This window comes from Wyeomyia smithii, chromosome 3 (assembly GCF_029784165.1).
Source record: "Wyeomyia smithii strain HCP4-BCI-WySm-NY-G18 chromosome 3, ASM2978416v1, whole genome shotgun sequence".
Taxonomy (NCBI): Eukaryota; Metazoa; Arthropoda; class Insecta; order Diptera; family Culicidae; genus Wyeomyia; species Wyeomyia smithii.
The window spans coordinates 34,101,890-34,246,068 of record NC_073696.1 but is presented as its reverse complement, the minus strand read 5'-3'; the positions used below and the strand labels follow the sequence as shown (position 1 = coordinate 34,246,068).

At 39.4% G+C, this 144,179-nt stretch overlaps 9 protein-coding genes across 17 annotated transcripts in view; 2 read left to right on the top strand and 7 right to left on the bottom strand.

Moving 5' to 3' along the window:
* Positions 1-10,490, bottom strand: part of LOC129731964 (tripartite motif-containing protein 45) — an 18,274-nt gene extending 7,784 nt beyond the window's left edge. Inside the window, exons 1-3 of the mRNA XM_055692395.1 lie at positions 9,841-10,490; positions 9,518-9,744; positions 8,377-8,597 (exon numbers count right to left, since the gene is read on the bottom strand). Of these exons, the coding sequence (XP_055548370.1) occupies positions 8,377-8,597; positions 9,518-9,744; positions 9,841-10,475 (1,083 nt within the window). The 5' untranslated portion in view covers positions 10,476-10,490. The remainder of the gene's footprint in view (positions 1-8,376; positions 8,598-9,517; positions 9,745-9,840) is intronic.
* Positions 10,491-23,069: 12,579 nt separating this feature from the next.
* On the bottom strand, positions 23,070-24,177 carry LOC129728220 (uncharacterized). The gene is made up of 4 exons (XM_055686639.1): positions 23,764-24,177; positions 23,392-23,481; positions 23,167-23,334; positions 23,070-23,123 (listed from the first exon to the last, which is right to left on the bottom strand). The coding sequence occupies exons 1-4, from the start codon at positions 24,175-24,177 to the stop codon at positions 23,070-23,072; spliced, it is 726 nt and encodes a 241-aa protein (XP_055542614.1).
* A 2,487-nt stretch (positions 24,178-26,664) lies between these two features.
* Positions 26,665-28,065, bottom strand: LOC129728219 (uncharacterized). The gene is made up of 5 exons (XM_055686638.1): positions 27,308-28,065; positions 27,141-27,240; positions 26,994-27,083; positions 26,779-26,934; positions 26,665-26,718 (listed from the first exon to the last, which is right to left on the bottom strand). The coding sequence occupies exons 1-5, from the start codon at positions 28,063-28,065 to the stop codon at positions 26,665-26,667; spliced, it is 1,158 nt and encodes a 385-aa protein (XP_055542613.1).
* A 20,009-nt stretch (positions 28,066-48,074) lies between these two features.
* Positions 48,075-90,806, bottom strand: LOC129731370 (plasmanylethanolamine desaturase). 9 transcript variants are annotated; one of them, XM_055691292.1, is made up of 7 exons: positions 89,643-90,806; positions 64,745-65,117; positions 58,213-58,420; positions 55,399-55,610; positions 55,030-55,248; positions 54,792-54,961; positions 48,075-50,140 (listed from the first exon to the last, which is right to left on the bottom strand). In XM_055691292.1, the coding sequence occupies exons 2-7, from the start codon at positions 64,892-64,894 to the stop codon at positions 50,050-50,052; spliced, it is 1,050 nt and encodes a 349-aa protein (XP_055547267.1). In that variant the 5' UTR covers positions 64,895-65,117; positions 89,643-90,806; the 3' UTR covers positions 48,075-50,049. The 9 variants fall into 9 exon arrangements, with proteins under 9 accessions (XP_055547267.1, XP_055547263.1, XP_055547264.1 ...); XM_055691288.1 differs by lacking the exon at positions 89,643-90,806 and adding an exon at positions 73,670-74,113; XM_055691289.1 differs by lacking the exon at positions 89,643-90,806 and adding an exon at positions 73,686-74,113.
* A 986-nt stretch (positions 90,807-91,792) lies between these two features.
* On the bottom strand, positions 91,793-93,396 carry LOC129727905 (mitochondrial ribosome-associated GTPase 2). The gene is made up of 2 exons (XM_055686180.1): positions 93,068-93,396; positions 91,793-93,012 (listed from the first exon to the last, which is right to left on the bottom strand). The coding sequence occupies exons 1-2, from the start codon at positions 93,209-93,211 to the stop codon at positions 91,969-91,971; spliced, it is 1,188 nt and encodes a 395-aa protein (XP_055542155.1). The 5' UTR covers positions 93,212-93,396; the 3' UTR covers positions 91,793-91,968.
* Positions 93,397-104,620: 11,224 nt separating this feature from the next.
* LOC129727551 (WD repeat-containing protein 82) lies at positions 104,621-105,949 on the top strand. The gene is made up of 2 exons (XM_055685480.1): positions 104,621-105,510; positions 105,570-105,949. The coding sequence occupies exons 1-2, from the start codon at positions 104,811-104,813 to the stop codon at positions 105,812-105,814; spliced, it is 945 nt and encodes a 314-aa protein (XP_055541455.1). The 5' UTR covers positions 104,621-104,810; the 3' UTR covers positions 105,815-105,949.
* Positions 105,950-105,984: 35 nt separating this feature from the next.
* Positions 105,985-109,793, bottom strand: LOC129727550 (alanine--tRNA ligase, cytoplasmic). Its single transcript, XM_055685479.1, has 4 exons — positions 109,665-109,793; positions 109,327-109,578; positions 107,489-109,174; positions 105,985-107,428 (listed from the first exon to the last, which is right to left on the bottom strand). Exons 3-4 carry the CDS (start codon positions 109,145-109,147, stop codon positions 106,184-106,186), a joined length of 2,904 nt encoding a protein of 967 aa, XP_055541454.1. The 5' UTR covers positions 109,148-109,174; positions 109,327-109,578; positions 109,665-109,793; the 3' UTR covers positions 105,985-106,183.
* Positions 109,794-114,580: 4,787 nt separating this feature from the next.
* On the top strand, positions 114,581-118,161 carry LOC129730431 (aspartate--tRNA ligase, mitochondrial). The gene is made up of 6 exons (XM_055689753.1): positions 114,581-114,853; positions 114,918-115,394; positions 115,450-116,544; positions 116,603-117,151; positions 117,205-117,327; positions 117,394-118,161. The coding sequence occupies exons 1-6, from the start codon at positions 114,710-114,712 to the stop codon at positions 117,973-117,975; spliced, it is 2,970 nt and encodes a 989-aa protein (XP_055545728.1). The 5' UTR covers positions 114,581-114,709; the 3' UTR covers positions 117,976-118,161.
* Positions 118,162-118,367: 206 nt separating this feature from the next.
* Positions 118,368-131,246, bottom strand: LOC129730432 (diacylglycerol O-acyltransferase 1). Its single transcript, XM_055689754.1, has 9 exons — positions 130,577-131,246; positions 128,848-129,025; positions 120,220-120,348; positions 120,062-120,153; positions 119,844-120,005; positions 119,635-119,781; positions 119,213-119,559; positions 118,987-119,153; positions 118,368-118,930 (listed from the first exon to the last, which is right to left on the bottom strand). The coding sequence occupies exons 2-9, from the start codon at positions 128,961-128,963 to the stop codon at positions 118,609-118,611; spliced, it is 1,482 nt and encodes a 493-aa protein (XP_055545729.1). The 5' UTR covers positions 128,964-129,025; positions 130,577-131,246; the 3' UTR covers positions 118,368-118,608.
* Between the last annotated feature and the right edge of the window lie 12,933 nt (positions 131,247-144,179).

The following is a 144,179-nucleotide window of genomic DNA, read 5'->3' as shown; positions in this document are numbered from 1 at the left end:
TAAAAATTAATTATTTAAAATGCTCATTTTTTAAAAATCTATTTTTTTCTATTTTTTTAAAACCACAAAAGATTACCTGAACAATGCAATCCGTCCGATCATGGAGAAATCAAGGAAAAAAGTAACAATTTTTTGAAACAAATATTTTTTTTTATTCTCGCTTATTTTCCGTCGGTCTAGTTCCGCCACTGTTGTGGCCAATCACCGACGCCCAGGGAGGCGACTCCACACCCAGAACCCTAACTCACGACCCGTTTATCCACGGACCGGCGCCAATGGCTTTACTTCCTCATGCGATGGAAGGCGTGATCCCAGAGATTTTTTGCCTCAGAAAATCTCCCGGTGTCGGCTAGGATTGAATCTAGACCAGTTGGGTTGGTTGTGAGTGGATCACGCCACCTCACAACCATCGACACCTATGTCGGCGGTGGGATTCGAACCCAGGCGTCGAGCGTGGTTGACGAAGACGTTACCAACCACACTAGGCCTCCGCTAGAAATAAATATTTTAGTAGTTTTTATAAAAAAAATATATTTCTAAAAAATGTGCTTTTTTGGATAATTATTTCAAATAATTATCCAAAAAAGCACATTTTTTTAAAATCTATTTTTATTAACTTTTCAAAACTAGATTCTAGTCAGTACTCAAATTATCAGTATTGACTGCTGGTTGCACTGTTTCAACGAGAGCAACCTTCTGAAAAACATTAGATTTTCCAATTTTTATTTAATTTGAGTAAGTTTTCAAGTTGTTATTGTCATTTAAAATTTAGGTCAAAATTGTTTTCAAATAGAAATAGTTAAATAGTTTTTAAAGCCATAAAAATATTGCATCGAATTTGATGAAATTTTCACAGCAGATGCATCCTAAGTTGTAATTTGCGAAAATTTTATTTTGAAGAAAAAAATATTTTTTCAATAGTAACTATTTAAACAATATGTTGAACATCTATGTTCTGGGGCACTGAAAAATCTGAAAAAAATCACAAGTATTTTTGACGAAATTTCGAAACTTCCCTGAAAATTTCGGGGTGGTGTTATTTGATATGGGCTTTCAAAATTGGTGCCGCAACGCATTTTTAAGCAAAAAGCTAGTGAGCAGTACTACTATTACAATCATAGTTTCAGTTATATGCAAAAATTCTGTAAGGTTTGTAAAACTAGTTTCATAGAAATGATTTTTAGTCGCAAAATAGTCAAAATATGCTTAGTCTGTTACCCAACTTAATGATGAAGACAGTATTCCTTATGCCCCTAACAACTCGCAAGCCTACCTGCACATTTTACTGAAAAAATAATGCAAAATTTAGTTAGGCGACAGCCGTACAGAACGCATCAGCGGGGTAAGATCGCCCGTGCTATTACTTTTAGTCATTATGGTGCACTTTTTGGTATGGGAACTGAAGAAAACTGTGTTTAGGAGCATTTCTCGCTTGAAAATGCGTTGCGGCACCAGCTTTGAAGGCCCATATCTTTTGATCAAAAAAAAACACCACCGCGAAATTTTCAGGGAAGTTTCGAAATTTCGCCAAAAATACTTGTGATTTTTTTCAGATTTTTTAGTGCCCCAGAACATAGATTTTCAACATATTGTTTTAAATAGTTTATATTGAAAAAAAAAATTTTTCTTCAAAATAAAATTTTCGTAAACTACAACTTAGGATGCATCTGCTGTGAAAATTTCATCAAATTCGATGCAATATTTTTAAAGCTATGTCTATTTAAAAACAATTTGGACCTGAAATGACAATAACAACTTGAAAACTTACTCAAATTTAATAAAAAATGGAAAATCAATACTTATTTGAAAAAAATAGATATCGCGATTTTTAGTTATCCGTTTCACGAATTCTGACCCATTATCAATACCAGTACAAAACATCATGACGATACTAACACCAGTTGAAAAACTATTTAAGTGTAGTAGTTTGGAGCTGGAAAAATGCTAAAGCATGATTTGTGTTATGCCCAACACGCAATCATTGTACTGGTTCCAAAATACATCAACAAACGCGCTAAAAACGCACAATTTTGTAGGAGTTTAACCCTTCAGTCACCACAGTGTCAGACTGCATGGCGGTTCAGAAAAATCTTGACATTCCATATAAGGTGACCGAAACAAATCGCCACATGTGGAGTAGGGTTCTGCACATCCATCAGGCATCATCTGTTTCTATACAGATGGGTCAAAAATACGATCCAACACTGGCTTGGTGTTAAGGAAACTATTCCAATGGGTGTATGGCCCACCAGTCTGCGTCTGCGTCTACTCGTCTGCGCCAAGATATGTATTAAACGTAATAACAGGCACGCGAAAATCGGCATCTTCTCGGACAACCTATAGCTGCACTATTGGCACTAAGGGCCGCCAAATGCGCGTCCAAATTAGTTTGGGAGTGCAGCGCAGCACTGCGAGAGCTATCCCGGCAGAAAGTTCTTCTGTACATTGTGGTATCGAGAGCAATGAAAAGGCTGACTACCTCGCGAAACAAGGATCAACGCAGCAATTCCGTCAAGCGCGAACTAAAATCATGGGAAACGCTAGAAACAGCTAACCGTTGGAACAAAACACAGGGTTGCAGACAATGATTTTGCGGATATTCTATGTTTTTTGAATGGATGTCAAATTAGCTAACTAGCCCCTCAGCTGGGATAAGTGGTCAGGGTGTGGGGTAAATTGACCATTTATATTTCGGAAGGACAATTCAGTTTTCCTTCCTTACTGCATTTGCGGCAGCCTGTAGCGTCTCAGCGGAGGTAAAACCGCATCCGGTTTTTTGTTTATTCATTTGCTTTCCAAAATCCCAAACCATGAGAAAAGTAACTCATAATTGCATAAAAAAAGTAGGAGGTTGTATCCAAGACAAGACCGCATAACTGACGTAGAACTACGCACACTATTAACAAATGCATTGTTGTTAGTGTTTCATTATCAAGTCATGAAGTCTACTATTGCTTGCTTTGTGCTTGAAGCGGGGAGAATTAGGTAAATAAACAAAGTAAATTCTTTGACTGCGACAGAATTTGATCGCTATGATCCAGCACTGAATGATTGTGTTATTGCCAAAAATTCTTAACCTTCAATTACTTGATTTGCCTTGAGAAAGGCAATTTGCTGTTCAAAATCTGTAAAAGCTGTTTTCGCATTCAGTAAATAAGACGGCCGCGACAGATTGTGTTCTCTTGGATTCAGCACAGAATGTGCTGTTGACAATGAAAAGCAAAACTTTATTGCGGGAAGAAGGCCGAAGCCCTTAACTGGTAAATCGAGACATTTGGTGCTACCTCGCTGCTGCTTAGATATGTGATGTGATTTATTTACTGGCGAAACCCGCTGCTGCTACTTCCGCAATTCACTACGCTGCGGCTAACTAGTTATACTATTCTGTCGACCTTTTTATGGAAAGGCAGCAAGCGACCAATCAGAGGACGAAATTTTCGTTTCAACAAGGTTTGACAATTTTCAATAGTACAATAGTTCGCATAATCAATCAACACTTTTCTACATTTGGGTGGATGTGTGTATAATTTTCCAATCAATTGCTGCAAGAATGAAGGAAATCGGTTGAAAACAAACCGATTTATAAACATTTAAAAAGGGACAATTTTCGTCCCCTTTTCGTTAATAGTTTTCCTATTTACATCCCTATGTGGTAGGCTAAAGAAAAACGTAGTTCTGCGTCAAAAATCGTGTTACTATTTCATACCTGACGAGAAGTATACGTTGAAATCTTTCTAATAGTTTGGTTGGGAACTAAATCAAAGACACTTTCCTTTCTAAAATCAAAGACAATACGGATTAAATTGAGAACCGGAGCCAAATTCTAGATTCGCATCTGCACAAGCACAAAACTATAGCTACATTAGTTTTTTTGTTGAAAACTTGCTTTCGCCGAAATTTTCATCAGGTAGAAGGCATTTGTCGATGCATTAGTGTACGTCATAGTTATTTCAGATCAATGACTCAGCATTTGTAGAGTGCAATAAAATATTCATCAAAATGACAATGCAATGGAAATAACTTTTACCAAATAGTTTAATCGTTTTAAAATAAATGGTTTTGCTAAACAATAAAAAATGCTGTTTTCGCTTGGATTAAGTTTGCACCACGAAAGTACTGTTCCTGAAATTGCATTTGCTTGGTTACTTGAATTCATTTATGATGTGCATATGACCAACCAGCCCCGCTAGTATGTGACCCACTAGCCTCTCATGTATTAAATATGAAAATTATTTAAAATATATGAAAATAAAATTTTGGCGAAAGTTTTCTTTACACAACTAACTAACTAAACTAACTAAAATGACTCTCATAATACGTTGAGCCATGTCCATTTCCATTTGGCTAGCTTTGTTTAGACAAAAAGTTTCAACTTGAAAACCGAGTAGAATTGATGGCCAATTTGGCACCAACCTGTATTTATTATACGTCCTAATTAAAACTGTACTTCATTTTGTCATTTAGTTTCTCTGGTTATCTAGTACGTATCACCCATGTAACATGATTTTTTGATACGTAGATTCGAAGATATTCAAATTAACCAACTAGCCCCGCTCTACCCTAATTTAAGATAAAATTATATATATTATAAAATTATATATGTTATATAATAATTATATATGGGTCATTCCATACGAAGTGTACATGCCACTTGGACACGACCATCACGGATTTGGCTCAAAGCTGGGGGAATTATTCATCTAGGTTCACTATGAAAAAATCCCAATTTTGGTGTCGATTGGAATACCCCCCGCTCTGTGGGACCACTCGCTTTGTGACAAAGTCAGGCAATTTTTGTTCAAAATTCCGTTTTTCTTTTTCTAACAATTCATAGATGTAAGACGTCCGCAAAATACTGATGGATGATTTTTGAAGAAAATAAACCAAGGAATCCAAAACAAATATAATTTTTGACTGGAAGTGTCGCCAGATAGATTATTTTTGTTTTTGAAAACTAAATTTACATTTTTCGGCAAATGCAGCTATTTTTATTTTAAATTTGATAATTTCATCGTATTCCTTGGAAAATTTCACGTAAGAAACAACTATCATCCCGAGGTAATATGGGCCAATCTCGAGCTATAGCATTTTTACGAAAATAGTTGTAAATTTCGTAATTAATTTATTTTATAGTTTATAACCGTAAGACACCCGAATAATAAGGATGAGTGAATTTTGAAGAAAATAAACCAAGGAATCCAGAAAAAATATTATTTTTGACCGGAAGTGTTGCCAGATAGATTATTTTTCTATTTTAAAAGTAAATTTGCATTTTTCGGCAAATGTAGCTGAGTTTATTTTAAATTTGAAGATTTTATCGTGTTTCTCGGAAAATATCACATAAGAAACACTTATCACCCCGTGGTAATATGAGCCAATCTCGAGATATAGCATTTTTACGAAAAACTAATTACGAAATTTAAAACCATTTTTGTAAAAATGCTATATCTCGAGATTGGCTCATATTACCACGGGGTGATAAGTGTTTCTTATGTGATATTTTCCGAGAAACACGATAAAATCTTCAAATTTAAAATAAACTCAGCTACATTTGCCGAAAAATGCAAATTTACTTTTAAAATAGAAAAATAATCTATCTGGCAACATTCCCGGTCAAAAATAATACTTTTTCTGGATTCCTTGGTCAACTTTCTCCAAAATTCATCTATCACTATTTTCCAGGTGTCTTACGTCTATAAATTGTAAAAAAAAATAATTACGAAGTTTACAACTTTTTTCGTAAAAATGTTATATCTCGAGATTGGCTCATATTACCTCGGAATGATAGTTGTTTCTTATGTGAAAATTTCCAAGGAACACGATGAAATTATCAAATTTAAAATAAAAATGGCTGCATTTGCCGAAAAATGTAAATTTAGTTTTCAAATACAAAAACAATTTATCTGGCAACACTTCCAGTCAAAACTTATATTTTTTCTGAATTCCTTGGTTTATTTTCTTCAAAAATCATCTATCAGTATTTTGCGGACGTCCTACATCTATGAATTGTAAGAAAAAGAAAAACGGAATTTTGAACAAAAATTGTCTTTTCACAAAGAGGGGGGTCCCACAGAGTATTCCAATCGACACCAAAATTGGGATTTTTTATAGTGAACCAAGATGAATTATTCCCCCAGCTTTGAGCCAAATCCGTGATGGTCGTGTCCAAGTTTATTCTTTTCCGTGGTCACTTCGTATGGAATGACCCATATATTATATTATTATAGTGATAACATCAAAGGTTTCCTTCAAATTAGCTTTGAGATGTCACTGGTTCTTATCGCTATTGATTGCAATGAACTTTGAAGTTTTGTTTCATGGAACCTAAACCGGGTACCTGCAAAACGTTGCGGACAATATTCGGTGAAGAACAAACCGAAAGCGGAGAGGGGCGCAGGCGTATGAATCACGAGCTGCAGGCACTGCTTGGAGAGATTCCATTTGTGCACCTGCCGAAGGTCGGTAGGCTGCGATGGGCCGGACATGTCGTGAGGATGCCGGACGACACCAGAAAAAGAGGGGCTCAACGTGCTAGGTGGCTTGACCAGGCTTAAGCGGATCAGAGGGTGTCGGGAAATTGATGACGAGTAGCCCAGGACCGCGAAAAGTGGAATAAAATTCCTGATACCGCACGACCTGCCAAGGCACTAGGTTGCTGAAGTAAGTAAATAAGTAGAAGGTTTGATATTAACTAAAAACAATTGAAAATTTTTAAAATTTTTAAAGAATTTTTAACGGTATTAAATATTTTTATGCACTTAAATTTTTATAGATTGACAATTTCTGTGAGTTCACCAAAACATTAATACATTAATACTTGAACCATCATATTCCATACTCACAATAACTTGTGAATAACTGCCCTTTAAAAAACATTTTCATTCATTGTTTGCATCTATTGTTCAAAATATTGAATTATTACCGAAATGCAATAAAATTTTGAATTTTTCTGAGACAAGCAATTACGACTAACCTCAACATCTTTTTAGTTTGCTTACAAATATATGATTTTCCTAATGATGAATTATTCAAATTCGAGAAGCAACTTCTGAAAAGTTATTAGTTTCAAAAAGTTTCTCTTGAGAGAATAAAATCATAATGGGTCAATTCTGCATGAAAACCAATAAATATCGCTTTTTCGCGGGGGATACATGCCGCGTAATGAGAAACCGCGTGTAAAAACGCGCAAATTCCGGAATCCAAGTAACAGAAAATTGCAGAATCCGGCTAAAAAAAATACCGCGTAAATTCCGGAATCCAAGTAACAGAAAATCAATGCCGCAATCAACGCCAAAATCAATAGCCGCGTAAAAAACAACCCGCGTAAAAAGCGACCCTAGTGTATTTTAGTAAAAATTCATTCAGAGATGAAAATGTTTTTCAACTCATTCAAAACTTTTGTTTCGATTTTATTCTCCCTGTCAGCGACACAATGTTTTGTCCAATTACACTCACTACTGAGAAGATCAGCGCAATCCGCCAGTTTTTCCTGGATATCTTGTATTTCGTGCATTTTATTGTAAGACTCTAATTTTTATATTTCGCTGATACAGGCTGATACAAATTTCGAATTCTTTTAATGTCCAAGGTTATCAACGTTAGCAGAGGGGATGGCAAAAAATAAATAATACCGAAACGAAAAAAAAATATCTTTGATCAAAGTTTGTGTGCAAGTTATGACGGTTGTAACTTGCACTCAAATAAATGTTGAAAAATAACACTTTATTATTATTTTTATTAATTTCGCTTGCCTTTCGACGACACTCTCGCTGTCACCTGACTTGTTTGTTGCTAAATTAAGCATTTATGCTGTCGGCAAACCAATGAAATGAAAAAAACGGTTTGAGCTTTTTTTTCTTCCCCTTCCAATACTCAAGATTTTCGAAGGGGGGGGGGGGTTGACATAAAATGAAAATAAAATTTGTAGCGGCCTTAGTTTAAGGTCGTTTTAAACAAGAATTTAGATTTGAAGCGGTTGCTGTAAATTTTAGTTATAGCCATTTTCGCATTTTTTTTCTCTAACACAGTAAAAAAATCGTGTCACGTAAAATGTCTTCTCATTCAAATTTCAGTTGCTTCTGACATAAACTACGATTTTGGTTGAAAATTATGTGCAATATCATTTAAATTTGCATGGAATTTAATGGAATTTTCTATCATAAGCAATTCTTTATATGCGATTCGACGTAAAGACTCAATGAAAAAATCAATAAACGAAAATCAAAAGAGTATCGAAGATGTATCTATTTCAATTAATGCACAGAAGCAACTTCAATTCTACCAAATCAAACTTTTCGTAAAGCGCAACACATTTAAGTTGATGCAACGAAAGTAATATACAGTTACACGAAATAACTTTAAGGCATAGTTACTCACCTTTTCTTTCGACGGTGATTTTAAACAGTTCTTCTCCTTGAAACTTTGAAAGGAAGCTCTAATCTGATCGAAACGTGACTCTGCGCTGAACGCTTCACGATTAGCTGCTGCTGATGCTGCTGCTGTTGCTGGTGTTGCACTGCTGGCAGAGTGCGGAGGCTCATGATGTGCTTTAGATGCCGGTTGTGGAAACTTTTCACTTTGTCCTTTCTCATCGCTTGCTAAACAGTACAGTGTAAGTCAGGTAAAGTAAGCCACGAATTCTACCAATGGAACTCTCAAATGGAGCTCTAAGAAACCATACCAAACTTTACAAGTACGAGATGTTGCGGCATTTATCAAACTTTATTCACTAGCAAAAAGAACACAAACATAGGAGCAAAAAAAAGAAAATAAATCAACAGTATTAGTGCACTGATATTGCTAAACCGTAGTGAGTCACAATTGTGGTAAGTGAATTGCAATTCAGTGCCCGTACCCATTTGCAGGTGGTAACCCCACTGCAATGGTACAGTTTCCACGGGAAGCCAATGAAAATCAACGCTAGTCGCTGGAAAGCACGTGTCTTACATGCCGAGTCATAAATCTGCGCATATCGAATAAGCGCCTATACCGCCACCATTCGTTGGGAACATGTGCGATGTAACGATTGAGTTACGTAATGTACAGTTTAGACTATTGTGGAATGGCACAACTTTTCCACTCCGATGGAACGGCTCGTAGGAAAACGCCGGGTAGACTTGATTGGTTCCAGCTGCAGCACACGCTAAGTGATTCCGTTCAACATATAAATTGATGGTCGCGATATGGTTGGTAACGGATGCTTCTCGTTTTCTGTTTGTATTGCTTTCGATGGAGGGATGAAATTGTGCTCCAAAAACTAGCTGAAGCGTGGAATGCCAGCAGCGAAACAAAACCTAGGTGGTGAATTTCGATTTCAGAACATGACCTTTTACCTAATCGACAACGGCTGCGTAACCACAGGGCAATTGTAGGGGTAACACTAAACCCTACTTGAACATTCGATAAATAACTAATATTCCTAAATTTCTCCAACGTATTGCAAGCAATGAACAATCAACAAACAATACCTGCGAGACTAGCGATAAACGGAAACACGATTCATCAATATATGCCGTACATGAGAACGCCGTTGCCTCCGAGTCCAATTCTAAGTGGCAACTCTCGGTTATGCGGCGCCAGAATAGATTGCTTCCGGATTGGCTGCTGGTCTCCAGCTCAATCAGACATCGCTTGCAGAAGGAATGCAAACAGTCGAGCACCCGTGGCTCGTTGCAAAGCTTCTTGCAAATACCGCACAAATACTTGACCGGCAGAAAATCTGTCGGGAATACGTCGTAAACGGTACTGTAACAGTGGAAGAAAAAAAACAGTAATCCAACGTTATTGGTCTCTGGAAAGGTGTGGAAAAAAATAAACCCAAAATAGAAAAAAAAAACCTACAGAATTTCATCAAATTTGAGTTGTTTGTCCTGAACAGTACTGGCATCAACGGAATTTTGTTCTGCACTGAGCATTGGCATGAGAATTTTCTTCGGCACCTCAAATAGCCCTGTTGCCCGTGGAATTGGCTTCGGCGGTTCCATCACATATTGCTTCTCCAGCTCGATTTGATTGCCACGGAGCGAATTTCTGCGTAAGCTAGATTTCCTCACAATGCTCTTGTCTTCTGAGAAGACACCACCGGACGGATTGATTTTTTGCGCATCGCTTCCTCCGCCACAACCTGTCACATTCCCGAGCTGCTCCGGCGTCAAATTAAAAGTCAATTTTCCATTATTCTTGGCAAGGCTTTCCTCGACGTCGGATTTGTCGAAGCTCTCCTGCACTTTTTCATTCTTGAGAATCACCACCGCTTCCACGTGTTCCTCCCGCAGCCTCACGTAACGGTCCATCTCACGGCACTCGGTAGGATTTTCCAAATCACTATCCTCCGCCGAATCACTCTGTCTGGGCACGTCCGGCGCTGTTTTCACTTTTTGTCGAACGTCGCTGCCCACGTTTGATATTGGATCTATTTTGCTTGGAAATTCCTCCATCGTCCATGCTGGAGTCGCGCCCGTAACAATACTGGACATCCTTTGCGCTGTTCGCTTTCCTTTCATATTGCGCTGCAGTACCTACAAGGCATAATTGAATTAACAACGCTCCGAGGTGGACCGTGGGCAGTGGGACCAAATTACAATTACTACTCTCTTTGTTTTCACTCAAGTTGGACAACGCTCAATGCAAGTAAAAGTGTGACAGAGCGGAACTTTAATGGGCAGTTATATGCTGGAAAATGCACTACACTTGGAGCCAAGCAATAACGGTAACGATCAAATACGAGACAAATTTGCATTTTTACGTACTTAGTATTCTATATGTTTTCCATTCAAATATTCTGTCAGTTTTGTCGTTTTGAAGTTTTGCTATCAAAGATGAAATAATTTTGTTTTGCAATTTCTAAATGTCTGGGAATCAGACAAATTCTTTTCATTTATTTATATAGCAATGTTTAATTGTTTTTTTTTTACAATTTTATTCTAAAACTTTTTTACCTAAATGTTGATGACAAGTGCAATTTTAGGTGTCGTCATCAATAGTATTTATATGAATCACTCCATATATTGCAAAAGCAATACAAAAAATTGATACAACGACCGTAATACCTAGAAAAGCAGCACACAGTAAAACAAATATCATCCTCAGATAAATGCAAAATGCTATACAGTTGTGTAGGTCTCGAAATTCAAAGGCGCAAAACCGTTAATAGTCAAAATCAGTGGCCTTTGTTGACAAGCCAGAAGAAATATAAAATCTTTTTGCTGAAACACACTCTTGTTGAGTGCCACGGTAAAGAGGTTACAGCGTTATATACTTCGTCGATCTGAAATCGAGAAAAGCACAATTAGCATCAATCCCTTAAAGTCAATTTTAAGACAATACTTCTAACTCAATTACATGGCCATAAAGCAAACGGTCTCTGTTGCCACCAACAAGAGAAAAAAATAAGCCGCATACCAATCTGTCTGTGAATTTAAAACTAAAACTCAATTTTTATAATAACTAAAGATACTTAATGATTATACTGACCAAAACCAATATTAACATCGCGTTTACTATAGTGAACACACAGCAGAACACTCGTACTAAGCAAATAAATCCATATGCGTCTTCGATTACATTAAAGAATCTGTAATTTACCAAGTCCAGATCAACAAAGAATTTCTTTGGGAAATAGAACTAAAGCAAAACTAACTCTGTTGTAGATTGATGATATTTCACACATTTTCTCCATTATTCCCCAATTACAACCAGATTTGTTTCGTAATTTGCGGACTTTAACATGTTTTTTAACTGGCTCAGATTTGAAATTAACAAATCAGGGCTTAGTAGAGCGTGAAGTACAACGAAAATGAACAGGTACTCCGTGAAAATCGATCCAAATATTCCCATTGTGTAAATGATAATATGTATGAGCATATCTCATAGGTTCATCTCTTCAAATACTTCGTAGGAAAACAGAGGAACTCGTTCATTTTCACTATAGTACATGTATAATGGCCATAGAGCAAAAATAAACAATGACGAGGAAAACGATAATGACATTCCTCAAAAAATAATTTCCAAATAACGGATTGTTTTTTCAATAGCCGCTCTTTTTTCGGCAGTTCCATCACCGAAAACACAGTGTATTTTTTTTTCATCATATCAAAAATTGCTCTGAACGATTCCTTCTCGAAAATAGTTAACAAGAGTTGGTAAGCTAACTGGAAAGCGATTCCAACGAAAACAATAATCTGCATCAGTTTCGTCATATCTTCAATATACTTAATAATGGTATAACCAGAGAAAAAATTGAAAAGCATTACGATAACCAAGACAAAATATGATATCGAAGAAAATTTTCTTTCAGGAATCCATATCTCAGCACCAATAAATCGAGATAAAACAACAATAGGAGCGCATAGTTTACGAAACGCTTGCACGTCCGACATTTTGATGCCGTTTGAAGCTGGATTAAAACTGTCGAGGAACAGGTAAAAACTAATATCAGTAGATGTATGGTAATAAAATTTTAATAATCTTTTTACACGTGTGCAATTTTATCATCCTGCCAATAGAGTGCATATTAATTTTTCACGATACATTTTTTTTTTTTGAAATGATCGAACGTGAGGAAACAGTAATTGATAACAATGATACTGATTTCATACTACAGTGAGGGGCAAAATAGAGTGCCCACTTTATTTTTTTTTCATTTCTTTCATTTTTCTGGTTCAAATTGAACGAAAACACATCGTAATCATCCCTAAAATCTCTCTCATAGTGTTCTTTTTTAATATTTTTAATTTTGTTCTGATAAAAAAAAAGTTTTTCTTCTAGAACAAGAACAGTTTTTATTCCCAAAAAAAAAACAGTGACAAAATAAAGTGCCCACTCTGAAAATCGATTAAATTTCGTTAAGTTTCCATCGTGAGACCCCTTGATTTTGTTTGTTTTGAGTATTTTGACGTTTCACAAACAACTGGCTTGACTCTAAAGCATTTGTAATCGTGTCTGCCTTCGAAAAAGTTGTAAAATATGGAGAACATAGTAATTTTCCGTACGATCCCGTTGTGCATCCGGAAACTGGTTGTTGGCGATGTCAATAACGGCCAATCGCACCGGGAAGTGGCCAAGCACTACAAAATCAGCAAGGCAGCGGTCGGAAAAATCTTGAAGAAGATGAAAACGTTCGGATCGGTGGTGGATCGCCCAGAAAGGGGACGAAAACGCAAGACAGATGCCAGAACGGACAAGAAAGTCATTCGTGAGGTAAAGAAAAACTCAAAAGTTACGATCCGGCAGATACAGGAAAAGCTCCAACTTTCGGTTTCGCGACGTACTGACCGTCGCCGCGTCCAAGCGCAGGGGTTCCGAAGCAATATGGCAGTGAGAAGGCCTTTCATCAGCGTCTCAAGTTAGCCAAGGAGCACGCCGATAAGCCGCTAAAATACTGGAAAACTGTGTTGTGGACCGACGAATCCAAATTCGAGCTGTTCAATCGGAAGAAGCGGGATCGTGTGTGGCGCAAGTCGGCTGAGGAGTTCCAAGACCGCCATATTCAAGGAACAGTCAAGCACGTAGGAGGCAACGTGATGGTGTGGGGGTGCTTTTCTTGGGGTGGGGTGGGCAGTTTGGTGAAAATAGACGGAATCATGACAGCTGAGTCGTATTGCAATATCCTGCGGGAAAATCTCGAGGTATCTCTCATCAAGACGGGCCTCGAGGAGCGTTTCGTTTTCCAGCAGGATAACGATCCGAAGCATACGGCCAAACTGACGAAGTCATTTTTTCGTTCCTGTCGCATCAAACCCCTTGAATGGCCCCCACAAAGTCCTGATCTGAACCCCATCGAAAATCTGTGGGCCATCCTTGATGCTTGGATCGATAAAACTGGTGTAACTAATAAAAAAAACTATTTTGAAGCCCTGGAACGCACGTGGGAAGAACTCAACCCACAACACTTGAAAAACCTTGTAGAAAGTATGCCGAAGCGCTTACAGAAGGTGTTGAAGGCTAAAGGAGGCCATACACACTATTAAATTGTTGTTGTTTGCCTTCAGTTTGGCTTATTTGAAACTATATTTATCTGGGCACTTTATTTTGTCCCTGTTTATTTAAGTATTCCAAACTGTTTTTTTTTTCTATTAGAAAAACTTATAGTTCAGAATTATACAGAAAAAAAACTATTCATAAAAGTTGTCAATTTAGTTCTATCTCAAATGCATTATCTGAAAATGAGGGGTTTTGTACGACATTTGATAATTTTGGATTTTCAGGGTGTAGTCGAGAACATTATTCTTTTCGAAGGTCTAGGCTGTATGATAAAATTCTAAATGAAGACTTTATAAAACTTGCTGCGATAACGAGAAGCGAAATAACATGGATACTCTGTTTGCACTTAGTCCTAAATTAGAAAGCATTATTTATATCTTACATGAGAATAGTGTATCATATCATAGAAATAAGTAACTTTTCACCTGCGCACACTAGTAAACGTTAAGTTGCTTCAGTTTCATCCAAACTGTAAATCATCGCATCTCGATGTTCACAATTTCTCAAAACTTTTTCCTTGTTTTGCCAATTACGTTCACCATCAACTGTAGATTCCTGGTGACGAGTGAAAAGTATATTCAGAGCTGAATTTTAAACATAAAATAAGTGTTCAACTGAAAAGTTTTCCAGGTGTTCAAAATGTAGCATTGCAAACGAGTGGCACTAACATATTCGTACGTAAATAGGTCTATACATCTTTGGTAGAGCTTTTCAAAATATCTGCATCGCTAATTGTGTTACATTTGAACACTGTGAGATCAGATTTTGCTACAATGTTTGGCTGTAGCTGTAAAAGATTCTTATTCTTAAATCTGGGTTCAACGTACAACTCAATATATATATTTTAAAGAAAGTGAGGACGGAAGCTTTGCAAAGCAGAAAAAGAGGTAAATGAGCTTTGCGGTTTCCTCCAAAACCAAATTCAAATTTTTAAGAAAAAGCTAAAGGGTAATTTTTTTACACCAATATAGACGCACTACGAAGAGTGTAAAAAATATGCAAAATTATGCAAAGTTGTCGTAGATTGTTGTTTCCTTTTGAGAAATAAATAGTGATACGAAAAAAAGACATAGAGGGATAGAAAAGAAGAGAGAGCGGGGAGAGAGAGATGATTTATCCAAAAAGTAAAATATCCCATGTCTGATAATACTTCGGTCAAATTTTTACAGTTCAAGCTACACTTAGTATCATTTTTCAAGAGCTCTAGGGCGTTCATTTGAGCATGCGAACATTAAAATCGGAATATGCGTTCTGTAAAATGAGCGCTTATCTTGTATTTCTTTTTTTGTTTCGATTTTAATATACTATACATATAAACAACATATTTACACATACATACAAACAGGTACACATACACACACATACAGAAATTGTTCAGTTCACTCCACTTACTGCACCGAGCAGAATTATAGACTTTCGTGACATTTTCAACTTTAAATCATTTTAATCGTATGAATGAGGTTACAAGTGAGTTACAAAAATTACTACTGTTAATTAAAATTGTTCATTTTCGTGAGAATAGACGGTTTTGCGTGAAAGTGACCCGTAATTGTAGCTGACCCATAATTGTGGAGGGTGTGTATACTGATTTCAGTAAAGCTTTTGATCGCATTGATATACCCCTGCTTCTCCTCAAGTAACGAAAAATTGGAATTCATCCACAATTACTCAAATGGATTGAATCGTATCTGACAGATCGTCAACAAACAGTCAAATTTAAAGGCGTACTATCGAAACCGATTCAGGTAACCTCGGGAGTTCCTCAAGGCTCTCACTTGGTCCCTCTACTATTTATATTATTTGTAAACGACATTTCCTTTATTCTAAAACATGTAAAAACTCTTATTTATGCCGACGACATAAAACTTTTCATTAAAATTAAAAACGCTGATGATGTAAACATTTTTCGTAACGAGATAAATTTTTTTTATATTTGGTGTAAAAAAAGCCTTCTTCAGCTAAACGTAAAAAATGTAGTTCGATGGCTTTTGGCAGAAAAAGAAACATGCCAAGCAATATTATTTCCTTAGGAGATCAGGTAGTAGAGAAATGTGAACGAGTTAGGGACTTAGGGACTGATCACTACAATACAATTATTAATAAGGCTAGTAACATGCACAGTTTCATAAAACGTTTCTGCTATAATTTCCAAGATCCATATACATAAAACACTTTATAATTCCTATGTCAGGTCACTTTTAGAATACTATAGCATTGTAAGGTCTCCGTTTTCTGCAACACATGTAGACAGAATAGAATCAGTACATCAGTTATATGCACTTCGTAATCTACGATGGACGTCATTTCCCCTTCCATCATATGACGAACGCTGCAGACTTATTGACATCCAATCATTAAAAGCCCGTCGTAATTTCGCAATGATATCATTTGTTAACGATATCGTATCTCAGCGTGTCGATTCACCCGAAATATTATCAAAACTCAATTTTTATGTACCTTCTGAAATTTATGAACTCGGACTTTGTTTTCTTTAAATCATCAACGAAACAATTATGCTAAATACGGGCCTATTAATCAAATGATGTTAGTGTATAACCAACACTGTGAAGCAATTGACTTTTCTATGTCGAGAACTAAATTAAAACAATATTTCAATTCAACGCGCAATTTAAATCGATAGAATACATTCATTGTAATAATCCGTCAAGTAAAGAAACCATTATTCAGTTATGTATAAACTCTTTTTTTCCTCTTTCACTAGTATAAATAACATATAGCATGTAAGTTAGTTATAAATATATGTAGTCTACTTTTGTTTCACGAAATAAATAAATTAATAAATAAAACGTAAAATTAGAAAATGAGCCAAAATTGAGATCAGAATCAACGAAAAGTGCTTCTAAAGGCTAGAAAACGCCAGAATAGAAAATGAACCCAATTTGAGTTCAGAATCACCAAAAAGTGCTTTTAATGATGACACCCCGTTAAGCATACAGACGCGAGGCATACGGACGCGAGGCATAGTACGCTAGGCATAATGGACGGCAGGCATACGGACACGAGGCATATGGACGCCAGGCCGAAAGGACGCGAGGCCGAATGGACGCGAGGCCGAATGGACGCGAGGCCGAATGGACGCGAGGCCGAATGGACGCGAGGCCGAATGGACGCGAGGCCGAATGGACGCGAGGCCGAATGGACGCGAGGCCGAATGGACGCGAGGCCGAATGGACGCGAGGCCGAATGGACGCGAGGCCGAATGGACGCGAGGCCGAATGGTCGCGAGGGCGAATTGACGCGAGGCCGAAAGGACGCGAGGCCGAATGGTCGCGAGGGCGAATGGATACAAGGCCGAAAGGACACAAGGCCGAAAGGACACAAGGCAAAGGGGAAGTGATGCGGAATATGTTATTATCGTCATCATCATCACAGCATTCAATAACATGTATTTCGCTTCAAAGTGTCATTTGAAAAGCAATACAGAAAAGATCGCCCATTGCTAGTTTGGCAAAAATCATTAACAGTTCATACACTATTGTTGACATCACAACTTTCTAGACGTCCTCTCCTGACATCGATTATAGGATTGTGTTTGTTTATTTCTTTTTATCCCCCATTGAGCTTTGCACGCAGCAAAGAGCAAACCTTTTTGCTTCAGCTGGCTCGTAAAATGCAACTGGAGAGACAGGAATCAGAAGCTAAGTATTGGTGTTGATAATATTTTACATTTACAGTGAAACTGTGAGGCTTGAAACATCCTGGACGCCGGCGCGGGCGGTCCGGTAGGATTCTTGCCGTAGGTTGGTGAACAGATCTACTTACGGCTGTTTATTGAGCTGCGGCAGGAGTCTCGCCCGATCGCTCGCTTTGGCGTTCGACGTGTTTCAGGCCTGACTACCTATGTTAACGCACACAACTTTTCTTCCATTCGATTTGAACAGCATAGCGAGAGAGAATTTGTTTTTTTCTGCCTTTTGTGCTGCGTGGTGATTAGTGCATTCGTGTACATTTGTGTTGGCTGCGTGTGAGGCGTGAAGAGAGATGATGGTTGCTTGGATTGAAGTTTGCTTGTGTGTGTGTGTCGAAACATGATGAAGTCGATGCGAAGTGTTGCCGTGTTTTCAACAATTTGCTCGGCATGCGTGCGCAGTAGGATTGCTCATTATTTTCATTTTTCATGAACCTGAAACTAAAATTCAATTTATGATTTCGTAGCTTTTGAACGAATAGTGTACTCTTGGATGATTATGTTCAATTCGTGTGAGTCGGGCCAACATGAGTCCACACTGTCAAAAAGCTTTGCTTAGCTCGGTCAAAAAATATTTGTACATATACACTTTTTTGAAAAGTTAAGTTGGAAACATACAACACGCCGTCCATGATAACCGCATTTCAATTGTGATCAGTTTGGTATTTTGCTAATAAACTTAGAACTCTACTTTGTTTCGTATCCATATTTGCCTATTTATAAACTTGTAGTAACTAGTAGTAACTAGCATTGATCTAACATTTGCTTCCTTTATTTGACCGCCAGGTGTCAGTATTGATTAGCATGCAGGCGCGAATAAATTATTATCTGATGGACAATTGCGACTGATTCTGATCAGTAGCTCAAGCTCAGTAGATCAAGCTCAAATTCAAGCTATCTGATCCATTCCAAGTCTTTACGTGTATTTTATTCGATGGTACGCTCCAATTTTATGATTTAACTAGCTAATGGACGAATGTTGCAAAACCTGAACAACATTTTTTAAATTTATTTTGAAAATCTCGTTGGTCGGTATAACATCATACCATGCGACTGAATGTTGATGGCGATTGTTTTGGCATTTTGTAAATGAACTTCTAACTCTGTTTTGTTTGATATGCATATTGGCATTTTTCTAAGTTTTCTTGCTTTGAAGGCATGCAACTCTGCCAGTTTTTATACTCAGTAGGTATTATAGTTTATATAAAATTTTCCGCGAAGTCCACGTTTTAGGCAAATATTCTTAGCCGGTAATCCTGGTCGGTTTTCTTCCCCGAACCGCATTATTACTCAAGACAAGAATGGTGCATGAGTAACCTAGTTTTACATTAGGGTTTGCGCGCGGTATTTTGACCGCGCTCAGTGTGACTATCCTCATACATCGGTTTCGAAGTCCAATAACCACGCATCAATGATCTTACATCGTACAACGCTCGGGTGTGCCTCGTATTGGCTCTTTGGTCAGAGACTTTTCCCCCTTACGCGCTTTGTCGGTTTTTTGAGCGCTTATCCACTATGTCACGAAACAACGCGGTATGATATTTTTCACTGGTACCAGTAGTTTGCTTAGTTTGCGTTTGGCGTGCGGTTGTTGCGTTTTACGAAATCCATTCGTTTCAAGGTAAATTTAAAAAGCTCACAGGATGAAACGCGAAGTTTAGTGTGATACAAACTGTTAACGATTGGTAGGTTGCCGAAGATAACTAGAAACTTCAATTCTCCTGTATGCCGATGCAGCGATCGTGGCGTGGTTCTATTTATATCGTCTGGTGGCCGGTTGCCCAGAGACCGAGAAGTAACCATATCGTGCGCGAATTTGTATAGGAAAGATCGCACCATCAACCTCGATGGATCCAGATCAATTCCTTTCCACTAACACTAATTCCTTCCTTTGATACTTGTGGATGATGCAGAGGATTCCTCGGTCTCTAGTAGCAACAAGTATTAAACTAACATTCCCGATATCCCTTCCTCGATTGATCTGCGTTGGGCGTGGCCAGCTACGTTATTGATCAGTGAAAAGAAAGATCACCAGGAATTGTACACTGAAAATGGCTTGCTACTCCTAAGCACCATTTTGAAGGTTCTTTGTGCAATTTCAGCTGATTCTGGTCAATCGCGGGCAACACACGGGCGATCAAATATGCTATGCTATGCTATGCTATGCTAAGTGTCATTTGAAAAGCAATACACTCGCGGCCTTCGGCCGACTCGCTGTTCAAGCGAGTGCTGTCCTTACTCGCTACCGCTCGTTCGGACTTGACTAAGGGAAGAAAACTCTGTTTGAGTAGACCTAGTGAACCAGTAGATCAGTCGTTTGGGTGCGAGAGGCCGCCGCTTCCGACGGCGGGTCGGCGGCCGGCTCGGACTGCGGAAACCACGGCGGTTTAGTGCCGCCTCGTTTCCTTGCCCTCGATTATGCGTCTTCGCCGCATGATTTCAAGAAAAGTATCATACCCAACTTAAACTCTTTAGGAATATAATAACACCTGAACTACATAATTGGATCTCATGCGATCATACAACATCGCATTCGGCCTCGCGTCCATGCGGCCTTGTGTCCATTCGGCCTCGCGTCCGTTATGCCTTTTGGCAGTATGTCTCGTATCCATTATGCCTCACATCCATTATGCCTCGCGTCTGTATGCCTAGCATACTATGCCTAACATCCATATGCCTAGCGTCCATATGCCTCGTGTCCCGTCCCCGCTTTTAATGGCCAGAAAAAAAGCATAGCAAATGATCCCAAATTGAGCTCAGAATCGCCGAAAAGTGCTTCTAAAGCCCAGAAGAGGTCAAAATTGAAAATGATCCCAAATTGAGCTTAAAATAGCCGAAAAGTGCTTCTAAAGGCCAGACGAAGCCAATATAAAAATGATCCCATATTAAGCCCAGAAGTTCATAAAAAAAACTTATAGAAGCTAGAAAAAGCCAAAATATAATATGAACCCAAATTAAGCTCAGAATTGCCAAGAAAAGATTCTAGAAGACAAAAAAAAAGCCAAAATAGAAAATGATTCCAAATTGAGCTCAAAATCGCTGAAAAGTGCTTCTAAAGGCCAAAAAAGGTCATATAAGAAAAGGATTCCGAATTGAGCTCAGAATCACTTAAAAACTTTTAAAAAACAGGAAGAGCCAACAAAGAAAATGATCCCAAGTTAAGCTTGAAATTGCCGAGAAAATTAAAAATGAAAAATAAATTAAAATGAAAATGAAAATGAAAAATTATTTCAAATTGAGCTCAGAATCGTCGAGAAGTGCTTTTAAAGGCCATAAAAAATAAATAGAAAATGATCCCAAATTGAGCTCAGAATCTCTGAAAAATGCTTCTAAAGGCCAGAAAAGCCGAAATAGAAAATAATTCCTAATGTAACTCAGAATCACCTAAAAATAATTCTAAAGGCCAGAAAAACCGAAATAGAATTTGATCCCAAATAGAGCTCAGAATTGCCGAAAAGTGCTTTTAAAGGCCAGAAAAGGACAAAAGAGAAAATGATCCTGAATTAAACTCAGAATTACCTGAACTTCTAAAAGCCAGAAAAAGCCGAAACAGAAAATGATCCCAAATTGAGCTCTGAATCGTCAAAAAGTGCTTTTCAAGGCCAAAAACGGTCGAAATAGAAAATCATGTTAAACTATAGCTATATATAGGGCAAAAGGGGTCCCTAGGTTGTGTTTTTTTTATTTCAGTACAGTAAACCCGAACAAACTGCGCGTTTCGGTGCAAGAAAACGAGATTGATGCTTGTAAGCTCTGCCGTTCCACACATAGTTGTCTTAGTTCCTATTGAGTTTCCTATAAACATGCGACAACTATGGGTAGAACGGCAGAGCTCATCACGCGGTGGTACCACCTGTACATTCCAGGTCACATAGTGTAGATTGACGGCGTGTTTAGTGATACGAGTCTAACTATCGAAGACCTGTTGAATGCTGGAACAGAACGTTTCAAGAATTTTAGTCTTCAACCGAAAGGATACTGGATTGCAAGCGATTGTATGCAGTATCAACAAGGGTATAATAACTTACACCCAATCGGTCTCTTTTCGTGTAACTTTTGCCCACAGCGGCAATGAAGCACGTTACGGCAAATGCGGGGAGCAAAATGTGGATGACGGTTGTGATGAAAGTGCATAGGGTAAGCATGTATAAAACACAAAACATTTTCAAAAGATCATTAACTTTCGGCTTATGGACAGTTTGGTTAAAAATAAGACCACTACGTTGCGCTGATTTATGTAAAGTTTTGTAAATATAATGAGTGTTATGAACTATTAGAAGAAATTATGCAACCTAAAATATTTTGTTTTCAATTTCATTTTAATAATTAAGTTAAAATTTCTTGTGTTCATTATAAAAAGGTAAAACGGAAGCACAATAAAACGTGCATCATTGGACTATATTAGTGTTCAGGCTGATTTAAAGGGACTCATAGATATTTTGGCCAAGCATGGCTACTTTCTATGAAGTAAAAATCTCGGGATAAGTTAGGTCAAAATATGTAAAACTTTGCTGAAGACCGTAATTTTCTAGAATGTCGGAACCGTGAGGTATACTAAGGCCTAAATACGGAGAATCGCGTTTACAATAGCGTCATAAGCGGTAGAATTCTGCACAAAACTATCTACCGATGAAGACCGCATTATTCTAGCAATTCGAAATCGTGAGATAAGTTAAGGTCAAAATATGTCAAATATTGTACTGACTAGCGCTAAGAAGCGGTGGAATTCGCGCATTGAAATGTTCCGGAACGCGCGATAGTTATTTCAGGTGATGCTGAGCTGGGTGTCGCAATGGACCGTAAAGAAATTCCAACTTCACGGTAGGTAGTGTAAATGACACTGATGAAAAGTAAGAGAAATCACCTTTTACCTCAAATAATGAACTTTAAACTCTTATCACTCATCAACTATATGCACAATTAACACGAACTGTTACATATGAAAGATCAATCTGTTCTCTAGACAAACTAAATAGTTTCATCGTGCAAATTTTCAAGTATAACTGTTGAACTTAACCCTCTAGTGCCCAAATTAATTTTTTGACAGTTTTCAAAAAAACCGCTATGATTCTTTATTAAGCTTTTTAAAGTATTGATTGAAGCTTTTGAGAGGTTTGGCTGAAGACCGTCTAAAGGCGGCACTAGGCACTAGAGGGTTAAATCGACACTTAAATTTCAGGTGATGCCTTATGGCATCACCCACCGGGAATGGGTTAAGATAATAAAAAGCAAAGCAAGGCATTGAGGCTACATCCCATATCGGAACTAGACCTTCTATTTTTATTACACACTTCTCTTCACAAATATACCTTTAACATGTTTTAAAATTTTATACCGTCTACAACATTTTAGCTGCACTATCAAATGTTATATATAGAACTCACTCCAGATACTGTAAGAGCAATACGAAAAATTGGTACAACGCCCGCAATACCTGGAAAAAGTGAACTGTAAAAATTTCATTCCAAAATATTTACCAGAAAATATACAGTTGTGTAAGTCTCGAAGTTCAAAGGTACAAAACCGTAAATAGTTAAAATCAGTGGCCTCTGTTGACGAGCCAAAAGAAATATGAAATCTTTTTGCTGAAACAAACTCAACAAATGCCACGGTAAAGAGGTTACAGCGTTGAACAGCTCGTCAATCTGAAATCGAAAACAGCAAGATCAGCAAAATCGCAGTGAAGCATTCTTTAATACAACCTTTAACTCGATTGCATTGCCCAAAATAAAACAAATGGTAAGTTCCGCCGACACTAATAAAAGAAAAAAGTAAGCCACATACCAATCCGTCTGTGAATGAAAACAGAAAATCAATTTTCGTAATTATGATATGAATATATATTCTACTAACCAGGACCAAAATTAGCATTACATTTACTATTGTGAACACTGAACAGAAAACTCTCACTAGAAACACAAATCCAAATGCACTCTCAACCGCGTTTAATATTCTGTAATTTACCAAGTTCTGATAAATTTGAAATAATTTTGATTATAAAAATATAGTTAAACTAACTCTATTGAAGATTGATGATATTTCACACATTTTCTCCATTGCCCTCTAATTGTTACCAGATTTTTTTCGGATTCTTTAACCGTCAGTATGTTTTTTAACTGGCTCAGATTCAGAATTAACAGATCAACACTCAGTAGTGCGTGGAATGTGACGAAAATAAACATATAGTCCGTGACTATTGCCCCACATATTCCCATTATGTAAATGATGATTTGGATGAGCAACAGAATTATATATCCCGTTGGTTCGTCTATTCTAAGATATGGGACTTCATAGGAAAACAGGGAAACTAGTTGGTTTTCGGTATAGTACACATACAGTGGCCATAGTGCAAAAATAAGCAGCGATGAGAAATACAAAAATGACATAACTTTGAAAATAATTCCCAAGTAACGGATTGTTTTTTTAATAGCGGCTCTTTCTTCGACGGTTCCATTGCCAAAAATACAGTAGATTTTTTTCTCTATCATGTCGAAGATTGCTCTAAACGACTCCTTTCCAAAAACAATTAACAAAAATTGGTAACCCAACTGAAAAGCTACACCAAGGAAAACGGTAATTTGCATCAATTTCATCGTATCTTCAATGTACTTGAAAATGGTATACCCAGAGAGCAAGTTGAACACCAGTATGATAACGATAACAAAATAGGATGTCGAAGAAAACCTTTTTTCTGCGTTATAAAAATCGATTCCAGTAAAACGGGATAACACAACAATAGGAGCGCGTAGTTTATGAAACGCTTGCACATCCGACATGTTAAAGCCGTCGGAAGCCGAGATGGAACTATCGAAGAACAGGAAAAACACTGCTATTAGTAGGTGTTTGATAAAAAGTTGCGCAAATTTATCATCCTGCCAATAGACTGCACATTAATTTTTTACGTTACAACCAGCTGTCGTGGACTGTTAGGTTTCACACTAATCTTTGCGAATACTCAACTGAGCAGCAAATCTTCACAGAGCAGATTCTACTAAACTTAACTAAACTAAACTTAATTCTCTAAATTTTTACGCATATCCGACTTGGCTAGGCACACCATAATTCACAGAAACGATTAAAAGGCTAAAATCATTCATTTTCTTCCAGTTTGAGCTCTAGAACAAACCTGTGTTGATAACTGGTCAACAAAAGTGCAGAAAAAAATATCATGTAGCTTAAAGTGGGAAAAATGAAGGAGCTAGGTGTATAGATTAAAGGTCGAGAAAAGTCTTGTGCATTGAATAATATATATTACTGTCTGAAACAATGCAAATCAAATCCATATACAGCAGCACATTTGTTTTACTATCTCATTCATCATTCCATTACCAGTTATTATAAATAATTCACCTAAGATATTGCAAAACCAATACAAAAAAATGGAGAGCTGGCAGCACGGCTATCGTCAGCACGTGTGAATACTCTGCTTAGAGAAAGTTTACATTCTAAGTGTTTTTCCATCAGTTTTATTGCTGAAACTAGTGTGTTTGGTGTGAGTAGTTGCTACAGGCTGTGTAAGATAAGTATCGTAAACTGGCGTGACTTTGATCACCGGGGTGACACTGTACCTCTTTTTCGAAAATGTGGTAAAAAAGCGCTCGCAGTGCTTGGGATTTGTCGTAATCTTCACTGATTGTGTGGATATATATCAGCACTGCTACAATTCATGGATTTCCTGCTATTTGAACAGTGTTTTTCATGCTAATATATTATTTGAAAATAAAGTGTATTTTTGGCGATTTTTATTTCATACAAACAATCGGTTCAAGCAGATTCAAAACAACAAGTTGCAATGCGTAAAGTTTTTTTTATTTTTTTCCCAGATTAATTGTTAAGATGAACAAATATTATAACAATGCATTTCATTGTTATTTTTGCAAGTTTTTTCTCGAAGGCAATGTCGAGTCCCAATAATCTCCATAGCGTATTACATATTTCTTCTTAACAAAAGCCCAAGACGTGAAGTAGCATGCAATTTTGGACAATTGCATAAGTCATATTTCACGTGGACTGGTTTTTGATGATTTTAGACCACCTTCCCTCTCAGTGGATAATCATTCATATATATTCTAAACATTTTGTATGAATCTTGGACATTCGCCAACACAAACTGTTCACGTAGAATGTGAATGGCCCCCAAATTGCTTCCATATTTATGAACTTGTTTAAGTCGTTTTTGGATGTTTAATGTAGTGAAAGTAGCAAAGCGTTACTCCAGTTTCATCAAAATAATGAAATGATCAAAGTAACCCCGGAATAATGATTGGTGTAAAATTTTTAGAGCATATTTGAAAACAGCAAAATTGATACTAAACTTTTGAAGTAGTGACTGAATCATTCTCAATACATGCCAATACTTATTTTAAAAATATCAAACAATATTGTTTTCAGTATATTCTGAAAATATTTAAGATACAATCAAAAAAGTAATCAAAGTCATCCCAGTTTACGGTACAAATTTTTGTTTCGATTTTGTTATGTGTTGATATTCGAGTTCATACCCAGTGAAAAATATTCCACTCCCTATCTAACACCGCACTTAAGGTGCAGGAAAATTTCGCATGTGTTTTTTTTTTCGAGCTTCATCATACACTGAAAAAAAATAACACGCTTATACCAACATATGAATGCCAACAGACGAAATGACTGGCAATTTTTTGCGTGAGCGTGCTGATGTTCTGTTTGGATGGCTTTGTGCGGTGAATGCGATTGTAGAGGAGAGTCTGCACGACACGTCTGTACAGGCGCTGCAATGTTGTTGTAATAACTTATTCTAATTCATGTTTTCAGCCACAAACCCTCGTTCCTATCCCTAAACGAAATATGACTCCGCAATTCCTGCAAATTGACAGCACACGATAGTATTTGAAAGGGATCTTGAGACCACTGAATCGCTTGATCTGATTATTTTGAATCCACACAATTTTTATTGCATAGTCAAAGGTGCAAAGGTGTAATTATACTAATTGTGTCCTTCACGACAAAGACTGCAATATTATTACGAAGAATTGATACAACGCCCGTAATACCTGAAAAAGAATGTAGAAAACTTAACAAATACATCGAATAAAATATGCTATAAATCATACACTCGTGTAAGTTTCATAATTCATGGGAGCGAACCCAAAAATAGTTAACATTAGTGATCTTTGTTGACGGGCCATCACAAAGGCGAATTCATTTTGCTGCGACAATGTCAGCAAATTCCATGATAAAGAAGTAATAGAACTATAGAGTTCATCAACCTGAAATTATAGCACAAACGGTGACGTACATAAGCGTTTAGTGGAGGAAACACTCATACCTTCAATTCAACCATGTTGCCTAAATGAAAGTAAATCGAAAGCTCCACGAATATAACCAACAGAAATCCGTATGCCGCATACCAATCAGTCTAAAATGTTGAGAAAACTTTTTTTTGTTGCTTGTCTGTAAAAAATGTAATACTTACCAAAACTAGAATTACCATCGAATCACATATGGTGAACACACAGCCAAAAACTTGGATTAAACATATCAAACCGAAACAATCTTCGACATTGTTGAGATACCTAAAACGTTTGAAACATGTAGAAGAACATATTTTATATTTTTACATATTCAGTAAGTACGACTAACTCTGTAGCAAGTTGATGATATTTCAAACAAACTCTCCACCGTTCCGCTTTTGTAACGAGGTCGTCTTCACGATTAGTAGAAATCAGCATACTATCCAATTGTTTTAGATTCAATATTAGTAAATCAACGAAGAGCATAGCTTGAAAAGCTACGAATACAAACGCGTAATCTGCCAGAATCGTTCCAAAGACACCCATAAGATATATATCAATATGCAGTAGCAACGTAAGTGCATATCCTGTTGATTGATTTATATCAACATAGGGAATTTCGTAGTAAAACAGTGGAACCAACTCATTTTCGCTGTAATAGACATACACTGGCCACACACCAAAAATAAACAACGATGAAAAATACAATGCTGACATTATTTTCCAACCAAGGCTCAAAAAATTAGTTGTCTTTTCGATTAAAGCTTTTTCTTCAACAGTTCCATTCTGAAAATCACAATATATGCTCGTCTTCGCCTGTTCGAATAAAGCATGGAATGATTTCTTTTTCGCAACACTGGTAAAAAATTTAAAAATCAACTGAGATGCAATCCCGAAAATAATGATAATCTTCATCATTTGCAATGGATCACCAGCATGTTTAATCACCGTGTAAGCAGAGCATGTATTATACAGCACCATGTTAGTCATAAGAACATAGGACGCTAGCGAAAAGGTCTTCTCTGGGTTCCATATCTCCACGCCAATTACTTTTGATAAAAATAAAATGGGAGCGCAAACTTTATTGTACGCCTCTACAGTTGACATGTTGCGAATCTATTGCAAACTAAGCTAGTAATAATGCACTGGATTGGAAAACTGGCCTTATCAATCGAACGTGATAACTTTTTGAAGCGGTTTCTTTATTTCAAACGTGTGAACTTTCAATATGCTCTGCAAGTTTCTACCTACACATTTTTCACACCTGCTTTCGCTCTATCAGAAGACACCCACAGGAAAGCTGGACAATAAATCCGACATTTTGCATAAGTGATAATTGCTATCAATATTATGATCCGATTTAAACAATCGCCGTACAACAGAAAACAGTTGATTGATGGCAGCCGTTTTGTTCCCATACAATACTAAGGTACATACAATAAGAATACAAAAGTGAAGGGTCACAACGTTATCCAATGCAACCTGAAATCCCTCAGCGACACTTCTTAAGGACTATGTCAACCACACATTTTTCCAGAACCTCCTCGAAATAACGAAAAAAAAAATATTTAAACTCTGAAATGACAACTGAAAACTGGGAGCTTGTAGGAGCCGGGATGATGATGATGATGATGGTCCCGCCACATACCCCTACAAAAGTTTGAGCTGGACGATTTATCTATAGATAATTAATGTAGTCACATTTAAATCAGTTATACAAAAAAAAACAAAGGTAAAACGAACTGATTTTACCTCCAGATATAAACTTCTTCAAAAACTGTTAACTTGATTCACATCGGTAAAAATGTGAAGAGCTATAGAGTTACACAAAACTAGCACAGGGTTTTCATGACCTTCAGCCAGACTTACCACAACTACTTCATGATTTTTCTCTAAGCATTGTCAAAGAATCCATTTATATCTGAATTCCGCGCGCGAGACTCAAACTAATGTAGTCACTTTCTATTATTCTTTAAAGCTACAACAACATAAAGGAAAAAATCCATCATCACCACCGTGACGAACACAGTAGTTTTTGTTAATTCATTACTTATTAAAAAAGATCTAATATAAAATATGAATAAATTTTACAACACAATCAGATCCGTTCTTTAAAACTCCGTCAGTTACATGCTTCAATAAAACAATAAATAAATAGATAGGTTACAAAAATAAATAGTTCATCCAAAATTAATCCGTTGTTTAAAGTTCGTCAGATAAACTCTCGTCATTTTATAAAAGTTTTAATTTTCGTTCTGTACAACAGATACTTTCACGTGTGAAATACATTGTCTCTTGAACTCCGCAAGCGTTGGTGCACGTTTAACATGTCTTGGCATCGAATTGAAAAAATCTATACCTTTATACAACAATGAATTTTGTGAAGCTCTTGTTAGAAAGAAAGGTGTTCTTATTTCATCTGCGTTTCTAGTGTTACATCTATGAAAATCTCTTCCCCTTTCAATTCGATCACACAAATATTGAGGTAGCAAACCATTGATTATTTTAAAAATGAACACCATAGACAGATAAACAATTCGTTGCTTCACGGATAACCATTGCAAAGCGTCCAACATAAAGGTAGAGGAAGTTAATCTATCACAATTTAAAATCAAACGCATTTTTCTATTCTGCAAACGCTGTAACCTCAATAATTGTGTGTTATTGGCCAAAAACAAAAAGGTAGGGCAAAAGTCCAAATGTGGGGAGATGATTGACTTGTATAGCTGTATTTTACTACTAATCGTTAATTCGTTTTTCAAACGGCATAGAATTCCATACTTTTTGGCAATTTTCTTGATGACATTGTCAATGTGAGCGTTGAACTTTAGGTTGTCATCAATAATCACGCCAAGATATTTAATCTCCCGAACGCGACCAATTGCCTTACCATCAATCAAAACAGAGACATCGTCATTTACAACGGTGCGCGAAAAAATCATATATTTAGTTTTATCTATATTTAATTTCAATTGCTTATACCTCAACCATCTGTTTAGGGAACGTAAATCTTCGTTCAAGTGTGAAACGGCTTCTTCTACATTCTTAGCTGCAATGAATAATACGGTGTCGTCGGCAAAAAGATTGATATCACAAAAACGTAAAACTCGTCGCATGTCATTTATATACATAATGAATAAAAGGGGCCCTAATACACTTCCCTGTGGAACTCCAAGATCATTCTCCACGGGACTAGATACCGAATCATTAAAAACAGTCCGTTGAGTTCTGTCAGACAAATAGCTCTCAAACTATCTGAATCCAGTACTCGAAATTCCAAAGCGCTTGATTGTGTTCAACAATGAGGGCCTAGAAATTGTCTCAATAGCGCGTTTTAGATTCAAAAAAACAGCAAATATTGTGTCTCTATTCTCTAAGTTGTCTTTCCATTTTGCTAATACTAAGTTCAACGCGGTTTCACACGAATGGCCTTCCCGGTAGGCAGATTGTTCCGGAATTAATAACGAGTTACTATTTAAATATTCTAGCAGCTGACCTTTAACAACAAGTTCTAATATCTTTTCTAACGTGTGTAACATGTTGATGGGACGAAACTCTTCGGCTTTAATCGTTCCAGCAACCTTTTGAATCGGAACAACCAACGATTCTTTCCACACTTTAGGCACGTGCCCAGTTAGCAATGATTCATTAATAAGGTTCAGCAGAGTGTGACCAATAACATTGAAGCAATCTTGAATGACCCTAGCATTTACTTTGTCTACTCCAGCCGTTTTACCTAATGAAAAACAAATATTTTTAAGGTCATCCATTGTGATTGGGTGAAAACCATCAAATCTACTATTAACGTTAGTCGGCTGTTTTATTTCATCCGGTTCATCGACCAGTTCAATTGATTGATTGATCAATGAAACACTATTAATGAAAAAATCATTGAACTTACTAGCAATTACTTGTTCTGTTTGTTCTAATGTGCCATCAAAAGTTATGGACCGCGGTTTATTATTACTAGGTTTTAATAAAGATTTCAAATTTTTCCATAACTCTTTGCTGTTTTATTGATGCTGAATAATCTTCCTCTGTATATATTCACAACGCGTCTTTTTTAACGTTTGTGAATACTTATTACGCGCGATCGTGTACTCCTTCCAATGATCCTGCCTGTTAGACCTACAAAACTTTTTGTACAATTTATCCCTCTTGCGTTTAAGGCGCAAAAGATCAAAATTGTAACAGCTGTTCGAGTTTTTCAGAGAAACTAATTTGTGTTCAACTAATTGATTCGTACACGTTTTCAAGATGTTTGTAAGAACAGCTGCAGAATCATCTAAATTACGGCCCGCGATTGGAAAATCCAAGCTTCTTTCAACAAGATTCGAAACAGTCTGTTTCGAATATTTTCTCCAGCATTTCAATTTTATTAAATCATTCATATCGGAATTCGTAACTGAACTATTAGAATCAAAATTGGAATAAACATGATCAATCAAAATTCTACTTCGCTGGGAAATGCGCGCATATTCGTTAACACTTTGTTTTAAATTGAAAGATTCAACTAAGCGCTTCAAATGATTCGAATTTGCATCATCTCGCCAGTTAATATTGAAATCACCAGCTAATATGTTCGATTTACTAAAATCAAGAAATTCCTCAAGCCAGTTTTCCAATATTTCAAGGAAACGCTGGTCACTGGTATTAGGAGAATGATATAAAACACCAAAATTACCCAACTTCATGCCACGAATTACTGTAATGCCCAAGAACCAGTTACCATCCTTAGCTTCGTTTCGGCAAAGCTCGAACTGAACCGATTTTCTGACATAAATAGCAACACCGCCAGTTTGTCTAGAGTGTGATAAGCAAGCAGCAACGTTATATCCCGGAATACTATATTGATCAAATGCTTCAATATCGACAATATGTGTCTCTGATAAGAACACTAAAAGTGGACGTTTATCTTCAACAACCAGACGTAGTTTGTTGTCAACCCTGCAATATTAAAATACAGAAAATCAATGTGATTCACAGTCTTCTTGGAACTTGTTTGCTATTTATTGAAACGCAAGCTGCTTTTCTTTTGATTAAAAAGTCTTTTATAAATCACGCACTCTGAACTGAATGCAGCATGGTTGACGTCCAAGTTCATTTTACGCTCTCTATTCATTTTTAAACAATTAACGCATTTCAATACAGTAGACGTGCACTCAGATGTCTTGTGCTTTTGGCTACACCTAGAGCACGTATCACAATTTTTGCAATCCATGCTCTTGTGTCCAAATTCTCCACATTTGAAGCATCTCAACACGTTTATCGCGGGAAGTACTAAGCATCGATCAAACTCTACATTTACTTGCTTAGCAGCTAATAAGCTATTATACGCTTCTAAATCAGCTTCTATTACCGCGCTATACTTGTTAAAGATCCGTAATGGACACCACAAAATTTTCCCCAACCACTTTTGACGAGAGGACGTCGTCATATGCACCAACCCACGACAACGACCTAGACTACAAGTGACTCGATGTCGAAAAAGAAGTGTTCTATGGCAATGCCTACGACAATGGTGGATGCCTACGACAGCTACTCGCAACGGGACATCAAGATTAGGGCTCAACATTTTCGAAACATAACAATGAAACTGAAATATTTCACGGAGTCATTTCGATTCGAACACTATTGTCATCATATCATGATGAACATTCACGCTGTCAAACAGATTTGATTACGGATTTCTTTCCCGTCTGGTGATCATCGCGTCACTTCAAACGAAACTGATGACTGTCTCAATTGCCGGAGATACTGACGCATACTATGACATTTTACTTTCCTTCAGCTTGTCATTTGAAATTAGCACCGCATCATGTCATTTGATGATAGTTAGTAGTAGAGAGCATCGCATTCCGATGCAGAGATATTCAAGGAAGCAACAAACAGAGTACGAGGGAAGCGCCTGGCTTATTTGCTACAATATCGCGGTCATGCGACGTAACCATACTTAGGACGTGCTAGCCTTGGTCAGGGAAGTCACCGGTATACTAATGGACTGTCGCGCTAGCGAAACTACACAGTGCGTGCCTTCGTACAAGACAAAAGATGAGAGCGCCTACAGGATCGTAATGGCCAAGACGGCTATAAAAATGACCCTCGGCATGCTCCGGACAGTCATACAGAGGTGCCTGGATGACTGCCTCTTTCCGGAAAGGTGGAAGCGACAGAGATCGGTTCTATCGCATAAAGCTGGAAAACTACCAGGGAACCTAAAGAGTTAGTGTGGCGATACCAGGCGGGATTCGTGAGGTGATATCAGTTGAAAACCTTACTGCAATCTAGTGCTATGAGTTAACACATGCTGCCGACCCGCAGAAGTTTAAATAGCCAGCTGAACAGTGTGGTTGAGAAAATCCCGGAAGGGGAACATTTAGGGGTACTGGGAATAAGCCCGGCACTGAGGGTAAGACCGTCACCCCTTGGATTTCACTAGAAAACGCTAAATAACCGTGTTTTGGTATATGTGAAGTGTTGGTATTTATTATTTAAAACATTTTAAGACACATCGAAGCCACCTTGAAACGTCAAACGTCAAAATAATAGACAAAACACACGCTACTGCAGCTGATGCGTAAACGGATGTAAATTTTCGTAAGTGGAACTTAAGCTTTTATTCATTTGAAAACACTAAAATAATTTTTTTGTTGCTCTACAATTTATTGCCTTTATTGTTAGCAATCAGAGGAATTCGATCTGAGGTAAATTGAAGCGATAAATTAGTAGAAATACTTTTTTTTTAAATGTGTGCTGTCGGGGTAACACCGTCACCCAGTGAGTGAGGTAAGCCCGGTAAGCCCGACATGGTCTGAGGTTAGTTGGATATTACTGACACATATTTCTCATCTATTACCGATGTCTCGCTGCTAAAAAAATAATAAATCGACTTAGAACCATGCTCTCAAGCTCTACTGTGATTTAAGAATGATTCCAAGGGTTATTAGAGGTGTCAAATGTACTGAATCAGGGCACAAAACTGCCCGCTTTCCCGGTAGTATTCGGAATATGCTCCGTTGGGGTCAAGGTGATCCTGGCTTCGATAAAACTAGTTATTTAAAGTGTCACGTGATAGGCTTGCCGAGTATTAAATTGTTGCATTGTTTATACATAATATTCACCGGAACTTGTTCCGGCAATCTGCCCAGAACCAGCTAACCGACAATAACCAAATTCAACAGTAACATACAGAAATGAAAGATCTCTCATTCGGCGGTTTCCGAATTCAAATTGGTTCGGCTAATTCATGAACAAACTTAGGTGCCGGTGTTACCCCCGAGGGGTGCCGGTTTCACCCGCACTGGTTGCTAAAAGTCGTTTTTATCTTAGTTCCAAAACTTCACTATTCCTTGTAAAATAACAGTTTGAAAGTACTGAAGTTTTCATATCTTGTTAAAAACAATCTGGGCGATGATTCTGTGAAAGAAATATAACAATATTTGCCATCAAGTCCTACTAAAGAATCATTTTCCTCAGGGGGCCGGGCTTACCCCAGTACCCCTAAATCAACTTGGGCGAATTCAACGCAAAGATTGGCTCAAACAACGCGGATCTTGAACGCGTCACAGAGTCACAGAGTTTTGTGGTAATAACGACATGGTCATTGGTGGATCGCTCTTTCCCCATAAAAACCAGCACAAAAGGTAACGTGGGTGTCCCGCGATGGCCGAATAGCAAACCAAATTGACCACATCTGTATCAACCGAAAATGGAGAAGGAGCCTTCTTGATGTACGCAGCAAGCACAGCGTCGATATTGAATCCGACCAACATCTTGTTATCACTAAGATACGTCCACGAGTCGCACGTGTTCAACGACGAGAGGAGAAAGTTGGGTGTCGTCCGCCTACTGGAGAATACCGAGGTGAAAAGGGCCTTTCTCGAACAACTTGAATCCCGAGCCTCGAATTCGCCTGCTAGTGGAACCGTCGATGAGCAACGGACAAGCATCAAAAACGCATTCATCGCAACAAATGATGAAACCCTCGGCTAAGTGCGCAGCGAGCGAAGGGATTTCGGAAGGAACTTGGAGGAAGATCGACGAGTGGAGAGAGCCAAAACCGCCATGAACCGAGTGCGAACCAGAGGAGATAAGCAAATGCATGTCAACGATACGCCAAACTGGAAAAGGCTGTTAAACGCGCGTGTAGACGGATTAAGAGAGCCTGAACTAGCTCTCTAGTCAAATAAGGACCACTACCGGCCTTCAGAAGGACCGAACAAGGCCACAAATGGTGATTCCCGCTTGTTCTACGATATTTCTTGCTGCCTCAGTAGTGCCAGGATGAGTACAAAGATGCCGCTAAAAGACAGAGCGGATCATCTACTGAGTGACCGCACTGAACAGCTTAAGCGATGGGCTGAACATTTCGAACAGCTCTTCTGAGCTTCGAATGTTAGTGACCAACAAAACCCGCGGCACATGACACCAACAGTTCGGCGCATCAATCGCCGAAGCGCCATCGCTTGATGAAATTGAAGCGGCAATCAGATGTAAAAGTTCAACAAAGCACCAGGGATAGACTGCATTTGTAGCCGAGATGCTCAAAGCCGACCCATTTTTGTCAGCACAGAATATGCATCAGCTATTCATAGGCTGACCAGATTTTCTCCCCGGATAAAAACGGGACAAATGCGGTCAAAAAACGGGACACATGATAAGATTGATTTTTGGAAACTTTCACTAACAAAAGCATGCAAACAATTATTCGTTGACGAACCTTTTTTTTGTATGCCTGAAGGGCATTGGGACTTAAAGAGCCACTGCGACCAATTATCTTTTGTGGCAGGCCCTGATGAACCTATCCTATCCTGTACGATACTGTTGATGAATTTTGCGTAGAAGAATATGATTTTTTGCAATAGGTTCCTAAAATTGGTCACTTGCATAACAAGATTTCGACTAATAATTATCATGGTCTCATCTTCAATCGCTACTTTTTAGTTGGTTCACGATAGGGAATGTCCTTTCCAGTGGTGCGGTACTGTCAGGAAGGCACAAAATGTACTCAGTAATATTAAAAACATCTTGGCTGATTGGAAACTTATATTTCATTAAGGAAAATTTCAACGCAAAGCTCTATTTAGGAATTTTTCGAGTAGTATCCGAAAACGGTACAAAATAGCAAAAAGACGGGACGGTCAAAATAGTTGAAACAACGGTACTGTCCCGTTCAAAACGGTACGTCTGGTCAGCCTAGCTATCCAGCAACACATTGGAAACTGCAACTGTTCGGGTGGATTGGATGCAGGGGATATTAATCGAAGTGAGACCTAACGGGATGCGGTTACTGTCGTGGCATCGCGTTACGGAGACAACGCAAAAACTGCAGATACCCGCTGCCTGCGATACATCACTCGAGCCTGGTGGCCTGACAACTGGATATCCAGCGAGGAGCTCCATCGTCGATGCCATCAACGGCCGATAGCGACGAAAATTCGATAGTCCATGTATAAGTGGATCGAACCCACCTTGAGGAAAGGAGCGAACAAGATCTGCAAAGAAGCAATTGACTGGAATCCGCAAGAACTACGCAGAAGAGGCAGACCCAGAGGCTCATGGCGACACAGCTCTACCAACGAAATCCGGGCTGTCGACGAGAATCTGTCCTGGCGACAGGTGAAAGCAGTGGAGATCTCTAATTTCATCCCCGTTGCGGTACTGTAACTGCACTAGAAATGACGCGAGTACTACGTAACCACGTACCAGCTATTTATCAATTTCAAAGCAGCGTATGACACAACCGAATGATATATCCTTAGAAAATTATGCACGAACGTCCCGGACAAACTTTTGCGATTTGTCAGAGCGTATGTACAGTACGAAGTTCGAAGACGCTCTCGAGTCCTTTCGATTCTCGAAGAGGGCTGCGGCAGGGTGACGTACTTTCATGTCTACAGTTTATCAATGCCTTAAAAGGTGTTATCAGGAAAGCGGGGATAAACACGCCGAAGACAAAATACTTGAGAGGGAATAGACTCTCGTTATTGCGCAATCGTCGCGTGAAGAATGCGTTCAATAATACCAGATTGGATATGTTTCCTGATAAAAGTTTTCTGAAAATCTCTCGAGTTATCGCATAATTTGAGGGAGTCTACTATAGGTTAATTCACCCTAAGTTAGTATAACGGATTAAATCCGTTGACATGAAAAACTTTCTTAATGAAACACAATAGAACTAGAGACTGAAACGTAATTTTTATTTGGCGACTTCAGACCAATGAATCGCTAAATTAAAGAATTTTGGTCTCACATAACTTTTATTGCACAGATGAAGGTGTACTAAAAGTGCAGATAATGTAAAATTACAATATCATAGTGAATATTTTATGTCATGGATTGTAATAGAATAACGAAGAATTGATATAACGCCCGTAATACCTAAAAAAATGCATAAAATTCAATAAATAAATAAAATAATCTAAGCTGGAAAATCATACACTCGTGTAGGTTTCGAAATTCATGGGAACAAATCCAAAAAGTGTTAACATCAGCGGTCTTTGTTGACGGGCCATTACGAATACGAACTCATTTTGCTGCGACAATGTCAACAAGTTCCACGATAATAAAGTAATATTACTATAAAGTTCATCAATCTGAAATTGCACCACCGATGGTATAGTACATTACTTTATATATGTAATTCCTTCACATACCTTCAACTCAACCATGTTGCCCAAGAAAAAATAAATTGAAAGCTCCACAAATATAATCAAAAGAAAGCTGTATGCGGCATACCAATCAGTCTAAAATATTTAGCCAAGTGTTGTTCTGATGCTTGCAGATAATAATTTATATACTAACCAAAACTAAAATTATCATCGAATCACATATTGTGAACACACAACAAAAAACTTGCAATAGAAAAATGGAACCAGCACAATGTTCAACATTGTTGAGATATCTGAAACGAACAAAACGTTTAGAAAAATATTTTCATTCAACAAAATGGGACTAACTCTGTAGCAAGTTGATGATACTTCATACAAACTTTCCACTGTTCCGCTTTTGTAACGAGATCGTCTTCGTTATTAGTAGAAACCAACATACTTTCCAATTGTTTCAGATTCAATATTAACAAATCAACCAAGAGCATAGCCTGGTAAGCTACAAACACAAATATGTAATCTGCCAGAATCGTTCCCAATATACCAATAACATATATATCAATATGGAATAGCAACGTAAGTACATATCCTGTTGATTGATTGATATCAGCATAAGGAATTTCGTAATAAAACAGTGGAACCAATTGTTTTTCGGTGTAATATACATACACTGGCCACACGGCAAAAACAAACACCGATGATAAATACAACACTGACATTATTTTCCAACCGAGACTCAAAAAACGAGTTGTCTTTTCGATCGCAACTTTTTCATCAACAGTTCCGTTCTTGAAAGCACAGTATATGCTTGTCTTTGCATTCTCAAATAGAGCATGGAATGATTCCTTTTTTACAACAGTCGCAAAAAATTTGAAAATCAACTGAGATGCAATACCGAAAGTAATAACAACCTGCATCATTTGCAATGGATCACCGAAATATTTGATCACAGTATAGACAGAACATAGGTTATACAGCACCATGTTGGTCATAAGGATATACGACGCTAGCGAAAATGTCTTCTCTGGGTTCCAAATCTCCACACCAATTACTTTTGATAAGAAAAAAATGGGCGCGCAAATTTTATCGTACGCTTCCACTGTCGACATGGTGCGAATCTATTGAGAACCAAGCTAGGAATAATGCACCGGATTGGAAAACTGGCATTATGAATCGAATGTAATTACAGTTTACGTTACAGAAACCATTCCTAATGTGTGAACTTTCAACATGCTCTGCAGGTTTCTACTTATAATTTTTTCACACCTAGCTTACGCGCTAATATAAAACACCCACAAGAGAGTTGAACAATTAATTGCGATATTCAGGATTAGAAATAATTGCTATCAATATTATAATCTGGCTAAAAGCATTGCCATACAGTATCGAGTATGAAAACACTTGATTGACTGCAGCCGTTCTGTTCCCATAGAATCAGACAATACTTCACGCTGTTCCTTAGATAGTGTTAACTGTACTATTTCCCTGTGTTGAGAGTCACAAATGTTCAGCAAAAGTGAAACTCTAACTTTCAACTTGAAATTACTGAACAACTTTTCCCAATAGCCAAGTAAGTAAAATAATATTCCTGAAACAGACACGAAACAATTGAAAAAAATCTTTAAAGTTGGTTGATGGAGCCAATTGAAGGTTACTCGAGTTAAACGCGGATTTTTCATTATCCAAACTTTAGTATTTCGAAAGGTCACGATAAATCCATTAAGGCCGTTAGTTCAGATCGAAGAATAAGAAAATATGTGATAAGTAGGGTATGCAACGGATTAATCACATTGGCGTAACTAAGGAAAAATCCTAGAGGGTTTTTTTTTAATTTTTTTATGCTTTTACTTTTTGTATTTCTCATTGAACCCGATTTTGGCACTGCAGCAGTAGCTGGAGGAAGTCGACAAAAAAATTACCGCTGCCCTACAGTTCTCATTCTTTTCTCATCACCGGAACATATTTGATTTGTGATGATATGAACCGTAGCCCTTGGTTGAAATCGCTTACCGGAACCGACAATTTCTGTAATTGCAATCAGGAGAACAAAATTTTAAACGATTAGGGATTAGGGATTTTTTTTTGTTCATCTATAATTTATTTGACACGGCACAAATACAATTTAATGTTTAACGGCGCCAATTATATCTGGTAGCTTACTTTCTAAAGTATCTTACTAACTAAAAGCAAATTTTTTATCCTCGCTGCCGACTACGAGCTGAAACTAAATGTAACTTAAAGCTATAATATTTTGCATTAAAAGCACTGGTTTACTGTATGATGGTTTTCATTGCCATAGGTAAGCACATGTTCCGCTGCTGGGCCAAGATATTACGGACTGGCATATTGGGTTGTCTCCCTCGGGCCTTGAGAGTATCGTGCGGGTCTGATTGCTGTTTCCGGATCCGGGGTCTTAACGTGTTCTTTGCGTTAGGCTGGATGCAGGCGGAAGGGGATGGACTAAACTGGGGCGTGGATGGATTTCAGGAAAACGTATATAAGGGACATGTAGGATAGGTCACGGCTCGCCAAGACATCACGAACAGGAACAGCCGACTGCCTACCTTCGGCCTGCAGGGAAGCTATTAATTTAGACCTGGCGTCACGGTGTACAGGGCATGACTAAACAACGTGCTCTATGTCGTGATAACCTTCACCACAGGCACAGATACCACTTTCCCCGAGCCCAACACGACGGAGATGCGCGTCAAATCTATAGTGATTGGACATAAGCCGGGACATCACGCAAATGAAATCCCGACCTACATCCAACCCCTTGAACCACGGGTTCGTCGACACCTTGGGGATTATGGAATGTAACCACCTTCCCAGTTCCCATCTGGTCCAAGCATTTTGCCAACTGATGATCGTATTCTGACGTACAAATGAGAAAAATTCATTAAAGGCAATTGGTCTTTCATAAATTCCACCGTTTGTTGCGCCCACCTTAGCCAAAGAGTCCGCTTTCTCATTGCCCGGTATCGAGCAGTGAGAAGGGACCCACGCTAAGGTAATCTGATACGATTTTTCGGATAAAGCACTCAGATGTTCCCGTATTTTCCCCAGGAAATACGGAGAGTGCTTAATATCTTTCATCGATCGGAGAGCCTCAATGGAACTGAGACTGTCCGTAAATATGAAATAATGGTCCGTGGGCATTTTTTCGATAATCCCTAGGGTGTACTGCGACGTAAACAGAAGCAGGATTATCAAGCTTATGGGAGACGGTTAAATTGTTATTGAAAATACCGAAGCCAGTGGACCCATCAAGAAGTGATCCGTCAGTGTAGAACATATTGTCGCAGTTGATGTTTCGATATTTATTGGAAAAATTTTTGGGGATCTGCTGCACGCGTAAATGATCCGGGATTCCACGAGTTTCTTCTATCATGGATGTATCGAAAAACACAGTAGAATCAGAAGTATTTGATAAGTCGACACGATTTGGAATATTCGAAGAAGGGTTAATATTATGGGACATGTGATTGAAATACAATGTCATAAAACGGGTTTGAGAATTAAGTTCGATTAACCTTTCAAAATTTTCAATCACAGGACGGTTCAAGACCTCACATTTGATAAGATTGCGAGAAGACAGGCTCCATAAGCGGTTTATCAATGGTAGTACTCCAGCTAAGACCTCCAAACTCATCGTATGGGTCGACTGCATGCAACCCAAGGCGATACGCAAACAACGATATTGTATTCGCTCCAGTTTGATCAAATGTGTGTTTGCTGCGGAGCGGAAGCAGAAACACCCGTACTCAACGACAGACAATATCGTTGTTTGGTAAAGCCTTATAAGGTCTCCTGGGTGGGCTCCCCACCATTGTCCGGTTATTGTACGAAGAAAATTCACTCTTTGTTGACATTTTTTCATCAGATACCTAACGTGACAACCCCAGGTGCCTTTAGAGTCGAACCAAACACCAAGATATTTGTGTACCAAAACCTGAGAAATCGTTTTACCCATTAATTGTGTTTGAAGCTGAGCAGGTTCATGCTTCCTAGAAAAAACTACTATCTCAGTCTTCTCCGGAGAGAATTCGATACCTAGCTGTAAAGCCCAAGCAGACAAATTGTCCAAGGTATCTTGCAATGGTCCTTGCAAATCGGCAGCTTTGGCTCCTGTAACAGAGATTACACTGTCGTCTGCAAGTTGTCTTATCGTGCATAAATTTGCCAGACATTCGTCGATGTCATTTACATAAAAGTTGTAAAGAAGGGGGCTTAAACATGAGCCCTGGGGAAGACCCATGTAGCTAATGCGAAAAGTTGCCAAATCGCCGTGCGTAAAATACATGTGCTTTTCGGACAGCAAATTGTGCAAAAAATTGTTCAAAATTTGAGAAAATCCTTGTCGGTGAAGTTTACCCGAAAGAATGTCAATAGAAACGGAATCAAAAGCCCCCTTAATGTCCAAGAACGCAGACGCCATTTGTTCTTTGCGAGCATACGCCAGCTGAATATCTGTTGAAAGCAACGCAAGACAATCATTCGTCCCTTTGGCACGGTAGACCATTTGATTCGACCCAGTGGTCGACGGAGTATCATTTTTTCCATCAATTTCCGGATGCAGGATAGCATTGCAATCGGCCTATAAGAGTTGTGATCAGAAGCTGGTTTCCCTGGTTTTTGGATGGCGATCACCTTCACTTGCCTCCAATCCTGCGGTACAATGTTTTGCTCAAGTAACTTATTGAACAAGTTCAACAAGCGCCTCTTGGCATTGCCAGGTAGATTCTTCAACAAGTTGAATTTGATTCTATCTAACCCAGGTGCGTTATTGTTACAGGACAGGAGGGCAACTGAAAATTCTGCCATCGTAAAAGGTGATTCTATCGCGTCGTGACCCGGAGACGTATCGCGAACAAAGTTTTGCGCAGGAACAGAGTCCGGACATACTTTCCTGGCAAAATCAAATATCCACCGACTTGAAGACTCCTCGCTTTCGTTGACCGTTACGCGATTCCGCATTCTTCGGGCTGTGTTCCAAAGAGTGCTCATCGATGTCTCCCTCGACGTCTCGTTCACGAACCGACGCCAATATCCGCGTTTCTTTGCTTTAGCCAGGCTTTTAAGCTTGGTATTAAGCTCCGAATACCGTATATAGTCGTCGGGTATACCTCCCTTCTGGAAGGCCAAAAACGCGTCGGATCTTTGCGTGTAGACATCGGAGCACTCTTTGTCCCACCACGGAGTTGGAGGCCGCTCTTTGATCGTTACGCCGGGATATTTCTTCGTTTGGGCTTGCAACGCGGTGTCGAGGATTAAGCCCGCGAGGAGGTTGTATTCTTCATGTGGTGGGTGATGTTGAATCGACTCGACCGCTTTTGAAATCATTTCCTCGTATAACTTCCAATCGACATTCCGTGTGAGGTCATATGGAATGTCAATTGGTCGCATGCGAGTTGAACCGTTAGTAATTGAAATAAGAATAGGCAGATGGTCGCTACCGTGAGGATCGAGGATTACCTTCCATGTGCAATCCAACCGTAGCGACGTCGAACATAAGGATTGATCCAAAGCGCTTGGGCGCGCTGGAGGTTTCGGGATACGTGTCATTTCACCGTTGTTCAAAATAGTCATGTCGGAATCATCACAAAGGTTATAGATTAAAGAGGAGCGGTTATCATTGTAGGGGGAACCCCAAGCCACACCATGAGAGTTGAAGTCTCCCAAAATCAAACGTGGCGAGGGAAGAAGTTCTATTAAATCAAAGTGCAACCGTTGCCCAACCTGTGCTCTGGGAGGAATATATATTGAGGCAATACAGAGCTCTTTACCTTGTATTGTCATTTGACATGCGACAACTTCGATGCCTGGAATCGAGGGGATGTTAATACGATAGAAAGAATAGCACTTTTTAATCCCTAAAAGTACTCCTCCATATGGGGTGTCTCGATCAAGGCGAATAATATTAAAATCATGGAAGTTGAGATCAATATTTGAAGTAAGCCAAGTTTCACAAAGGGAAAATGCATCGCATTTGTTTCTATTTATTAAAACTTTAAATGAATCCATTTTTGGTAAAATACTTCTACAATTCCACTGTAAGACAGAGATAGAATCCTTCGTATACGCAGATGAATTAGGCATCGAAGGATACAATCGCTGCAAGGAGGGGCCATTGGGCAGTCAACTGCTTCAAAAATTATCTAAATGTTGGGAGGAATGCTGTAAGAAAAATTTTAATTGGATCGGGTACATTGAAAGTTTCAAAAATCCAGTCCACAATGTCAGAAAATTTCACTAATCCAGAGTTTGTTTCATCAACTGGGCGTGCAAAAGGAACAACTGGGGTTTTAGATGTTCCTGGCAGTGCTGGGAACTCCTTCTGGGACTTTAAATTTGCAAGCCCAGGAGGAGTTTGCTTCGGTTTTTCCGCAGCACTGTTTGGTTTGTTCGTACTTTTCATTATACTTTGGGAAATCTTAGGACCTTTACGGGGAAGTTTAGGAGAAGAAACATTTTTCCTCTTCCTAGACTCCTCAGGATTGGCATAAGATGTTGCCGCTGATGAATCGTCAGAATCGGTTTCATCAGAGGACAACAGATCAAAGGGGTTCGATGTTATGGTAGAAGTGGTCACGGTCTTCTTCAGCATCTCAGCGTAAGATCGCTTGGAACGCTCCTTAAGTGACCGCTTGATTTTATCTCTGCGCTGCATGTACACCGGGCATGTGGAGAGCTCATGCTGATTTTCCCAGCAGTGAATACATTTTTCAGCATTTACACTGCAAGAATCGTCCGCATGAGCAGCAGTAGGCGGCTGTGTGGCCTAGCTGCTTGCAACTGGTGCAATTCATAACACGGGGTACATACAATCGCACAGGCAGACGAACCCGATCGATCGAGACGTGGCTAGGGAGAGCAGATCCGGCAAACGTAACACAAAACGAGTCTGACGGAGTATACACTTTTGTGCCGTTGACAAGAGACACAGACCGCAACTGCTTGCAATCTATGATCTTTACTTTTACGTCGTGACACAAAGCATTTTTGAAGCAGCCAAAACCGCTTGCCAAGATACACTCGACCGACAGACTCGAATCGGTTATGACGCCGTCGATCTCCACGTCTCGTGCGGGTATATAAACGCGATACTCGCGTGGAAAAAGCTCGGAGCGAGCAATAGCGTTGGCCTGTTCCAGGTCGCTGACCACGACACGGAGCTTGTTGGGTCTGACCTTGGAGATTTCGGTCACGGCCTTGTACCCCTCCGTCAGGTCTTTCGAAATCTGCAGGATGTTTAACGGTTTCGATTACGGTCCTGCTTTTGGCCGAAAGAAAACAGTAAAGCTGCCATGAGATCCGTCCGGGTAAAGCCTGGGGCGAGGGGGGACTGGAGAATTAACAGAGGAAGGGTTGGCAGGAGGGACAGGGTCGGAGGGGTTCGGGGATGGTGGCACGGGAGGCGAGGGATCTACATCCATCGCGCTAAATCTAGCGCACTAGCGCTGACAGAACACGTACCTCTTTACTTCTCCTTTCAGCAGTGTTGGTTGTCCGAACGGTCGAAGCTGCAGCCGTTACAGCCAGCAGCACCAATACAGCAGCTCCAAACAGCCACCAGCAGCGAGCCGGGTGTGTGATCACTCAGCACAGCGACACAACTCGCTGTCAACTGTTGGCTTCTTCTTTTTCCTCCTTTGCGTTGAGATTCTCGTCCACTGCTGTAGCACAAATCAGTTAGCAGCCAAATCGGCTTACGCACCAGCAAACAGCCACGATGCGAAACAGTTGCACAAAGGCGGGCGACCTTGAACCTTCACTCGACCAGGCAAACAATGCCAACACTTGCTCACGCGTCTTTTGTTTTATATTCTATCGAAGCGATCACCAAACACGTCCGATACTGATGCGTGTTCGGCACAGAATGGATTAGGGATTTTGATAGCTGTTTATCGATGAAATCAAAACGCACGTCAATGAAGGCAGAGGAAGAGATAGAGCGGTTGGGCAAAAAAAAAATAAACGCGTATCAAATGACGTCTTTATTTATATTAAATTGTTGCCTTGTTGAAGTAGATTCACAACTATTTTGGTGGGGTCGATGGTCGATGAAAGAGAATATTATTATTTAGAAACTCCCAGTCTTTCCTACAACCGCCCTCCCACTCCCCGTTGTTACGCCAATGATTAATTAGCGGTCCGAAAACTGATAATAGAGTATCACGAGTCTGCTGATGTCATCCGTCAACATGGAAAATGTGCTGAAGTGAAAAATAGAGTGTGAAAATAGTATTTATAAATATAGTAAATGATGACGTGCGATAAAGTGTACAAGCGATACAAAATAGCTATTTAGAAAGGCCGACTTATACGTCTTGCGGTTGTGTAATCGGAAACGCATCTGACCGGAGATTAGAAGTTGTGGGTTCGAGTCCACCTGGTGGACTATATTTTTCGTAAATTTTTAAATAACTATTTCAACAGTTAGTACAATCTTCAATCGTCAGCTCCACATTTACTGCTTGAAATAGAAATAAAAATAGCTTGACTTGCATTATAGTCATTAAAAAATAAGAAAGTATTTATAGTTTTTTATGAATTATTTGAAGAAAATGGATAATCTTTTTTGGTATACTATCATTGTTTTTTTTTTACATTTAGGTTTTTATCCTACGATAATACCACAATATATCAAACAATGAATGGTCGCAGTGGTGCAGTCTTCTACAAGGGAAAAATATCATGCGATAAAAACCATGCTACAGCAAAAGTTTTAGACTACAAAACCGATAAACATGATCAACACTCGCGTCGCTTTGCTTTATAATGAGCAGCAACGGTTTGTGCCTCGTCGACTCCAATACTAAGCCTCTACTGTAGCAAATGTCCATCTTGAAATATTTCACCAGCGGATGAAATATTTCCCTACAAACAATGCTTAATTTGTGACTGACTACAGTTTATTGTTTCCAAACTCTAACTAGTTTTTAAATTGTTGAACACAGATTTAAAAATAACATGAAAGCAAATATGTAACACAATATAGTATACGTGATAATTGAACATCAGTGACCGCAACTAAACTGACCGCGTGGCAAACAAAGAGCTTTAACAATCTTACTATATGCGGAATGATGAATGTGTCTAACCGAATAGACACTACGTTTCGATTCGTTCTCAAATCTACGAAGCATGAAAATACAACAAAATCTAGCAATAGGCGATAAAATATTCGTCATTAGGTTATTAATATTCAAATTCAATGATGACTGTAACATGAAATTCCAAGGGAAATACGGCTTCTTCTGTTCTCAGGGTGAATCAAAACGCTGGTACGTTTTATGTCCTATGTTATGTTATTAATTATATTATCACTAGGGATACCATCCGTCCTGATTTAGCAGGACATGTGCTGATCTTGAGATCCTATCGGGGCGTCCTGATTTATTTTTCTTATCTAGCATTTGTCCTGATTTTCATAAGAGATGCGATTTCGTTCAATAATCATGCTTATATTGCAAGGCAAAACTCGGTAAGTTTATTCACAGTAACATTCATATTTGATATTTAAAATTGTTGAAAATTACTCAGTACTGTTTTTCAATTCCTTGAAAACAAAAGTGTTGCTAGTTCGATTTCGTTGCTATCTGGTGAAAATAAAAAAATAAGTTGAGAAAAAAAATCATTTCGTGTGACAAATGGACATTTTTTTCTGATATAATTCTAAAAGTAACATTTTAAGAGGCAAAATTGCAAAATTGAACGTGATAATCTTTTTTCGGAATAAAGGCCATAAAGGGACCTATTACAAAAGACGAAGCGAGCGGCTCGCCTGACCAATTGTGGTATTACAGTTGGTGAGTCGGCTAGATTTTGGAAGAGTAGCTCGTCTGCGAAACTGCTCGACTCAGCGGTCACCAGCCAAGTTCCACTCGCGTTTCCCAGTATAACATTTTGTTCTCGTCTTGTCTGTGAGTGGAGGCGAGGCGGGTTGCACACCTCGTTTGTAAAGAGCCACAAAATCTAGAAAAATCTGGATTATTTATCTGAGAGATTAGACATCAAATCTACCTGTAGATACCTGTTGAAAAATCTGGATAATCCAGATAAATTTTTATACCTGACCGCACAGCGTTCACTGCGGGATTTCTTTTTTGTTTGAGCTTGAGTAAAGTATACAGTATTAAACGTCTGACAATTTTTAGGTTCAATTTTGAACAGTTTACGTGTGCTGAATTCTTCGGATACCCGCGAATGACTAACAATTGAAAGTTGCTCTATAAAATTGGATCGTTTGAGATACATGTTATATGAATAAACAACCGAATAGCATTTTGAAGTGCAAAGCGCCTACCACGAGTTTGATTTATTTTTACCTCGAAGAATGAAAATAATTTAGATCAAATTTGTGTCGAAAAAACAGGTGTCCTGATTTCTACCCCCGACCTGATGGTATCCCTTATTATCACAGCCCTGTACTGCAGCACAGATTCTTCCGAATTTTTTCGGTCTGATCGGAGTTTAAAAAAAACACAAAAAAGGCTTTTAATCAAAAGATTTATTCAGTTTTTTGCATGGGTGTTCCTTGTTCATAACACGCAAGTGGGTCATTTCATTCTAAACCTGTTTACCTTAAACAAATTCTGTAGAACATTTTTGTTTCAATCAATGTTTTTTTTTTCAACGCAAGTAGTATGAATGCCTCACAGCAACACGCTTATTGAATTCAAATTATTTTTTTACTCCTTCTCTTATTGTAAAAAATCCTGTTTTCTCGATTCTTCAATTAGTTTCTCACAACAATATGTGCTTCAAAAATGTCACACTAAAACAAACTTTCTTGCGAAGAGGTTCTAGAAAGAAATGACCCAAATGCAAAATAGTTAAACGCGACAGAACTTGAGACTGCGAATCAAGTGATATAAAAAAATATTCTTATCTATTACATGTGCCTTTTTGATTCGCCTTAATGCTATAATCAAGTAACCGACTGCAATTTATTACTAGCGCTCAAAGTAAACTTCCAGTTTAACTAACAGAATGTGTTTCCTCTACTAATTGCAAAATATATCCTATCATGTTCTCATTATTTACTTCGACTAGTAGTGACGCAAAATGTGAACACTTTATTGTGTGAAACTGTTAAAATGCTGCAACAGTGTATGAGTAATAAAGCTTGGAAACTTAAATTTCAATGATAAATCTACTAAGCTCAACAACCTTTTCAATGCTTCCAACAGTATTTACTCTGAGTCGATTACATTAATTTACGGGCATATCAAGGATAAACTTTGGTCACTTTTCTGCACGCCACAGAAAACGAAATGTTTCAAAAGCTGCTCCATTAACGTTAGCTCAGGCTTCGGCTTATTCCATCATCTCACAAACTTTTTGAACAAAACAAAAAATATACGCATCTCTTTTCTGATTCTTTCTCAGTCAGCTAGTTTATATAAATTTTTCTTTGCACGATGAGAGGTATTGTCCTAACAATCCAGTTTTTTTTTCTTTCATATTACTGTAAACAATATCAGGACCTCATTCACAGCCCGTTCTTAGCTGAACAGTTATCTTTTTATTTTCAGATTGTTAGTGGTTTTTTTTTAGCAAAATGAAATGATCTCCGCATGATGTTGTAAAGTTCTGCAGCATTACATTATGCATATTCGTTCGAGCAAAAATTTATATTGCAAAATTAGACTCATTTTTCATTCGTTCCAAACATCCAAGACCATTCACACGACATCTCAAACTCAAGCTCGTGCTCACAATTTGAAGCACAATATCGCTAAAGCACTCAGAGTTGATGAGAAATGCACTTGTGGCTTTATCACTCGGTAGGTGGTGGAATTTACGTCTCACAATGTCTCAGTCGGCAGGAAAGCTAGCGACTAGTGATAACTTGTTGGTGGTTAGAAGTACGAAGTCTGGTAAACGAAAATACCACCACGTACCTACCTTACATTAATGGTTACATAGTTTGCCATGACTTACTGTGGTAGAATCTGCCTAAGCACTACAGATAAAATTTATCAAAATCGTTTATCCCTCGTTTTGTTTCGTTATGACCTTCTTCGGGTTGTTGGTTAACATTTGTTTGATCTTTCGAGGTGCATTTCATCCGAATCGTTTTGCGAATATTTTTTTTCAAATGCATACTTCCATACGTACATTCATGACTACACAGATTTTCAATGTTTTGTAAAATTACTCGACTTTTCTCGTATTTCTATTAACACTGTTCTGTTCAGTTAATCTCTGCTCTGCAGCTAAATTAAAATTAATTTTACGCATTACCATTACTCATACAACGACATTTGCTTTAGTAAATTACAACATGCTAACCAGCGTAATACAAACGACACTGAAAGCCTCAGAGCCTTATCGTCATTTACATGCGATTCTGATCGAAATGAAATGCACCTTGAAATTCGTCAAACAAAACGCCTCTCACTTCTTCTCCCTCGTATTACTCTACGGAATAGAACGACGCACGCATACCGGCTAGGATGCTAAACCATTTTACTGATCATGTCCGCTTTTGAGCCCACTTGAAATCGTCAGCCCGAGGTTTGTGGCCAGTGCATGTTTCGATAACAGCTTCCAGTGCGGACCAGAATCTACAAGAAGAAAAAATAAATAAATAAAACTTTGTTTTCCACTTGATTTACAGGTCATTGCTTTTTTAATTTTCTAACTTTTTCCATTAAAAAATATGCTGGTACTTATCACGGGAGTCACTATATGGTGAAATATATTTCACTCTCACGCTCACTTCACTTTTTGAGACCCGTTCCACCTCAAGTGAGGTGACAAAAATCACCTCCGTGAAGTGAAATTGACAGTGAAGTGAAATTGAGTGTAAGACAAGAGAAATGAGAATGTGTCCCAGCTCAAAAATTTCTACGTCCCAGAAAATCGATTTTTTCGTTTTTTAGATAACATCAGATCTTGACGTTTTCTGCATTTCTAAGACATTTGCCAACAAAAACAATTTTGTTTTTGTACTGAAAATTTAATGAACTAGTGCACACATTTTTTTCATCGGTCAAAAAGTTGAAACTTCGGTGCTTATTACGGAGGTTACTCCACGGTGAAATATACTTCACTCTCTCGCTCACTTCACTTTTTTAGACCTATTACCGATTCCACCTCAAGTGACCACTTTGAGGCACGGATCGAATACTGATTCAGTTTGTTACTGAAAAATATAACCAATGGGGCTTATTACGGGAGTCACTTCACGGTGAAAGTGATTCCCATTTGATTTGCACGCGTTTTTTTTTTCACGGTGAGATTTTTTCACTTCGTTCTCACCGTGAGGTGACATCCGTAATAAGCCCCAATATCCATCAATTTTCAAGACTTATCCCATCTTCGCGGAATCATTTCAGCGTTCAAAATGGTCGTGAAATTATTCCACGTAAAACGTCGCTTATTCCGTTTTCATTTCAGTGATATGACACTCATATTGATGCTTATTACGGGAGTCACTTCACGGTGAAATCAGAGTAAGGTGAACAAAATCCTATTACGGGACTCACGTAAGTGAGAAAAACGTCGCGAAGTGACATCTGCCGTGGAATCTGGGTTATTATGAGTGTCATATCAGTGAAGTGAGAACGGAAAAAGCGACGTTTCGCGTGGAACTGTTTCACGACCATTTTTGACGGTGAAATGATTCCACGAGGCTGCCATAAGTCTTAAAGTTGATTGATTTGTGATCTAATGGTAAATATTTTGATTTATTCTAAAATAACGAAGCGAATCAGAGTTTTATCCGTGCCTTAAAGCGGTCAATTTTTCATATTTTTGCCCGATGAAAAAAATGCAAACTAGTTCAAGAAATTTTCGATACCTAAAATAACATTTTTTTATACCGAATGTCTTAGGAATGCAGAACACGTCAAGATCTGGTGTTATCTAAAAAAACGGGAAAAAAACGACTTTCTGGGACTTGGACATTTTTGAGCTGGGAAACAATCCCATTTCACTTGTCATATTCTCAATTTAACTTCACTTTCAATCTCACTCCACGGAGGTTATTTTTGTCACCTCACTTGAGGTGGAATCGGGAATAGGTCTAAAAAAGTGAAGTGAGCGTGAGAGTGAAATATATTTCACCGTGAAGTGACTCCCGTAATAAGCACCATTCTATTCATTTCACGGCAGATGTCACTATGCGACGTTTTCTCACTTAGGTGAGTCCCGTAATAAGGCTTTATTCACTTCACTTTGATTTCACCGTAAAATGACTCCCGTAATAAGTACCACTAACTAATAAAACGTTTTTAAAATCTCAATCTCAACAACTCATCTTCAAGGGGCATTCTATAGAAAACTCCACAAAAATCCATTTGAATAGGTAGATTGAATCATGCTGTCTGCGCCAATGTTATTTATCATAAAATGTACCACAGCTTTTCCGAACAAAGTGGATTTTTATTTGCAGAAATGGTAAAATTAAATTCTTTTCTCACCTTCAGGTAAATTAAATACAAAATTGCTAGTTCTATAAAATGGAAGATAATTAATGGGAGAACATTGTTGAAATCAAATAATTATTATCACGATTTTATAGTTTTAAAAAAAAAAGTGCAGTGTGTGCAGCCAAATTTATAGCATCAACTAGTAGATTGCGTGAAAACAACAATAGCTACTACTTTGAATCAGCGTCATGACTTGTTGAAATAGAATTGAACGACCATAACAGAGCCAAGTAGTCGATATTTGAGTGAATGTTCCAGAATCCAAGAGACAGCGAAAGAAAAATGTCTATATCTAGATTGAATACTGTTGAAATTGGTTTAGTGAGCAGCTGTTTTCAAACTTTGAAGACATCTTCGGGTAAGCTAGTGCATTATTTCATTAAAAATCTTCAATAACTAAAGAAATACAAGAGATAAAAATAAACCTTCTTTCGTCAAATTGTTTGTTTTGATGGTAAACAATATTATAGAACATTGCAAAATGGTAGAAATTCTCTAGGAAAAATTATGTTCAAAAAATAGAAATTAGGGCCATTCTATCGAAGACTCCACAAAAGTCAATTAAAAAATGCAGAAAAATGGTGTCTTTAGCAAAGTAGTTAAATATAAAATTTTCCATAACTTTTCCGACAAAATTTGCAAGTTTAAAATCGTTTCTCACTGTTAGGAGGATCAATCATATAATTGTAGCTTCTATAAAATGGTTCATAATTATTGTAAGAACTTGCTAAGGCTAATACGGCTTTATAACCAATCTTTTGGGTCGAACTTGTATGGTATTTTGATAAGCATTTGATTTGATTTTGCAAAAAATTCATTTCATCAGTATCTTGCAAATATTCGAGTAAATTTGCAAAAGTTGAAGGTCATATTCTAAAAAAACATCAATTATTTCATCTTAACCTTGTTCGAGGACACTATTATAATTAAAAAAAAAACAAGTTTATATATATAATAAGCTGAAAACCGAATAGAAGCTGAAACAGTTTTGGATCGAAGATTGAATTTGATTAAAATTAAGAAGGGGATTTGGATATAAATTCAAACTGAATTGGCTTAAGGTTGGATTTGGATTGGATTTGGATTGGATTCGGATTGGATTCGTATTGGATTCGAATGGATTTGGATTGGATTCGGATTGGATTCGTATTGGATTCGAATGGATTTGGATTGGATTTGGATTGGATTTGGATTGGATTTGGATTGGATTTGGATTGGATTTGGATTGGATTTGGATTGGATTTGGATTGGATTTTGATTGGATTTGGATTGGATTTGGTTTGGATTTGGATTGGATTTGGATTGGATTTGGATTGGATTTGGATTGGATTTGGATTGGATTTGGATTGGATTTGGATTGGATTTGGATTGGATTTGGATTGGTTTTGGATTAGATTTGGATTGAATTTGGATTGGATTTGGATTGGATTTGGATTGGATTTGGATTGGATTTGGATTGGATTTGGATTGGATTTGGATTGGATTTGGATTGGATTTGGATTGGATTTGGGTTGGATTTGATATGGATTTGGATTGGATTTGAATTGGATTTGAATTGGATTTGGATTAAATTTAGATTGGATTTGGATTGAATTTGGATTGTATTTGGATTGGATTTGGATTGGATTTGGATTCGATTTGGATTGGATTTGGATTGGAATTTGATTGGAATTGAATTTGAATTTGATTAGAATTGGATTGGATATGGCTTAGTATTAGATTGGAATTGAATTGAAATTGGCTTTACATATCATTGGAAGCGGATCGGAATGGGAATGAAGTTGGATTAGAATCGGATTGGAATTGGGTTGAAATGAGATTGGTACTGGATTGGAGTTTGATTGGAATAAGATTGGATTGGATATGGATTAGAATTTGATTGGGATTGAATTGGAATTGGATTGAAATTAAATTGAAATGGGATTGGATTTGGATTGAAATTGGATTGTAATTGGATTGTAATTGTATTGGAATTGGATTGAAATTGGATTGAAATTGGTTTGGAATTGGGTTGGAATTTGTTTGATATTGGATTGATATTGGATTGAAATTAAATCAGAATTGGATTTAAATTTGGTCAGAATTTAATTGGAATTGGAGTAGAATTAGATTGGATATGGATAAGAATTGGATTGGAATTGAACTGGAATTGGATTAAAATTGGGTTGGATTTAAATTGAAATTGTATTGGCATTGGATTGGAATTGGGTTTAAAATAAATTGAATTTGGATTGGAATTCGATAGGAACTTCTTTAGAATTGGATTCAAATTAGCTAGGATAGGGTTGGGATACGAATGGAATTGGATTGGAATCGGATTGGAATTGAAATGAAATTGGGTTGCAATTGGATTGGAATTGGATTGGATAATGGATGAAAATTAGATTTCAATTGGATTGGATATGGATTAGAATTAGATTGGAATAGGATTAGAACAGGATTGTAATTGAATTTGGATTAAATATACAGTATTAATATAATAAATAAATAAGATCTGGATTTAAAATTTAGCTGAATAAGAATTGGATTTGAACTGGCTTTGAGGTGGATTTGATTCATGTTTGGATTCCGATTTAATTTAGGGAGAATTTGAATTCTATTTTAATATTTGGATAAGATTTTAAATCGATTTGGATTTCAATTTGATTTGTACTGAAGTTTTTGCAGTACGTAGTTTCACTGCGTTCTGAAATTGAGGTGTTTAATACAGATTTGGCTACTCATGAAATCGGTTTTACATATATTAAAATATTTAATTGACATTAAAACATCTCAGACTTACCGGATCTTTTCCAGCGGCCAGTTGAGCCAACCTGTGGTAATACAGAAGTACGTTTCATGCGGGGCTACATGATGGATCCGATGATGTCGCCTTGGCAGGATGATGTGGTGGTTCTGCAGAAACAGTACCCACCTCGGTAGACCCCAGTAGGTGTGAGACCATTTATGAATCTACGACAATAAGTTAGCATAGGTTAACTTTTTTCATATGACCTTGACCATGACAAAGAAAACATTACCTGATTTGTCATTGCAATGAAAATAGAGCACAGAAACAGGTACGCACTCAGCACGTACTCCTGCTGAATCTCGGAGTTGGATCGGGTGAAAAAGTTCCACGCCAGTTTGCCGAGAATGGGCAGCGCGACCATGAAATTGTCACCGTTGGTTTCGATGAAATCGTGCCTCGTAATGGACGTCGGATCGATGTGGTGCTCTCGGAATGGTCGCAGAAAGTTCTAAATTAGATAAAAACTTTTGTTGTAACCTAGTTAAATGATACTAGGATTATGGAGACGCACATTGCTTTGTAAGCTTTATGAGGTGCCATGCGTCTCCATCAGATCGCTGAAAACAATCAATAGTTGAAAAAATCTTTTTTATCTCACCTTTCCTAGAATTGGAAGATCCACTGATCCCCAGGTGTCGGCTCCCCAGTGCACTAGACCGGAACCAAAGTCAGCGGTAAGAATGCCGAAAGCAGCCGCCACCACCACTTTGCTCACCCGTTCGATGCGAAAGTGTTTAAGGATGAGAATCAAATTAATCAGCATCAATGTTATGCAAATGTAGACACAGATGATTTCCTGAGTGCGTTTACCTGAGTGAGAATAAAAATATAAACGTATAATGTTTTATGACTTTTAATTGCATGGTAAATCAGTGACGATAGTGGTTTTACTTATATTGTTTTGGTTCCATTCAATTATACACAAACGTGCATCAGCGACTAAATGAAAAACAAATAATTTAATCATTTCAACTCGAATGAATTAGCCCCACAGAATCAAATCTCATAAACTAACGTTAACGAAACCACTCGTAATTTGTCACAACAAAATAAATCACTATTGATAACCGTCCTCCCCTCTCGAGAAAAAATAGAAATTCAAAATGTCGATCAATCAATCCGATTGAGTACTAACATTTATTGTTTGCACAAGTGCTGTTCAACCCGGAACCATATAACTGAGCACGATAATTCCAGCATACAGGTTAATAAACATCGAGGACAAAATGCGTAAAACAAGCCACCCCACCGTCCGCAATGGCAGCAATGCTGGCCATGCAGTGACCAAATCAACTAAGCTAATGTTGATGAATGGTGACGATAATGATTCAACCATTTGTGGTTCCATTTTCCTCGTCATGCCGTCACGGTCCGGGCTACCTTTCGGAGCTAATGTAATTGGTAACTGAATCACCTAATTGCTGCCACGGGTAGCAGCGTTCTTTGTTTCTACCGTTTTATACCTAGACGAGACGGGAGGGGAGTCGATCTGATGGAGCAATTGCACTTGTGCCTCGTCGATCAACCTCCATCATTTGGCGCTTGCATTGTACCCACATCTAAATAAAGGACACAAATCGGGACCCGATGACGAGGTTCGTTTCGCTCGCCACAATGGCGTCAAACAAAACGCCCGCCTAATCCCTCTGGCCTATGTTGTAATATGCAAATTGATTTCGAACGACTGTTGATATTTGACTACATGCTACATGCGGTCTAGCCTGGCCTGACAGAGTGGGCCCGATAGCCGGGAACGGCTACCTGATGCCATGTTTGCTTTTCCTACGAAGGCGAAAGTGGTGAAAACCGAAAACCGAGGGAATGGTGACGGATTATATATCAACTTTCGTCCAGTATTACGGCACCCATTTGATTGTACCCTGCTATAGAATATAAAAATAGAACAAAGATGTTTTGACTGATAGTCAGTTCTATAGGTAAACATCACTCTAAAATGAAAATAAGCTTTATCGTTTACTACTGAAAAAAAGGTCAGGGTCGAATTCCAACGGTTTCTAATTGAAAAGTAAGTTCTAAGAGTAAATCTATAGTCATTGATTTTTATGCAGAATTATGTTTTACAGAGCAGTACCAACTTTTGTTTATCAAAGTAAAACACTTCCCCACGCATCTTCTAAGATGAAGAACTTATATTTTTATCGTTCCACATTCAACACGTCCCAGCGCTCGAAAACAGTTATTGAATGTTTGTACCCACCCGTTACCGGGTCGCATGGTTATACGCAAAGTGACGGAAACCAACTTAACCCCAACCAACGTTACCACCATCCTGCCGCATTTTCTCGGATTCTTTTTACTACCTGTGAGCACGATTTATGGGAATGTTATTTATGGTTCACTTATTCATGACGACTTCTCAAGATTGCCCAAATGCCCGATTGCGGCTGCATGTAATGTAATGGAAGTTGTGCGCCGGCAGAGCTGGTGCATGGTATGGGTGTACGTACCTCCCAGTCAACGTGGATAGGACAATCCAAACATTTCTTTGCTGCCTGGATGCAAAACAGACGTCGCTAGCCTTGTGGGCGTTCTAGTATTAGTGATTAGCTCTGTTAATAACTTCTGTTTTGCAAACTCTAGCTCCAAAGGTAAGCGGGAGAAATTTATTCCTAGCACGTTCTGAGGGCGTTTCTTATCAAGATCGCCTTTATATAGTGACGCGGCTATAATGGAATTGATTTGCTGGTCTTAAGACATTGAAGCCAGCAAACTATGACGTCACTTGCTCGGTGTTAACGAACAAAGACGCAGCTCGGAAATCCATAAAATTAAGACCTGGATTTCTATTGTTATTCTAATCACCTGTTTATATATATTTTCGTGGGAAATATGTTAGTACCAAAATAGAAATCCGGCCGTAAACCACATTTAATCACTAGTCCCTGGAGGGGAAAAATCAACTGAAAACCATTACAATCAACTCTACCGGAATTAGAGTGAATTAATTCACCGCACACTCTCACCACTTAAATATAAAGCAAATCTCATCGTCGTGTGGTCGTGTGTCCATCCAACAACGACGACGAAAACGACGTTATGAAAAAGCGGTACGACAAAATTGCGCCATAATTACGGTCGGCTGGCTCCCGAGCCGGTGCGGATTTCTTGTGTCTCTTAATTTTATTACACCACACCTGCGTTTAGCCGCACTCACGTGCTCCAGCCAGCTCCACCCCGGTGACAGACTGTAACTAGTGTTTCATTGGTTGGCGCCCCGCGGTCCACCGATGAGTTTGTTCGTGCAACGAGTGAACTGTAATCGCGACAATTACAAACTTGTACGCTGACCAACTTTAGACAAACATTTAGTACACACGAGGTATAAACACATAAATGCAAACCACAATGGTGATAACTGGGCACTGCTAACTGCTGCACAGAATTTACTTACCGCTACTGTACAGTTTCGCCAGTTCCTGGGCCCCTTTGTGCTGCGGACCCCAGCGTGGTCGCTTCGTGCCGTCGGCACCATTTCCATTCGATCCGGAGGAGGATGCATCGCTCCGCATTGCATCGGCACTAGCGGGTAGAGTGTTGGAATTAGGATCGTCCTCCAGCATGGAATTCTCCAGGATCTCCCGATCCGTTTTGACCGGTGTCTGAAAGTAGCGATAGAAACAATTTAATAATTCACTTCGATTCGAGAACCAATCGTATCAGTTGCAACATGTGTGGATTCGCCATACTCGAAAAATAACTGAACCGAATAACGATGCCGTAAAGCACTAAATGTTGATTACAGTTCAACAACGTAACGATAAAACTGTTGTATACGATGAGAGAGGTCCAGTCTGGACCAGTCCACATAATACTGAGGAAGACTGTATGTCACAGTCGAAATATATATTTGCGGACTGAATTTCAATATTTATTTCCAAAAAATTTAGTAGAGTATAACGGAAACCGATAACTATTTCTTTGATTGAAACTCTTCTGAAAAACTTCTAAGATTCTTCCCAAAAGAAGATAATTGTAATTTTATTATTCACACTATTGTACTATTGAAAATAGTCAAGCCTTGTCAAAACGAAAAATTCGACCTCTGATTGGTCGCTATATGATTGCTTCCCAAGCACGGTCGACAGAATCATATACCTTGCAATTGAAAATGTGCTATTTGGCCTATATAAGAGCCTGTTTCAGCCGAAGCCGCTCATCATTAGATTCTCTGTTAGCGTGTTGAGCAGTACAGTAGTTAACTTTCGCTCCGTTCGCTTTGTACGTTCGTTCGTGAGTTTGTGTGTTCGCGTTGGAAACCGACGCTACGGTGAACCCTAATATGGGTAAATCAAAAACCAGTTCCAGTACGGGGAAACGGCCTCGGCCTGACAATACGCCTGATCCCGCGGCTAAAAAGCTTTTAGCCAACAACAGATTCGCTGTCCTGGAAAACGCCACGGATTCCGAAGTAGTGAAGAAGGAGAAAATCCCGCCCTTCTATGTGAAATGCACCATCCGCATGTGCACTGAGGGATACAAACTGACGGTTCCGTCGTTGAATCATTACAAGGCGGTGCAAGTGATACTGCAGTAACACGAGGTGAAATATTTCTCCCATGATATCAAAGCCGAAAAACCCCTCAAGGTTGTTCTCCGCGGTCTTCCTGACATGGGAGTTGACACCCTATTGGAGAAACTAAAGGCAAAAGGACTCAAACCAATCCAGATCCACAAGATGACGCGGCACAACTCGGAAGTACCGTGATCAATTATATCTCATAAACCTGGAGACCTGCAGTCCATTTGAGCACTTTTTCACATCATCATAGCCTGGGAGCGCTACAAACCAGTGCATCGTGGCGTCACCCAATACTCTAACTGCTTGCCGTTTGGACACGGGACTAAAAATTGCCATATGGCGTACCGTTGCATCAAGTGTGGCCAAACACACGCCCCCGATGCCTGCCAGCTAATGGAGACTGCCAATCCGGTGTGCGTCAACTGTGGGGCTGCCCACAAAGCAACCAATAGAACGTGCCCGAAACGCAGAGAGTTCATCGAGATTCGTAAGCGGGCCTCCACCAACAATCAGCCAGGTCGCCGAAAGGTGCCCCCAAACAACACAAGGGGTTCTCTGCTCCCGGCACCCCATACCTTTGCTCGCCCAGCTACCGCTGAATCCAACCACCAAACCAGTCACAGCTGCCTCTACGTATGCTGAAGCAACGAGATCCGGTAGGCGTTCACCCCCACCAGGTCACCAGAAAACTCGTCCTCAATGAGTTTCTCCCAAGCTGCAACTGGCACAACTGACAACGAACCCATGCTCACCATGGAGCAATACGTTTCACTGGTCGTGAAATGCATCAACACTTTTCGCACTTGCAAAAGTAGGACTGAACAACTGCAGTCTGCGGTGATGATCGCTTCCAAATATGGACCGTGAAATCATCCAAATTGCCAACTGGAACGCTTGCTCCATCAGGAACAAGAATAACGAGCTTGTTGACTTCCTCAACGTACACAAAATAGACATTGCTATCATCACGGAGACGCATCTCAAACCTGAGGTGAACATCTTCCTTCCCGATTTCCGATTTGTACGGCTGGATCGAGCATATTCTTCTGAAGGAGGTGTGACTATTGCTCTTCGGCGTGAAATAAGCTGTCATCTGCTACCGAGTTTTTAACTTAAGGTCATCGAGGCTGTGGGATTGGAAGTGACCACTGGAGTCGGTCCCATTACCATCATCACAGCCTACTGTCCCAAGCAAATCAACGTAAGGGACGGGTTGGCAACGGACCTAAGAAGCGACATCATCAATCTGACTCGGAGGCAGGGGCAGTTCATCATTGCGGGTGACCTCAACGCAAAACACCAAGCCTGGGGTAACAGTCGACGCAACCAAAACGGCCTGATTCTCTCCAACGACCTACAAGTAGAACACTAGAACATCCTAGGTCCGGCCGGTCCCACCCGGTTGAGCAGATCCGGAGTACACACAACCATCGACCTGTGCATCTCCAATATGAGCAACATCACCAACCCGGTTGTACACCAAGAACTCAGCTCGGACCACTTACTAGTGGTAGTCGAAGTTGGATCTTCTGCTAATCGATTCCAAGTCTCTCCGCGTAACTATCATCGAGTCGATTGGGCGCGGTTCCAGCGATGTGTGGACAACGCAATAGACTACAGCGTCCAGCTTGAGTCCTCAGAAAACATCGACCAGTGTCTTCAGTCCATCGATGAGGCGTTATCCCAGGCTCGGGATTTACATGTGCCAGCTTTCAGTCTGGTGAGTAACTCTCTGAACCTAGACAACACAACCAAACGGTATACCAGCGCTCGGTAGTAACGGTAGTACCAGCGCTCTGGCCTGCCTCACCTAAGGACCAATATCAATCGTCTCAACGAAATCGTCAAAGCCAGGTAAGTGGATCTAAGAAACAAACATGTTTCTCAACATCTTTCCAGTTCGTGGAAAGCCGTTCTGGAGACTTACCAAAATTTTGAAAACCAAACCGAGACCTATTCCCCCTCTATCACCCCCAACACCAATCCCCGGTCATTTTCTTCTAACAGCATCTGGAAAAGCCAATGCACATGGTCAGCATTTTGTCAACTCTCACAATTTGGGTCATGCCATGGTTAGCCCCCACGAGCATGCCGTCCAGGAAGTAATAACTAGAGTCGCTGATCTTCCCTCAGTCATTCCCGATGAATCTAAAACATCTACTGATGAAGTATTAGCTGCCATCAAGCGCACCAAGAACATGAAGGCCGCTGGCGTCTCTCAACCTTGAGTTGAAAAACTAGAGTCGAGAATTTTTCGAACACCTGGCAGCGATCTGTAATAAGTGTCTGGAGCTCAGCTATTTTCCGTCTCGCTGGAAGCTAGCTAAAGTGATCCCCATCCACAAACCCGGTAAGTACCCTACCAACGCTAAAAACTATCGTCCCATCATCCTATTATCGTGCATCTCGAAGTTGTTCGAAAAATTGATTCTTAGTCGCTTACTAGAATTCGTAAACCAGAATAACATCTTTCTCCCGGAACAGTTCGGCTTTAGACAGGGTCACTCCACCGTTCACCAACTCACTAGAGTTACTCAGATCCTAAGGCGGAACAAGTCCGCTAGTAAAACATCTGCTATGGCATTGTTGGACATCGAAAAAGCGTTCGATAATGTCTGGCATAAAGGCCTGGTGTTTAAGCTGCAGCGATTCAACTTCCCGATCTTCCTCGTGAATCCTCAACAACATTCCCTCTGATTCGTTTAACGTAGATGCTGGGGTCCCACAGGGTAGCCTTCTTGGTCCCATCCTGTTCAACATATTTACCTCAGATGCCCCTCCCCTCCCGGGTGGTGGCATCCTGTCTATGTTTGCAGACGACACTGCCATTATCTACAAAGGTCGAGTGATTAGAGCTTTGACGCATAAACTACAAGAAGGTCTGGATGTTTTGTCCGACTATTTCAACAGCTAGAAGATCTGCATCAATGCAGCTAAGACCCAGGCTAGTATATTCCCGCATTCAAAATCAACTCGACTTGTTCCACCTGCCAATGTGAGAATCCATCTCAATAACAACAACAATATCACACGCTTAGCCTTGGGGCTAATAGCGGTCTCGATCAACTAGATTAGTTGATAGAATCCGTTATCGATATTGTTTTTGGCACATTTTGTATGTGTAGGATAAGTACAACGATACACCGTACCCCAGTGCTGAGTCGAGAAAATTTCCAGCTCGAAAAGATCCTCGACTTGATCGGGAATCGAACCCGATATCACAACCGTGTGGGAGAGCTAGCCGACCGACATCGCTAACCACAGAGCCACGGGGACCACGCATCTCAATAACACACCCATCGAATGGTCGAGTGAGGTTGTCTATCTTGGTCTCTCCCTGGACCAAAAGCTTCTATTTCGTTCACACGTAGAGAAAACTGTTACCAAGTACAACATACTGACCAAATCCCTCTATCCTCTCATTAATAGGAAATCCACTCTTTCCCTCGCCAACAAGCTTGTCGTTCACAAACAAATAATTTTACCGGTCATAGAGTACGCTTTGCCTGTCTGGGAGGGCTGCGCTAAAACCCACCATCTTAAACTTCAGATTGTTCAGAATAGAATATTACGTATAATCCTGAACACCACTCCGAGGATACGAAACTTTGAGATCCATCGCCTGGCTGGTCTTTAGGTGCTGGAGGAACGTAGAACAACATCGTTGACTAGGTTCAGAGAGTTCTGCGCCAGGTCACCTCACCAGACATTCGTGAGCTGGTACCTTAGTTTTAAGTTAGTTTTAAGTTAGTTATTCGTAGTTAAGTAGGTTATAAAAATTTATTTTTTCAATTAAAAACAAGTCCTATAAAGGAAGAACTGTAAAATTCTACACAAATAATGTAAATCTATAGAAATAAGTAACCAGCAAACAACAAAACAAAGATGCAGAGCCTTAAAAGGCTAAACAATTATTATGTAAACCATATGGTTACATACCATATCAAAATATAATTAAATATACTTTGAAAAAAAAAAAAGCCGCTCATAATAGTTCTAGACAGCGACAACAGCAGTCGTCCTCCCTTAGCAGCAGCACTAGCAGTGTAGTGGATACCAGCGATGGCGGAAAGCTGTTACAGCTGTGGCGTAGCAATGGATAGCGCACTAGTTGCAACGGATTCCATCAACGATAGCAGCTGGGCCAGCAAATGCAGGGACAGTGGATACCAATGGCAGCGTATAGCGGCCACAACTGTGGCATGGCTATGAATAGCGAACTAGTTGCAGCGGATCTCAGCATCGATAGCGACTGGCACTTTAGTGAAATGCAGTCTCTGTGCAATAGTGGGCACGAGTAAATGCATTCAATGAAAAGTTGACTCTTTTTGACAACGCGTGAGCCGTCTAGTTTTGAGTGTTAGATCAGCTTTTCACTGTTTATTTTATCACAAAAAATACTTTATTCGCACTGTCAGCGATAACGCAAAGATGTGATCGGCATCTTATCCGCATCTTATCCGATACTAAATTGAACAACAAATTATCCGTTTCAGGATAAAATAAAAACCTGATGATTAAAGCATTGATGTTTTCTCTTGAGTTAATTTACATTTTTGAAATTGTAAAAGGTATAAACTTTACTTCATCTCCGTGTCTCAAAACGTATTGAATTATCTTTTCCTTCAGTCATGGGCACGACATCCGAAAAAATTTCATATAAAAATTTAAAAATTGTCAAGCCATGACAAACAACTTACTATATTATTGAAAATGCTCAATCCTTGTTGAAGCGCAAAATTCGATTGATCTGATTAGTCAACGTTTATTTACTAGAAAAAATGACTGACACGCAAGCAGCCGGGTTATCTTTCTTGTAAAAGTATTCTACTTCAACCTTGCGGTCGTGGCTTTGCACACAACCCTCCTGTTATTTAACTATTAATACTATATAAAAATTCAAAATAGGTTTAGATTTTCACTTAAAGTTAATAAAATACGTTTATTTGTGAGTTATTTTTGGTTCTCCATCCGAATACGTAAGTTCATTGAAATGTACGATTGCTATAACACAATTTCTTCTCCGACAAATCGAGTAGGTGGGTAAAATTGGGGGCTCGGTAAGTCTTAGTAAGGCTAGGTAAGGCTTAGTAAGTGTTGCTTTCACAGTTTAACCTCAAAAGAATAGCTTCATTTCATGTTCATATAAACTGTTACTGTTTACAAGACGTTCTCTTAGTTTTTTATTACTTTTGAATTAATATTTAGATTTTTTTAGATTTTTTTACCCGTCAATCTGTTTACAATGTTCACAAGTGGCGTAGGTATTAGTGTTTCTGCCTTTCTCTTAGATTTTATCTATGAGAAATTTCCGTACCGAGTCTTGCTTTAGAATTTATCAGATATGGATTATACAATTATTTTATCATTTTAACATAGTCATTTGTAAGGTTAGAAAGCTCACCTTCAAATACGTCGTTGAGATCTTAATCGTCGTAGTAGGCGAAAGACCGCTGGTTACACCCATCGCACACTGGTGATGTTCACTGGAACTGTTCGCCATTTTCCCGGTTTCCAAACGTCGGGAACACGGCGGCAGCGATATCAGATCCATACTATAGCTCCATTAACTATCACAGTATAAAATGGTTCACACCACTGCTGTACTCTGCTAAATTATTCACTATTGTTCCGCCGTTCGCACTTTTCTTTTCGACGATCGTTAATCACAATTATATGTAAACTAAAGGCAAAAATAATCCCCAATTTGCCCTTACAGCGTTCGAATATAATCACACAGTTTCATATATCACAGTTCTGCTTATAGTTTTCCCGATCTGCAATAAAGAGAAAACAGAAAAGCTAATGAGATATTATCTTGTGAATGAACTGATTTACACATTTTCGAGCTGCTAGCATAAAACCATATAACCATGCTCACACAAGCATTAAACAATAACTTAACACCTTCTGGAACATTAAGCATATTTTGCTCTATAACTAGCCAATTCGAAGCGGATTGATTCCAAGTTTTCCAACACTAATCCAGCGTTACACCCAACAGTACCTCTACCGCTAAACTAACCGTTACCAATGCTAGCAAGCATAGATTATTGTGATTTCAGTACTACCCGACATACTCGGCCATTCGAGGAAGAAATATAACACAGCGAAAGTGACTACAATTGCAAACGAGAGGAATCATCCCGGGTGGCGTCCAGAATCGCACCGCAAACTGGAACGGACCGGACACCTGAATTTAATTCAATATGCACGGCCCACACACACACACAAGGAACCACTTAGCGAATGATAAACATTTTCTTTGATTCTACACCTCCGGTAGAACAGGTGTTGGGTCTCAGGAATTATGAAATGGACTGCTTCTAATCGAATAACTGCTTAATTCAAAAACTAGAAACCCTAAAATTTCATTGCAATACATTATGTATCAATCACTAATATATTAACATGAATTAGATCTATGGATAGCGGATAGCGGTAACTAATTTCAATAAAGTTGTTAAATGAACAAACAATTTAATAGATCAAAACTTTAGATTAATGGACCCAAACATCAACATGACAGGTTTAATTATACACAGTAAATGGCTAATATACTGTCTCTAGTGTTATTGGTGCAACTACATCATTATTAACTGCATGGAGTCCTCGTGTGCGTTAAACGTGTGAACCATAAATAAATTATGTGAGAGTGTTACCACATTGCGAACAGAACAACAAAATTACACTGTACAGAAACTTAACTCAAAACTTTCCTTGTTTGTCTCTACTGTTGAATATGTTGAACAAAGCTGAATGCATTATTCATGCATCTGAATAGTTCTTTTTACAAAATACAAAAATTTAAAATCAAAAGTCTTAGGAATAAAACCGATAATGGAGAGTCGAAAACTATGTATTCTTTTTTGAAAGTCGGCAGTTTTTTTTTTTGTTCATCTATAATTTATTTGACACGGCACAAATACAATTTAATGTTTAACGGCGCCAATTATATCTGGTAGCTTACTTTCTAAAGTATCTTAATAACTAAAAGCAAATTTTTTATCCTCGCTGCCGACTACGAGCAGAAACTAAATCTAACTTAAAGCTAGAATATTTTGCATTAAAAGCACTGGTTTACTGTATGATGGTTTTCATTGCCATAGGTAAGCACATGTTCCGCTGCTGGGCCAAGATATTACGGACTGGCATATTGGGTTGTCTCCCTCGGGCCTTGAGAGTATCGTGTGGGTCTGATTGCTGTTTCCGGATCCGGGGTCTTAACGTGTTCTTGTCGTTAGGCTGGATGCAGGCGGAAGGGGGTAGGACTAAACTGGGGCGTGGATGGATTTCAGGAAAACGTATATAAGGGACATGTAGGATAGGTCACGGCTTGCCAAGACATCACGAACAGGAACAGCCGACTGCCTACCTTCGGCCTGCAGGGAAGCTATTAATTTAGACCTGGCGTCACGGTGTACAGGGCATGACCAAACAACGTGCTCTATGTCGTGATAACCTTCATCACAGGCACAGATACCACTTTCCCCGAGCCCAACACGACGGAGATGCGCGTCAAATCTATAGTGATTGGACATAAGCCGGGACATCATGCAAATGAAATCCCGACCTACATCCAACCTCTTGAACCACGGGTTCGTCGACACCTTGGGGATTATGGAATGTAACCACCTTCCCAGTTCCCCTCTGGTCCAAGCATTTTGCCAACTGATGATCGTATTCTGACGTACAAATGAGAAAAATTCATTAAAGGCAATTGGTCTTTCATAAATTCCACCGTTTGTTGCGCCCACCTTAGCCAAAGAGTCCGCTTTCTCATTGCCCGGTATCGAGCAGTGAGAAGGGACCCACGCTAAGGTAATCTGAGTAGATTTTTCGCATAAAGCACTCAGATGTTCCCGTATTTTCCTCAGGAAATACGGAGAGTGCTTAACATCTTTCATCGATCGGAGAGCCTCAATGGAACTGAGACTGTCCGTTAAGATGAAATAATGGTTCGTGGGCATTTTTTCGATAATCCCTAGGGTGTACTGAATTGCAGCCAATTCTGCGACGTAAACGGAAGCAGGATTATCAAGCTTATGGGAGACGGTTAAATTGTTATTGAAAATACCGAAGCCAGTGGACCCATCAAGAAGTGATCCGTCAGTGTAGAACATATTGTCGCAGTTGATGTTTCGATATTTATTGGAAAAAATTTTAGGGATCTGCTGCACGCGTAAATGATGCGGGATTCCACGAGTTTCTTCTATCATGGATGTATCGAAAAACACAGTAGAATCAGAAGTATTTGATAAGTCGACACGATTTGGAATATTCGAAGAAGGGTTAATATTATGGGACATGTGATTGAAATACAATGTCATAAAACGGGTTTGAGAATTAAGTTCGATTAACCTTTCAAAATTTTCAATCACAGGACAGTTCAAGACCTCACATTTGATAAGAATGCGAGAAGACAGGCTCCAGAAGCGGTTTTTCAATGGTAGTACTCCAGCTAAGACCTCCAAACTCATCGTATGGGTCGACTGCATGCAACCCAAGGCGATACGCAAACAACGATATTGTATTCGCTCCAGTTTGATCAAATGTGTGTTTGCTGCGGAGCGGAAGCAGAAACACCCGTACTCAATAACAGACAGTATCGTTGTTTGGTAAAGCCCTATTAGGTCTCCTGGGTGGGCTCCCCACCATTGCCCGGTTATTGTACGAAGAAAATTCACTCTTTGTTGACATTTTTTCATCAGATACCTCACGTGACAACCCCAGGTGCCTTTAGAGTCGAACCAGACACCAAGATATTTTTGTACCAAAACCTGAGAAATCGTTTTACCCATTAATTGTGTTTGAAGCTGAGCAGGTTCATGCTTCCTAGAAAAAACTACTATCTCAGTCTTCTCCGGAGAGAATTCGATACCTAGCTGTAAAGCCCAAGCAGACAAATTGTCCAAGGTATCTTGCAATGGTCCTTGCAAATCGGCAGCTTTGGCTCCTGTAACAGAAACCACGCTGTCGTCTGCAAGTTGTCTTATCGTGCATGAATTTGTCAGACATTCGTCGATGTCATTTACATAAAAGTTGTAAAGAAGGGGGCTTAAACATGAGCCCTGGGGAAAACCCATGTAGCTAATGCGAAAAGTTGCCAAATCGCCGTGCGTAAAATGCATGTGCTTTTCGGACAACAAATTGTGCAAAAAATTGTTTAAAATTGGAGAAAATCCTTGTCGGTGAAGTTTGCCCGAAAGAATGTCAATAGAAACGGAATCAAAAGCCCCCTTAATGTCCAAGAACGCAGACGCCATTTGTTCTTTGCGAGCATACGCCAGCTGAATATCTGTTGAAAGCAGCGCAAGACAATCATTAGTCCCTTTGGCACGGCGGAAGCCAAATTGAGTATCCGATAGTAGGCCATTTGACTCGACCCAATGGTCTAAACGACGGAGTATCATTTTTTCCATCAATTTCCGGATACAGGATAGCATTGCAATCGGCCTATAAGAGTTGTGATCAGAAGCTGGTTTCCCTGGTTTTTGGATGGCGATCACCTTCACTTGCCTCCAATCCTGCGGTACAATGTTTTGCTCAAGTAACTTATTGAACAAGTTCAACAAGCGCCTCTTGGCATTGCCGGGTAGATTCTTCAACAAGTTGAATTTGATTCTATCTAACCCAGGCGCGTTATTGTTACAGGACTGGAGGGCAATTGAAAATTCTGCCATCGTAAAAGGTGATTCTATCGCGTCGTGGCCCGGAGACACATCGCGAACAATGTTTTGCTCAGGAACAGAGTCCGGACATACTTTCCTGGCAAAATCAAATAACCACCGACTTGAAGACTCCTCGCTTTCGTTGACAGTTACGCGATTCCGCATTCTTCGGGCTGTGTTCCAAAGAGTGCTCATCGATGTCTCCCTCGACGTCTCGTTCACGAACCGACGCCAATATCCGCGTTTCTTTGCTATAGCCAGGCTTTTAAGCTTGGTATTAAGCTCCGAATACCGTATATAGTCGTCGGGTATACCTCCCTTCTGGAAGGCCAAAACGCGTCGGATCTTTGCGTGTAGACATCGGAGCACTCTTTGTCCCACCACGGAGTTGGAGGCCGCTCTTTGATCGTTACGCCGGGATATTTCTTTGTTTGGGCTTGCAACGCGGTGTCGAGGATTAAGCCCGCGAGGAGGTTGTATTCTTCAAGTGGTGGGTGATGTTGAATCGACTCGACCGCTTTTGAAATCATTTCCTCGTATAACTTCCAATCGACATTCCGTGTGAGGTCATACGGAATGTCAATTGGTCGCATGCGAGTTGAACCGTTAGTAATTGAAATAAGAACAGGCAGATGGTCGCTACCGTGAGGATCGAGGATTACCTTCCATGTGCAATCCAACCGTAGCGACGTCGAACATAAGGATAGATCCAAAGCGCTTGGGCGCGCTGGAGGTTTCGGGATACGTGTCATTTCACCGTTGTTCAAAATAGTCATGTCGAAGTCATCGCAAAGGTTATAGATTAAAGAGGAGCGGTTATCATTGTAGGGGGAACCCCAAGCCACACCATGAGAGTTGAAGTCTCTCAAATTCAAACGTGGCGAGGGAAGAAGTTCTATTAAATCAAAGAGCAATCGTTGCCCAACCTGTGCTCTGGGAGGAATATATATTGAGGCAATACAAAGCTCTTTACCTTGTATTGTCATTTGACATGCGACAACTTCGATGCCTGGAATCGAGGGGAGGTTAATACGATAGAAAGAATAGCACTTTTTAATCCCTAAAAGTACTCCTCCATATGGGGTGTCTCGATCAAGGCGAATAAAATTAAAATCATGGAAGTTGAGATCAATATTTGAAGTAAGCCAAGTTTCACAAAGGGAAAATGCATCGCATTTGTTTTTATTTATCAAAACTTTAAACGAATCAATTTTTGGTAAATACTTCTACAATTCCACTGTAAGACAGAGATAGAATCCTTCATATACGCAGTTGAATTAGGCATCGAAGGATACAATCGCTGCAAGAAGGGGCCATTGGGCAGTCAACTGCTTCAAAAATGTTCTAACTGTTGGGAGGAATGCTGTGAGAAAAATTTTAATTGGATCGGGTACATTGAAAGTTTCAAAAATCCAGTCCACAATGTCAGAAAATTTCACTAATCCAGAGTTTGTTTCATCAACTGGGAGTGCAAAAGAAACAACTGGGGTTTTAGATGTTCCTGGCAGTGCTGGGAGCTCCTTCTGGGACTTTAAATTTGCAAGCCCAGGAGGAGTTTGCTTCGGTTTTTCCGCAACACTGTTTGGTTTATTTGTAACTTTCATTTCACTTTGGGAAATCTTAGGACCTTTTCGGGGAAGTTCAGGAGAGGAAATATTTTTCCTCTTTCTAGACGCCCCAGGATTGGCATAAGTTGTTCCCGCTGGTGAATCGTCAGAATCGGTTTCATCAGAGGACAACAGATCAATGGGGTTCGATGTTATGGTAGCAGTGGTCACGGTCTTCTTCAGCATCTCAGCGTAAGATCGCTTTGAACGCTCCTTAAGTGACCGCTTGATTTTATCTCTGCGCTGCATGTACACCGGGCATGTGGGGAGCTCATGCTGATTTTCCCCGCAGTGAATACATTTTTCAGCATTTACACTGCAAGAATCGTCCGCATGAGTTTCTCCACACTTGCTACATCGTGCCTTATTGCAGCAGTAGGCGGCTGTGTGGCCTAGCTGCTTGCAATTGGTGCAATTCATAACACGGGATACATACAATCGCACAGGCAGACGAACCCGATCGATCGAGACGTGGCTAGGGAGAGCAGATCCGGCAAACGTGACACGAAACGAGTCTGACGGAGTGTACACTTTTGTGCCGTTGACAAGAGACACAGACCGCAATTGCTTGCAATCTATGATCTTTACTTTTACGTCGTGACACAAAGCATTTTTGAAGCAGCCAAAACCGCTTGCCAAGATACACTCGACCGACAGACTCGAATCGGTTATGACACCGTCGATCTCCACGTCTCGTGCGGGTATATAAACGCGATACTCGCGTGTGAAAAGCTCGGAGCGAGCAATAGCGTTGGCCTGTTCCAGGTCGCTGACCACGACACGGAGCTTGTTGGGTCTGACCTTGGAGATTTCGGTCACGGCCTTGTACCCCTCCGTCAGGTCTTTCGAAATCTGCAGGATGTTTAACGGTTTCGATTTCGGTCCTGCTTTTGGCCGAAAGAAAACAGTAAAGCTGCCCTGAGATCCGTCCGGGTAAAGCCTGGGGCGAGCGGGGACTGGAGAATTAACAGAGGAAGGGTTGGCAGGAGGGACAGGGTCGGAGGGGTTCGGGGATGGTGGCACGGGAGGCGAGGGATCTACATCCATCGCGCTAAATCTAGCGCACTAGCGCCGACAGAACACGTACCTCTTTACTTCTCCTTTCAGCAGGGTTGGTTGTCCGAACGGTCGAAGCTGCAGCCGTTACAGCCAGCAGCACCAATACAGCAGCTCCAAACAGCCACCAGCAGCGAGCCGGGTGTGTGATCACTCAGCACAGCGACACAACTCGCTGTCAACTGTTGGCTTCTACTTTTTCCTCCTTTGTGTTGAGATTCTCGTCCACTGCTGTAGCACAAACCACTTAGCAGCCAAATCGGCTTACGCACCAGCAAACAGCCACGATGCGAAACAGTTGCACAAAGGCGGGCGACCTTGAACCTTCACTCGACCAGGCAAACAATGCCAATACTTGCTCGCGCGTCTTTTGTTTTATATTCTATCGGAGCGATCACCAAACACATCCGATACTGATGCGTGTTCGGCACAGAATGGAAAGTCGGCAGTTGTTCTTTGTAAGGTTTACAGGTATCGATGATAGTTTATTAACAGTAGCATAGAATAGTATTGTGCCGTGTCAAATTATTGTTATGAACAAAAAAAGCAGCATAGACAAATTTCAGTGGAGTATAATGAAATGTTTTTTAGTTGATGTCAACTTTTGCAGTTATATGCAAATGTATTAGTTCAGCCGGTGGAGCTTACACATTTTACCTCTGATTTGAAGAAGCGAATCAAGACCAAAATTAAATGCAAAATGAACATCAATCTTAACTAAAGTGCACATTGCAATATGTATTAAAAAGTGTGCTCCAAATACATATCCGCAAGCTAAAACTACTTCCCTGCCCCGGATAAGTGTTTGCTAAGTGGTCCCTTCGAATTCCCTATTCATTGTGTTGGCTATCACTCTCCAGGACGGCACGCAATCTCTAAACCACGTGCTGTTCCAAACAGGTTGGCAGCCTGCGTGTCCATAAACACCAGCAAGCCAAAAGCATTAATTTTACTTGCTTCCAGAACACTGACCTCCCGGTGCCCCCCAAGCATCGGCTATCGGTTAACTTCATTGGATTATCGATTTTAGATAAAGAACAATGTCTCCAGTTTGACAAGTTAATGCGCCAATGTGTCTTCAATTACCCCGTCTGTCGCATGGCAGCAGCAGGAAGTACTGTTACTGGCAGTTGTCAAAATGAAATATACTCCTTCGAACAAAGCACCACGTTTCCTAAACGTCCCAACTTTAGGATGTTCCGGTTTGTCACGAATGCCGCCACCACTTGACTCTATCGATTTATTCGACTCGTCATGGTGGCCAAGGTGCGTGCCGGGCTGTTGGTGGATCAGTACGGTTAAGTTGAACTTCCATTTGGCGTTTCGGTAGAGCCCTTTATGGCCCTGCTTGTGGAGTTGTAAAATAAGGTGACTCAAGCCGACGACGGGTGACACATTTATGTAATAGGTTTTGCACCAGCCTTCCACATTATTTGTGCGTGACGATGGGGACGCATGATTGATTAGAGCATAATGTATACATTGGCAGATTACAGGGGTAACAGAGCGATATCGGTAGCTAATATTACAGAAAGCAGTCTGAAAATGGTTCCTTGACAACAGCTGAACGATACCAGAAAAAAATGGCTAGAGTCCATGATAATGATTACCTCTTAATTAATTGTAGTGACGCCACTGTAATTAATAAATATTCTTTTAACTATCGATGTCAACGTGACTACGAGTTTGCATATATTTTTTAAAGTAACAATAATGATATATACAGTGTGGAGAATATTTTAATGTTTATCAGGGTGACGTCATTCTGTGACTCATCTTAGAATAGCAGTGCAAGGTCACAATGCACATTCATCATCTAGTAAAAAAGCCGGCAAACCCTGAAGTCAGCTGTATTTTAATACAATATACATAGCAATCAAGAAGCACATTGCCGACTATGAAAGTTCAGTGCAACTTTTTTCACGAATAAATCACACATAGTTCGGGAGGGTAGCACGTAAATATCAAATTCCATTGCTGGTTGCACCGCTTTACCCTCAATCTCAATCACCTGCTGCTGTAGTTGCAACACATTGCCTTCCCTTCCTGGGATCGAATATAGGTCAACCCCGCTGGTCACTAATCTTTCTAGGGAGCGTAATTTTCGACACAAACATAGTTACACTTTTCATTCACAGCGGTTAGGTCTCGTATTCGCACCTTTACCGTCGCCGCTCGCCGGTCCGCTACCCACGGAGCATTCTGTTTCCATCTGCTACACTACATCGCGCTTGCAATCGCGCACTACATCAGAAACAAACATTAACCAACCGAGTGTTTGTACCCGCCTAAACGGAGCCGCTTACCGCAGCTGTTGCCTCGCTCCTTATTCCTGTCCCGACGTGTGACTTTCTTCCACCACTCACGAGGACTTCCTTCACCAGCAAAGGCTGCACCACGAATGAACTGGCTTGTTCCGCGTAAGTCCAAACATCCCCGATGGTAGCGCTATCGATTCCGACCGAGTGTCACCTAGAGAGCGGACCGTCGTCGACGTCGTCGTCGTAATCAAACCACACACGCCGTCCTGGCGCAAGGTCCTGTTGACTTGTGCTTCGCAAACTTTGCCTCCCAGTTAGTCACTAATGCTGCATATACTGTGTGCGTGTGTATCGCCCTTATACCGTACCTGTTCGAGACCAGCATGAGGCAGAGCGAAAAGGACCACACGTCAGCAAGAACTGGAGCGCAGAACGGCGATGACGATGAAATCGTTAATAAATAATTCAGCGATAGAAGTTTTTCTGCTTGAGTAAACTTTGGTTTTTGGCTCGGGTGAGGTTATCGGCGAAATTACTGGATATGTAATGATTCGCTTCGAAAACGTAACCAAGATATCGATGTGGAACAGAACGGCTAAACATGTTTGGTCATGAGGGAGTGAATTTTTTTTTTTTAGAAGCTTAAGTATTTATGATAAATATTAGTAAATAATGAGTATGTGTGTCCAATCACAAATGGTGACTTCTCAACACTGTTAGAAATTTGTAATTTTAATTGTTAGGATTTGTTTGCTTTCGCAATTAGGACTTATCATTCGTAGGGATTTAAACCTACTTGTCAGAAAAGGGGAAGTAAACTTACAACTAACTTAATTGCTAACTTATTGGCTATAAAGAGAGCTTATCGTAGCAATTGAGGATTGCAACGATTTTTGTCGAATTGTTAATAATTTTATTTGACATAGCTTCTAATGGTTCAACACCAGTAAGTCTATGTAATTCGAGTGTACTAAACCAAGGAGGACGCTTCAAAATCATTTTCAGAATTTTATTCTGAATCCTTTGTAGCGTTTTCTTCCTTGTTGAACAGCAACTTGACCAGATCGGTACAGCATAAAGCATTGCTGGTCTGAAAGTTTGTTTGTAAATCAAAAGTTTGTTCTTCAAACAAAGTTTAGAATTCCTGTTAATGACAGGATATAAACATCTCGTATATTTGATGCACTTGGCTTGTATACTCTCAATGTGCTCTTTGAAAATAAGTTTTTTATCATAAATTAGTCCCAAGTACTTAACCTTGTCGGACCAACTTAAAATAACCCCATTCATCTTGACAACGTGATTATTGTTTGGCTTGAGGAAAGAAGCCCTAGGCTTATGCGGAAAAATTATCATTTGAGTTTTAGAAGCATTGGGAGTGATTTTCCACTTTTGCAAGTAGGAAGAAAAAATATTTAAACTTTTCTGCAATCGACTGCATATGACACGAAGACTTTTTCCTTTTACGGAAATGCCTGTGTCATCGCAGAACAATGACTTTGTGCATCCTGGAGGCAAATCAGGAAGATCTGAAGTGAATATGTTGTACAGGACTGGACCCAAGACTGAACCTTGAGGTACACCTGCTCTGACAGGAAATCTATCAGATTTTGAATTCTGATAGACAACCTGCAGAGTTCGATCAGTAAGAAAAATTTTTAAAATTTTGATTAGGAAAATTGGAAAATTAAAAGTTTGCAATTTCGCAATCAAACCTTTATGCTAAACACTGTCGAATGCTTTTTCTATGTCTAAAAGAGCAGCTCCAATGGAATAACCTTCAGATTTGTTAGCTCGTATCATATAAGTAACTCTAAGCAATTGATGAGTTGTGGAATGCCCATGGCGAAATCCAAACTGTTCATTTGCAAAAATTGAATTTTCGTTGATGTGTGACATCATTCTGTTAAGAATAATTCTCTCAAACAGTTTACTTATTGAAGAAAGCAAACTGATTGGTCGATAACTTGAAACTTCAGCTGGGTTCTTATCCGGTCTTAAAATGGGAGTAATTTTTGCATTTTTCCATAATTTGGGAAAATCTGCAATTTTGAAGCAGCAATTGAAAATTTTCACTAAAAATTCCATTGTGCTCTCAGGGAGATGTTTGATTAGTATATTAAAGATTCCATCGTCACCAGGTGCTTTCATATTTTTGAAATTTTTAATAATTGATTTAATCTCATTCAAGTTAGTTTCAATTATTTCTGCAGGTAAAAAATTCTGGGAAGAAATTAAATCAAATTGACGTGTGACTTAATTTTCAATTGGACTCACAAAATTCAAATTTGAGTTATGAACACTCTCAAACTGCTGAGCAAGTCTTTGAGCCTTTTGTTCATTGGATACAAGGAAACGTTCACTATCTTTTAAAACTGGAATAGGCTTTGAAGGTTTCTTAAGAATCTTCGACAGCTTCCAAAATGGTTTTGAATATGGTTTCAATTTTTCAACTTTAGTCTCGAAATTTTGATTTCTCAGAAGAGTAAATCTATGTTTAATCTCTTTTTGTGAATCTTTATAAATAGTTTTAAAACAGGGTCACGAAAACGTTGATATTGACGTCTGCGGACATTTTTCAAACGAATTAGAAGTTGAAGATTTTCGTCAATTATTGATGAATCAAATTTCACTCGAGCCTTTGGAACAGAATAATTCCTGGCATCAACCATTGCACATTTTAATGCTTCCAAAGCGGAATCAATATTCACTTCGTTTTGCAAATCAAGCTCATTATTGAAATTTCTCTCAATATGAGTTTTGTATCTTTCCCAATTAGCCTTGTTATAATTAAAAACAGAGCTCATAGGGTTTAAAACTGATTCATGTGATAAAGAAAAAGTTATTGGAAGATGGTCAGAATCAAAGTCAGCATGTGTGATCAAATCACTACATACATGACTTTGATCTGTCAGCACCAAATCAATTGTTGAAGGGTTTCTTACAGAAGAAAAGCATGTAGGACTATTCGGAGACAAAATAGAATAGTATCCTGAAGAACAATCATTGAATAAAATTTTGCCATTGGAATTACTTTGAGAATTATTCCATGAACGATGTTTAGCGTTAAAATCGCCGTTTATGAAAAATTTCGAACGATTTCTGGTGAGTTTTTGTAAATCACCTTTAAAATAATTTTTGAGCTCGCGTGTGCATTGAAATGGTAAGTATGCTGCGGCAATAAATAAAATCCCAAGTTCAGTTTGAACTTCAATTCCCAAAGTTTCAATAACTTTCGTCTCAAGATGGGGAAGAGCACGATGTTTGATTCGGCGATGAATAACAATTGCAACTCCACCGCCGGAACCCTGAATCCTATCATATCTATGAACCACGTAATTGGGATCATATTTTAATTTTATGTTAGGTTTCAAAAATGTTTCAGTAATAATTGCAATATGCACATTATTTACTGTTAAAAAATTAAAAAGCTCATTCACATTGGCCTTCAATGAGCGAGCATTCCAATTTAATATTTTAATTGTTTTATTTAAAATCATTGCTAAATTTTAAATTAGAAACAATTTTAATAGTAAAATTTGTGCCTATTTGAATGGCTTCAAACATTGATTTTGCCTGCAACATGGCGTTCATAAGATCGAACATTGCCTGTTGCAAAAAAGAAAGTTTACCTGCCGTAATAGGCCCCAGGCAGTTGACATTAGAAAAAAATTTTCGGCAGCAATATTAGCTGGAGTAATAGGTGTACAATTATTTTCTAGCGTGTTTTGCTAACCCATATTAACGGTCATTTTCGAACTACCAACACTAGGCGGTATAATGTTAGAACTACCTGTAACCTGTGCATAAGTTAAACGGGTATGCAAAGGAGTAGGTAAACTATGCGTCACTGGTACGCTTGGAGAATTTTGTTTTGAAGTTGGTTTTAATTGAGAAATTGAATTTTGTTTACCTTGCCTTGCCTTAACAATTGCTCAACGGACTGGGCATTGATAAAAATTTGACATATGGTTGCCGTTACAACTCGCACAGCGAAAATTTTTACTCTCTTTCACAGGACATGTGTCCTTTTTGTGAGAAGAGTCTCCACAATTAAGACATTTTTGGTCCATGTTACAGAATTTGGAACCATGGCCATAACGTTGGCAAGTACGGCATTGGGTGATATGCTTTTCACCTCCGCCATACTTCCTATAAATTTCCCACTTTACACGCACATTATACAAAGCATGTGCTTTTTCAAAAAAATTTAAGTTGTTAACCTCATTGCGGTTAAAACGAATTAAATAATTAACAAGGGAAATTCCAGTTCTCTGACTGTTTTCGCCTCGTGATTTTTGTTTCATTAGAATTACTTGGGTAGGGGCTATGCCAAGTAATTCTGTTAAAGTAAGTTTGATCTCATCAACGGTTTGATCGTTGGTGAGACCTTTCAAGACAACCTTGAACGGCTTGGCGTTCTTTGTGTCATATGTAAAAAATTTGTACATCTTGTCAGTTAAATACTGAACAAGACGATCACGACCCTTTACTGAGTCGGCTAATAAGCGGCATTCACCTCTACGGCCAATTTGATAGGTAACTTTAACGTCAGAAACAAACGTTGAAAGTTCCTTTTTGAATATATTAAATTCAGAAGAAATAGTTACCACAATAGGTGGAACTTTCTCCTTTTTTAAAGATTTTATATTTTGTATAGTTTCATTATTGGTAACTTCCATTTCGCCAGCTTCTTGCTCAGGCAAAATATCAAAAGGATTGTCACTACAGACACTCGAAGTGTCAGAAAGAGATGCCTCTGCCTTCCTTCCCACAGCGATGCGTGGTTTCTTTTTTCGTCCAGCCATTTCAGGTGATACGAAAAAATTTAAAACAAATGTTAAATTCAAAAGTAGGTAGTCTTGAGAAAGACTGATGGGAAATTACTTTCAGGTAGTCTTTAAAAGACACACTGACAAAACACAAACTTTGAAGCTATAGGCAGTCAAAGACCAGTCCACAAGCAACCGAGAAAACGTCTGATCTGTAGGACAGTTCAAGACGCACTGGGGAGTGAAATAAAAACGATTCGATAACGTCGTGTTATTTATTGGGAAATCCAGTTTTATAACTAAAACAAACAATATTCGCAGTGGCATATTTTATTGAAAATGTGAAATTCAACACCGCTTTTCAACATGATTCTGACCACCTCTTGAATGTAAAAAGAATTCAAACAATATATATTTATTTTAAATGGATAACCTGAATGACCGAGTAGTTCAAAGGTGCCTAATTGAAAAATAAATAAATGAATAAATAAATAACCTAAAACAAATAATCATTAAAAATTATTTTTCATTCTGTTTCAGTTTGATCTTCTTCGTTATCATCCTCCTTAAAATCACCTTTATTTACATCTTCTGCAAAACCTTTCCAATTTCATCTGCAGCCTTCAAATGTTGTTCCATTGATTTTTTCACTACTTAAGGTGGAATTCTCGAGAATGACTCACAGTGAATCACTCAATCCGTTTCTAGAGGAACACTAGAGGCGTTTAAGGTTTATATTCGTCCGTTTTGATCAGTTAGTATAAATACGAAATTTGGCCGATAATTTGACCCAGACTTAGTTTCCCAAAATGTTACCACTCCTCTAGCTAGCAGTAATACCTTGTTGAGTTCGAAGCCGAAGATTCCGATGAGTTGAAATTCTTCTCTATGAATACTGTTTTCTTAAGGACGATTGAACTGCTCATCTTGTTTGTGGTTCCTTGCAGCTCAAATAACGGAAGCTAGTTTTCTTAGCGGGTCCGACGTGTTGCGTACTGCTCTTTCTAGAAATGCTTCAGCTGGAGCTGGAGTATTTCTTTTTAATTGAGAAATTTGAAAAGAAATTTAAAAAAAAATTAAGATAGTACTATCCATTGCACACCGGGAAAAAATGAATCCAAATTCCCACTAATTAGAAGCCGCTAGGCTGGCAACCTGAAATATAGCATTTCTTATGTAAAGTTGGTCGATAAATCGATTGGTGATATATTCATTGTGTACAGGGCACTGAAAAAGGTTTATATTACGCAAAAATATGGTGGAAAGGGGCAAATAGACCATTTCCCGTGCCCTACCCAAAATGAAACCATCACCAATCGATTTTATGACCAATTATACATAACAAATGCTTTATTTCAGGTGGCCAGCCCAGCGGCTTCTAATTAGTAGGAATTTCGGTTCATCTTTTCCCAGTGTGCATTGATAGGGCCACGACTTGCGTTGGAGACTTCGCTGCTTCAACCCGCATTATCGTCGACATCAGGCCAGTAAATGTAACTGCGCGCCAGGGATTTCATCCGGTATATTCCAGGGTGTCCAAGAGGCAGCTAACGAACGATTCACTCAAAATTATAGATGGCTCGACGATCCGATCACCGAACATCACGCATTCGTTAACAACTTGAAGTCCACCTAGAATGGTAAAGAATTTCTTGACATCAGGGTCTGGCAATTCGAATAACTACTAGCAATCTTTGGTCCACACCAGTGAACGCGCTTCTTGATCAGATTGTTCAGGAAACTTGACGCTTGACGAATCGACCATATTGGTTGAAGGCACCCAAACAGGAACGGAGCAGCTTGACGTCCTTCGGAGGCTGCAATTTGATGATAGATTCAGTTTTTTAAAACATCAGATCGAATGGCACTATTCGAGGCGTTTGAGAAAATTTTAATTAGGCATACGTTCGAAGATAGCGTGGAGGCGTCGAACGTGCTGCTACCAGCCATGAAAATATAGTCTAAGGTACGACTTGACTCCAAAAATGCCGGTCACCATGCTGCCGATGATACGTTGAAATGAAACTGATGCTCTAGTGACTCCAAGGGGAAGTCGGTTGTATTAGAATAGTCCACTATGTGTGTTTCGGGTGAGCAACTTGCGGGATTCTCCCTAGTCGTTTCCAATCATAGAGATGCATGAAATACATACTCCAGCCAGTTTTGCATGGTCCGGATTTAAAAGAGGATGGCGGAAATTCGAAATCAATTTGGCTCTGATGTCATATCGATTTAAGTCCACAGAAGAAACGGAAGGCTTTGAATTATCCTGATGTGAGCTTGTAGCAGGGCCGGCGTTTCATGTGGGTAGTCTGGGTAGTAGTACCCACTCGAAAAATATCCATGTGGGTACTTACCCACACGGAACTATCGAACAAAACCCAAAAATAAGTAATGTTGCGAGCGACAGATTTTTCCATGGATATTGTTGAGCGAGAGGTTATAAATCTACAGATTTATGTACAGTTGTAAAGTTTCTCAGGGAAAAGGATTATTTTTTCAGTTATTTCATTTACGATAGAGAATTTTATTTACGATAGAGTTCTAAAGATTCATTAAAATCAATTATCTGTCTTGTTTTTTTTATATCACCATCCGAAAAAAGTCCATGTTTTAATGCAAACATTACTACTAAACGAAATTTGAAAATCTAATTTCTCTGCACCTCCATTCCATTGGCACCCCATTGTTGATGCACTATCGATTTCTCTTAAAATTATGGGAATTTATTTTCTAAAGTCGAGAAGAACCTTTTTAGTATTGTAGGGGAATTGGGGCAAAATTGACATGTTGCTGACATTTTTCGTGGATTAGACACCTACCAATCGATTCCTGAGACTTTTTTACTCAATGTAAGACATAATTTGACTACCACTATCAGATATTACCGCATTACCATTAATGCTCAGACATACTCGATATTATTTCACTTTATGAAATATACTAAAACCATGCCAAAACCGTTTTCGTAGAATCACCGTTTGAGCTCAGTTTTTGTTCGATTTGAGATCAGTTTTTTTAAAAATGGATAAGAAAATGCCGGTATGTGGACAAACTCTTAGAATTTTGATATTTGACTTTGAAAGAAAATGGCGTCGAAAAAACATCGAAAATTTCCGATTTCTCAAAAATTCAAAATGGCGCCACTGTTGCCCCTTATGGTGAAATATGTTCAAACTCGGGAAAAATTGTTTTTGCGTCGAAATATATATAAAAAAAAACATACATAGAAGTCAAGGCAATTGTTGCTCTGTGTAAACACTATGTTCTTTTCTATGTCTTGCGATTTTTCAAAACAAAGCCATTGTAGTATTTAAACTTGGATTATGGAGAATTATTATCAAGTGCAACCGTACTTCGCCTCCTCGTGGTACACTTTGGGTAACGCTAAATGAACTACGAAACCAAGCGTCTCTTCTCCATGTTAGGGGCGGCTCACACGGCGTCTGACTCGGAGCGAGCGGCTGAATAAGAAATGCGGATCCCGCACGCCACACCTAAGATGGCAGCCCTATCGCGGGATAAGGACCATAGTTTAATACCCTACTGTACCCGATAATAAAACAAAATGATGAAAGATTTCGAACTGGATTTTGGGTTCCTGCTAAGCCCGCAGACTCATGCAGCCTTGATGAGATGGGAACCGATGAACGAAAGAATAATCGTTGCCAGATTTAGAACACGGGTTAGAAGCCTTACGATAATCCAGTGTTATGCGCCAACTGATGCTGCCGACTTGCAGGAGAATGGGAGTTTTTACAGTCAGTTGAATAGTGTGGTAGAGAGAGACTCAAAGAGGGATGCTTTAGGAGAAATGAGCGGAAACGGAGAACTGTTTGTGGAATTTTATGGCAACAACAACGCTCTTCCCTCATCGACCAGCATATAAGGTAATTGGGTTTCCCGCGATGGCCGAGCAGAAAACCAAATTAACCACATCTGCATCTGTCCAGCGGAGAGAAGAGAAAGTTGGATGTCGGTACGACGTTCGCCGGCTGGAGAATGCCGAAGTGAGAAAGGCCTTCATCAAAAAACTTGAAGCCCGAGCCTCGGAGCTGCCAATCGGCAGAACGGTCGAAGGACAATGGTCGAACATCAAGAATGCCCTTCTCACGACAAGTGACGATACGATTGGCAAATCGCGTAGCGGACGAAGGAAATGGATATCGGATGAAACCTGGAAGATGATCGACGAGCGGGAAGAGCCAAAGCCATCATTGTGTGGGCACGAAGCAGTGCAGCCAAAACAGCTGCCCGCCAACAATACGCTGGTCTGGAAAAGGCTGTCAAACTCTCTTGTAGACGGGACAAGAGAGCCTGGGCCAATTCTCTCGCCTAAGAGGGAGAAAGGGCCGCCGCCAATGGAGATCTCCGCTTGTTGAATGACATTTCTCGCCGCCTTAGTGGTGTTAGGACGAATGTCAGAATGCCGCTGAAAGACAGGGTAACTGACCTACTAACTGACAGTCCGACCAGCTTAAGCGCTGGACAGATTACTTTGAGCAACTCTTCCGAGTCTCAAACGTGGCTGATCAAAAGAACCCGCAGCGTTTAGCTCTTGTAGTTCGACGTATTAACTGCTGAAATTGAAGCGACAATCAAATGAAATCCATAGAAGCGCCAGGAATTGACTGCATTTCAGCCGAGATGCTCTAAGCCACCGGTTCTCAACCTTTTTTTGTTCGCGTACCCCTTGGCGACATTTTTCATATCGATTGTACCCCCTACTTTGGCATGTTCTCGCATAGTGGGAGAAAGTAGTGGTAGACCTAGGAAGGGAGAAACAGATACGAAGCTGCTCACACAGCTTTGTCAAAATGAACCAGAATGAGCTGTCGTTGACTGTCAATTTGAACCAAGGAAAAAAGAGCATTTTTTTGCGATGAGTATTGTTATAGCTGATACCTTTTAGTTGCTCGAAAAAATATTTATCTCAAACAGTATTTGTATTCATTGTCGTTTTACAAAATATTTTGTTTTTTTTTTTCACGTAAAATAATAAATTTCATAAGCTTTAAGTAATAATCATGCTAGCGTACTTCGATTATTAAACTTGCGCTTCTCGTAATTTAAGGCTTTGGTTACAATTTCGAACACACTTCATCACGGTCGAACTCAAAACTCTGAAAAAAACTTTTATACAACGGCAAATTGAAAAAACACAGATTCGAAAAATTAGTCTGTATAATGTGCAGATTCAGTATTCCTGATGTTACTAAAAACTTGGGTCATGCATGCGTTACAACAAGAAGATAGTTACACGCTATCAGAAAACGACGCATGTGCGTGTTCTCTGTTTTGAGTGTAGTATTCGTTTTTTTCTCCCATTGGTAGACCATGTTGTGGTAGTCTTGTTTAGGTTTTAAATTGAACTATGAAATTGCTTTGTCCACCATTACTGATTTTTCTTTCGCGTACACCCTGAAGGCTTTCGAGGACCCCAGGTATAGAACCGCTGCTCTAAGCTAACCCAACCCTGTCAGCACAGATGATGCATCAGCTCTTCGGCAGAACATGGGAAACCGCGTCTTTTCCGGTGGCTTGGATGCAAGGCATTTTAGTAAAAGTCCCTAAGAGAGGGGATCTAACGGAATGTGGAAACTGGCGCGGCATCATGCTTCATGAAGGCGTTCTGTCCGACGGTATCAGGGTTACTGCCGGTGTGCGACAGAGCTGCCTACTGTCACCGTTACTATTTCTTATCGTCATGGACGAGATTCTCGTTGAAGCAACTGATAGCAGACCACATAGAGGACTGCCCTGGAATCCTCTTACGATGGAGCATCTAAATGACCTCAACCTGGCCAACGACATAGCCTAACAAACAATTGGGCTGAATAAAATAGCTTATAATTTTAAAATAGCTGAATAAAGTCTGTATACAGGTGGAATGGATTGCCACAACGCTCAGGTTGATTTATCAGCTAAACAAGCAATAAATTCAGGTTTGAAAAAAACTTGTAAAATACTCCACGCCATTGTTGGCTGGTTGAGCGCTATTTCAATTATTAATATAAATAGCTATAAGACAACATCAATTGAACACTGGACAAACTGGTTGAATAAACACTTCTTGATACTTACTGTCTTCTGTCTTAAAATCTATCATTTTTTTATTGGTTTTTTAAAAGTTTGTGAGATATTTCAAAAAGCGAAACGTATATGTACCCCCTCAAATTCGGGCCTGCTACCAACCCAAGAACCATTTTTGAGCTGAATAAGCGCTTCTATAACTAATCTTATTCAGCTGCTGGCTGAACATAGGTCGAATAAAGTATTTCTAAGTGTTTAATCCGTTTTTAATCAGTCGGTTTTGGAGTACTAAATCAGCAACTTGTTACATTTGGTTTCCTAAATAGCCGAACAAGGGATTAATAAAAAATTTACTTAACTTAGTCACTGATTTGTAGCTGAACAAGCGCTTCAGCATTTCTACCAAATCGATGAGTATAAACGATAACATTTCCTCCAACTTCATAGTAGCGGGAGAACAGGTTAAGAAAATCGAAAACTTCCAGCCAACACTACGCCAGATGGCGGGACCAAGAAAGATGTTGCAATGCGCATACGGAAGGCTCGGGTGTCTTTGCAACAATGCAACATTTGGCGCTCAAACCAGATTACCCTGCATACGAAAATCCGTATCTTCAACTCTAACGTGCAATCCGTACTGCTGTACGCCTGTGAAACGTGGTGCGTCTCGGCGGATGTAAGGCAAAAACTGCTGATTTTCGTCAATCGTTGCCTGCGTTATATTATTCGTGCCTGGTGGCCTCACAACTGGATATCTAATTCGGAACTCCACCGTCGATGTCGCCAACGGCCGATAACAACAGGGATGCTGTTCCAGAATGAAATCTGCATCATTGTTATCTTAACTGTTTTTGCACGTTCGTTTATGTCAGAAATTCGTGAGTTGTTTCTATCATAGCCAGCATTAAAAAAATGGTTTGGAGTCGTAAAAATAAGATACAAGGGCTTTTTTTGTGTGGACCCCACTGCGACCAGTAGTTGTTTGATCTATTGTGGCATTGTCCGGACGTTTTTGCTGTTTCACATTTCTGTTTTTTTAACCATTTTGCAGTGCTACTTATGGAGAAGTAACCTGCTCCGTGTTATAGTGCTTTTTGTCTTCTCCTTCAGACTTAGTAACCTACTACCTTCCTTATCGACCTTATCATATCCTTCTGCAGGCTATCACTCTAAAAGCATGTAACGTGCTATAGTCTATGATATTATCGAAGCTTTAGATCAGTGGTTATTAAGTCTGGAGGGAAGTCATAGTACTTTTTGTCTTCTCATTCAGATTTAGTAACCTACTTTCTTCCTTATCGATTCTATCATATCCTCCTGCAAGCTATCACTCTAACAGCGTAGACGTGCTATAGTCTATGATATTATCGAAGCTTTAGACGAGAGGTTATTAAATCTGGAGAGAAGATTTTGTGTGGAAGAGCCTGAGAACAAACCCATACTTAAAGTCCTTTTTGCGAACGAATGGTTTGGTTCTACTAAGATTCGAACCTATCACCATTCGCTTGTCAAAGCGGACTCTGTAACCTTGAGGCTACGAAGCTCGACCTTGCGGCTACAGGGGCTTATTACGGGAGTCACTTCACGGTGAAATGACAACCGTAATAGGCACAGTGAAAGTGATTCCCATTTGATTTGCACGCGTCTTTTTTCACCGTGGGATTTTTTCACTTCGTTCTCACCGTGAGGTGACATCCGTAATCAGCCCGACATACTCCAGAGATAACATTCACAATATTTGTGCAAACCACGTCGAGGTTTGATTCAATGATCGTATTTGGTTCTCCCTCTAGAAAATTATCTTTTGAATTTGATGTTAAACGATTTATGGTTTATTGGCATAATAATTTTATATGTAGTAATAGTTAGTATAACGAAGGTTTCTGCACTGCTAGGTGGATCAATTCAGGTTTTTCACATAGTATATTGTGAACTAACAAGAGTGACTTTTTCGGTCGCTATATTGCTCTGGGATTAACAAATCATTACTATTTTAATAATACATTAGCTGACCCTCATCAATTAGTGCTAACAATTCCTCTAACATGTGCAACATATCAATGGAGCAGAACTCTTCGACCTTATCCGTCTCATTAATCTGGGCGATAGAAACCACAAGTGATTCCTATTGCAAATTTTAGGCGCGTGGTCAGTTTGTAATGAATAATTAATAAGGCCCAGATGGTCGAGAGTTTATTGATATGAAAGGGTCTCCTACGTAAGGCAGAAAATCAAAAGGCAGAATCACGAAAGGCAGAATCACGAAAAGCAGAATTACGAAAGGCAGAATAACGAATGGCAGAATCAAAAGAAGCACGAATGGCAGTATCAAAAAATGGTCTATTTTCTTATTAACAACACACACTCGCGGCCTTTGGCCGACTCTATTGTCCAAGTGTATGCTGTTCGGATGCTGTATGCTGTATTGTCCAAGTGACCGCTCGTTCGGACTTAACTAAGGGAAAGAAAACCTGTTTGAATAATCCTAGAAAACCAGTAGATCAGTTGTTTGTATGCGAGAGGCCGCCGCTTCCGACGGCGGGTCGGCGGCCGGCTCGGACCGTGGAAACCACAGCGGCTTTGTGCCGCCTCGGTTCCTTGCCCTCGATTATGCGTCTTCGCCGCATGAATTGTTTTATGTTAATTATAATCAACAAGCCGTTGAGACTAGTGTAAGTTATACCTACCATCGAAAAATTTCTCTAAGCGATGCCGTGATACTTTTTAGGACCTGAGCCAAACCAGTTTGCGCGTTTCGGATCTAATAATTAGGCTTGATTTGCACCTCACATCAAAACTGGTCATTGCTTGTGACCAGTTATAATGTCTGGTTACCAAATAAAATTAAATAATTAAGGTAGAGTAGCAGCTTTGATACCGTGACCAGGATTCGCACCAATTTGTCATCACGCACTTGGCTATCGTGAGTCAGATTTTGCTACCTGGGATTCTTCCTTTCGTGCCCTTCGAAATTCTGCCTTTTAAAATATTCTGCCTTGTGTGTACGGTCATAGAGTTCTGCCTTTCATGAATCTACCTTTCGTGCTTCTGCCTTTCGTGATTCTGCCTTCTGTGGCGAACCCATATGAAAGCTACTTCAGCGTTGACATTGTCGATACCAGCTGATCTCCTTTAAAGAAAAACAAATGTTTTTCAACTTCGCAAAAGTAATAGAATGGAAACCGTTAAAGTTATAGCTATTGTTGTTCGGCTCGATATTTTCTCGTGAGGTTCATTGACCAGTTACCAAAATTTATCGGGGCGTTTAAGCATAATAAATCTTCATCTAAGCTTACAATACGACTATATGAATTGTTATACGTTCTCTCCCTTATTGGATGCTTGCTGGCGGTTTGATTCGCGATGGATAAAATGCTATGAACTACAATTCGAGAATACTTATCACGCTCAGGAAAAAAATATTCAGATATTGGAGTATTATTTGTGTGACATAAAAATTGAAAGCTAAACATGGAATTCAATTCTAATATCTGCCCTGAAAGAGAGCTTTTTTTAATGTAAGACGTTCCCCAACGACTCTTTAAGCTCCTTTATGAAACTGAAACGATCGCTATCGATAAGTATTAAATCAATATCGGTTGATTTCAGTTGTTATCGTTTCAAAAAAGACTTTAAAGAGACGTTGGCCGGGATTGTTTTTCAATTTTCAATTTCAAATAATGAAACGCCACTTCAGATACAGTAAGGTCTTTTTATACGCTGGTTTCTTTCCTCTATAACTCAAAAACTGTACAAGATATCCTCCTCATTTCAACCACGTCTTCAGTTTTAGACTGAAAGTAGGTAGTAATACACCGTTTTAAAAAAAAATACAATTGTTGGTGTAATACTGAAAATTTAAATCATTGCATTTTGGTCTCTATATTGACCACAATCATATTCAAACGAGATTCAAACATTTAAGGACGGTTTTCTTCGTTATATTTTCAACTCAAAAAAGTCTTTTTTTACTTTCATACTAGTTTTTATACTAGTCACGAGCTGTCATATCCAAATAAAATATTTCAAGCGCATCGTTCACGGTCACGCAATGACATTTACTGAAAATATAAAACCTCTAGACGTTCCAAATGGTAAGATTATTTGAATATATTAACAAATATCATCGAATATTAATAAAAAAAAAACATTTGTGTAAACTGTGGTGAAATATTTTAATATTAGACCACAAATTAAAACGAATAAAGGTGAGCTTTCAAACGAATATAATGTCTAAAAATCACTCAATTAATAATAATCATTGCGAAGCAAAGCCTTGGTGCTACATTCCGTATCGGAACTCGACCTTCTGTTTATTATACACAGACTTCGCAGCCAACTGTTGAGTGTACAGGACAATTGCGGGGCTAGCGCTACGATCCTACTGACACTAACAGTCTCTCCCGAGCCGAGATTCGAACCTATAATCATTGCACTTGAACTATTTTTGGGACACCTTCCCTTGGAAGCTGCGATAGAACTAGATTGGTATGGTTGGAATCGGCTGCTACGCAACACGTAGCTATGGTCTGGAAATGACAAAAGCAACAGTCCAAGGTCAAATCATGAAACAAGCGCACGCGTAGTCGTTTGAGGAGTAACAAACGTTAAACCTGCTTAAGCTAGAAATTTCTCATTTAATCAATGTCCGTGTTTCACTCAATTCTGAGCTATCTTTGCTCGTGTTTAGGTGAAAGCGAACACTCTATAGTAAAGCTACAATATTTTTACTGGCAGCTCTATGATAGTTAACACGATTTCTATGAGAATATCTTATTAGGTAATATACTAGCATTTTTCATAACGTCATTGAACGTAAGTATATTGAAGAAACAGGCAAAGAAAAAATTCCAGAGCACAGCAACGTGCAGACTTTGATAGCGATTGATTAATAAATCTTACCAATTGATGTTTCACCGCTATGGATGTTATGTGGATATACCCTTTTAATTTATTTATCCATTGACACCAACAAACTACCAGGCTGATTACAAAAAAAAAAACAAATTTTCCACACGTCAACTGCTTCTAACCGGTACCATTTAACACACTTGCTCGAACAGCGACCAGAAACTAACTGAAGAAGCTGCAAAGTGGAACGAATGCTCGCACTTTTTCACCAGTTTCGGTTAAAATTCAACCACCATAACAATCGCGATTTGACCGCATCGCGTTGCTACCAGACGCCACACAATTTCCATCGCTTTTCCCCGCTGAGTTGCTCAGATTCATCACTGACAGCAAGACAACAGCAAAACAAAACCCCAGAAAGAAATCGCAGAACGTTTTTATTTGTTTTACTCTAGATTCATTACCACTTACCACCAACAAGCGCTACAAACACACACCAACGGCAATACATCGACAGTGACACCGACACTACTGAGACTGGAAAGAAAGCCACAGCTGATCCTCTCCGAGCCGGCGAAATGCTTATTGAATTAATACCGACGCTTACTAACAACAACCATACACACCGACCAGTCTGCGTCTTGCAATGGTATAGCGTATGCTAATACAGAAAGCTAAGTTCTGAAATCTGTAGCTGTAGGACCAAGGATTTACACCAACACTACTTGATTCACGGCGACGAATCACGCTTCAATGTCTGCAGCACGAGGACGAACTCGGCGTATGCTGATTTTTGGCAGTGAAACATAAAAACGACCTTATTAATACCCTCTCGCTTTCCCCCCTGCCCAACCATTCACACTAGAGAACGTTAACAAGGAAGCTATTCGAAAAAAAAAATCACTCGTTGGCAAAACATGCACATCCAAGCTGATTGATTGAATTCTTACCCTACTATAAATAAAACCACAAAGACGGGTGGCATTTTTATACCTTGATGTTTGAGCTGATTGCATTTAGACGAAATAAATCAATCTGGTTAATTTTATTATTTTTTTGAGCACAAAATCAACCTTCAAGAACGATTCAGAACCTGACACATACGTACTGTAAGACATCACTAAAAAACTCATTTTTTAGAATAGTTGTAGAAGAAATATTGAACTTATAACAATAAACGGCAAACCAATTTCCAACTGGTTGCAAAAACAAAGTAAGAAAAAACCAAGACAGGATCAAAAATATCCCTCTCCTATTTCTGCTCCAACAGCATGTTCATCATATTAAGTAGTCGACTGGTGCTTATTTTTGGCCACACGGAACCACAATTTTTTAGAATAGTTGTAGAAGAAATATTGAACTTATAACAATAAACGGCAAACCAATTTCCAACTGGTTGCAAAAACAAAGTAAGAAAAAACCAAGACAGGATCAAAAATATCCCACTCCTATTTCTGCTCCAACAGCATGTTCATCATATTAAGTAGTCGACTGGTGCTTATTTTTGGCCACACGGAACCACAAAGGAAATCAAAAGAAAGAAAGCCATCAGTCACATTTTATTTTGTTTCTGTTTTTTATTCATCGGCGTTGTGCCACCCAGAAAGGCTCCGATGACCTTTTCCTTTCTATCCGCGAACAAGGGCTACTCCTTGCCAGAAGCATATAGGACTCGTGTATTAGAGTGATTCATAATCAAGCTAGCGGAACCTTGAAAGAATTACTTTGAACCATATTTAATTTAAGCTCATGTTTTTTAGAATATTGCCGAGTTTGGGTGTGCGTGCCACTGTTTTGAATTTATTGAAGGTAATCCTGATTCGTCGTGATTCGCTCTAGCGTGCATTGCTTAAAGCAGTAAATCACCAGCCACGAACCTTCATCCTTTGGCGGTGAAGCGAGATCGATGGGGAGGCGGTAGAGAATCTATATTCATGAGTTCACCCTCGCCACCGCTAGAATATTTGAAAGTGACGAAATATACCGTCTCAGAACAAAAAGGCAAATGTAGGTCTAGCTACACAACAAATTTGCTCAGCGCGTGTCTGTGTGTGTATGTTTACAATGCACGACACGCCATCCTACAAAGACGTGTTTTCTCCTGGCTAGTCTAGTCACAGCTGGATTTAGTTAGCATAAGATACAGTTGTCTGCATAACCAAGCAGGTGTGATGTCAGAGATTATTCAATTTTCGCGTGTATAAATTTAGCTGCTTCTATCTAACGATGGAACAGCACGAGCAGTGCTAGTATATTTGATTTGGTAACAGGAAATGCTTATCAACATGATAACCTAAAATAAATCTACTTTACGTACTGGGTGGTTCAGTTCTCCATCATTCAATTCTATTGAGGAAACGCATGGTCACTCACTCCTTTATTCATTAACACTACTAGCACTACTAGGCTCATTTCCTACCCCATCTCTCTCCTTTTGCTTCCTTACTATGCTATCATAAATCGCCCTTATTTCCTTAAGCAACTCCGTCACATTGGTCCCCATTTTTGCACTAATAGGAACCACAGGCACATCGACGTGGTGCTCCAGAAGCTGCAAATTCGCCTCCGACTCGGGTAAATCGATTTTATTGGCGATAATGATTTTTGGTCGGTTTGCCAACTCTTCACTGAACATGCTTATTTCATGCATCAACGTGTGATAGTGGTTCCAAGGTTCCTCTGCGGACACATCAACAATAAACAGCAGAACACTGCAGCGTTCCGCGTGCTTCAGGAATTGGATTCCCAAACCCTTGTTCTTGTGCGAGTCCGGGATCAATCCGGGCAGGTCTGCGACGGCAATCTGCTCGTAGTCATCGTACTGAACCATTCCTAGATGTGGCTTCAGTGTGGTGAACGGGTAGGATGCTACCTTCGGCCGGGCTCTCGAAATCGCCCTTAACAAAGTGCTCTTTCCAGCATTGGGAAGTCCTATAAATCCAACATGTGCCATACTTCTCAGCTCCAAGATGTAAGCTTTTTCCTCGCCTTCTCCGCCAAACTCCGCAACCTGGGGTGCTTGTTCCATGTCACTAACAAAGAAATGATTGCCCTTACCACCGGCTCCACCCCTAGCAGCAACAAACATCATTCCCTCAGTGTCCAAATCTCCGACTACTTTACCGATACCATCCTTCACAATGGTTCCCAACGGAACCTTTACCACTGTATGGCTAGCATTTTTTCCGTGACAATCTTTGTTTCGTCCTTTGTCACCACCATCCGCAGTGAGTATCGCCGTAAGGTGATTCAAGTCTCGAACGTCGGAGCTGGCCTGCAGCACGACATGCCCTCCATTGCCTCCGTCCCCGCCATCCGGGCCGGCATTTTCATTGCACCATAACCTTAGGAAAGAAATGCAACCATCTCCACCCCTTCCGCCAGCAGCACGGATGTGTTTACTGTCCACAAAGTATTGTGTCTGTGTAGGAAGAAAGTCATTAGATACAGGTGACCATTTAAAGAGAACCACAAACCGTAGGTTTATCCGATTTTGGTTTCTTACTGCGTAATGCGATTGCTACACGTTGGGACGCGAAGTTAACTCTTGCGGGAAACTGGATTGGCTGCTGGCCGGTTAACAAGCGGCCCGGATAGCGCCTTATTAGCGACGTCAACATTGCCGGTTAAAGAAAAGAATAGCACGTACGAATGTAGATATTACGGAACTTTTCAATACATGTCCACAATATTCGAAACTTGAGAATTGTGTATTTTTTGTACACTTGGTCCAATAATAGCGTAAAAACCGTAAAAACCTTTCGTAATATTTTGGTTTGTTTAGATTAGACAAGACAGTACTGGAACTGGATAACAACATTGCATATCGATAGTATCGATTCGATACCGACAGCTAAATATCCCGTATAAACTAACGTAAGGGCGAAACATAACCCTTAAGTAGCTATACTCAGAGGGAGAGATATGCGGAGAGCATGTTGTGAGCCAAACGAACATGTCAAAGTCCACCCCTTTGTCATCACGCCATGTTTCAAGGGCTAACATCTCAACATATGTGACATATGTGACAACAAACTAGATAACTTATCACCGCTTCTTTTCATACAAGGTTATCTTACTGCTGACAGCGGGCACAAATTAATTTGAGCCCAGGACATGAGTTCATTGTCACTCACTGTTACTCGGTATAGGGATGCCAAAGGCTCGTCAAAATCCGAGCCAAACGAACAAGAAAAGTAACACATTGAGAGGTATTGCAATCAGGTACAATTAAGGATATTTTTATTTTCAAACTTTTTTTGTGTTCTATTGCTAAACAATGAGTTGAGAATGCTCCAAAATTGCTTATCACAGTGTTTTTTAGTTGGTCATTTACAAACCTTTAGTATGGTCAACAAAATAATGATCAATGGGGCACCCGAAAAAATGTTCAATGCAAGAGATGGCGCTATAGTGATAGTGGTAGTAAAATCGAAATTTCCTCGAGCATTTTGCCCAATGACCTGAAAAATTGCTTTTAGTCACCCTGTTTTCATATTATTCTAACTTTCTAGTACTTACTTTTACTATATGCAATCTATTTTTATCAAAAAACTTGATTTTCCTATACAACTCCATTGACTCAATGCAGTTGTATCCAGCTTTTTACGCACCATTATGGCAGTCGCTATTATGTGTGTTCGTAATATGTGAACCTCTCTGCTTACGGCAGTTTAGGGATTTCTACTGAATCGGCAACAAGAATATTGTCAGATATATTTCTCTTTTGATAAGGTACATGAAGACTTCAAACTGACGTAAGCAGAGTTGTCAAAGGGGTGGGTAATTTATTACGAACTTTGCATATTAGCGTTCGCCATTACGGCTCGTAACAAGCTGGATAAGAAAATCAAGTTTCATTATCAAAGACAAAAACCGTCAGTAATGCCGCTGGTGTTGATGTAAGCAAGCGTGCATATCAGCTGAAAGAGTGCAATTTTCTGAGCAAAACGTATTAAAAAAAAGTAGGAGGTTGTATCCAAGACACGACCGCATAATTGACGTAGAACTACGTACACTATTAACAAATGCGTTGAGTGTTTCATTACCCTAGTAACACAACTGTTTTTATCAAAGTTTTATAGCGCTTTTTTGGCTGTATTGAGCGCTATAAAACTTTGATAAAACCAATATTTTTACTTGGGTAATGAGTTATAATATCTACTAATGAAGGGTTGTGAATTTCGTGAACCGGACTCAGCAGTTAGCAGATCGTGCCGAGTTAAAAACCATACACAGCACACACACACACAAATCATACCATATCATAGACACACACACACATCATACCATATCATACACACATACACACAAGATACCATATCATACACACACAGCAAGCAAGCGACCAATCAGAGGACGTTATTTTTATTTCAACAAGGCTTGACAATTTTCAATAGTGCAATAGTTCGTAGATTCAAAAAACATTTTTCTGCATTTGGGCAGATGCGAGTATAATTTTCCAATCGATTGTTGCAAGAATGAAGAAAATCGGTTGAAAACCAACCGACCTATAAGCATATGAAAAGGGACAAATTTCGTCCCAGTTTTTCAGTTTGCATCCCTGTGTGGTATGCTAAAGTAAAACGTAGTTCTACGTCAAAAGGAATTTTGCTGTTCAAAATTGGATTTGATGATGACGATCTTTATGCTGCCCCAACTGTGGGGGAATAATGGCAGTCTGGCGAGGCACGCTGAGAAGAACCGCGCTGCTACTGAGACATGGTGACCAGCCACAGCGCAAGTGATTTATTTAATTTGGAGGCAGCCACAGGCGCAACGCGCTGTTACTTCTGAGTGCTGTATCTGCTTCTACTGCTGTCAACGTTGTGGACAGTCCATCCAGCTCACCTTCCGACTAATGAATGTAGCTAATTTTCCCAGAAACACTCTTTTATAGCCAAAGGGTGCTACGTAATAGGCCACGCCTTTCAGTTACAGCTAGTAAACACCGATGGTGCTCACACACACGCAACGATATTACCCCTATCGTATTACGGCTTTTAATATCAAGCAAGCGATTTCGTTTGTCGCTGTCGCGTATTGCATCATGTTGCAACTGAGCAGTTGAGAGACGACGCAATTCTTTTCATGTTGGTTGATAGAATCGACTTTATATCAGTACTGCATATTCGAATTAACTGCATTTGTGAATGCGTTCTAACAGGGCAGTTTGTTATTCAAAATCGGTTATGTTGATCGCAGCCTTTGTGCTGTCCCAACAGTGGGGGTATTAACTAAATAAACTACAACAGAATTTGATTGCTAGGATCCCGCGAAGAATGTTAGCTTTTGTTGATGCTAGGAAATTTTCACCCTTTTTTTATAAGGGGGGGGGGGGGGAGTTTGTAATGATTTATTTATGTACTAAAATATCTATTCAGAACTAGTATTGTGTGTTCTGCCACAAATGGTGACATTTCAACACTATTATATATATATATATATATATATATATATATATATATATATATATATATATATATATATATATATATATATATATATATATATATATATATATATATATATATATATATATATATATATATATATATATATATATATATATATATATATATATATATATATATATATATATATATATTCGTACGCTTTTTAGTATTATTGAATGTTATTAGCTTTCGCAGTTAAGATAATGTAATTGTAGGAAAATTATTAAACCTACTTGTCAAGAAAAAAAAAGGAATAAAACGAAACTTTAAATAAACTTAAAATAAACTTAAAACTATCTTACTGACTATAAAGTGAGCTAATCGTTGCAATTGAGGATTGCAACGATTTTTGTCGGAATTTGTTGATAATTTGGCTTGACATATTTTCTAATGTTCCTACATTCGTGAGCCTATGTAGCTCGTTCGTGCTAAACCAGGGAGGACGCTTCAAAATCATTTTTAAAAGTTTATTCTGAATCCCTTGAAGTGTCTTCTTCCTGGTTGCACAACAACTTGTCCAGATGGGAACTGCATATAACATTGCTGGTTTCAATATTTGTTTGTAAATTAACAGTTTATTCTTGAGACAAAGTCTAGAATTCCTGTTGATAAGAGGATATGAACATTTGATATACTTATTGCACTTTGACTGGATATTTTCAATGTGCTCCTTGAAAGTAAGATTCTTATCATAAATTAGCCCTAAGTATTTAACTTTAACAGACCAATTTAAGACCACACCGTTCATCTTAATAACGTGGTTATGGGTGGGTTTGAGAAATGAAACTCTTGGCTTATGAGAAAAAATAATTAACTGTGTTTTAGAAGCATTAGGGGAAATCTTCCATTTTTGTAAGTATGAAGAAAATATATCTAAACTTTTTTGAAGCCGACTGCATATAACACGAAGGCTTTTTCCTTTTGCGGAAATGCTTGTATCGTCACAAAACAGAGATTTCTCACAACCTGGTGGTAAATCAGGAAGATCAGAAGTAAAAATGTGTTATAAGATTGGGCCCAAGATACTCCCCTGAGGCACACCAGCTCTAACAGGCAATCTATTAGATTCACCATTTAGATAGTTAACCTGGAGAGTGCGGTCAGTTTAATAACTTTGTATCATTTTTGTGAGGTAAAGCGGAAAACTGAAATTTGACATTTTAGCTATTAAACCTTTATGCCAAACACTGTCGAATGCCTTTTCTATATCTAGAAGAGCAGCTCCAGTCGAATAGCCTTCAGATTTATTAGTTCGAATCATATTTGTTACTCTAAGTAACTGATGAGTAGTGGAATGCCCATGGCGAAAACCAAACTGTTCATTTGCAAAAATTGAGTTCTCATTAATATGTGTCATCATTCTATTAAGAATTATTCTTTCAAAAAGTTTGCTAATAGAGGAAAGTAAACTAATTGGTCGATAACTAAATTTTCACCCTTCAATTACTTGTTTATTTGCCTTGAAAAAAGGCATTTTGCTGTTCAAAATCGGTTGCTGATCGCAACCTTTGTGCTGCCCCAACAGTGGGGGAGTTAAGATACACGGACAACATGCACTGTGGAAGCTATTTCACCTTCTGTAAATTAGACGGCCGCGACAGATGTAACTGCTAGAATCCGCACAGAATGCTTGCTTACGTTGTCAAAAATTATTAACTTTCAATGACTTGTTTATTTGCCTTGAAAAAATTACAATTATTGCGACTTTTACGCCAAATTGGACTACCCCGAAATACACGATTATCACAGCCGAATCTCGCACACGATTTCGCAGTTTGGGCGATGGGTATCGATACCAGTGTTATCGAAACGCTTGACAGAAATATTTTATTATATAGACAAAAAAAAAGTAGGAGGGTGGTATTCAAGACACGACCGCATGACGTTGACTACCGTATTCTTAAAAAAAAAAATATTCCATTGAAGCAAATAGTAGAGGGAATTGCAACGCTTCTTTTACAAAACTTCTGTAACAAAATTTCGAGGCTCCAAAAGGTACCAGTTTCTGATTATTCTCGTCCAGAATTCAAGCCATTTTAGTATTTATTACTAACAGCCACCAGCATAACGGGTGAAACCGGCACGAGATGACCGGTACTATTTTGTCTTTCCTCCTTTCAGCTGCTAACATCCTGGCGCTGTCGTGAAATTAACATCAACATAAACATGCATTTTTGCAAGGTTTTTTTTCCGCTAGTAACAGCAATTGTAAAACATAAAATTCAACTAACCGCTTCTATTATAAAACTGCGAGGCAAAAAAGGTGCCAGTTGCCGATTTCTTGTTTACTGGTTTCCGTCCAGAATTCCAGCCATTTTAGTACTTTGCAGTAGCCACCAGCATCACGGGTCAAACCGGCACGAGATGACCGGTACTATTTTGTCTTTCCTCCTTTCAGCTGCTATCACCTAGCGTCCGCATGTCACTGGTGCGGTTTTGGAATCAGAATGATGGGGCGCCGGCCGCTGTCGTAAAATTAACACCAACAAAAAGATGCATATTTGCAAGGTTTTTTCCGCTAGCAGCAGCATAAATATCGGAAACAGAAAGTGACAACAACAATAACAACAAAGTCAGATCGATTGTATCCGTTAGTGTCGACTGTGCTTGGGAAGAGAGGTAGTGATTGGCTGCGCGGTATGATTTAGACAATCGATATTAATTACCAATTTTTCAATAGTGTATCTCAAACAATAGTTTGTTTTTGTTACATAAATTTAACCGTAAAAGAATTTCTGATCGATTGATGCCAAAACCTCGAAAACCTGATTATAGATGACTGCAAAATAAGCGCTCAAAACCTGACCACTTTTCTCTGGTTTTCCCTGGTTGAATTACTAGATTTTTAAATTCAGGGGCCTAACTTCGATATAGACGTTAGTCAACGTCAAAAAATCTCTATCATGAGTAGCAGTCATGGTAGGTTAATAAGAAATCACTCCAGCAATGGTCAGTGCTTGATACCTATATATATTATTAAAGTATACTTGAAACCGTGTGGTCAGGTATCGATACAATGACAATTGAGAAAGTATCGATACTCAGTATCACCCAATCAATCATGTAACACTTAGTTTTGTTTTAATATTCAACCTAATTTTCAACTAAAGCTGCTCAAAAATATATACTTAATGTTGCAAATGAAAAAAAAACAAGCAATGAACCCAAAAAAAAACTGCCACTGCGCTACTGAGGTGTCAATTTGATAAAGCGAAATAAGAAATTGGGCAATGAATGATTATCACAGAAGTCCAAATAGTCATGCAAGGGGCAATATTTGCATTTGGAAAGAATCATAGAAGATTTTCCAATCCATTGCTGCAAGAACGAAGGAAATCCATCAAATACTAACCGATTTATTAGCATTTGAAATTGGACATTGGACGACTGCTGTTGACAACTTGTCGCTGTCCAGAACTATTATGAGCGGCTTCGGCTGAAACAGGCTCTTATGTAAGCCAAATAGCATGTTTTCAATTGCAAAGGTATATGATTCTGTCGACCGTGCTTGGGAAGCAATAATATAACGACCAATCAGAGGACGTAATTTTCGTTTAAACAAGGCTTGACAATTATCAATAGTACAATAGTTTGCATAATCAATCAACAATTTTCTACATTTGGGTGGATGCGTGTATATTTTTCCAAACAATTGCTGCAAAAATGAAGGAAATCGGGTGAAATCAAACCGATTTATAAGCATTTAAAAAGGGACATATTTCGTCCCCTTTTCGTTAATAGTTTTCCTATTTACATCCCTATGTGGTAGGCTAAAGAAAAACGTAGTTGTACGTCAAAAAAGTTTATCGTTATCCTTCGATTTTTTACATGGGCGAGCTGTCATTTATGATATTTCCTGCAGAATTTTATACTTTTTTCAATAATCGAAGGAAAACAACAAACATTTTTTGAAAATCACATTTTGCTCAGAAAACGCGGCTTTTTCAAATGATATACAGTCGAATTTCGCTCGTTGCACTAAACCCGTATAGTGAAAAACGTTCAATCGTTGGGCTGAGCTGTCAACCCAACAAACAATTTTGTTAGATAACGGCTTGTTAAGCTATAGTTCAGCCAAAATCTGCTGAATAATAACTTATTAAGCTGTAAATCAACAAAATTGTTTGCTGGGAAAAATGGAAATCGATCACACACCGATTGTTTCTTGTTGTAAGGGCTATATGGGAGAACTGTCATTTGAGGCATTTCGAGCATTTTTTATTCTTTATTTGAAAATAAAAGGACAACATTGTTTAAAAATAATGTTTTGCTCAGAAAATTGGGTTGTTTAGCTATATCAGTTTTTTATATCATCTGAAAGATTTGCATTTTCTGAGTAAAAGGTGATTTTAAAAATTGTTCTATCGTTGTCCTTCGCTTTTGAAACCAAGATTTAAAACTGCTTGAAATCTGCTCGAAATCGCTACAATAACAGTTCGCCCATATACCAACTGTCATTGTAGCGATTTGGAGCGAATTTTAATTTTTCATTTAAAAATCGAAGGATAATGATATAAAGTTTAAGAACATCACGTTTTGCTCAGAAAATTACACTCTTTCAGATGATATATAAAAATCGGAAATCCGTGAATAGCTAAACAACCCAATTCCACTCTTTCATCGTTCGCACTACTCCGAGGAGCAAGACAGCTTTCATCTGCCCAAGCACAATGGATACGTTTGCGTTGCGTTGACGTTAATTTGACAGAAAATGTATGAGTTAACTGTCGAACTGCCGCAAACGCAGCCGCAACGTATCAATTGGTGCTTCGGTTTTTACTCTTTTGCTTGGGAGTTCTTGGGAGTAATTGGGTTGTTTAGCTATATCAGTTTTTTATGTCATCTGAAAGAGCTCCATTTTCTAAGCAAAACGTGATTTTCAGAAATTTTCTATCGTTGTCCTTCAATTTTTAAATTACGATTTAAAACTGCTCGAAATCGCTACAATGACAGTTCGCCCATATACCAACTGTCATTGTAGCGATTTCGAAAGATTTTTATTTTTCATTCAAAAATCAAAGGGCAATGATATAAAAAAAATCACGTTTTGCTCAAAAAGTTACACTCTTTTACCTGATATATAAAAAACAGAATTCAGGAAGTAGCTAAACAACCCAATTCTAATTTACTCAATATTACCACAGAGAACAGACATTCATTTTATTTTCAAAAGATGTGTAAAAACTTGAAACCGTCATTTAACCGTAAGTGGTAATGCTCCCGCTGTAGCGCTTGCGTCAATGATAAACCAAGCACTGATATCGATGAAATATCGATACGGCAATATTTATGCAGAGCAACTGGGGCACCACAAGACAGATGTCGTTATTGTATTAACGTGATTCGATTTTACACACGATTTTCAAATTCTTCTATATGAACATGAATGTCTGTTCTCTGTGATATTACTCCGAAATTTTCAGATGATTCACATCTTTGATAACCTTGAGAACAAGAAAAATATATAAGCGGTGGAATCGAGAAACATTCGTATATTTGACGTTTGACGTCTTGAATAAAGTGGATCAACCTCATAGACCACCCGCATAATCAATAACCATAAATGAATGATTATTCTATATATATATACCATAATGAATGATTATATATATATGGTGTAACGATAAACCATGTAGTCGGTACTATCCAGATTTTTACGCGCCATATTGGCGCAAGCCATAATGCAAAGTTCGTAATAAATTACCCACCCTTTTAACTCTGTTAACGTCAGTTGAAAAGTCTTCATATATTTTATCAAAAGAAAAATATATATGGCAACATTTGTGTTGCCAATTTTTCAGAAATCCCAAATCTGTCGTAAGCGGAGAGGTTCGCATATTACGAACACGCATTATAGCGACCGCCATTATGGTGCGTAAGAAGCTGGATATTTCGAACTAGTTGTTAGGCACGTTTCATGGTTATCGATTATGCGGGTTGTTTTCGTACAAATGTATTAGTACTACGCATTGAGGAAAACATCGCTGTTTTGTTTGCAATACTACGTTTTGAGCAGCGAGACAAATATTCAGTTGGACACCTATCCAGCTTTTTACGCGCCATAATGGCGGATGCTATAATGCAAAGTTCGTAATAAATTACCCACCTTTTTGATAACTCTGCTTACGTCAGTTTGAAGTCTTCATATATTTTATCAAAAGAAAAATATATCTGGCAACATTTGTGTTGCCAATTTTCCAGAAATCGCAAATCTGACGTAAGCAGAGAGGTTCGCATATTACGAACACGCGTTACAGCAACCGCCATTGTGGTGCGTAAAAAACTGGATTGTATGTTTTAAACTCGGTTCTGAATACAGCCGAAATTCGTTGGTTTGTTCCAACCACCCAACTAGCGAATCGTGTTCGTTAGTTGGATGAAGTGATAACTGGGCAAATTTTTCAAAGGGGCGCGCCGATTTTTTGTTTTCTTCCTGCTTTGGAAAATTTCCTAATTTCATTGCGGTAAAACTATGTCAAAGAAAATGAACTTTGCTCATCTGTCTTGCTGCTGTAGTAAATATTTTATGTATTTAGTCAATACCTTTTCATACGAAAAAATCCAACGAGAAGCAAAATTATATAGCGCAAGCACATCACTCTGCTTCTTGCCTTAAAAATGGAGGATCGCTACGCTAGATATTTCCGGTGAAGGCGTTGAAGAAATAATATGACAAACAACCGAACAATTTATAACATGTACTTTTCAAATTACGCGATTGTTTATGCCAGAGATGATCTGTATGAAGTGTCCAGTTAATAGCGCTGAGAAACAAACTTATTAGTGCTGAACGGATTAAGCGTAATAACTCAATATGTTTACAAATTTTTTACAGCAATAAATAATATAATTTTATTTTAGTAATATTTTTTTCACTTTTCGGCCCCTGAAATGCATTGAAATGACGTTGAATTCTGACATTAGAGTGCTTTTTAGTTGGGTGACAGCCCAACTAACGAACATCCAACGAGCGAATCGTTACTGTATACTTTTCATTCGTGGCCAAAAATCGGGAGAAGCTGCTGAACGTTATCGACAATAAATGGCAAATAGTGGTAAAAAGTTGAAACAACGATATGCGATGAATTACAGTTTGAAGGAAACAAAAGCAACTTTACACGGCTCTACACGTTTGCTAGTGTGCGTAGGTGAAAAGTCACTTATCTCTATGGTAACAAACCAACATGTTTTATGAACGGTATGTACATCTGTATGCTTGTTGGTGGAAATATATTATTGTTTAAAGGCGCTTCACGATCCCAGTTGGAGCCGATAAATTCCGGTTTCAACTGTTACGGTAATATTTATTTAAAACAGTGATGGCATGAACTCGTGCAAAGTTGAACTGAGTAACACTTTTTCAGATTTGAATCCAACTTGAATCTGCTTCCTCTCGATAGTTTGAGTTTTTTTTGCACCGCACACTCTGATCGATTGAGTTTAAATGCGTGCAATGCAAGCAGTGCACGATGTATCCAACGATGCAGGCGATGATGTGACGCGATGAGTTTTGTTTTTAGATCGAATTTATGCTTTCAAAGGACAATGCAACAAACTGTTGCAGCAGACGCGGCGCGAATTCCATCGCAATTCGATTTTTATGCAATTGTTGTTATGCAGGATTCAAACTCAAATCTAACTCAAGTGTAATGCACTGTTAGTAGGGTTTACGTGCAAACCGAGAATAAATGTGCAAGCAAGTTTTAAAACTCACCTGGATACGAGTGCAAAGTCACACTGCCTACTCTGATTTAAAATGATAAATTTATTGATGAATTCATTAACAGGAATCACGCAATTCGTTAGATATTGTTTTTTATATCCGATGCCTTGTGAATTCACCTTTTAGTAGAGCATCATGTCATGATCTAGGGACAAGACACTATTGATGTATTGCGTAATTTTTCCAATATTCAATATTTAAAAGAATTTAACGTTGCATTTTTGCCACCCCTCTATCTATATCATAGCTAAACGCTGATAAATTATCGTTGGAGGGATGTCAATTGACAGGTAAACGATAAAAAATTTTCATGAAAAGAAAGGTGTCTAGCCTTTAGGCCAAGATGTATATTACGATGGGAAAGAAGTTTAAGAATGGAAATTCTGAAACACGAGAGTTACTCAGATTTGCTCTTGATTTTTCATGTTATCTTAGAAAAACTCGGAAAACTCAAATTTACTCACTGTCTTGCCCCTCGGTTTCCACTTCTTCACACGAGCCACAATATCTTCGCAATTAAGGGGCCGTTCAATAACTACGTTAGCAAATTTTTCCACCTTTTCAACCCCCTCTTCCTCCCTTGTAAGACATCGTAAGATTTCTTGATTTCCCTCATGCTAGCAGCAATTTTCAACTTAAAAACCGAAGAAAAATTGTAAAGATATTAGAAAAATTGCGAGTTCCTACTGAAAGGGCGGTTAACGATTAGTATAAGAAAAATCATGTTTTTTTTAAATTAAAGCCCCCTGTCAAATTATTTGATAAGAACACGTTCTCAGTTTTTCACTGTTTCCTATCCCTGCTGACTGACAGCAGTACAGGTAAACGTCTGATTGCGACGTATACAAACTCAACATGGCGCTTTTACTCGTTCAACTTGACAGCTAACCAAAAATAGAACGCCGACTGTACAAACAAAAGGTTGAAGTTTGAAAAAAAAAATCCGCTACTCAAAAGCGCAAAAAGCCGAAAACATATAAGAATTTCTTACATAGCGGCACTTTCCTATTCCATCTCGCCAAGCTGTCTACCGTAGTAAAAATGAAGCTGATCGACTCGGTCGTTCGGAGCTTCAAGGTGGCCAAAGTGTTCCGTGAGAACACGGACAAAATCAATGCAATTGACTTCTCCGCGAATGGGGAAATGCTGATCAGCTGCAGCGAGGACGACCAGATCGTGCTGTACGACTGCGAGAAAGGAACTCAGATTCGGACGGTGAACTCAAAAAAGTACGGCGTTGATTTGATACATTTCACCCACGCGAACAACACCGCAATACACAGTTCGACAAAGGTTGACGACACGATCCGGTACCTCAGCCTGCACGACAACAAATATCTGCGCTACTTTCCGGGCCACACGAAAAAAGTTATCTCACTGAATATTTCCCCCGTGGAGGATACCTTCCTGTCCGGTTCGCTGGATAAAACGTTGCGCCTGTGGGATTTGCGATCGCCAAACTGTCAGGGGGTGATGCACCTGAATGGACGCCCGGTTGCCGCGTACGACCCGGAGGGACTCATTTTTGCCGCTGGCGTTAATTCAGAAAGTATCAAACTGTATGATTTACGATCGTTCGATAAGGGACCGTTCGTAACGTTCAAATTGAATCAGGAAAAAGAATGCGATTGGACGGGGCTGAAATTCTCCAGAGACGGGAAAACTATTCTGATTAGTACAAATGGCTCCATAATTCGGCTAATTGATGCCTTCCACGGAACACCACTGCAAACGTTCACCGGTAAGAGTATCAAATTCATAGGTTCTTAATTCTAAACTGATTGTAACGTTCTTCCACAGGTCATCTGAATAACAAGGGTCTACCGATAGAGGCGTCCTTCAGTCCAGATTCACAGTTTATCTTTTCCGGCAGCACCGATGGGCGAGTGCACGTCTGGAATGCCGATACCGGGTACAAGATATGCGTCCTCAACGGGGACCATCCGGGTCCGATTCAGTGTGTGCAGTTCAATCCCAAGTTTATGATGTTAGCGTCGTCCTGCACCAACATGGCATTTTGGCTGCCAACAGCGGAAGACGCTTAGGGTAGGGAGGTTTCTTAATAAATTTTAATGTAAAGCAAGAAGAGAAAAAGATGCGACCTTAAATACAACTATTTTTAGTTACATGAGTAAATTATGAATACTGATAAGTAGAAATAAACATGTTTCTAGAAAGAAGCAGTTGTCGATTTTATTTTTTAGACTATATTGTCTTTCTGTTGCATTGAGAAAATTTTCAGTCTTCGCCAGGAAAGCTTTATTCATTCGATATCGATATTGTTTTATCAAGCCGAACATAATTGATGAAAGAATAATTTTAAAACAGTGATTATTCCGAGCAGCAGTAGTGCCGAGTATGTAATAAAAAACAATCTAAAATGCACTTTCGGTATCACACCTTGAACAACCCTCTTAGGACAACTTGGAGGCAGCAAACTGACGGGCCAGCTGCAAAATTTCTTCCACTTTGTCGAAGTTGCCACCGGAAGCTTGGGCCGATTCCGATTTACCACCTCCTTTGCCACCCATACTGGGTGAGATGTGCGAAATCCACTCGTTAGCCTTTAGACCCTTCTCGACGGCGGACTTGGGTACCGAAGCTAGGCAGAAGATTTTCTTGGAATCTGGATCGGACGAAACAAAGAGCGCCGATTGTTCGGCGTTTATTTTGCGCACCTCCTTCAGAGCGGAATCGAGTGCCTTTGTGTTGTTGAAGGCTTCCAACCGATGCACCAGGAAAGAAGCGTCCTTGTTCGCTAACGAAAGTTCCTTGGCCTGCTCTACGACCGTAGTAGAGACAGCGGCTCTGGCGGCACGCTCTTTGTCGTCTAATGTTTTCTTCAACGTTTTAAGTACATTCCGGATTTCGTCCTTTTTAACGTACGGGATAGTGGCTTGCGAAACGTCTTCGTTTAACCCGACTATCTTTTTAACGTGTTCCTTCGATTCAGAACCAGTTTTGTCGGCATCAATCGTGGCCTTAAGAGCATTCAATTCTTGTTCCAAAAGTTCGGTCTTTTTCAAAGCCTTCAAAGCTTCCGGCCCAGTTAAGGCGACAATTCGTCGAATCCCTTTGGCGATTGCCTCTTCAGTGGTAATGACAAAATCAACGATGTGACCGGACTGATGTAGATGAGTTCCACCACAAAATTCTACCGAAGTTTCAGTGCCAGCGACACCGTCGGGATTTGCCTCCAGGTCATCAACTGGGACGCCAAACGAAATAACACGAACTGGATCAGGATAAACCTCGTCGAAAACTGATCTGAGGCCTTTGATCGTTTTAGCAACGGCTAACTTGGACTCCTTAGCGTACACTTGGACATTTTTCCTAACCACTTCCCGGGTGATACGTTCCGCTTCCGCAACTTGTTCGATAGTCATAGCTGATTTATTGGTGAAATCAAAACGCAGCTTTTCCGGCACCACCAGTGAACCACGTTGATCGGTGTCCTGACCAAGAACCTTCAGCAATGAGTGATTCAGAGCGTGAGTGGCGGAGTGATTTTTCATCGTCAACTGGCGTCTGACAGTGTCCATGTGGCAAGCGACTTCATCACCGACGCGCAGCGTACCTTCAACCACGCCGATATGCAGAATGTAGCCTCCTCGGTTGTACACAAGATTCACGTTGAATTCCGTGCTTTCGTCGTTAACCTGTCAAAACAAAACTAACTTTAAAAAAGTGTTCTAGCGAATAATTATAACTCAATTTACCTTAACTAGATAACCCTGATCGTAGATCTGACCGCCACTTTCAGCATAAAAGTTAGTCTTATCTAAAATCACTCCACATTCTTGTCCGGCCTGCACCTCATCCACAAAGGCATTATTGAATCGCAGCGCAAGCACTTTGCCGTTGCACGATTCGAACCGGTATTCCGCCAATGGATCAATACTGTCAGCCTTATAGCGATACTTGAACGAATCGTCCGTCGTAGGAATCTGCTTCTCTTGCAGCTCGGAAATGGCGTGCACATCCAAATCAACGGTAGCTGCCTTCGATTTTTCCTTACCCTGGGACAAAATGTACGACTGATGTTTAGCTTTTTCGTAGCCCTCCATATCGATCGTCATGTTCTTCTCCTCGGCCATCAATTGAGTTAAATCGATTGGAAAACCATACGTATCGTACAAACGCCATGCGACATCACCCGGAATGACTTTACTTTCACCCAGTTTCGCAATCGTTCGGTTCAACAGATTACGTCCGCGGGTTAACGTCTTAAGGAACTGTTGCTCTTCTTCGTTGATAATATTTTTAATATGCTGAGGATCTTTGCGGACCTCTGGAAAAGTATCTCCAAGCAGTGAAACGACCGTGTCCACCAGAGTGGCAAAAAATCCGGGCTTAGCATTCAACTTTTCCGTTCCATAGCGAACGGCACGGCGTAGAATTCTTCTCAGCACGTAACCACGTCCAGTGTTATCCGGGAAGCCACCGTCAGCCAAAGCGATTGTTATTGTACGAGCGTGATCAGCCAACACTCGGTAGGCCATATCGACACCATCAGAGTCATCCGCCCCGACTCGGCCCTGGTAAGCGTTAGCTCCAGTGCCCTTCTGAATGGCATCAAACAGCGGAACAAACACATCGGTATCATAGTTCGACCGCTTGTTCTGAATCACCGACACCAACCGCTCGAATCCCAATCCACAATCAATGTGCTTTTTCGGTAGTAACTTCAACGACCCGTCCGCTTCTCGGTTGTACTGAATAAACACCAAGTTCCAAATCTCCAGCACATCCGGATCATCCATATTAACCAGCTCCGGTACACTACGACCACCGATGCGATCGAAATGCAATTCCGAGCAGGGCCCACAGGGTCCAGTTTCACCCATTTCCCAAAAGTTATCCTTCATGCTGCCCGGCAGAATGTGCTCCTCCTTAATACCCAGCTTAAGCCAAATTTCCCGACACTCCAAATCCGGTTCCAGTCCCGATTCCGGATGACCACCAAAATAGGTCACGTACAATCGCTCCTTTGGCAGCTTCAATCGATCCGTCAAAAGCTCCCAGGCCCAAGTACAGATCTCCTTCTTAAAATAGTCCCCAAACGACCAGTTTCCCAGCATCTCAAAAAACGTGTGATGATACACATCCTTTCCCACATCGTCCAGATCATTATGCTTACCACCAGCTCGGATGCACTTTTGAGTGTTGGCAGTTCGCACCCACTTGGACATTTCACTGTTCGGATCGGCCGTTCCGAGAAATATTGGCTTGAACTGATTCATTCCAGCATTGGCGAACAGCAACGTCGGATCGTCCAGCGGAATTGTCGACGACGAATGAACGTACAGATGTTTCTTTTCTTTGAAAAAATCCAGGAAAATGCTCCGAATTTGCTTGGCAGTCAGCGAGCTATCCATCTTGTAATCCAAGTGATTTAGTTCAGGCTGAAAAAACAAACTGGGTTAGCTATCGATTTACTTTCACTTCGCAGCCTGTGAGTGGCTATATATGTGGCAATCCTTTCGCGACTTGCATTGCATGATAATTTCATCAGATTCTATGTACTAAGGGTGTAAAGGTTAAACGTCTTACTTACCCGGTGAATTTACAGTGATTATCTAACGATTGCACTAATTGCAACAAGAGTAAATCAAACAAAATGTTTTATTTTTCAAACACCAGTGAATAATATTGAGAGCACTGCACTAGACACCGTGAACTGTCCACGTTTTTATGAAATCCCTGGCTACGGCGAAACTTATACCTCAATTCGCACGCATACACATATACAGGAGTATTGTTTTTGTTGTTTTATGCCCTTAAGTCAGATAAGTATTTGGCGATATTTCTAGTATAGAATAGAAAAAGGGGGTTACTAACCAATGAGTACACTCTAAAAAATAGACACGTTACAGCCAAGTGGATTCCACTTACCTTTGTGCTGATAGATGAAACATTTCATATCTACGTACGTGGAATACACTTAACACTTGCCCACATCGATTGTTATAGACCTTTTTACGTACGAATGTGTTAGTGCAACTAGTTGAGAAAAATATTTACAAATAGCTGTTTTGTTTGCAATGCTATGATTTTAGCAGCTAGACAAATATTCAGTTGAACACTCTGTGAGATATAGTCAGCCTATACACCAGAGAGACGCCGAGACACTCACCGTTAAGGCAACTGTCAACATCAAAACGGATAACGGCAATGCAAAATTATACAACTCGCCCGTTTTGATGTTGACAGTTGCCTTAACGGTGAGTGTCACGGCGTCTCTCTGGTGTATAGGCTGACTAGTGGGATATGAGTCGGGTTAAAATAAATTATCTTTAAAATTAGTGTCTCTTCATGTGACGTGTAGAATGTGTGAGCACTAACTTGCTATTTACAGTTCGAGTTCGTGTATTGCTATCGCAAAGTCGACAAAGAGAGCGGCCGTACTATTCAACACGAGCGTTTAACGAGGTGCCCCTACACTGAAAAAACTGCGCACGCTCCATCCAAGTGTTAAGTCAAATGAATATGAGAATGACTATGCATTGTTATTTAAAAGATTTTTTTATCAAATTCAATCAAATTTCACTTTTGTTTTAAATTGTCGCGCACATTAACTTAAGCCCTATTTAGAGTTCCAAGCGAAGTGAAAATCTCATACAAAATGTTCACTTTTTCACGCTCGTGAAAAATGCAACCGGCAAAAAATTCACTTCACTTGGAACTGTAAACAAATTCGATCCAGCGAAATCGAAGGTTGTGGATCTCATATTTTTCACTTTTGTTTACTTTTTTCACGCTTGCAAACGCTAGTGAAAAAAGTAGCAGCAAGCGAAAACTTACGTGCGTTTCTATTCTGTCAGTTGCAGCCAATTTTCACGTCGCTCGGAGTGTAAACTTGTAAATTTCGCTTCACTTAAACTGTAAACTGCAGGCTGGTGAAATACCTGCGTGTTCCACAAACGGGTTTTCACGACAGATTTCGCAAGCGAAAATTTACGCTTTTTCACTCATCAAATTTTTCACTTCGCTTGGAACTGTAAACTATGCTTTACATCTTTGAATTGCACTTTATTAACGTATTTTTCGAACATCCCTTTCAAGTGATTTGCACTTGAATCTGCCCCACTGTTTCATCACAGTGATTTTCATGTGTGAAACACTTTAAATTGATTTGTTTTGTTCTTGTGTGTCAAATGACGTGCCGTTTGTGCTGGAAAGTAGAAAAAATGGCAACGGTTATCAGCGAGTGCCATACGGCTTTAGAGTTCGACGATTTTTCAGACTACATCCGTAAATTTGTGCAAGGTAAGTGGTTTATATTCCGTAAAATAATCGAACTCTAGTCTTATTTTTGTTTATTGTAGATTCCCAAGATGATCCAAGTGATAGTACAGCTGTTTTGCAGTTGCTGGAAAAATACGATTTTATAACACTTATGCGGCAGGAAGGAAAAACTGTTTTTGTTATCAAGGTAAATGCTCTCTGCTAACAAATATTTGGATACACTAACGTCTTGATTTATAGCCTGTTGAGGAGCTGCGGTCACACACACGGGACATTATTTTCCCCCAAAGATGCAACAGCGACTGCGTAAACGCCGGTAATTTTTATATCATGTGCTCAAGTGAAACAGGTCAGCGGAGGCATTAGGTATGAATTAATTAAATTGTATAATATAATTATATATTATTATAATTTGTCACTTCATCTTAATAAAAGAAAGGTTATATTTGCATGTTGAGCTATTTTCATTTTAATATAGGAAGAAAATCATTAGAAGTTCTGTAAACATTCATTAAGGATTCGATATCCAAACACTTTGTATCTATATATCATACACATGAATTGAAAGTATTTTCCTTTTGAAAATGAGATGTTGCACGGTAAATAGTTCTGAAGTGTTTCGCATGTGAATTCCATATGTTTGGACCAGTAGGGCGAATTCAAGTGCGAAACACTTTATAATGTCGTGTCGATTTCTTTCAGTGTAAAGAACGTCCTTATCGGGAAAACACACGGAGGAAAAACTAACTGGTTTGTTTTCAACATATTTTTGGTTGATGTATGAACGAAAAAATATTGTTGCTTCAAATTAGGATTGTATGATTACAAATTATTATTCTAATTTGAAACTAATCTAATCAGCCGTTTCAAATTAAGTGCACAGTTTTTGTTGAATCGATATAGAATTTTTATTGTTATTACCTAAGAATTTGTTTATTTTGAATTGAAATTAATTTTGATACAACAATAAAACGGTGTTTTTCAATCTGTTGTAAATAATATTTTTTTTTCCAGATTAAAACAAACCGTCATTGTTGTTTGTTTTCATTTGGCTTTGTAAGTTACCGATACTAAAATACTCGATATCTTGAAAAAAAAAATCGATACCAAAATTTACGATCTTAGTATCGTCCATCTCTATCTGTCATAACTCAACGTGTTTTTCGGTTTTTCCTGTCTTTTCGCAGCGACTTGTGGTGAGTGTAAAAAAATCCTGCCCGGGCTCAATACGACGTAATTTTGCTGGTGTTATTGGTAACTCTAGTGCGTGCCGTTTAACTACACGGATAAAACCAGATATTGACATCATCAGTGGGGTAAGTTTTTGTTTCTTTTTCTCAAATCATCTACTGTTCTGCAGTTACGAAGTCTTGCATAATGTCAGAATCGTTTACATCGGATGTTCCAAAACATGATGATATCAGTAACAATCAGAATCTTGACATAGAATATTTGGATGCCGATTCGCGTATATTCACGTATGTGCAATTATTACAATGTCAATATAGATATGGAAGATGTAATGATTAGGATATGAATAAATATTTTGAAAATTGCACGATGAAAATTTTTAATATGAAAAATGTTGAGAAATAAAAATAAGCAAAACTTTGTTCAAAATAATCAAAAATTTTGGTTATTATTAACAAAAAAATGTCAATTATAAACAACAAAATTGATTATTTCCAACCAAATTTTGTTTTCTTAAAAAAACGCTTTGGTTAAAACTACCATAGTTTTTATTTGTAGTTAACGGTGGTCAAAAATATAAACTTTTTTTTGTTTGGATCAACCATGTATTTTGTTGAAACAATCTGCACTTGCTAGTTTATGATAAAACGAATAATTTATTTATTTCAAACAACCGCTATGGTGATGTTACCCAAAAGTTTGTTTGTCGCTGTTTAAAACTAAGAACCTGTTTGAGTTAACATGAAATTTGGTTGTTTTTACCAATTTTTTTTCTCCGTGCAAGAGCTCTTACAAAAGTAAAGAAAAGAGAGATAGAGTGGTGTGTGTGTGAGAGAGAGAGAGAGAGAGAGAAAGAGAGCAGCGTTAAAGAAAGGACAGTACACTGTATAAAATCAACACGTTACTGCCAAGTGGATTCCACTTACTTCTGTGCTAATAGATGAAACATTTCATATGTACGTGGAATACACTTGGGTTTCTGTTCACAGCACAAAATCAAGTGTCTTACACTTTGGTTTGCCGTGTCATGCATACCAAAATTAATTATTTTACACTAATATTTCAATGCTAACACACGTCAAATACCAAAACACGTTAAAATACCGTGGATTCCAATTAAAATCGCTATGGGTCGACATAATGGAATGATTAGGCTCGTTTATTGACATTCATATGTAAAGAGCATTAGGGATTAGCGTGTGATTTATTTTCAGTGTAGTGTGGAGAGTGTACATATTCTGGTGGGAGCAAGAGAAAAGCAAGAGGAAACGGAATGAGCTAACAGAGGACCAAGTATGATGACAGTTCTACAAGGTATGCTACATTTTTGTCTATCCACGCACACAAACAAATCTCGTTATGAAAAATTTCGCGTTTTGTATGGAATTCAAATCATTTTTGGAAATTTCTCGTTTTATATCTGATTTTTTTGGTTGGAGAGTGAATCTCCAGTTGAAACACACTAGAAATTGATATTAATTTAGATTTAGTGTGAAAAATTGGGACAATATGTTGAAATAAAATATATAAAAATGCTATATTTCTAATAGTTGGAGCATAATCTTAGTCATTGTCATAGCTCATGACTTTTGTTACTGTATGAAACATAAGTGACTCTATTTAGAAGCGCTATTAGAGTACAAGAAAATAACGAAAAGTGCAAAAAGGTTACCGGCAAATTGATGAAAAACAGCATATTTTACCTAAACCGCAGCATGTTTATGTATTCCCCACAAATAAAACATGTTTCAACATCATTTCTATAACTTTTCAGGAAAGTATGTTTTATAAGTTTAGTTTAAAACGCGAAATCATTTCAAATTTCATACAAAATTGGAAAAAGTTCATAACGATCACTAATACTAATGCATCGACGTGAATAGCATACCTTGTAGAACTGTCATCATACTTGGAACAGAGGATACTTGACCAACCAATGAGTATAAAAGAGAGGTGAGGAGAAAACTTACTAACACTTGCACGCGTCTCTCTGCTCGCCCCCCTCTACCCATAGTTGATGCCAAATAGTGACGTAGCTATTTGGGTTTCCCATTGAGTTCGTCTAGTTGTTTACATTTGAAGCATTCACTAATACTAGAAAAATTCACTCTCCTCCTCACCTCTCTTTAATGCTCATTGCCGACCAACCACTCTTTAAGTTTCTTCATGAAACGAGAAAGATCGCTATCGATTAGTTTTGAACCTATATCGATTGATTTCAGTTGTTGTCGTTTCATAAAGGTGCATAAAGAGTGGTTGATCGGGTAGGCACAAACGGTTGTGTATATGGAGCACGTTCGCAGAATCACTTAAATTGAAAAGAAGCTGACCACCCCTATGCTATTGTCAAACATCGCGAGAATTATTTCTTATCTTTGGTAAGTGGTATGAGTGTGTGAATTTGTTTTGCCAATTTTTTCATATTTTTCACGAAATATCGTGATTTCATTAAAATACCGGTTGTTGCATCGTACTTTAATGATCAAGTTATTCTTTTTGCAATGTTAACCTTTATTTATTCTATGCATTCATCAACGAAATGCTTCTTTTCGTTGCGACATTTGTATCTAGTCAAGCCTGAAGTATTATCATATTCGTATCTCTGCGTGCCGGTACCTGGACTTCATTTTTCAAAAAGTCATTCGGTTAGTGTGCATGGCTATCAACTATGAATGGGTGTTTTAATATACATTAATATTTTCTGTACAGCAACCATACTCTAGCTCTCCAATCGTAGGCCGCAAAATGGACGAATTTAAGCGCAGGCGTTTGAACAACAGTGCTGTTCCCGGCATCTGGAGTACGCCACCGGAAAACATGGCCGGTCTTCTAACGGGCTTACAACACGAACTTCGAAGAGAGGTACACCGGGACAGCTTTCAACAGAGAGAACTAAAACAGCGGGACTTCCATCGAGATGCGCCCCGTCAGGGATCCGGCATTCGTAGGGTCAACTGCGGCGAGTTGCGTGAGTGGAATCACGGAGAAAAAGTTGAGATAAGCGGAAAGGTCACTGAAAATCGAATGGGGAAATTTCTGGACGTGTGTGATGCCTCCGGGTCGGTGCAGGTGGTATCCAATAATGTTCCTGTCCAGCTGCATAAACGTGTTACAGGTATTGTAAAGGATAACTTTGTGACGATTGTAGGCCGAGTCCAGGAGCGTCCAGCTCGCTTGAAGAATTCTGTAAGTAACAATTTCGTCTTACCTGGTTATCGCGGTACATTTAATTTTTTTGCAGAGCATTCCAACCGGTGGAATTGACGTCATGATCGAAGAGATTGTGCGCATCGAGGGTGAGCAGCAGATGGGCAGAAATGCTAATTTCACCAAGCGCAACTACTCGACTGTCGCATCGCCAGCGCAAGCATTTACACGTGGTGTGACAAGCCATGAAATAGAGAAATCTACTTCAGACAGTATTTTAAAATATTTCAAAAACAGAAAGACTATATGCAGCGAGTTTAGACTGAAAGATGTTGGTAAGAAAGTTCAACTGGTAGGTTGGATCGACAGAAAAAACAAACACGACCGGTTTCTGTTCCTTCGTGATGGCCACGGAGCCGTTCAGTTAATGGTGGAAAATGTGTCATCCGAGGTGAAGAACAATATTCAAGCTGCCTCAGGAAGCTCTATCGTACTCGTGAAAGGAACCGTGCTTGCTCGACCAGCAAATTGTGTGAACACCAGTCTTGACACGGGTTCCATCGAGATTATCGTCGACGAGTTCCAAATTTTAAATCCAGATGAACCGTACAATGGTCCTGAAGCCCTAGAAACAGCAGAAACTTCGGTTGAAGAGCTCAGCAATAGTCGCTTTACTAATCGAACACATAATTGTGGTGAATTGCGTTTAAGCAATGCCGATCAAAAAGTCGTTCTGTGTGGATGGCTGGAGTTCAGCCGAATGAATAAGTTTATCACTCTCAGGGATGGATATGGGATAACGCAGATTGTCGTTCCGGATGACATGGTTCCCAGTGTTAATATTGGTAATATTGCTTTTGAAAGTATTCTCCGCGTCGAGGGTACTGTCTCGGCTCGACCAGCGGGGCACGATAATCCCCGACAGGCCACCGGGCAGATTGAAGTCGTTCTCGACAAGGTAGAGGTTCTCAATGAAGCTCGGAAGCGTCTACCGATCGATTCGAAGGAGTTCAATAAGGCGAAGGAAAATCTTAGGATAGAACATCGATACATCGATCTTAGAGCCCCACATATGCAGCGGAACTTGCGGCTCCGTTCGCAGGTTATCATGAAAATGAGGGAGTATATGATAAATAAGTGTGGCTTTGTGGAGGTTGAGACGCCGACGCTGTTTCGAAGAACACCCGGGGTAAGAATGTTTTTCCTAGTTTTAAGGCAACATTTTTGATTTTTTTCTCTAATTTTAGGGTGCTCAAGAATTTGTAGTTCCAACTCGCAAACCGGGCCATTTCTATTCACTAGTGCAGAGTCCTCAACAGTTCAAACAGATGCTGATGTCCGGTGCGATAGATCGGTATTTTCAGATTGCACGCTGTTACCGAGATGAGGCCACTCGGCCGGATCGTCAGCCGGAGTTTACGCAGCTTGATATCGAGTTGTCGTTTACCGATCGCGACAAGATAATGCAACTGGTGGAGAACGTCCTGGCGAGCTCCTGGCCCGACGACGACAACCCCCTGAAGGTGCCATTCCAGCGGATTACCTACGACGAAGCAATGGCTCGCTTCGGATGCGATAAACCAGACACTCGCTTTGGCTATGAGCTGCAGGATGTTTCGGCGAAAATGAATACTAACGAGAAGGTTATGCTGGGGTTGGATTCGCTCGTCTATAGGGCATATGCTATTGTGGCTAAAGAACCTCACAGTGGAACTCCAACGGCATTTAAGAAGGCTTTAGATGCCCTTTCCAAAGAACATTCGAAGTGTAAACTTGTGTTCAGTAATATTAACAATGTAAGTACATTTAAGGATGAGGGTTATATTTATTGAAGAAAGATTCTTTGTAGGATTGGTTGAATAGCTCTATCGTGAAACTGTTGGATCAGGATGTAGCCAAAGCTTTGAACAATCATTTGGCGCTAAAGCCTGGCGATCTTTTATTGCTTGGTTATGGAAAGGCACCCGATGTGGTAAACTTTCTTTTGATACTTGCAAACTAAAGGGGATTTTTCATGTTTTTTAATTTTTTTTTCTAGCAAGAAATGATGGGTAAAGTGCGGCTAGCTTTCTACGATAACCTAGAATCCCGTGGGCTAGTTGAAAAACGTTCGTCAACAGCGCAGAACTTTGTTTGGTTGCACGACTTCCCATTGTTTGCACCGAACGATGAAACCGGAGGACTGGACAGCGTCCATCATCCTTTCACAGCTCCTCATCCGGATGATGTAGCAAAACTAAAGCAGGGGGAAAGCTTAACCGAGATCCGATCGCAGTCGTTCGACCTGGTTTGGAACGGCGTGGAAATCGGCGGCGGATCGGTTCGGATTCATAATGGTGCTCTGCAGAAGATGGTTTTGGATGACATTCTGAAGGTAGATCATAGCCATTTACAGCACCTGTTGGATGCACTGGAATATGGTTGTCCGCCACACGGCGGCTTCGCAGTCGGATTGGATCGATACATTTCGCTGCTTTGTAATGCACATTCCATACGGGACGTGATTGCTTTTCCAAAAACGTTGGACGGAAAGGATCCCCTCTCGAAGGCACCGGTGCCGATCAGTGAGGAAGAGAAAAAAATTTACCACCTTGCAACGATGGAGACTTCGAACAAATGAGCTGGCATTTTCAAAAAGTTAATTGTCATTCGATCGATACAAAACGATACCTTGTATTGAATGATAACATCAGAATTTTTCAGAGATTTTTCTATCACTGTGTTTGTGTAAGTGTCTATTTTTAGAATTGTCAGTGCTGTTGAGAGGTATTAATCGACGTAATAAATCCGTGAAAGGTGAATTTTAGTGCGATGCAGCTTATTACTATCCGAAAGTATGTCATTTCGAATGCCTTAGTTTAGATATTGATGACTAAAGAAAGCTGTCAGCAGCGGCTCGATCATGCTAAAGGGATTAGAAGCTTTCACAAGGCATTCAACTGTATTGCTATACATCTTTGAGAAATGGATTCGAATAGATTCATGAAATGGAATAAGGAAAACTTTAACATGTAACCATTTTCCACAAAAAACACTATATTCAAAAAGTAGAAATCATGCAGAAAATTGCTTATCTTTTATCAAATGTATAACATAACATATGATGTATGGCATGAAAGACACGTGATGCTCTTTGATTGTTTTAGGTAGTTTTAACTGTGATGTGTGGGTGTTTTCCACAACTCAATATGCGATCAGGTAATTTCGGCAAAGAGTTGCCACGATAAGTGCGGGCCTGTAAAGCACGCACAGACTACGCAACAACATCACTGTAATTGGTGATCATGTAATCGTGATAGTACATCATGATGGCAAGCGGTTGACCAAGGATGATAGACGTCCACACGACTATGTTACCCCACCGGTGTCCGTAGTTGACTTCCATAAACTTGGATACGGTAGAGAGCGGTATCTGGGCCATCATGCCCATGAAGGCCCAGATTTTGAACGTTTTCAGCGGCACACTGACGAGGTACTCGTGGAAGAAGGCACTGATGAAGAACACGATCACCGAAGCGGAAATTTTCGAATAACCCAGCTCCACCACCGGGATGTACAGATGTCGGACGCACCATCTGGAATACGTATTATTATCAAATTCAAAATTCATCCAGTATAGATAAGAACTCACTTGTGTACGGGCATGTTCCAGCTCCTCCAAAAGGTGTCAATATTGTTAGCGTTCCACCAGTCACTGTAGAAATTTCGGTCGGAAAAATGAAGTAATTCACCCATCAAATTTAGAAACGAGTGAAACGTCAGGTAGAAGAAGCATAACCACATAAGATGGTTTGGAATCTGAAATTAAGATCGAAAATAATGAAACACTTATAGTATATAATTCTACAACACAATACCGCCAATTTCAACAACCGCTCGGCGGTTTTCGTTAGATCCATATTGGAGAACGGAACTAACGAGTTCCGAACAGAGGGAATCATCCACTGCTGGAAGAGACCCATCACGATGTGCACACCGATGACCACCTCAAGGATGCGTTTAATCAGAAAGCGTTTACGGATTCGGGAGGTACGAGGGAAGTTTAGCTCATAGCAAAGAGTCGGTGCCAAAAGGAAGTAGAAGAAGTCCTTCAGGTGCAGGTTGTCCGGGTAATGTACCAGTTTCGGTACAGCGTCTTTTTCCTTGTTTGGTATTGTTCCGTTTCCGTTGCTGGTGCGTTCTTGCTCATGTTCGCGCTCGTTTTCTATCCATAACAATGATAGAAAATTAATTAAATTTTATTGGTACGCAAGGATGTGAGCGGTGTGTTGATACTTACGAAGTTGTGCAATTGAAATACTTTGACGACGACCTGATCGACTGCGTCGATGTTTGTACCGCGTTCGGCACCACAGATTGACCTGAACGTAGCTCCACATTTTCAGAAATAGAATACAATAGATGAAACAGACTGTCATGGCACCAACTAAAAATTTAATTGGAACAATGTAGCACATGATTGATAACGGTTAGTTATTATCAGCTTACCCAGACTGAAAGTTTGCCCTTTGACGTGTATCACAACCATCGGTATCAGCACTAGTACCACGATGTTAATCACGTGTACTATCATGCCGGCACTTTCCATCAGTATATCAGCTGCGAGGCCTTTTTCCACTATCAAACATATCAATATAGGAACTATCGAATCTGAAACGATAACAGTTAGTGATATATTGCCCAAAAAGCTCCAATATTTTACATACAAAAAATCAACAGCAACGACGGATGGCCCTCGCCTTCGTTCCTACCCGTCAGAACCACGAACCACTGTACCGGATCGACCCGAATGCCGTATCTAACACAATCGAAAATAGCCGTTAACACTAGAATATACTCGGGAGGAAGCAAATTTGCAACATACTTGATAAAGTTTTCGAGCACCAGACGGAAACCTCCCATCGTGAGCAGCAGAAAACCCCAATTGACCAGACCGGTGAAATTGTTGAACCCGGAGCTCCAGGAGAATAGCGAGTCCCGCGGTTGATGGCATCTGAAATGACGACAAGAGAATATGAAATTACAATGTCTATATGGTGTCTGTTCCTGGAAGCTACAACCATTAGCAGCAATCAGATTTGACTGTGCTGTGAAAGGCTCATAAGAGACAACATAAATAACATGTAAAACGGACATGAGACTCAAAGTTACATGATTTTTAACAGCATTCGTGTGGAGCTTAGGGTTGTCAAAATTTGTTTGGAGACCATTAATAACTTAACATCGTCCAATGAACTTATCTGTTTATGAAATAAAATTCCTTCCTACAATCCTTCTTTAATTTGTGAACACGTGTTTTCCAAAACCAAATCTCTAAATGAAAAATAACATTATTGAATGTTATGTTTGTTTAAAAAAAATTCTGCTTCCAACTCCCTTCTCGGGTAGGAAATAACAATCAATCAAATATGGCATGCAATCAATCAATCAACGCATTCATCGCAGATAACCAATCAGGTAAGTAATTAATGTTATTACCATTTTGGAGGTAATTTATTTTTTATGACCCTTCCTATGAACAACGATCGTAGTGTTAGCGTATTATTGTAGTTGTAGATTATAGAAAAGGTTTCACTAGTATAAGCATCTATGACGCGGTCCGTTTATTTATATTTTACTCACTACAATCATTGATAGTAAAAGGTGTAGAATAATGTTCCCCCCAGAAGAGGTTAGAGAGCAAATTCAGTTAAGTTTCAGCAAGTCAATGCTTCTAAGAAAAGCCTGAAAATAAATGGTAATTGCGTTTACTAAATCAAATCGAGCTTCACGGCACTTTCTTATTTTGTCAAATAAGACTGTGAATTCACTACAACAGCTCCAGTAATATTAAACAATATTCTGTGCGCATCCCAGAAAACTGATGCCGTGATCTTGCCATGTCTTCCTCTCTCTGGAGGCTGTTGTTCTCGTCCAGTCCATTGTTTCGATTGTCTTTTCTATGTTTGTGATGATGCGAGCACTAATAGTGTTAAAAATAATTTCAAATACAGGAAGTAGACGAAATGATTGAGACAGGCAAAATTTGTGATTTTTAAAAAACTAGAACTCCACGAAAAATGAATCAATTTTGATGAACCGGTTCCATCTTACTGGAAAACTATCCTGGTTTTCTAGTATTACAGTAAGGTCTTTTTACACGTTTTTTTACCCGGGTTGCTTTTATCCGTAATCATATATCCGTTTAAAAAAAATTACGATTTCTGGTGTAAATACTGAAATTTAAAATATTGAATTTTGGTCTCTAGATTGACCACTACTATATTCAATCGAGGTTCAAACATTTTAAAGCGGTACAAAAAAGTCTTTTTTACGCGATCCTCGACTGATTTTCAACCTTCGGGTACCAATGGACTCGGAATGAACTCTAGTTTATTGGAAACATATGAACCTGAAAAAAAATGTCAGAAAAAGTTCTACGCGTTGCACAAATGCACATTTTGACACACACTTTTAAAATCCGGAACTTTCCGGTGTTTGTTGGTCCCGTCAAATGCCCTAGTAATGTTTGGAAACTAGAATAGTTTTTCAGTCCCGTTCCAAATGGTAGGTACATCTTGCCAGCGTATGTCTAAAGAATTCTCCGTCTCTAGATTTGATGAAAGAATCAATCCAGTTTTTGATATTTTTGAGGCTTTCGAAGTGTTGCTCTGACAAGCCACGTTCCATGAACCCGAAAAAAATCTATGGCAGTTCCCAGTGATGGTTTCGGCCAGTTGGAACCGGCCAAAATAATCCCTTCCTTGACTGCCGTTCACAGGTGCCTAAACACTGTTCCGGATTCCTTGGCTTCTTTTCAAATAGGACCAACGTGCCTTGTTTGTGTTTATTATTTCGATGGCTTTGAAGCGTTTTCCTACCGTCGATGAGTTAACTCCAAGCGGATCGGACAGCTCTCGAAGTGTTTGCAATGGGGCTTCATCAAGCAATGTCACCAATTCTTCATCTGCTGCGAGTCTTTGAAATCGCCATCTACTTCTCTATTTAATCTTTCTATGCGATGTTAGCAATTTCCCCGAAGTTGGAAATCATCTTTCATGTTCCCTATTTTCGAAAAAGGTCGCAAGAGTAATGTGGTTAACTTCCTTGTGTGCTTACACGAATGTTTTGGAAGCTAGTGTATGCAATCTCTTCTTTCACGTGAAAAAAATATATTTCCACCTCAAAACAAGTTTCTTTCCCGTGGATCAATTTCTACAAATTTGCTAGAATTCACCTGCGAACAATGGATCAACGTGATCAAGTTGATGCTTTTTATATTTACCTGAAGGCTGCATTTGACCGTGTTGGCCATGAGATTCTGCTAGCTCAACTCGATAGGTTAAGATGTATCGGCAAATTTAATAGCACGGCTTTTCTTAAATTTACAACATCGCTAAATGGCTGTCAAGTTGGAAGCGTTATTATCTGTTTGGTTCTGGAATAATTCAGGAGTACCCCAGGGCAGCGTTTTAGGATCTCTACTGTTTTTACTATTTGTAAATGACCTATATCTTTTGTTGCCGATCGGAACAAGATTATTCTATACAAATGAAACGAAAATTTATATGATTTTTTGCAACAACTCTGACTGCCAGCTACTACAACAGCTGCTTAACCAGTTTGCGAAGTGGTGTGATTGCAACAATCTGGCTGTTCGTTATGGGAAGAGGAAAGTCGTCCTGATAGCAGCTTCAAAGCTGTAATGTATTATTTTTGTTAGTTACAATTTTCCGGTTCCTTAAACGTATTTGACTGTCCCACATTTTCGTATCATTCTTCCCTTTTAATCCGAAACAAATGTATTTAAATTATGATGTGCGTGGTGTCTTTTGTAGCTAGTCAGATCTACTTTCACGTACTTATGAATCAGCCTTTAGTACGGCTATAGGATGTAGGATCTAATTCGCATAGTTTTACTAACCAACACCATGAATAATCTACTAATTTTACAAATAAAGGAGATTTACTATTTAGTTCAATTAATTAAAGAGGTTTATTAGAAAAAGTTTCCGTGTGCTGCAATGGCTACCGTCACTTTAATAATGATCTGTCGGTTTAAGCCAGGACTATGCTATCGCTGTCAAATCTCATATATTTGCAGTGTACCCAACATCTCAATGGTCCGCTGACACTAGCGGTACCCGGAAAATGGGCAGTTTTCTCTAAAGGGAAGAATTTTCGGGCAACCGCTCCATATGTTGGCCCTATCTATTGATGACAAAATAAAACTAAAAGCGATCAAATTTATCAATTTGATCACGTAATGTGTATGGAACGGTATTAAATAAGTGAACTGTTATTTATACTGTTTATTTTTAATTCACAGGCTGTAGTATAAACACAAATAATGTGTAATAACTTTTGTTCTACATAAATGTACACATGTACACGAATGCCGCCATATTGCTAACGATGTTCGATACATGATTTCTAGTAGATGTCATCCTCCTGGTTTAAGCTGCATGTGACAGTTCTAAACCACGTTGTTGCCGCCTGACGTTTCTCTCGCAGACATCTATGCTGTTTCGCCCTAAGAGAAGAGTGGCCAAGATGATACCTCGGTTTGCTCCAGGTTTTTTGCTCCAAACGTGATTGGCTGATTTGCTGCACGCGTGTGTGACAATATTCAAAAGGGGTTCAGATTGCCGTGTTGCCAAACAACTGGTGTTTATCCCAATCATTAAGTAAGTGAAAGTTCAATACTGTGGACACAACCTAATGAATTTGAATGAAATCCCAAGCGTTTGGTTTTAAAACCTACTGTGGTTCCGGTCTGGGCATTAAATTTTATCCATTTCCCAAGGATGCAGAAACTTATTGTTAGTTGCTAAAAATGCGTGAATCTGAGAAAAATATTCCAAATTTGAACATCCCACGCAATAGTCGAATATGCAGGGAAGATATTTTTTTATTATTATATTATTACAACGAACAACTACATTGTAACGTGAAATAAAGCTTTTCTTCACAAACAACCATTTCACCCTTGATTTCACAATCTCCTGCTGGTTTCGAGGTACGATGCTGCCCTAACAATCCAGTCGTCGTATGTTCTCGAAACCTGGCTCGGGGGAGACTGTTGGTGTCAGCAAGATCGTAGCGCCTAGCCCCGCAATTGTATACTAACACTGGATACACTGGATGCGAAATCTGTGTATAATAAACAGAAGGTCGAGTTCCGATACGGAATGTAGCTCCAAGGCTTTGCTTTTTCAACAGGAATTGAGTGTTTTGCCGAGTATTTTTAATTGTGTTCTATTAAAAAATCTCATTACCAAAAAATTTTGTTTCGAAAAAAGTCTGGAGAAGTGAGAAAAACAAGAAGAAAAAATTTGACAATAGAAGTATGATGATGTAAATATAGACGAAATTTTGTTGTATTGTTTTATATGTTGTTTGTAGTATAATTTTCGTTGTTGTGCTTTTTGTTAAATAAAAACAAAATTATCGAATAAATAAATTTTTCTGGTTGCACTGAATTTTACGTAAGGCAAACGAAAATAATGTTCAACCGGGGATATGTTTTATACTAAAGAAGAAGAGAAAGAAGCCATTTGGCCACTCTTCTCTTAGGTTTCGCCGTTACAGCTAGGGGTGATCCAGAACTCACTCTCCTGTGTGGAGCGTGCGCCTAACGTCCGTAACACCGGCCATTAGCATTCCAAAATTGACAGTTAACAACAATATCACACACTAGCCTGGAGGGCTAATGCGGTCTCGATCAACTAGATTATTAGTTGAGAGATTTCGTTATCGATATTGTTTTTGCAAGTTGTAGGATAAGTAAAACTATAGACCGTATCCCAGTGCGTAGTCGAGAAAATTTCCAGCTCGGAAAGTTCCTAGACCTGATCCGTAATCGAACCCTACATCACACCCATGTGGGAGAGCTAACCGAGCGACTTCGCTAACAACAGAACCACAGGGACTACTTGACAGTTATCTCTCTTGAAAAAGCAGTAATGCATGACAATTTTCACATATAATACTATAATACGCGCAAACCACTTGGTCTCGTTCAGCTACAACATGTTCACCATAAACTTTAACCAAAATACGGTGACGTTTCATAGTACTCTACTCGCACAAACAAATTTTAATTGAAAAAATTCCAATTCCAAAAAAGTTATAACAGAACTTTGAATGAGAAGTCCTGAATGGAAAAGTAATTTTTTAAACATTTTCAAGAATAATTGTATTTCAATATTGTCAATGATTTGAGCAATTATTTTAAATCATAAGGCTAAAATACGGCAATGCATACATCTTCAAGTTATTTCAAATTTGAGTTAAGAAGACTTTATTCCACTGAGCCACAGACTAACAGACGTAACACTGCCTAGCTCAATTGTCGTAAAAACGATAATTTCAAATTTCTAGTTTGATAATTTGAGCGTTTATGAAGGAGACCGTTTTTTCACTACTGAGAAAATATCGTCGACATTCCGCCTCCATACTTGGGGAAATACTTTTTTTTGAGTAATTCCACCTCCAAGACGGTCATTAAAGCTTCTGCCAAGAGTGATGACAATTTATTGCTCATGCTGAGCCCGAAAGTTTGCTTTTAAAACCTTCCTCTAAAGGAGAAATAGTTCTGGTTCACACAGGTTTCTGTTATCAAGAGGTATACTTCAACTTGATTGGGTGGTACACGTTTCTGTTCTAGATGTTTGCGCAGGTTATCTAATGCGCAAGTTACTGGTGCGCTGAGGGAATGTGCGGTGACATCGAATGATACTAGAACTTCTCCCCGTCTCGGCTCTACATCTCTCAGATTATCCATCTCCTCTGAGAAATTTTCCACATTCATACCGCGGTTTATGGGGTACTTTTTCATCTTATCCACCACCCAACAACTATTTTTTCCGTCGGTGTACCAATACTTGACGAAACAGAACGCATTACTAGCACTTTGTGTATTTTCGAGAGACAATGCAGCGACACAACTTTTTAATTAAGAACAAGAAACTTACGTTCCAATTTATTTTATTCCATCAGGTGTGGAACTTTAGATTTATCGAAATGTATGATCAATATAACACAATCCATTCTTCGTTAGCATAGAGATTGGATGAACAATTTCAAAGTTAAGCCGCAGTAGTGTGCGGCATATATTCTGTTTTATTTGTAGAATCAATATTTCTAAAAGCTGAGAACGCACTTTCAAAATTAGGCGAGTGCTCGGCAAAGCTTACTTACTTTACTTTTACTTTTACGGCGACAGACCAATTATCGATCCAATGCCGAATCCAGAATACGTCGCCATGTCACTCGGTCTTGGGCCACTATCCTCCAATCTCCCCTAACATCTATTTCACGGGCATCCTCGTCGACAGCAAACAACCAACGAGTGCGAGGCCTACCTTGAAGTAGACGGATTTCTGCTAAATATAGTCTTCGCTGGTCGTTCTACGGTATACTAGCTACATGCCCAGCCCACTGCAACCTGCCGTGTTTTATCCGCTTAACTATATCCGCCGATTTGTACACCTGGTACACTCCATGATTCATGCGTCTGCGCCAAACACCATTCTCTAGTTTGCCGCCATGGATTGAACGCAAAACCCTACGCTCAAAAACACCAAGAGCTCGCCGATCGACCTCTTTCAACGTCCATGCTTAAGGACGTAGAGGACCACGGTAAGAATTAGTTTTTTAGAGTGCAAGTTTAGTACGGGTTTGCAGACTACGGGACCTCAGCTGGTTACGCAATCCATAGAAGGCAGCGGCTATCCGCCTTTTTATCTCACGGCTAACCTCGTTGTCACATGTCACTAGTGTACCCAGGTATTTAAAGTCGTCGACTACTTCAAAAGTTTCCCCAACTAACACCACCTCAGCACCAACATCCGTCGGATTTCCACGCTCTCTACCAGCCACCATGTATTTCGTTTTGGCAGAGTTAATGATGAGCCCTACTCTCGCAGCTTCTCTCCTGAGAGGTCCGAAGGCCTCTTCTACAGCTCTACGGTTGATACCAATGATGTCGATATCGTCCGCAAAACCGAGAAGCATGTGAGACTTCGTAATGATGGTGCCGCTTCTTTGCACGCCGGCCCTCCGTATGGCACCCTCCAATGCGATGTTGAACAATAAGTTTGACAGACCGTCTCCCTGGTTCAAACCATCTAACGTCACGGAGGAGTCCGCGATCTCAACAGCTATCCTGACGCATGATGTAGAGCTTTCAAGGGTGGCACGTATCAGCCTAACTAGTTTTGTTGGGAAACCATGTTCGACCATAATTCGCCATAGCTCATTTCTCTTTACTGTATCGTACGCTGCCTTGAAGTCAACGAACAGATGGTGCGTCTGCAGATCAAATTCTTGAAATTTATCAAGGATCTGACGCAGGGTAAACATTTGGTCCGTAGTGGAGCGTCCCCCTCGAAAACCACATTGGTAATCGCCAACAAAGGTCTCCGACAACGGCCTCAGTCTATGGAACAGAATACGGGAGAGAATTTTGTAAACGGCGTTGAGAAGGGTTATGCCCCGATAATTACTACAGTCCAGGCGGTAGCCTTTTTTGTAGATTGGACATATAAGACCCTCCAACCAGTCCGAGGGCAATGCTTCATCGGACCACACTCTCAGCATGATCCGGTGTAAAGCACGATACAGCTGTTCGCTCCTTACTTTGAAAAGTTCGGCTGGAATGCCGTCCTTATCAGCTGCCTTGAAGTTCTTCAGCTCTTTCGCTGCTTTCTTAACCTCGTCCATGGACGGTGGTTCCACAGATTTGCCATCATCCTCAATCACCATCCTGCTCCTTTCGACTACGCTGTTTTCTTCACCATTCAACAGCACACTAAAGTTTTCCTTCCAACGCCTGGCCACTTCCGAGTTGGCAAACGGCTGGACACGTGTCACTTGAGACCCCATTGTGGTAATTCACCTCTGTCCAGCAACTCCTATCCCAACCTCCACGAGTTGCCGACCGGGATACGAGTAACCTTAGCGGAGATCGGGAAACTAACCCCCGGGGAAACTATGGTCGTATGCTGCCTGGGAAGGGGGATCCTACGCGGCTGTATCCCCATGTTTGGGGGCAGCGTACAACAGCGTTTGACCCGGAGCGGGCAACTGAATTACGAAACGCGGTGCCTCGCCAGCTTTATCTAAGACGGCAGCCCCGTCGCGAGACTAGGTATCGCAGCCCTAATAAGGCAGCATACCGAAGGTAAAATACTACGAACAATCCAGATATAAATACGGAACGGAATGATCGGCAAGGACCTAGGCTCGGCAAAGCTATTGAAATAAATCGCTCGTTATAATAAATACGAGCACAAAAGGAAACTTGTTGCTTCAACAAAGCTTGTGCATTCTAAGTTGACGAAATCGAGACTCCCCTGTGTATCTCCTTAATTCAGCCTGGGAACCATGAAAGATGTGAAAAGCATGTAGACAATTAAAACAGAAAATTATTAATCTTTTAATCACCAGCTTCACGGCCCCAGTCTGAACTGAGATCCATGTTTCGTATGACACAAGTACAATTACTTACGGTTTATCCGGTTGTGATCTTCGTTGTTTCGATTCTTTTTTTGTAATCTCTTCGGCCCGCGTAACGCTCTGTGTTCTTCGGTATCGCACCTTGTTTTCTTCGTTTTCGTGAGACATTCTTGTGACACGTCTTTGGTTGCCTCAGCGGTTGTATTTTGATTAATCACGGGGACTGGAACCTAAGAATGAAAATTATTACAATGTTGGTACGCTTTTTCTTTGCAAAAAAGTAGAATTCTTGCTAGTTGCTAACACTGGGAAGTACCTGTACAGTGTTTAAAGTGGTTTCAAAAAAGCTGCTAAGACTGTTATCGTAGTAAGATTGCTTATCTTTATTGAACTCATTTTTTTTATAGCTGTCGCTGGAATTAACATGCTGTTTACAAGCTCGACTCTGTGATAAAATATTTTCTATTTTTGTTGTCAAATGCTTCACTTCTTACTCTTTTCCGTTTTGATCAGTGCAACATTTCTTGTTTCTTGGTAAAGTGAAAAATTTCTTACTGTCGAAAACATAATATGATAATAATCTAAACAGATTTAAGTTTGTCAGACAGAACGAAGAAACTCGCAGTGCGCGTGCCTATATGCAGACAATACTTTGACTATGCTGCGTCATGCAGTCACACATATATTCATTTCTTATTTAGTCAATTATATGGGTTAATGATGAGTCAGGGTGTGTTTTTAAAACACACTGCAGCAACAAGCAGATTGTGCTTCGAAGAAAAGTGAAAAGGATGCGAAAAAAATAACTTTCATTGCTTAACACCACTCCGTGGCCTTCAGTGGCGATGGCAATAATCTATTTAGGACTGATTGTCAAAATTGACAGTTTTAAAAATTGAATGGCCTTGCGGTAGGATGGTAGTTCAAAATAGTGATCGATTTGAATGAATGTCCTGATTTCCTGAACAGTTCAGAGTTATTATTATTATTATTTTTTTAAATAATCTCAGTACTCCTAAAAGTCACAATATGAAAAAAGATTAATAATTGTCACACTGGAGGCAAAATGTACAGAAAAGTAATTTAAAATAATAGGATGACAGATGACAAAAAATCAAAAAATATATCACAATTAATATGTACCGTACATTTTAGCTCAACGGTAATTTTCGTACAATGTACAAGAATAAAATTCCGGACCATATTCGAAACGAATCCGTATAGAGTATCATGAGACTATACGTAAAAATGAACTTTAATGACCATTGCAAAACGGAGCATAATCTTTTGTGTCCATGTTGATCCTAGTATTTAGAAAAATAATCCTTACTAGGTTTGAATTTCTCCACCTGACAAGGACCTCTAGAGAAAGTAGGGTCAATAGACTTGTCAGAGTGTCGGCTGTGAAATCTAAGAGACGTAGAATAAATGTTTTTGCCTTTCATTCAAAAATTGAGTTAAATTTGAAAAGCATTCAAACCACTATCTCACGAGTCAGCTCATGCATAAGGTATCAGTAGCTCAGCATGTGTAAAAGGTCAGCATCAGGGGCACTGTACTATGCTCTGTGATTAAGAGACCTACATCAACGCTATCGTGAGTTTACCGTAATCTAAATGGAGTATTCAAAAGTCATCTTTGACCAGCATCATGTTTCGATACACAAACGCAGCCCTGTCTCATTCTATGTTAATTCCAACGACGAAAATTCAATGACGTCGGGCTAAGTACCTAATGCATTCAAGTAATTAAACAAGCGGTGGTTCATGTTTCGTACTGACCTTGAAGCGTAGTGTGGCTGCTAAGTCTAATTGGCGATCATTAAATCATGCGACCTAGTTCAAGGCACATTGATGCGGAAACCGGTTTTGGTGGAGTTTACACTCGAAAGTGCAACAGCTACTTCATTGCCCCCACAAACAATACACTTATTCTTACACACAGTACAACACTTATTTATCTATACACTAGATATTGATTGCTTGGTGGTTGCCTCACGGGGACCTCTGCTATTGTTATCACACAAAAGCTACCGCACAGGAAATTATATAACACACAAAAACACTTCCTTTTGGCAATAAAAATTCCAATATTGTTAAGCTTATCAACCGAAATAAAGCGTGTGACTGGCACGGCAACTACCTTCTTACTAAAACATAGCGCTGCGTTTTTTTTTGGACAATCGACAGAACTCTTGCAGCAGCTTATCAGCGCATCACTATCAACACTTGTTATTATCAGTCGACGGACTCCAAGCAGCACATGGAGTAAAAAAAAAAACACACAGAATGCACAAACAGTTAATCGCTTGATCAGGCAAGGCTTACGAGCTGACCGAACTCAAAACGAGACGATCGCGGTGATGTTAAATTTCATCATTGCACTACGCTTGCTAACAATACACTACACTACTGGACTGGGACGTTTATTCTGATTCTGAGTCATATGAATGTGTCCGGTCAGAATGTAATCAGTCGGTATAGTAAGTATACTCATAGCATTTGAGAGAGTATGGTTGTTGGAATTAAACCGTCGGCATACAATGCACGTCTCGGTTCTCTGTTTACAGCGACAGTACAACTACTAAGACAACCGGCTTTGGTTGTTGCTGGAGAGTGATTTAGTGTAACTTTGTTTACAACCATGCGTTTTATGATTTTTTCGTCTTTTTTGACACATGGTTTCTGAAAAAAAATTCCATAGCTTCGTGCATAAGCTGTGTGCAAGGGTTGTGTCTTCAGGTAGCTAAAGAGGCAGTTTACGAGCAGAAACGGGCGGCTCAAACATATATGTTGTGATATCCATGGTCCAAGCTCAACAAACAGCATAATCAAAAGTAACATACACTAGCGTACACATCATCACTCAGCATAGAAATATGTATAGTAGTTGATGGAATGGAATAATCATTCTCGCGCGGAGTGACTTTCAAGCTTTGGCAGCTTCATTTACAACGATAAGCTTCAATGTGGTTTGAAAGCTTTTGTATTTCCTGTGGTTAACGGTAGGGGCCAACATAAAGATGAAATTCGTTTAACATGTTTGGTATGATTGATTGTAGATGTAGCTTCACGTAGGTTAAAAAAAAATCCACTCATGGAAATTGACGCAATGAATTTACGCGCAATTTTTCATAAATAAATGTAGGAAACCTACAATTTCGTTGCAAAAAAGACTTGTTGCTACATTCTGTATCGTCCCAAGACCTTCTGTTTCTATTACACAGACTTCGCAGTCAACTATTAGTGCACAGTACAATTGCGAGGCTAGCGCTACGATCCTACTGATATCAACAGTCTCTACCAAGCCAGAACACTTAGGCTGAAAGTACACAAAAAATCTTTTTAAAAATTGCTTAATTAAATAGTTTACATGAGGTAACTTTTGTAAAATTATGCGTTAGAGAACCTTTAACCACAGCTTGACCCTTTATAAGGCAGTGGCAACTATATTGCACCAACGAAAAAAATTTTTTTTTAATGGCGATTTTTATTGGACAATATTTATTTCCGAAAATGAAGATTTTTTGAGAGAGGACACTAATCTGGAAAGTCGAAAAATAATAAATTTTTGTGATTTTTTTTTCGGATGTTTAGGGTAAGGTGAAGTATTCGGGTATTTTGGCTATTGATTAAATTATATTTAAAGATGTTTTTCGTGTACCGTGGGTGCAAATATAGTGAGTATTACATTCTTGGCAGCGTTTTTCTCAAAACCATGTTTTTTCAACTGGTGGTAAGTTTTTCTCAGCATCCACTGAACCGAATCGGCTGAAATTCGTTTCAGCATGTAAAAATGGATTATCTAACTTGTTACATAGCTGTTTTTTGATATCTTAATTTTTCGATTTTTTAAGATTTTTTAAATAGTGATTTTTTAAGAAAAAAAAAGAATTTACTAAAATGGCCGCCAGTTTGACGATTTTTGGTATTTTAAAAAATGGTTATGTAACAAGTTAGATAATCCATTTTTGCATGCTAAAAAAAACTTAGCCAAATCGGTTTAGTAGATGCTGAGGAAAACTTACCACCAGTTAGGTACTGACTTAGGCATAGCATCCACGTTCCAGCTGCCAACAATCACGAATTGCAAAATACATCTTCAAATATACCTGAATCAAAAGCCAAAATACCCGAACACTTTACTTTACTCAAAACATTCGAAAACAAAATTACGAATATTCATTATTTTCCAAATTTCCAGGGTAGAGTCCTTCCTTAAAAAATCTTCGTTTTCTGAAATAAAAATTGAACAACTTTAAGAAAAAAAAAATGGTTTGCTTATATGTACTTGCTAACCGATGAAATACCGAACTTGCTAACCGATTCACAAAATTGTGTATTTTTCTTCAAATTTTGTGTCATATTTTTACTTCTATAAACTTCTATACTAGAGAGAAAATTACGTTACTATTGAAGTTCTATTAAAAAAATTTGAAAGGAATTAGTTTGAATGAACTCGAAATTGTCATGAGAAAACGTGAAATTCAGACAATTTTTTTAACTCATAGATTCCTGAAACTTAAAGAGTTAAAAGTTGTGTGCATTGTGTTAAATTTCATAGAATTTGAAGATCTATAACTTTGTCGATAACCGCAAAGTTATAGTGTGTAAGGGAAAGGAGTTGGCGTCGCAACGCTACCTTCGCGGCCAAATTCCGGTTTAATTCAAATATCCAAATTGAAGCCCTGACTACACCAAAAAACTTTGTAGAAAATCGGAAACCGATTGTTTAAATCCTGAAATCGCTAATAATTTTGTTTTGCTAGTTCTCCATTCCTGGTTCAGTGGGCAATGGAATATACGGGAAAATTTGACCTTCGTACTTCGCTGAGAAAAAGAGTACCCATGAAAAATTTCAGCTCAATCGGCTCAACTTCGAGAACACGTACCTCAAAGCGGTTGAGGTTCCACTTTTTCGAAAATTTTTTTGACGCCAAATGACTTAGAAATATATGGAACATCGAGGTTTGGTGGACATTATTGACCTGAGAAACTTCATTGTCCCAAAAAGTCGGTTATTGGTTTTTTTTTTTTTATTCTCGCTTATTTTCCGTCGGTCTAGTTCCGCCACTGTTGTGGCCAATCACCGACGCCCGGGGAGGCGACTCCACACCCAGGACCCTCACTCACGACCCGTTTATTAACGGACCGGCGCCAACGGATTTACTTCCTCATGCGATGGAAGGCGTGATCCCAGAGATTTTTCGCCTCAGAAAATCTCCCGGTGTCGGCTAGGATTGAATCTAGACCAGTTGGGTTGTTTGTGAGTGGATCACGCCATCTCACAACCATCGACACCTATGTCGACGGTGGGATTCGAACCCAGGCGTCGAGCGTGGTTGGCGGAGACGTTACCAACCACACTAGGCCCCCGCTCTGATTATTGGTTTTATTCGAAAATTTTTATTACCAGATAACAACAGAACTCGATGTTCCATACATTTCTAAGACTAAGGTTTTTAGATCTGTTCACCAAATTTTGTCAACTGTTCTTGAATGTAAGGACTACGAGAAGCATAAAGTTTACGGTGTTTACGGCACGCTGGTCACGAGCTCATTTTTTCTTATGAGAAACTATTTGTCTCGGAGCAGCTATCCAATACACAGCAGCATCAAAAGACAATATTTCGAAATCTCAAAGGAGTGAGAATTGTTGCCCCGAAGTCTTCGAAAACTTTTCAAAGATCACCACCATGTGTTTCAACAGAACGGTGCACCAGCACGTTTTCATTGAAATATTGGAGAACAATTGCCAATTTTTCATGGGATTACCTTCACACGCATTGGCAAAGCTACCCATGCAGCATCAATCATAATAACCCATGAGTCAACAGAAAAAAAATTGTCAGCTCTATAAGTCGAACTCTAAAGGCCTGAACACAACAGATTACAACATCTTGGCCAAGCTTAGGAGAATGACTGGAGAGCGACATTATACTGACGACTTTTCTCTCTTTTCACTCTAACAGCCTCAGGCATGAGCTGTTCATGAGAGCTCACATACAGCTACAGCTTAAACAAGGTAAAGAAACTGTCTTGTGTTGCGTACGACAGCTCATTCTTGCGCATATATTTTGTTCTTTCGGACATGACAGCCTAGTTTGCTCAGTGTGACAGTCTGCTGATCGGCTGCGACTGTCATCGACTCGCATTGTTTGTTTTCTCCTTTTTCACAGGCCGGTGGCATATTGAATACAAAGCAAACCGATTCCATTGTTGATATTATTCCCCACGTAAGAAAAAACGCGCTTCGCCCCCCTAAGTATGATGACAGTTCTACAAGGTATGCTACATTTTTGTCTATCCACGCACACAAACAAATCTCGTTATGAAAAATTTCGCGTTTTGTATGGAATTCAGAACATTTTTGGAAATTTCTAGTTTTATGTTGTTTTATATCTGATTTTTTTGGTTGGAGAGTGAATCTCCAGTTGAAACACACTAGAAATTGATAATAATTTAGATTTAGTGTGAAAAATTGCGACAATATGTCGAAATAAAATATATAAAAATGCTATATTTCTAATAGTTGGAGCATAATCTTAGTCATTGTCATAGCTTATGACTTTTGTTACTGTATAAAACAGAAGTGACTCTATTTAGAAGCGCTATTAGAGTACAAGAAAATAACGAAAAGTGCAAAAAGGTTACCGGCAAATTGATGAAAAACAGCATATTTTACATAAACCGCAGCATGTTTATGTATTCCCCACAAATAAAACATGTTTCAACATCATTTCTATAATTTTTCAGGAAAGTATGTTTTATAAGTTTAGTTTGAAATGCAAAATCATTTCAAATTTCATGCAAAATTGGAAAAAGTTACACTAATACTAATGCATCGACGTGAATAGCATACCTTGTAGAACTGTCATCATACTTGGCTTCGCACCATCTCTCTTTCATTCTGTCATCGGCCTTACTGTCGTGTATCATAATCACCTGACATCCCGCTCGGATTTGTGCTGAAGGATGTCGGAAGATTATAGGCTGTCATTTACGACAGCTTGGAATAACCAACAGTCATAAGGAGATGAAAACTAACAGCCCGTATGGAGTTGCATGTGTGCTGTCGTCAGTTGCTGTCGGACTGTTTACCGAACGTATGGGAAACAGAGAGAACTGTGCAATACAATGAGAGCTGGATCAGTTAAAAATTTGCTGTCATTGTATTGCAGTCATTTTCATAACACTGGTGCCAAGAATCTTGGCACACAACAATCCAGGAAAACCCGGTTCCGGACTGCCGACGACCCTGAGCTATTCACTCTGGATAGCAACGACTCTCAAGCACTCTGTATTTTGACTCTTCCACGAAGGAAGTGAGTTCCGAGGTGAAGTTCATTTCACACACCAAGTTCCCCAAGAAGCAGAGCCGTAGCTAGCTCCGTTTTGTGTGTGTGTGGCGGGGAAGGGGGAGTCCCCCAGCTGCATCTTATCCTGAAACGTACGATCTAATCAAACAAGTAGGCAATGTACGTGATTTTTTCGAGGATGCAAAAAATGAGCACGGGCTGAGGGTGTGATTTAGACTCAGAAAGAATTTTCCTCGTCAAAAATTTTTTTTTCTAAGTTCACACCCTTAGCCCATGCTCCAGTACTCCAACAATTTTGTCGCGCAAACTGAGAAGGAGATAAATAAAACGAAGAAAGAACTCAAAAATATGCCTACACGCATATTTTCGTACGCCATGGTGAATGTTCCAGTTAAGAACAGACGTGAAAATGTTTCTCGTCGGAATTTTTCATCGTTTTTTCAAGTTTTTATAAGTTATATATTTTCTATCTGGAAAAGTGATGTTTCTACGTTTATTGAATGAAGGCCGCTGTTGTTTTGGTGTGAACTCCGAGTGATTGATTTGAATCGCGATGAAGTGTTCCGAGGGTTGTCGAGTACGGTTGGAGATAGTGCAATAATGTCGACGTATTTTATTCCGTCGCGTAATCGTTATATTTTAAGTGCAAAGGGTGGAGTAAAAGGTAATACGAAATGTGGCGGTTTCGTATTATCGGTGAGAGTGACGTCAATGTTGAAATCCGTGAAAGATTCGTGCAATTTTGTGGCTAATTTGTGAGAGCTGCATTTCGTTTTCGGTGGCGGAGCACGTTTCCCGCTAGCCCTTGCCTTGTCATAAGTGTGTGTGAGTAAGTGCAATGTGAACAAGGAAAAGCGAGAGAAGTGCGAGTGCAGGATGACCGTTGCTCTTGCGTGCGGCACGTTCTCGCACTAGCATGATAGTTCAGATAGGACGCGGGAATTGAAGGATAAGTATTAGTCTTGGTGATGTTTTGCCTGTGTTTTTTGTTTGATTTGCATGGCAAAAGGGAACCAATGTTTTTTTTTGTTTTTTCTTCTTTGCTTTCATTTTGAGCAGTTTTATGCACTTGTTTTATGATTTTTCTAGCTTTTGAGTAAATACTGAAACACATAGACAGTTTTTAATTTAATTAAGTAGAAATCTTGTCGGTTAGCATGGCAAAAAATTTTTGATTGCGATTGTTTTGGCATTTTCTTGAATCTAATTAGTACTCGGTCTTGTTAGATATGCATATTTGCATTTTGTAAAAATTTCTAGCTATGAATGCATGAAACTTTGCCAGTTTTTCATACTCAGTAGGTAACTTCGCTTCATTATTCAAGAAGTAAGTGGTAATCAACGCGAAATACCGTGTCTCCGCGTATGCGTCGGTAAGAGGGAATAGAGCGGTCGCGCATAACTTTCCGGGGTAAACGTGTTTTCGGCCCAGGTGAGCTTTGCTCAACTATGGATTTTCGATGTTTTGTGACTTCCGAGGTGTACCAAACCATTTATTCGCAGACTGTCCACCCGTAGGTTCTATTCCAGCACGCAGTGATTCGGAGTAGGTTCCGTTCGTTCGATAAATATCGTAAATAATTATTCGCGACAAAACATCGTAATTAATCGCCACCAAATATCGCAATTATTTGCAATTAATATCAGGATTATACGCGACTCGTCTGTCAACGCACACATCCTTTTTATCTTTTTCTTTCTTTTTTCGTTCGTTTCAAACGGCAATGGCCAAGCAAATAGGCCGTTTTTGAAGTTCTCTTGCTGACCGCTTGCAGTATGTGTTGAGGGCCTATATATTTACTTTTTTCTTGTTTTTGGTTAATGCATATCTGGTTGCTTCGTAACATTGTGTAGTCAGCTGAGATAAATCAATGAGAGATACGTTTCGGTAGTTGCATAATGACTTCATAAACAGATTTTCGAATATTTGAGTCTGTCTTGATTAGGTTATAGGTCCGGTATCCTCGCGTGCGCTTTATTTTTGCGGTGTTACATCATCAACCGGAATGGGTTCGGATCGCGTTATGATTTCCGTAAAAGATATAATGAACTCGTACGCGCGATGTTTGGTATTATGAACCTGGTATTAGAACTCAGCGCATCGTTTACCAAAACGAAATCTGCTGCAAACCTTACCCTTTTCTCCAACATCCCAGTGATTTCTCGTGGAAGTGCAGAGGTGTTCTCGGCTTCCAATAAAGCGAGTATCACGTCAACATATTCCTATACACACTCCTTCTTTTACCTGCTTTCGGATGCGGCCGGCGCTGGTATTTTGCCTAATATAAAGATTAAGGTCACCAGTTTTTACACATTGAGGATGAATGTTAATCCCAAGCATCATCCATTGGTTCTCTGTGTGATTACAGCTGATCTGGCAATAACGGAGTAGCAACCGCGGGCGGTCAATCATGCTCATGCTCATGCTCATGCTCATGCCATGGTGAATGTTCCAGTTAACTGCCGGAAGGCTGCTTGCAAAGGCGTAGAATGTTTTTTTTTGCAAGCCAGCTGATATAATTACCTTCCTTTTGATTTATTATACGAATTTTGTATTCTCAGCAAATGGAGCAGACCCAGGGATTCGATCTGCATCCAGTGAAGCCCAATAGGAGAGTCGGTCTAAAAAGTTGAGTGTTGGTCATTAAGCAAAGAACCAGTTGACTACCGAAGGAAATGCGCGGAGCTTCAAGCGTGAAATTGACTGGTCACGTGGTGCTTAAGAAGATTTTGGCGTGAGTAGATGTGAAAGGAGGTGGTCAAGATCATTTGCTGTTTTATTCATTTATTCATTTATTTATTTAATCTTTTTCCATCTGACCTTATTGGTCTCCATGAAAGTTAGTGGATGGGAAAAAGCCAATTTGAGACCGTTCTCATTGACTATTTGTTATCGCCATTATATTGAATAACCGTTGACATTAGATAACTCAAAATTACCAGAGATGTTGTATTTTGAAGGAATTTACTCTGGCAATATCCATGTTAGGTGGTATTCAGTCATTTAAGGCCGCCGGAAGACACCATTTTGAAAATAAAAATGGCGTACGGGGTGGACGAAAACACTCGTATTAAATGGCGTTTAAGATATTTTCTCAGAAACCATTTTGGATGCTAAAACTGCGTCTGAGCTCGATTTCTAGTCTCAGGGCAGCATCCCAATTCCGAAAATACTCACATTGGCTGATTCCTGAATACGGAAAGTCGCCATTTTTGATTGGTTTCTTAGACCGATTGCTATCCTTTGAGCATCATCCCGGCCATTTTCCAAAAACCGCAAATCTTCATCATTCAAAATGGCATGTAGGGTCAATTTTTTGCCTCCGGGTACCAATAACTCTACACCGACCTAAAGTCAGCTTTCGACAGAGTTAATCATCGGATTCTATTAGCAAAACTGGACCGTCTAGGCGTGGCAACGAATGTCACTAAATGGATAGAATCGTATTTGACTAATCAACGACTGAGCGTCAAACTAGGAACTTCCGAGTCTGCGCCGTTCAGCAATTACTCCGGTGTTCCCCAAGGAAGCAACCTGGGGCCATTACTTTTCTCATTATTCTTCAATGATGTCTGTCATGCTGTTCCTCAAGGTTGCAGGTTAGTCTACGCCGATGACTTCAAAATTTATTGGCTGGTGAAGACACTAGACGATTGCCGAAAGCTGCAGCAGATCATCGATATCTTCGCAGACTGGTGTGAGCGAAACTTTCTGACCATAAGCGTGGAGAAGTGCATGGTTATATCGTTCAGTAGGAAAAGAATACTTGTTCACTGGGACTATCGCATTGGAACTGAGGTGTTGGGAAGAGCTAAGATCGTGAAGGATCTCGGTGTCTTGTTGGATTCTGAGATGAACTTTCGTGAACACTACGTCTACATTATCAGTAAAGCCAACAGAAATCTGGGATTTATCGGAAAATAAAGCCTCGGAATTACGTGTTCATTATTGTTTACGCTCACTGTACTTCGGTTTAGTGCGATCCATACTTGAAACAGCAACTATAGTCTGGACCCTTTTTCACAACGTCTGGATCAGCAGGATCGAGAAAATTCAAGCGAAGTTCGTAAAGTGCGCCCTGCGATTTTTACCCTGGCAAAACACTAGCGATCTTCCATCTTACGAAAACCGTTGCCGCTTGCGATACGCTTCAAAAGTGGCGAAAAATCCTGGGGACCATTTTTCTAGCCAAGGTCCTCTCAGGAGATGTAAGTTCACCATGGGTTCTTGCTCAGATTAACTTAAACATTATTCCTTGACCATTGAGACAGCGAACCTTCGTGCGACTCCAACAACATCGGACAGACTAGCACGAACCAATAAAACATATGTGTTTTCTGTTTAATTCATGCCATCATTTGTTTGACTTCAGCCAACTGTTCATGTACCTACAGGACAATTGAGGGGCTTGTGCTACGATCTTTCTGACGCTAACAGTTTCTTCCGACTCGAGACTTATACCTCGAGATCAACTGGAAGGCGGTTTGAAAAATACTCGAAAGTCTCTGTACCGAAATTTAATATCTTCAATCTTCGACCCCTGGGTACCATTTCGACTCCGAAAATATCCATATTGGACGGTATTTGCAATTTCAGACTTTTTTTTAGAAATCGGAAGTCGCTATCTTGGATTCCAAAATAACTTCTGCGATCGACTGCCGGCACCATATCAGGGACCATTGAAAGACTTTAGTCGAACATACCTTAGAAACGAAGAGAACAATGACAATGAGATCAACTGCATTATGGATATTTTGCAGTTATATATAGAACAATATATGAATGAATAATTCGATTCAATGAACTGGTTGTTCTTAATCTGGAAAATGAATTTGATTGATTTGATATGATTTATGGATAGAACGTTTTTCGACCATGCCGGCTGACATATAGTAGAGCTAAAACAGAATATAAATATTTACATTTAAAAGACTTGAAAGATGTATTTTTTATTCTCATGCGTTTTTCCGACAAATTTCATTCAGCATATGCCGTAACTGCATTTTTTTTAAACATAGACATAGACATTTCCATCATGTAGTCAGAATATCGCAAAATAAAAGAGAAATTCCAATCGTGTTCAATTTATGATTTCCTTTCTCTTGTTTTTCTTGAAAAGACGGTCAATGATCCATAAAGAATTTCATATATATTTCCAATTCACTTTGTTATGTTTAATGAGTCTAACAAAAATTTTAGGAATAAACCAAAAAAAAAAAAGAAAGAATCATTGCAAACTTTATTTTTATTTGTAGGTTCATTAGTTGTACTCTTTTAAAACAGGTAATGAGCTACAATTAAAAATTCAAAAGATTATTTTAGAATCGATGATTCAAATGCGAGATATGTTTCCGATTGAATATGTACATATATGAGGATTTAAAAGAAATCGTTTGACTTCCGTTGTTTGAAATATTATTTTGGCTGAAACTAAACTTAAACACAAAAATTATCTCTAAAAGCCATAAAGTGAAAATTACTAACACATCTGTTCTGTTCAAAGAGTGTTCGTAATTCGAATGAAGTCCTTCGGTCGCTCGGTTTGGTTGGTCGGGTGTCGGTTGGAGGTAGAGTTACTGACGAGATTTCGAGCCATTATTAATTCAACATAGCGCACGTTAATGATCCTAACACACTGACACGTGGTCTGTGAAATTTCCCGATTGGCGCACTGATTGAGTGATTATGTTTAAATAATAATTACAGTTATTAGATCCCAATCACCGTCAAGTAGGACTTCCGTGCTCTAAATAGTCCCATTTTGCAAATCGCATACACGATAATGGGTCAGGGGGTGGCGCCATCTGGTTCAGGAAGGCGGTACAGGAAGAGCCGAATTGGTCCGTAAACTAAATACGTGGTGGATCACAGAGGATTGCGGTTTGTACTAGTGCAATTGCAGCCCGGCAAACGATGGCGTGAACAAATCCGGACGCGTACTTTTATTGTCAACAAGCAAATTATTAGTGTCCAGTGTGCATTCAAGCGAGCCGGTAATTCAGATCTATTTAGCAATAGTTTTCGGTGCCAAACATTACCGATTGAGGGTGGTGATGTTTCAATACCGGCGGGACTTGCTGGGGCGGGCTGGCGCAGGTTTGTTAATTGAATAAGATAGGTATGGCGAAAAACCACTACGGACGGAAAATTGTTTAGCATTATTTGAATCATTTAAATGGATTTTGCTTGGTCGAGTGAACGTGGTTGTGAAGTCAACCGAGAAGTATAATATGATTTGTAGCCGAAAAAAAAATGCATAGAGTAGAAGAGGCTAATACAGCGATAGTTTCAAATCTTCCTGTAAATGGTGCATGATTACGAATGTTTAATATTCTAATAAACTTTTTATATAAATATTATTAAATGCTACAATCCAGCAACGATTTCGAGAGCAATCTATCACGACACAGGGCTGCTAATCGCTTAAAAACATTATGTTTTATTGGCGACCACAAAGCGGTGCCGAATGCAGAAATAAATTTATCAAGCTAACTGATATCTTAATTTATATAGCATCACGATCTTCCAGTAGTGTTGGAAAAAGTTCTCCCCATGGGCGATTTCATTTTAGTGTTCTTTGTGTTGGGTGCTTGAAGATGGCTACTCTCCAACATGCGGCCTTCCACATCCGTTTGTGATAGTTATCTCCTACGTCTGCTCTAGCACATGACTAGTACAGCCATAAAGTTTCCAGATGACAGAGTAGCATTGTAATGATGATGACGGTGATGAAGCTGAGAAGGATGATAACATTGGTGATGGAAAGCAATAAGATGGAAGCACTCCCTTTAGTGGATTTGATCTATCGATATTGTGCTTGAGGATCTTTAAATGAATGTCGCATGAAAGTTTTGAACATAAAATTTTTTTTTCATCACTATTATAAACGGCAGTACAGCTTCTGCTAGAATTAATATGAAGTAATTTGACGCTTTTAAACTTCGTTAGCATGGAATAATACAAAACTCGAATCATGACAGGTTGACAGCTAATTTCACCCCACAAAACCTCTAACGCGTGCTGCTCCTGCAGAGCAGGCCCCACATTCGCGCCATTCATAGTAAATTTTCCGAAAAATAGCTCAACCATGATACCCGCCGGCTCGAAACAAAAGCTGCTAATGAATGCCTAGTAATGCTATTTGTTCTTCACTTTGTATCTAATTAGTAACTCTTTCAGGTTAAAAAAGCGACCGGCTCATTCTTCTTCCATCAAGCACAGTCCAGCCCACACTTCGGTCCTTTTCGCCACCGCACCGCATTAAACGTTAAACGTTTATCCTTTGAAGCCCTTCCCACCTCCTTTGACCGCTTCCGATTGCCAGAGCTCCAACTATGGTGCATTTATGAATCTGACGTCTGTTCTATACGCTCCGGGGTACCAGCTTCCGACATCTTCACAACCCTTAAAACATACGAGCGCATGTGGATACTCTAGCATATATAATATATGTACGGATATAAATACCAACGCTACCCTCATTGGCGCAAAGATTCACCCCTTCTGCCTTGTAACCTGCATTCGGCCAGGTGAAACCGGCTGCAAAATGCTTTCCTTTTGTGGGCAGGACAATGGTGCGGACGACAACGACGTGGTAGGAGATTCACACACATGAAAGGACGCCCGGTTTCTTCCTTTGTACTCTTAATTATGTCGTCGTCGGGCGTCGAGTTGGGGCTTTTATAAATATCCTCCCTATTAACAGGTCACTTATCAATTCATCAAAGAATATAATTGAATGTGTTAATTATTGTTTGAATATCATTACGGTGCGGATTTGGACCTTGTGGAGCATTGTGTGCTAGCCGTCGTTTCTATGTCGTTTCCTAGACGCGGGCGAGTTTTATTGTTCTTATATCCAAGGGTGAGCGTTTAATTCGGCAAACAGCGCAACCGTTAAATTTGGGTCATAAAGGGTTTGATGAGAACGTAGGCGTCGCTAGAGAATGTTCTCGTGGGGGAAGATTGGAATATCGAGCGATTCGTTCGAAAATTGATTTGTTTTTTTTTCGGCCAAGAACCCAGAATTCGGTACCCGGCCACATTTAGAAATGCCACATGGATA

Bases quoted from the DNA above. Each gene is read 5' to 3' on its own strand.
- LOC129731370 (XM_055691292.1), bottom strand. From the start codon at position 64,894: ATGGATCTGATATCGCTGCCGCCGTGTTCCCGACGTTTGGAAACCGGG. The intron at 58,421-64,744 runs GTGAGCTTTCTA...CGCTACTTTCAG, and splicing joins TCTCAACGACGTATTTGAAG to ACACCGGTCAAAACGGATCG. The intron at 50,141-54,791 runs GTAAGTCTGAGA...TTCTTCTTGTAG, and splicing joins TGGCCGCTGGAAAAGATCCG to ATTCTGGTCCGCACTGGAAG.
- LOC129728220 (XM_055686639.1), bottom strand. From the start codon at position 24,177: ATGATAGAGAAAAAAATCTACTGTATTTTTGGCAATGGAACCGTCGAA. The intron at 23,482-23,763 runs GTAACAATTAGA...TTTCATTCACAG, and splicing joins AAGAATCCGAAAAAAATCTG to ACGGATTGGTATGTGGCTTA. The intron at 23,124-23,166 runs GTAAATATTTTG...CACTTTTTCCAG, and splicing joins ACACAACTGTATATTTTCTG to GTATTGCGGGCGTTGTACCA.
- LOC129728219 (XM_055686638.1), bottom strand. From the start codon at position 28,065: ATGTCAACTGTAGAGGCGTACAATAAAGTTTGCGCTCCCATTTTATTT. The intron at 27,241-27,307 runs GTTAGTCGTACT...CAAACGTTTTAG, and splicing joins TATCATCAACTTGCTACAGA to GTATCTCAACAATGTCGAAG. The intron at 26,935-26,993 runs GTATGAGTGTTT...CTATAATTTCAG, and splicing joins GCAACATGGTTGAATTGAAG to GTTGATGAACTCTATAGTTC.
- LOC129727551 (XM_055685480.1), top strand. From the start codon at position 104,811: ATGAAGCTGATCGACTCGGTCGTTCGGAGCTTCAAGGTGGCCAAAGTG. The intron at 105,511-105,569 runs GTAAGAGTATCA...GTTCTTCCACAG, and splicing joins ACCACTGCAAACGTTCACCG to GTCATCTGAATAACAAGGGT.
- LOC129727905 (XM_055686180.1), bottom strand. From the start codon at position 93,211: ATGTTGACGTCGCTAATAAGGCGCTATCCGGGCCGCTTGTTAACCGGC. The intron at 93,013-93,067 runs GTTTGTGGTTCT...CTTCCTACACAG, and splicing joins CAAAATCGGATAAACCTACG to ACACAATACTTTGTGGACAG.
- LOC129727550 (XM_055685479.1), bottom strand. From the start codon at position 109,147: ATGGATAGCTCGCTGACTGCCAAGCAAATTCGGAGCATTTTCCTGGAT. The intron at 107,429-107,488 runs GTAAATTGAGTT...TTGTTTTGACAG, and splicing joins ATCAGGGTTATCTAGTTAAG to GTTAACGACGAAAGCACGGA.
- LOC129730431 (XM_055689753.1), top strand. From the start codon at position 114,710: ATGTTAACCTTTATTTATTCTATGCATTCATCAACGAAATGCTTCTTT. The intron at 114,854-114,917 runs GTTAGTGTGCAT...TTTTCTGTACAG, and splicing joins ATTTTTCAAAAAGTCATTCG to CAACCATACTCTAGCTCTCC. The intron at 116,545-116,602 runs GTAAGAATGTTT...CTCTAATTTTAG, and splicing joins TGTTTCGAAGAACACCCGGG to GGTGCTCAAGAATTTGTAGT.
- LOC129730432 (XM_055689754.1), bottom strand. From the start codon at position 128,963: ATGTCTCACGAAAACGAAGAAAACAAGGTGCGATACCGAAGAACACAG. The intron at 120,349-128,847 runs GTAAGTAATTGT...TCGTCATTTCAG, and splicing joins AGATCACAACCGGATAAACC to ATGCCATCAACCGCGGGACT. The intron at 119,154-119,212 runs GTATTGTGTTGT...TCTTAATTTCAG, and splicing joins AGCGGTTGTTGAAATTGGCG to ATTCCAAACCATCTTATGTG.